This window comes from Lepeophtheirus salmonis, chromosome 7 (assembly GCF_016086655.4).
Source record: "Lepeophtheirus salmonis chromosome 7, UVic_Lsal_1.4, whole genome shotgun sequence".
Lineage (NCBI taxonomy): Eukaryota > Metazoa > Arthropoda > Copepoda > Siphonostomatoida > Caligidae > Lepeophtheirus > Lepeophtheirus salmonis.
This window is the reverse complement of record NC_052137.2, coordinates 38,699,132-38,843,310: the sequence shown is the minus strand read 5'-3', so window position 1 is coordinate 38,843,310 and position 144,179 is coordinate 38,699,132. Positions and strand designations below refer to the sequence as shown.

General features: G+C 31.4%; 1 protein-coding gene across 1 annotated transcript; it reads left to right on the top strand.

The window, feature by feature from the left end:
- Positions 1-67,185: 67,185 nt before the first annotated feature.
- LOC121121418 (uncharacterized) lies at positions 67,186-111,926 on the top strand. Its single transcript, XM_040716343.2, has 2 exons — positions 67,186-68,024; positions 110,100-111,926. The coding sequence occupies exons 1-2, from the start codon at positions 67,379-67,381 to the stop codon at positions 110,642-110,644; spliced, it is 1,191 nt and encodes a 396-aa protein (XP_040572277.1). The 5' UTR covers positions 67,186-67,378; the 3' UTR covers positions 110,645-111,926.
- Positions 111,927-144,179: the final 32,253 nt, after the last annotated feature.

Sequence of the window (144,179 nt, the reverse complement as noted above, 5' to 3'; positions counted from 1 at the left end):
ATTAGAAGTTGATACATTTTTAAAAATATATAATAATTTTATAGTAAATCACTTTTTTATAAAGTTGGATATATCGTTAAAATATTTTGTTCATTCTTTTTTTTAGACTTGGAACTGTCGTCTTTTTGCTCTTGCTGCTGTTGTTATCAAAATGGCGTCGATAGTCTTATTACTTTTTAATTAATAGATACTCCTTCACAAGCAATAACAGCCTTGACACGCCGGCTAACATATTGGCAGCTCTTAACGATAAAAGCTGTGTCCATGGCGTACAACACTGTCATGATGGCAATACGTTGTGAATCCAAATTTGTAAGAGAGGTGCGGGATATATTCTTCGCAAAGACTTTATCAAACTACAAAGTCCAGGGGGCTGAAATCAAGGCTGGAGGAGGGGCACGTGGAGGAAGGTCAGAAGTCGGCCATATTGTTATAAATTATGGCTCTTCTTGGATGTATGTGACTGTAATTGACTAATTGATGCTGAAGGCAGTCTGGATGAAGATGCTAACAATCTCTGCAGCTTTATCGGCACTAACACCTCATGTGTCCTCATTTTGGTGGGTGCTCTGACCTTTTTCACGTAGAAACATGGAATAAAAACAAAGCCTGTTTATTTATATATCACTATAGTAATGGTTTACCAAACTGTGCAATAATCTCTAAACTTTTTTTTAGATAGTTAAATTATAATATCTCTGATGTAATAGGTAGATCGTTTTTTCCTTCTTTCAACATCAAAAAGTGATAGATATCCTCCACTCACCTATATATATTATGTCCTTAGCTATGTTGTACACATAATATATAACAAAAAAACAATAACAAAACTTCCCATTTATTCATGTCATTATTTAGTATTAACATTCTTTTTTGGTTATGTCATTTTAGGACAAGGATGGAAAATGATACATTATATAGAGATTCTTCTTGTATCCATTACATGAATTATATAATCATCGACTTTTGAGCCTACTTCGTGTTATTATAGTTTTAAATACACAGAATAGACCATTCAAACTGGAATTTTGAGGTAAATAATACGTGTGTATTCAGTTCATTCCTCCTTTTTGGGTAGTATTGTCTTTTGTTTTCTTTTAAATTGGTTTGATGGATGGAATAATAACGAATAATGTGTATTTTAAATCTTTTTGATCTTTTTTATTTACTTATTTTTTGTTAAAAATGGGTGTGTAAAGTATTTAATCGAGTGTTATCAAATTCATTGTGAGTGTGAATATTTTCCAAATTTAGAATGTAAATTATGGTTGGACATTATTTTTTTTTTTTACTTTTTGGTTGTTTAAAGGGGTTGCAAGTGATAAATTGTATGTATTAGGGGTAGTGAAGTGTTACAAAAGAGTCCGCAGGATGTGGGCTGGAATTTTATAATTTATTTTATTTTTGAAATTAAATTGTTCGGGAAAAATATAACTTTTTGTGAACATTCATAGATTTTTGAAAAAAAAATCAAAAAAATAATAATTTTTTGTAAATAGGATTTGTGATTTCTTCCCGCAAAAATTTAATTTTTGAAATTATTTTATAAAAAGTTTTGTTATTGGATGTTTTTCAAAAAAAATCCAAAAACTAAGTACCCCCTCCCCCAAATATAATCCTGCGAACTCCCCTGCCTTATTTATTCGGTCCAATCTTGTCCCGTCGCAGGATCCAGTACTTAGAAATGCCAATCCTCTAACCCAATCCTTAGGACTGCCAGTCCTTAGATCCGGTCCCTAGAACCGTCGGTCCGTGGAACTTTTCATAATATATCGATGGATTATTAAACCAAATAAGATACATTAGAGATGTAACCAGACCAATGCACATATCATGAAAAAAAACTGTTAATGTGTTCATTATAATGCAAAATAATACGATTTTTTTCTTTTTTTTTTGCTTAGTTGAATAATTTATTCTATTATATAACCAAATAATTAAAAAGAGGAAAAATACCCTCAATGACGTTATGACAATACTAATTATGGGTTTTACAATATTTTGCGTTACGAAATTTAGTTTTTATGTATCATATCATAAAATTTGATATTTGGCTACATAAAGTAATTCAATCTTTGGAAGATTCTACTAAACACACTCAAGAGTTGCGGGCCGACAATAAATTTTAAGCTAAACGACCACATAAAAGATGGGCTCAAAAGTTTTGGACTTAAGAAAGAGAACAATTTTTTTCCCTGTTAAAAATTGGCTTTTTTTAATATTATTATGATTTGCTAAATGGAACGAGTTCCATAAAACTTTTATGGACATTGCTTGAGTGGTATTTTTTACCATCAAGAAGCAGTGTAAAATTAAAACACGAAATTGTGTTTATACATTCTTTTGGAAATAACAAAATTTGTGTGACAATTAGTAAAAGTAAAAACACTAAACACTAAAAACAGATTATCGTGAAATTTTTACAGCTGTCCTTTGAAAGTTCGTAATAACTGAAAAATACTTGATTTTTTTAAGCCCCATCTATGTGAGAAGTTCAGGACTTTTTATCTCATGGGTTACCTTCGTGAAACATCCCAAATTAATCCATGTTTCCAGTATTAAAAGGTCAAATAAGGTTCTTTACAAGTGCTACGTTGAGTAAAAAAAAATTGTCGATGCACACCATTTGCACTGAATTCGCAATGGGTATTTAACTTTTTATTGAATAAATTATATAAAGGAAGCTAAAATTATCAATAATTAAATTTAAGAGTTCCAGGAAAGGTTTAAAATCCGGATCAATCCTGTACGGTAATCCCTAATATAAGCCTTAATACAGTGTTTATAATATGTAAACTTTAATTTAATTTATCGATTATAATTTCATATTTTTGAAGTTGGATTTTTGTAATTCATTCAAACAATTTTAAAATACTTGAAGCAAATGTAAAAAAAAAAAGAAGAAGCTCATCTGAACATGATGTATTTAACTACATTGATGCTCGTACATAAAAACCATCATTGATATTTTAAAAAAATTAAAAACTTTTGGCTCTTCATTAAAAAATCAACTTCATATATATTGTTTGTGTTTTTCAAGGACTTCCTTGTTGTTAAAAGTACACTTTTCTAATTGTTATTACATATAATACGAGCACAAAGTTTTATTTATTTGTTCAATTAAATAAATCACTCAACTTTTTTCTTAATTTATGTTTATTTCCATAATTTTATGAAATTTTTGCGCCTGACATTGTTTACGATTTCAATAAGCAAATAATAGGAACGGTCTTACAGTTTTTAATATTTGTTAGAACTGCAAATACAGATATTTATATTTTTCAATATTTGAGAAATTTGATTTAAAAACAAGTCAGTTTTGTTTTCGTATTTTACCTTTTGTAATGAATAATATTGATTATTGGTAGTAGTGCCAGGCTTTATTAAGCGGTTACGAATAGACAAACGTTGCCTCATCAATATTAATTTACTTTATTAATATAGAAAATAACTCATACCAACAAATCATCAGAGTTAATCTCCATTTCTCATGAGCACACTCTCACGTAGTTACTTAATACTTTGATATTATCTCTTGAATAATGAGGACAGCTTGAGAAAAAAAAAAAACATCCATCAAATGGACAACAAAAACAAAATCCGTACGCTAAAAAATGCATAGGATTTACAAACTAAATAAATGACATCCCCTTTATATTTATTTTTGAATATGAGGCGCATAGCTTTAGCTTTAAACGCTTGTTCCTAACCTTATCTAAAGTCACATTCGATTAATCTTCATTTATATATTGAAAATTGAGGGTCAAATTGTTGAAACTCAAAAATTAGTCTAATTTTAAGGGTTAAAACTTCAAAACAAAGAAATTCAGATAGTTGAAATATATTTTTCATATTGTAAAAAAAATAAAAAATACTATTATTTAGCATGGAAGAAAGGAGTTTCCAAACTTCATTCTATAAAATAAATATTAGGCTCTCAACTCTCGATATGTACCTATTATTTATATGAGGCACTAAGCTTTAGCTACACGCTCGTTGTTAAAAATGAGCACTACTCAGACAAATGAGCAAACAGACAGACAAATTTGTATACATGTACTTTATCTGTCTTTTTTTTTTAATATAATGTGCTATGTCTACACACCCTCGTTGCTACATTGTTCTTTCCATGTAGTCTTGCAGTTTTTAGATGTTAACCCATTATGTCCATCTTTCAAATAAAAATTTTCAATTCCTCAGATTGAAAAAATGTTTACACATTTTAACACCTCCTTCGATAGAAATTATATTATTTTAAGTCAATAATAATATGTCTTATAATTTGTACTCATTATTACTTGACTGTTCATCAAGATTTTCGTTAGCAAAAAATAGAAAAATATAACTATTTATGAAGAAATTTAGTGTTTAAACTAGTCTGAATACTGGGGTGTTTAAACCAAGGCAACGTAGTTGATACATAAAATGCCCGACTCCGACTTTAGTATATTGAATGACAATGACTCTTACTCCAACACACATTATATAGATAATAAATAAAGATTTAATTTATAGGTATACCTGGGTTTTTATATGTGGTAAATAATAGTGTCAGTTATATAGAAAATCTTTGGAATACAAGATATTTGATAAGATGAACAATAAATGAAATGGGTCCAAATCTACGTATATATTGCTAATATATTCATAAGTTTATGAACATAATTTATGCAGTCGTAACCGAGGAACAACAATACTAACAAATTCTCACTGCGGCATTACTCTTTACTCTGATGAAATTGACTATTCACAAGACTAAGTAATGAACTAACATGGCTAGTGGCTTTGCTCTACGCAACATAATAGCACGCTGAAAATTTGTGAAATTTTTAACTTTCAAAGTACTTTGTACATATAATTTATAACCATTTAGAAAAGAACTTTACGAACACTCATTGTAAGCCTTAGATTATAATAATTTTCGTAACCGGCGTTGGTACAAATTTGTCCAATTCCACGACTCTGTACCCCTGGCTTAAACAAAACATTGTAACTAACACAGTAAAGTCAGACTTCAAAAATGACTTTGTAACAAACATCTGTACCTATTTTTCTTTATTAATATACATATGTATTAATTATTATTTCCAATGATTTAATGTCAAATTAAATTAACAACATTTCTTAGTCACTCATTAATTTGCACTTTTATTACAAAATTACAAGACATTTTATTCCCCTTTATTTGATCATCCACGATTAAAGAATCTTCACAAAAGTGTGTACGTATATATATATATATTATAAATACATAATATGTAAAATTACCTTTCTTAAGAGTTCTTTGAACCTGAAGGAGCAATTTTTATGTTCGTTATTTTTATTTATTTTTCTACTAATTTAAAGGAAGGTCTCAAAGTAATTGGAATCTCTATGGAATATCTTGCATTTAACAAACTAAAAATTCTTTCGTCTTTACTCTTTATAATAAAATTTAATAAGATATTTTATAAAAAAATTAGCGAGGCAAATTCTATGTGTTTTGTATATTTGACCAAATCTTGCTGTAATTTTTTTCTTTAACAAATTTTTTACCTGTTCTCCATTCTACTCCGAGAATATTAAATTATGTATATATGAATTTGTCAATACTCAAGGGAGTTAACTTCAGGTTAATTATTACAATTAATTCGTAATTAATAAGGATTATTCTATTTTTATTTTTTTTGGAGGGGGTGGATTCAATGAGTGATTAAATCCTTTTGTACAGGGTTGATGAAGACAAATCTTTTTTTATACATTATATATATATATAGAGCTACAACAAAAAAAAAAAGATTTATGTTGGAAATTTTACGTTCCTTTGACTTACTTCAAGCTGTTTTAGTATCTTAAGCATGAATATACATGTGTAGGTATGTAAAGTACATAATATTTATTTTTAAACATCAGTCCTCAATTTATTCGCAGACATTTTTCTGATTTAAATGATTATAAAAATAAAGTTACAAAGTGCTATTATGACCTACGTAAGATTCATACTAAATAATACATATATATTAATAAACAAAGTTTGTCTGGATGTTTGTCAATAATTCATTTTTGAGTGTGCATTTAATATCTTATTTGCGCCTATTTGATCTAAGAAAAACAATTTAACATCATGCATGTGCGTCAGATTGAAAAAGAAAAGGGAGCATCTTCAGCTTCTTTGTATATACAAAGTGTGTTTGTTTGTCTTATTTTTGAATGTTTATATCTTACAGCTGCAAGACTACTTGTTCTAGGAAATAGCAATGAGCAAGTGCGTAATATTTTTTTTTAAAAAGGAGTGCACATCTGATTATTAAAGCAAAGTTTTTCTGTCTGTTTGTCGACGCCTAATAACTCGGATAAATAGTGGGTAGTCCCATTATTTTTTATAAGTTAAACATGTATTAAGCAGTCAGGCAAGGACAACTGAAAAGTGACAGCTTAGTGCAGTAGGCCCCTTTTACCATGTTTCATTTAACCATTATAAATGTAAAATTTATATGCCGCTTAGTGCAACGGGATACTTAATACAGGTGGCTCTTTTACAAGGTTTGCAATGTATATCATGTATTAGGTATCCACCGATTAATCTGAATATAATCGATAATCGGCCGTTTTTGCCAAATTATAAATCATCGAAAAATGTTGCAATTTAAAAAAAAAAACCTAATATGAACGTTCATATATTTCATTTATCAGAAAATGAAGGATAACATTCCTAACAAAAGTAAAATGTGGATCTTTAAGAGAATAGGGCAATGCATCAGTTAGGCCTGTCTCTATGGGGACTATTGGAGTCGTAATAAATGAAAGACTGGCTTGATAGTTCGGACTTTGTTCGGATTTGTGCAAAAACAAACATGGAGGGTCTTTTGAAAAAAATATATATACATTTTTCATCAAAAGTACTTTCAGGCGTATCATATATTGACAAAGTCAAAGAAAAGGTTTAAAAAAGGCCTGAACTTTAAAAAAAAAAGGTCATTCTAAAAAAAGTAATTTGGTAAATATGTATGAATAGGTGGATTAACAATGCCCAATTAATCGGTAATCGGACAGGTTGCTTATTGGTGCATCCCTATAATGCAAATTATAGATCAATCAAACCAAATGAAACAGGTAATATCTTACAAATGGTTATAAAAACAACAACAATAACTATTACAAAGAGAACAAAGGTTTATTTCTTCTAGGAGGTCTTTTAAACATATCTAACATAAGTGACTCGTAGAAGCGATCCCATGGGAGCAGAGCTTCTTTTTATTTCAAAGACGTTTCATTTGTATTACAAACGATTTTCATTTTTGTATCATTTTTCTTCGTACAAATGTATAAATAATAATTGACAGGAAAATAATCTATTTTTTTCTCACACCATCAGTAATTAAGCTGCGCTTCAAAGAGTGTATTTATAAATACTTTTAAATTTGATTTTTTTGTCCACTTTTTTCTTTTTCTTTTTTTCTCCTTTATCTTTAAACCATTCATACAAACGTCTCTCAGATTAAGTATTTTCTTTCTTAGTCTGTCAATTATTGTTATAATATATACAACATACATATATGAACTACGATGGTTTTTTGTGTCTGGAAAAGAGTGACTATCAATTTTTTCAATCTTTCTTTATGTTGAATATAACATGGAAATGTACATTCTACAAATATATAAAAACACTCGTGAGGCTGTATTTGTCTAAATATATATATTACACATTCTCGGATTTTGTGTGTGTGTGTGTTTAACTGTGGAAAATAATGTAGACATAAGTAAAGTAAAAGACGGAAATGCCTTGGAAATATGGCAAGAAATGCATTTTGTTCCTACTGCGTGATATCTTTCTGAGGTTCAATTAGTCATGTTCATTGTGGGGTAATTTCATATGACTCAATATTTGATGACATTATTTTTTCCTCAAAATATTTTATTCATAATTCAACAGGATTATTATCAGAGACAAAGAACTCTTCACATATTAGATACTTGACCTATGACAATAGATTAAAGAAACAGTGAAAAAAGACTAAATCAACTTAAATAATTTGAGGAATAAGCTAGGTAAATAAGTTTTTGAGTCTATCTTTGTCTATGAATAAAGACATTTACCATACCAGCAAGAACAAATGACAAACATTTTAAGACTAATATTTTACTTGAAAGTATTATTAGTCATGTTTTTAGACAATTAGTATCTCCCTGCAAAATAGAAATATCCTCACAATCAAGCAAAAATACAATGAGTCTAATTTACTTTTACCAAGTGCCACAGTAGTCACAGTTTAGTTAGGGGGGCTGATTTGTTATATAAGGAAGCTGGCTGTAGGGCCAGCGTTAGGATTTTTCTAGGGAACTGGGATATTTTCTTCAAATTTTATGTCAAAATAGAGTAATAGAGTAACTATTGAAGACTAACCATTAAGAAAAAATTATTCAACCCAAGCCACAACAGGCCGTGTAAAGATTTTTCTAGGGGGGGGGGAAATATTTTTTTTTAATTTGACGACTGACATTTCATTCCTTTTTACTCTGATCATTGCAACGACCTTAACTGCCTAATTCACCATTAAAAAAAATTATTGGGCACAAGGCCTCTCCCTTCGTTATTTTTTAGTTTAAAAATTTAAAAATGAAATCAATAATTTTTACTTAGGTATGTAACAAGCTATAAAACATATGGAGGGGGGGAGAGAATCGAATTAATTGACGACTTTAAAGAACAATAATAGCCTCTCTTCTACAATTCGAACCCAATAATAATGACTCCAAATGAACGGTCACTTTTTTTTTTAAACATATGGCTCAAGAAAGCAATTTACACTTTTAATTATTTAATATATGTATCTAGCTCACAATCAACTCCTGAGTACTCTTCAAAGAAAACTCAGGGAGTTAAGACACAAACGCGATCGTCCTATATTTAAAGATGAACAACCAATGTTTTTACCATTCTTATTAAAGTTACTTATAATAAACTGATTACCTGTTTGTCCAACAACAACACATGCAATGACACCCACTATCTTTACTAATGAGGCTTTTTTTTTTTTTAAATATATAGTTTTTCAAATCCCAAAAAGATTGAGATACTAGACTAGATATGTTCATAAAACATGAAAGTATAATAGAAACGAATTCCCTGGTTATTAATTTAAATTAAGGAAGTATCTACATACATGCAACGTAATAGCAACTGATTCATCTCCAAATTCAATCAAAAAAACAGAAAGGAAGATAAGGTAGTAACAGAAGCTAAGGATTTCCTTTTGTTTGGATAAGATCCCTTTATTTAACTACATAATGTGTTTCTTTCTCTAAGACTGAATAATTAATTAAATTCAAAATCCATCTCTGGTTACTCCACGCTTACCATAATAATAATAATAATAATTAAATGAATGGAAACAAAGGAAATTTTGTTTATGTTCCTTTAAAAAATAAGACTCAAAGACAACAACACCCAGACACCACAAACATAACGACAAAATAAATTGATATTGACAATTAATTAAATTTATTTTTATTTACAATACATGTATATGATTAAAACCCATTCAGATTTTGTTATCTCCCCTTTAAACGAGTTATTCTGTTCGTTTTCTTCTTGTGTAGTTGGATTAATTCTTTAATACCATTTATAAAAAATAAGATCTAGTCCATCTGCAGTCCGTATTCATAGACAACAGAACAATTGTAGTCTGCTTCTTTCTTTGAAAACCCTTTTACTGTATTCGTTTTTGTTGTTTATCTTGTAGAGTTATGAGATGACATTAAACTTGTTAGGTCTTAAGCTGCATCAATAGTGTTAAATCCAGGGTATCAACTAGGGGGTGGAAGTCCTCTGATAAAAGTATAGCTGTCAAATTTGGTCGAAAATACATCTTTTTTGTCAAAATTTTGATCTTTTTTATTGCAATTTGGAATTATTCATCCTTTTTTTTTCAAATTTCTAAAAAAATATATTGTCATTACTTTGCATTTTTTGTCAAAAAACATAAGATGGAGCTTGGGAAGTGATGGGTTAACTAACTGAAGATAACATTTTTACTTATTCTTTGACATTTATATTATAACTACACTTCTCACTTGTCACAGGTATGGAGGGCATTTTAAAAATGAAAGATTGTTCAGTACAAGAATTTATTAGGTGATGACAATTCTATGATTTGTTTATATTTCAGTTGGGGAGCACACACATTGTTTGGGAGGACAACTAAAGTTGCACGGGTACATATTTATTCGGTCCAGTCCAGTCCTTGTAATTTTTCATAGAAATATAATTTTTTTTTTCTCAGTAGAATGGAATATTAAAAGAACATATTATACCTTTACTTAGTTATATAGTTAATTTTAATATATCAAAGAGGAATTAAAAGAAGGACAAACACCCACGTCACAAGGGATGGATTTTCCTTCTTTTTTTTACGGACTGAAAAATGGGATTGAACTGGATTGGATCAAATCAATCTCACTGCGGTTCTTGATTCTAAATAACGACGAAGAAAACTCTAGGCATAATCCCATAACGCCTCCTCTAATTATGACACCGTGGTAAGAGCCTCTTCTCTGTGAACACCTCTATTTGAGCATTTAGGATAAGAGGTATGACTTAAGAATGTTATTTTTGTAGAGAAAAAATGAGCCGGAGGAGAATGTGGGATCGAGATTATATTATTACTGAATTAAGACCTTTATTACTATCAGCTGCCACTTATATGTTGTTGATGTTCTTTGGAGGGGGAATGAATCACTCCTAGAAAGAAAAGAACCCTCCACATTTAAAATAATATTTGAGTTGGGATGCTATTATAATTAGATTTGAATAAATATATCTATATGTATTTATTATGAATTTTAAAGTAATTTACACCAAATGTAGGCGAGACTGCTTACTTCAGAGGAAGGTCTACTAAATAATGGCAAAAAAATGAAAGAGCACACGCAAGAAACGTTTTTCTTTTTCTATTTTATACAAATATCTCTTTTTTTTTACAAAAACTACCTTTAGAGCTCTTCCTCAAACTCCCTCTAACATATAAAATTAAGCAATTACATTAATGCCAGACATATCCTCCGAATTATTTAACATATTCAGAACAGCTGTAAAGGTAGAGGTTCAGGGTCCTTTAGAAAAGTTAAAAAAATACTAAAATACAAACATCCTACTTACTTGTAGATCATTATACAGATTCTTAATGAATATTATAGACATGTTATTTATACATTATATATTTTGGCAAAACAGAGCAAATTGAAAATTTATTACTCACGTAGTCCTTTACCAAACTTATCTAAGTAGTATGAGATGTTTCTGAAGGAGTCGATGCATAAAAGTATTGTATTCTACTCAAATATTTCTAATAGTAGTTAACGCATACTCCATTTTCACTTTAATGTACACCACCTATTTGTAAGAGATCAAGTTAAACAACAGAGATTTCCATGATCCTCGTCAAGAGCATTCTAACCGTAACTCATCATCCTCATCATATGGTCGTATAAGATGCAAATGGGATTGAAATATGAGAAGAATCTCTTATATCTAATATAGCTATTTGTACATACCTATATGCATGTAAATGTATATAATTCGATGCTTCAAAGTTGGCTACAAATTCCCCAAAAAATAAATAAAAATATTCCTAATATTATAAGAATTACGCTTTTGCATTAATAATAATGCTATCTGACGTGAATGCAGGTGGACAATGGCATAGAAATCATTCTTCCTTTGAGGAATAAACATACTTATATACCTAGTTATGTAAGTATGAGGGCCTCATTTATTATGTATACATTGTTTCTTTTGTTATGACACCCAAACCTTGCACATAAATCAAACATATTTTTTACTCTTCCTTGATACAAGTGTTACGAATTTCATTTCTACATATATACTTAATTTTATACACAGGGTGTCAAAATCAAATCGGCACATTTTTCAAAAATCATAATTAGGAATGAGGGCACATTTTTTTGCAGATTTACTTGAAAATTAGCTTGAATTGTACATATGAATGTTGAAAGATAGCTCTCTTGACGTATATGGTCCCAATATTAACTACAACCTGGATCTAGGCCCGGAAGGAGGATAAAGTATTGAATATGTTGTTCCTTTGCATATTGTTAATTGTCTCCTTGATGGAGGCAATCAGAGAGTCCTTAATGGCATTAGATGTTCAATTTGTTTTCATCCTTCCCGATGAAGTCATATCAGAGCTCCCTCAGACACTTCAGCAACATGTTTGAGACATGACCAGGTACTGACTCTTGTTTTCAGACCCAAAGCTGATCTTCATTGACTTGCTGGACCTTCCAATTTGAAATTTCCATGTTTTTGTGGACAAAAATCATTATGACAGCTCAAAACCATTCATCCTCTGTAAATTCAATCTTCTTTATATTTAGAGTAGTTGCTACCACGATTCCCAAAATGTTGCTAAAGTTTGTTGATACTACAACGTTTCTGTCTCCAAAATAAAGAAAAAAGGAACGCCTTCAAACATCTGCATCAACACTAATTTGCTGGAGCACGCAAGGGCTGATTTGATCTTAACACCTTGTATACTCAACTTTTCGATTTACTATAGAACAATTTCATTTGGAATAATCTTACTTTTGCATAGTTTACATTTCCATTAAAACGAGAATAATGTAACTTTCAATATTTTATGGATATGTATACTGAAATATCTGCAACAAATAACCTAAATTGTAGAACCATTCATAAATGAGCTTGACATTACATTGTGACTTTAAAGGCATATGCAAACAAGCCGAGTTTTATCAAATCAAGTATTTATTTGTTAAGCCCATGCTTTCAACTTGTTAGAAATGATCACTCTTAAGCTTGCAAGATCCAAAACCAAGTTAATAATAGCACATAATTGCTATTATTTGAATGAAGAAAGGGAAACTGTTCGTGCTTCAAAGTACTAGAAAATATTAGACATTCGAAGACGCAAATGCTTCCCGAAATCACTTATTACATCTTCTAATGAGGATGAGTAGGAACAAGTAAAAACGACGATCCAACGATGATGTCAAATGTTCCTTCATGTGGGAAATCTTATTCGATCCCCTAAGATACTATATCTTCCAATCAGAGCCATGATACCTAAAGTAGAACTAGCTCGCATCAATAAACACTATTTAGAAGAATGTTTTAATAAAAGGCGTAATTATAAATGTAAAGTGGGGAAAATTCCGGGGGGCACTTACGGCAGAGGACACACCTCCTACTATTGACTATTGAACCACATAATTCTACTGAAATGTGAAAACAAGTGTGTAATCAAAAAACTACCACTTCTACATATTTTTATTTTGTGCCATTTATATAGCGAACTTTTAAAGCAAAAGTTGGTACACTTTTCATTCAATATGTCTCCCTCCATTCTGAATAATGGCCTCAATACAGGGACGAACTGAAGCAATGCTGGGCTTGATGAAGTCTGAAGACAAGTTGATCCACTCCTTTGTGATCACGGCCTTCAGGGCATCGACATTTAGGTGATAAGTCTTATTCGTCTTTACCTCTAAGACACTCCAAACAGAGAAGTCCAGGGGTTTCACGTCGGGTGAGGACACAGGCCAGAAAGCAGCCATGTTCTCCATTCAGAAATGCTGCACCTTTTTGGACGTGTGTGCCGTCTTGTGGAACCATTATTTGCCCCTGTGAAACGTGCTCTTCAACCATGGAATAACATGGTACCTACTTGAGGAGCTTGTTGTAGACATACTTCTCTATTTTCTTTTTGACCATGGCCACGAACTCGCCACTCCTCTTCCTGTTATGACCTCGGCTTTCATGCCTTCTTGTGACCGTATAGAGTTGTTCATCACCTTCCTTGTGTTGTAGACGGTGATCAGAAACACGTTGACGTTGGCCTAGTTCTTCTTGGGATTGACCTGTGTGAAGTAGGAGATCGCACACCCTCTGCCGTTTTGCTTGTTGCTCGGACATTTTTGATCGAACAAAAATAAAACAAACATCAAATTGTAGCTTTTTGTCAAATGTTTTGAATGGCGTCAAGTACAAATTGTCAGACTTTTAGAACTGAGGCTAGACGGCCACGAAGAGTATTCTAATTTTTGAGTCCTCCTCTTGTATGAATTTAAATGTAAATACAATATTTTCCATGCTTTCTTAAATGTAGAAGGTTCTTCTCTTCATAGTAGTAATTCATTTTCTCACCCCTCTCCAGGTTAAATTAGCAATGATATTAATTCAGATATACCATATATATCCCTCTTGTCTTTCTTCTCACGCTCTTTACAAACTATTCAACTATACTAATGTGACAAGCCATGCCCAAGTTTTGGAATGTTTTGAACAGTCCCTTCATAATCTAGGCTAAGCTTAAGCATAGGCTTGTTTACTACTCTACTTTGTACCTACTTTAGACCTAATATTATGCAAATTTAACAAAAACTATACAAAATATTTCAGTGTTGATATTTGTTTGATACTGTTATCAGCATATTTATTTAATGGCATTCTGCAAATATATCTGTTGGTTTGGAACAAATGTTGTATGGTTATAAATGTTGCCAAAATGAATGGCGTTAAGGGATTTTTAATAACCTAATATATATTTGGGGGAGGGGGTAGTTTATAGTGAACACAGTAGGTACAAAAATAGAATATTATCACATTTTTTATCTCAATCAGTGTTTTTCAAAATGTACACTCGGGAGAATAGCCAAGTGTGCACCGAAATTTATGTTTATGTTATCTATTTGCAAATTTTAATCGTGAATTATGCTCAAAGATGTGCTCCACGTGTTTGATTATCTCAAGAAATATTGGTCTAAATAAAGAGCAACTTTTAAATTCAATTACAACAAATAGATATGTACATTCTGAATACAACTTATGCGTTTGAACAAAATACACACAACCTTATATCAAAGGTTAGGTGGAGATATATAATTTTCAAGTACATTTTATTGATATAAATATAATATTTTTTCCCGCCCTACGTGCCAAGGCGTCTTTGTAGGTCTTTAAATTGAGTTTTTTGTACAACTTTATATTATATTCTTTGCATTTCGTCAAAAATTTAATTTGAACATACACATTGACCATATATATGTATGTAAACGCCCTGTCTTCGTATATATCTCAATGGAAATAATCTTTAATTTTATAGTTGAATCCAAAACGAGGTACATACATACATAATATTGAGAGATACAATATACAATAAAAAAAGAAATATAATGCCTAAAAAGAGGAGTTGCATAAGTGTGATGTAGGAGCAATTACGAGGATTAGACATCTTGTAATCTTATGAGCAGATGGATGTGACCCATTGTATTACTTCACTAAGCCTTACATCAAAGCTACATAAATAAAATGTGAGTATTGAAGTAGTTGCTGACGACCTCCAGACAAATAAAAGAAGTGAAGAATTGACAGAGTCAATGTCAATGATCATAGCAGTCTGAAATAAAAATTTACATACAGATTCTTTACATATTAGGCTGTCACTCATATTCATGATACCCCCATAACCCCCCTATAACCACCACCAACAATTTGTTCATTTAGAGGTAAATTTATTTAGCAATTCTAAGCTTTAAAAGCACAGAAAATTAACAATTTCAAATTCTTCAAGCTTTTTCCATTATCATCCAAGTGTATATTTTTAGTCCACATTTTTTTAATTGCAATAAATAACTATAAAGAGTAACAGCACATGTCATTTTGCCATTATAATTGAAGGATAGTTTATAGAGTAATAATAGATGATAAATAGAGATGGGATTTTTGTAAGAGGGCAATGAGAAGGTGAGAGCAATATATATGACACTACTAAATTAAGACCTTGTTAATATCAGTTGCAGGGGCATCCGCAGGATTATATATGTACTTTTTTTTTTTTGGGGGAGGCTTTTTTTTGTAATAAAAAAATTTTATCCAAAAATTACATTTTTTGAAAAAAAAACCAGAGCTGTTTAGATAAAATTTCAAATATTAAATTATTGGGGAAAAAAAATCGAAAATCCATAGCTATTCACAAATGGATTTGAAGCACAGGATTGGGATTTTGAATCCGGAGAATTTAAGGATATTACAATTCATTTCCAAAAATTTATTTAGCAATTCACAAAATATTTTGACCTAACATATCGGAGTCTATTCCAGTAAAGGCATTTACTTAAACCAGCTACCCCCAGCTTCATCCACATCCTCTAATATAGCCCTGAACCCGTCACATACCTTGATGAGGAACTCCTTGTCCATGCTGGACATTGTCTCTAGAATAGAAGCCCGCAAGGAATCAACAATATTATGTGAAGGTTTATTGGACTCTCCCTCCAAGACGCCTCTCACATAGTAGTCCAAAGGTTACAGATCCGGCAAATTAGGAGGCAACATGCCATTTGGCTAGGGCATAAAGGAATTAAAAATGTTGGGTTTTCCGGAATAAATCCGGAATCTAATCACCCGATTGGGATAAAATGCACCATTTTAAATTTTTATACCGACACCAGATCTGATAACATCAATTTAAACTCTTTAACAACATTATCTATGGAGTTATTGGCGTCTTTGTACGTGCGCCGAGCACAACAATGTCCACACGGTGTTTGAATTCGGGGAACATCTAAAGGGTTTTGTATTTTTTTTAATATAGTTTTGTGGCTTAAATCTGATGAGCAACCTTTTATAAAGATTGATTTTAGGGTTGTCAAGATATTTAGGTCTAAACCTGTTCGGGATATTATATCCCCACCTTGTACAAGGTCGATGAGATATTTTTGATACTTGATAATATTGCACATAATGACCCGTCCAACCAGTGGAAAAGAATAACCGCGGTTATGATGATTCAGGACGGTTCAAAGGATTGTGATCTCATGAAGGGTGTCTACATGGTGAGAAACACAATGAAGACCATTAGGGTCATTTGTCATTTTTTTAGCCCACATGTACCAAATATGGCTTTCTAAGAACTTCGATAACTACATTAGCCCCAACATCGGGACTCCCAACAGCCCCAACTGCAATCCCTGTGACTTATCCACCTGTGGAGTGCAATTGAACAAGATACAACCGAACATCATAAAACAAGGTGGCCAAATGAAACCAGTGTATCATTGTGATTTTCAACAAGTTGCCCAGGGACTAGATTGAGCACACCTACAGCAGGTTCAGGCCCTGGCTGGAGAAAGATAATTGCCAATGGAGGTGCATACTTTGAGTAGAATTCGAAGCCAAAAAGTTTCAAATAGTGTTTGAATTTTTTGATTTAATAAATCATTATAGATGTTAAGCATTGTTTTGCAATTTTTTTTTTAAATGAGTCAAAATATTGCATCGACCCTGTATTTTGTAATCTATTTAAGCATAGGTATACGATATGTATGCAGATATACCTACCTACCTATGAATGGATGGATGCATAAACCGCCTCCAATGAGCAGTTTAGATTATCCACTTTGTGGAGTGTAATGTTTGTATGTAATTGTCTCTGATAATAAACAAAGAATATTTCATATTATTGCTCCGTATGTGAAGACTGTCTCATTTCTTCTTAAGAGCTTAGTCATAGGGAGAGAGAGAGAGAAAGAGAGAGAATAAAAAGCGAGTCAAGAGCCTCAAGCATGGTTCATTAAACCATTGGGATTTTACCTACATACATAGGTATATTGGTTATATATATACATATGTATACACTTTATATGTTTAAGTATGCACTACCTTAATAAAAATTTCATTTTTTTTAATCCACTTTGTGTAAGGAAAGCCTATTACACAATATAGATTATATTTTCATTGATTTTCTCCGTATGAACATACATTTTTAAGATCGTTTAAAGACATTTTTGAGGAACTTTCAGCAAGTATTATGACCAATATTAGATTCTATTATTGTCGTTTTTTTATTTTTATTTTTCCTAGGGACAATAAAAACGGAGCCTTTTTGGCCATTTTAACTGGTGAAAAAAATGTGCATTTTTTTATTTATTTATCAAAGATGAATATCTTCCGTTTTCTTCACTGGAATAAGGCCTACATTTTGATATGTTATAGTTGATAGAGCTGAATACTATTCAGCGCATCTTAGACTAGGAGGGGGGAAGGGGTCTTTTCCGGTTTAGCCCTAATTTTCGAATGTAAGAGCATATTCTAAGCACTCTAGAAAAAAATACTTTTTAATTTCCGGCCAAAGATCTCTCTCCCCCTAAAAACTAATTTTTCTTATAAATACCAATTTAATCAATTTTTACTATAATTAATTCCTCAACAAAGTTGAGAGGAAATTTTTTGCCTTTGTTTATTTGTGAGTCACTAAGATTCAAGCCAAAGTTATGGGTGGGTCGATTTTGAGCAAACTTGGTAAGAAGATTATATATATGGTAACAGACAGGGGCAATTAAATTTAGAGAGGTCAAATACATCATCCAAGGCTAATAGAAATACAAGGTTGTACCATAATGCGTATACAACTGATGTTTGACTTCGACCCCGCTTTTTAATATTGACGTATGAGTGGTTGCGTGTTTTGTCAAAATCTGTTTTTCTTCCCCTGCAGTTGGTACGATTCATCAAATTGACAACTCTAGCAATAGCGACGTTATAGGCTATGATTGGCTGCGTATTTTGTCAAATCCGTCTTTCTTACCTAGCAATTCGGTACAATTCATCAAATTGAAAACTTGAGCAAGCCCTATTACATTATAGTATAATCTGGTATTTCTAAAACTTTTAAAAAGACAGACTTGACTCAACCAACACAATAAAACATAGATGTTTAGAGGATTGGTGACATTTAATGGATTTCGTTTCCATTGGAGACCTTTGCAGAAATGCATTTCTTGTATTTCTATTAACTTTGCCATAATCGGCCATAACATTATAAAAAATTGAGATAGATAACTCAATTTGATTTGAAGCGGAGGCTTTGCTCCCTACTGAATACTCATTTTGGTTTCTTTTCGGGTTTTTTTCTACATATTTGTCAAGTATTTAAACTGACGATGATAAATTGTATATATTTTATGAATCAAGAAGTAATTTGTACTATAGGCTTTACTCCACCAATGGGACCATGGGGTACCCCTCACTTCCTTGTAATTTATATACTAACAAAAATAGTTCACAATAGTACATAATCTTTTTTTTTTTTTTCTGACTTTGATATATTTGGAAAAAAATCGCGTTCCTGGACAACACAATAGCATTACAAAACAGTTTATCATTTGTATCACCAACATTTTAGTCCTGATTTGAACTATAAATCATTGAATCAATTCACAGAAATTTGAAGAGAATTCAGCGTGGGGCTTAACGTTTTGTCATAATTATGTTCCTTAACTACCTTGCAATGAATTATTTTACTTAAAATATGGGCGTGGCACAATAAGTCTTGTTTTCATTCTCATTCGAGGAAGTCAATTTGTCTAAATTTATATAATAGTGACATGTGTTGTTAGGCGTCTATTTATGAGAAACTTTCCTACGATTAGCAATATCCACAAATGTTGAAACAATAGATTAATACTTAAAATAAGGGAACTTTATTTTAATTAGGAAACAATAAATTCCAGAGATATCTTAAGTGTTTCCCAGCTAGCCTTTCAATTAATTCGAACAAAATTGTAAAAGTAATTGCTCTTCCTAAACTAACTGAAGGGTTCTATCAATAGATGATGTGAATAGAAGATTGATAATAAATAACAAAAATAAGCTCATAAATGTATAAAATGATTGCTTAGACAAAGTAAGGGGAGCATTAATAAAAGCCTACAATTGTAAAGTTCCTGATTGTGATGTCATACAAGTTGAAACTATCATGAAAGGACATTTTTTTTAAATACTATCTTTATCTTGGGTATTAAAAGTTGGATATAAATCAATTGGAGCCAATAAATCATTCGAATCATGCCCCAAATTTGCTATTTTATCAAATTTTTAATATCGAGCAATTTACTTCCTATGATAAATGTGGTTTCTTATCAAAGAAAAGCTAAATATATCAGATTTTTTTATTGTATATTATATATGGTTCTGGCTGACTATCAAAATTAATCTAGATACAATCTGGGAAATGAACTTTTACATAAATACCTCAATAACAAAATATACATTACGAACATTATAAATACTCGTTATGATATTTTCATGTAAGTTTGTTAGCCTTCAGTAATATTGAATCCTTTTTACGAAATATATTTTTGATTTCTTACTCTACTTTATAAACAGTTTATCTTATAATCGGTTGTCTAACTATATGTACAGTTCATATTTCAGTAATTTTAATTATTTCACCCACTAGCAATAAAACTTAAGACTAAGCTCTGATACTTATTTGATTCGATTTGGAGGTCAGAATAGTATTTCCAATCATTTGAGTATTCGAAGTAGTTCGTTGGTTTACGATTTGTTTTTATTCCAAGTGAAAAATCAGGTTCATATTTTGCTAGAGAAAACATTTGAAATTCAGCAACATAAACATAATTTTAAACATTTGAATCCCTTTACAAATAGAAAATGTCGTAAACAAAAGGCTATTTTCTAATAAATATAGATGTCACAAAAACAGTTTATGAAGACTGAAACATTTCAAACATAACTGTATTATCAATAGTACAAAAGAAAATGAACTATTAGATCACTTGTAAAAATTGGACATCCTAGTTCACACGCTAAAATAAAAATTTGGATAAAGTTGACCTCTAATATGACCTTAAAACTATACTTTATTAATATACTATTGCTTCAAATATATAAGGAATTTAATGATCACGATATTCCCGTGTTTTTTAGTTTTTTATTATTACTTTGAAAGTAGATGAAAAAAATCATATTCCGGGTTTAAAAGTAATTTTAGGGATAAGACAGGGATTTAAATTAAGACTTGTCCGACCATCCGGGACAGCCAAATTGTTCTGTCAGACAGGTTAGTACAGTGTATATGCTGTCCGAATGGACAGGGATCCCAATTCATGCAACCTAAGTTCTCTTTGACATGTGACAAGTAATATTATCGTATATTCATTCGGGTTCAGCTTTATTTTAACAAATTAAACAATATTTATAGCTTATAAATTGCGTAAAGCACAACTTTTCAAGCTAAAGGAAATGTGTTTTTTTAGGACAGGTAAGCAATTTACTTTAATGTAAAGCTCTGTATGAGGGAGGGTTTCGAAGCCAATTATTATTTTTTCTTCACGAACATACTACCAAAATATATAGTCTTAAGAAAAGTTGGGCTAAAATTGAATTTTCTCATTTTTATAAATCCCCCCCCACCTACTTAGATCTCTTAAATTATTATAAAAAAGGTGCATAATATTTGTTGATGGATAAATTGAAAACTAAAAAATATATGAAGTACTATTTTTGTCTCTTAAAATCATACTTGAGGAGGTACAAGATGCCTAAATATGTCCTATTTCGACCCAATAATCATTAAGTAAAATAGCAGAGAGGTATAGAGACAAAAAGTATTAATCTGAAGACGGGATAATGTAATGTACCCCATAGGTCATATTTAAGTTTATACTTGAAAAAAATGATCACAGCTCAAGTTTTGGTATGATTTTTACAAAAAGTGAGGCTGTGTTATACTTTAATAATAATTTGCAATTTTTTTGTATTAGTAAATATTGGCTATGTCTTCAAAGACGATCAAATGAAAGCAAAAAGAAATATTGTGCTAGAAATACTCAAGCACCAGAAGCCCCCATCCGAGGTTGCCAATGACCTCAGCGGAATTAACTTTTCTAGTATTAAAAAGTGATTTAAACTACAAGGAACAGTCACTAGAAAGTCTTGCCTAGGTGGGAAACAAAGAACAATGGCAAATCAAGAGTAAGGCAGAAGAACCATCTCATAACGACGGCCACAAATAAAAAGAGGTTGTCTAAGGGTTACCAGGTTTCTTTCGAATATGTTCAAGAACATGTGGTCTCCCTGCTCCCCGGATCTTAATCCTTTGGGTTATTCCACCTAGGCAAAGGTTGAGGGATCTGCCTGCAACAAGCCCCACGAGTCTGTGAGGTCTTTGGAGCCCATCATGAATTCCACGTGAGATGGATTACTTTGCTAAAGACTACATCTATAATGTTTGTGCAGCTTGAAGGAAAAGGGTAGAGGATGTAATTGTGGCTGAGGGATGCTATATTGAATGAAAAATGTGGATTTCACTTATAATTCACTGGAAATCAACTTAATTTTGTTTCCACTGTCTCCACGAACCAGTTTTTTTAATAAAGTCTGAAAAACAAAATTTAAGTGTATACTTAAATATGACGTATGGAGTGCATCGTCATTAATTGTACACGTACAACAATTATTTATACTGATTGAATAATGCTCAGTATTTAATTATTGTAAGCCGCTATTAATAGAATAGTTGTGTAATTGTACCTTGTAATAACTGTATAATACATTCACATGGATAAACAAATGATCTAAACTCTTTATGCAATTCTATTGAAAAAGCTGGAGGCTATTTTTTTTTTTTTTTTTTGTAGTTATGTATTTGGCAGTAAAAAGTCATCATTCTCAGGGCTATCATAATGATGATGATAAAAGCAAAAAAAAAAAACTTTTCTGTCCATAATTTTTTTTTTTCCGTACGTCATTGGAGTCACATAAATTATATTTTTATGCTACAAATGTACATAATAATTCGTATACATATGATATAATATTGAAAGTTTGCAAAAATAAAATAGAAGGGATTTTCACCTATTACGTAACTTGTAAAAAAAATGTATGTAGAGACAGAGTGAATGTCAAATTGTCAATCAAAAGTTTTTATTTGGAATTGATGATTACGTCAATTATTTCAATTATATTTGGACTTAATTTCAACTTTAGATAATAAAATTCAATTCAAATTTGATCCTTTACATGCTATAGGATGAGGAGACAAAACTTGAAGTAACATTTAATTACAATATTTTTAATGATGCGGTCTTATTACGCAATCAAGGGATAGCTGAAACAAAAATACACAAGTTTTGTTTTCATCCCATGTCTTTAAGTTTCAAAATGTCGGAGTCACAGGCAAAAAGGCAACACGTGTTAGTCCTGAGAAGGCTGCAGAGACAATTCGCATCTCCATCCTGACTCCCTACAACAACAACAAGTACATTACAGTCACATACTGCCAAGAAGAACCAAAACTTCTGCAGTAATAATATGGGTGACCACCCTACCCTGACCTCGACCCCCCGGACTTTGCAGTTTAGCGGTTGGGAGAAGGTTGTCTGCCTCACCTCTAATTCAAATTTAGAGTCGCTCTGAGTTGTCATACGATACGCCATATACACAACCTTCCTCGTACAGAGCCGCCAATCTGTTCGCCGGCGTCTCAAGGCTGTTATTGCTTGTGAAGAAGGAAGGACATATTGAATAAAATATATAGTTAAATTTAGTATTTAAACATATCAGACAATTGGTTTTGAGTTGTCTTTTCATAATTCCATAAAAATCACATTTTTCGCCCTTTAATCATGCCACTGAAAATCTTTTATGTCCTCGCTCTGACAGTAAATGTTGCTTCGAGTAAAAACTATTTTTTTATTATCACTAATAAATATTAACTCACTATTGCATTGGATGCGAAGGTGAATTAAATAAGAACACATAAGGATATCAATCTCATTTATTTTGATTCAAGTACTTAGGCCATATAGGGACAGATACCCTAATCTTTGTGACGAATCAGGTTGTCTACCTACTGTACATATTTTCATTTAGTAGGAGATAGCAAAAATACTCGTAAAAGCAGGAAAAATTATCTTATTTAAAATTCTAGAGAGTCGTTATTGACACATATGGTGAGTTAACTCAAAAAAAAAAATCTTAAACAAAAATGAAGAAAAATATATATGTACAATATATATTTTGCATCATATATCAATACCTCCCAATATTTCATAAACATATTTCGGTCCATCATAGACTTTGTATTCAAATTTATTCCCTGGGTTGAGTTATTTAAGAATGTTAACTATATCTTTTAAAGTCTTCATTTGATTCATGAATATTTAATTTGCCCCCGATATGGCTTTTCAAATAAAATGTATCAATTTCTAATTGTTTCAAAGTAATGATTAATGAAGTTCCATTAAACGTAATTTGCGACGTCTTTAATAGGATTAATACAAATAATTGATTGATAGGTAGACGATAATAAGTGGAAGACTACAAATATCATCCATACTCAATTTTCAGATTAATCATTCTAGCTTGCTTTTGTGTTGAATGGCCTCATATTTTTAATTTTGATATATACTACATTTGGTATATTTTTTCATTAACAATCGTTGCAAAGGAAAACATAATTATTATAGTACTTAAATTTTTGCTTTTCACTAGAAAATGTAATATTTCAATTTTTTTGTAAACAGCTGTGGATTTGTGATTTTTTTTTTTCCAAAATATTTCATTTTTTGGAAATAGTTTTAGATTTTTGAAATTTTTCTCCAAAAAAATAATTAATATTTGAAGTTTTTTGTGAACAGCTGTGGATTTAAAAAAAATTTGTCATTTGAAATGTGATTGTTGTAAAAAATTTAAATCACTTACTAATTTTTGAAATTTTTTTCCAAAAAATTTTAATTTTTTAATATATACAGAATATATAATCCTTCAAACGCCCCTGATCATTATATTTATTGTATAATACTTCAGGAAATCCTCTGTTAATGAAATCAAATGATAAATCAGTTAATTATTTTTATAAAGTATATTATGTACATTCATATAAAATATTCATTTAATATAAGTCACGACCTTTTCATTTTTGTACATAATATTATGTAGATTCAATGCATACACTACTTACATTAGGGTGAGTCTGATGTACCGAATTTGTTGAAAAAGCTTAATCGTCTTTGTAGTTTCTAAGAGTGCTTCTCATTCCCTGGGACAATGTTTTTGAACGGGATCCCATTAGTAAACAATTAAAACAGTGAAAATTCAGTGTTCATCGATCGATATTAATAAATCAAGGTTTGTCTGCATGGACGTATGTAAAATAGTTACACGGAATTTCAAAACTTTTTTTCCTAGGTTGGCAGCACTGTCTTTCATTATGATGCCATGTTTGAGCACAATCTGTAGAACAGTTTTCTCACAACAGCTTGAATAAGTCAGTCTACCTCACTAGTGCTCCACAATTTTTTACATGAACGAAATTATTGAAAAAGATTTTGCCTTAAATTTTGTCTTGCAAGCACAATTTCATGTGCTGATGCGTTGAAAATATTAGAAAAAGCTTTGGTGAATCATTTTTATTAAAAACCCGTGCATATGAGTAGTCTCCAAAGTCAAAGTGATGTTCATTGTTTTCCTTGATATGTGCGACCTGGCGCATCATGAATTCGTTACAAACGATCAATAAGGAGTATTATTTGGACGTACTAAGGCGTTTACGTTAGAAAATCCGTCAAAACGACCAGTTTTATGGAAGAACAACTAGTGGAATTTACACAACGATAACGCGCCATCGCACAAAGCCATAATTGTGAGCGAATTCAAAGCCAAACACACAATAAATAACATCGATCAACCACCATATTCATATTTTGTTTTGTTCTCCCAACATAAACTGCTACTCCGTGGAACCCGGTTTAAATCTACTGAATCCATCAAACAAAATTCGTGGAAGGAGCAAAAGGAAAATGTGACCATAAAAAGGTTTTGCATACTGGAAAATCTTTGGCATATGTGTATTGCATTCAATGGAGATTACTTTGAAGGGGACAAAATAAATTTGAACGATTAAATGTGAAATTTGTGTTTTATTCACCAATTCCCAGTATTTTTTTGACAGAATGTATAGTGCTCCATGATATATATCATAAAAATATTTTTTGATCTGAGCAATAACAATGTAGTCGTATTAATAAAACATTGCAGGTTTGTGCATGTAACAACAAATATGTAGCACCGTTTCTATTTTGTTTTTGACATTGCTCTCTATTGTATATCATTACTCATATGCATTCTCTGCTATGTTAAGATCAGAATATATTTATTCACCCCTGGTAGGTAAAAATGAATCAACTTTAACAGGGTTTTCATATTTAACATACGGAGAGAACTTTATTATTTTTTTAGTAAGCGCTCTAGAGACTAAAGTATTCATCAGTCATTCCATCATAATATTTGTTTTTCTCAAATTTTCATTATTGTTCTTTCATTCTTGAGGACAGAGCACATATGAAATTATATAAGTATAGAGTAGTTATGTTTAGGTGTGCTCATGAAAAATGATTTTTTGGCAGTTATCTTATATATTATCAAAGCAGAATTTGTATGTTCGAAGGCATCTAATGGTTATGGGCGATGCCAAGTACTACCGTTAGTATATTATAAGAAGAAAAAATAAATATTTGGTAGCTTTTGGCCATAAATTCTCAACTATCATCATCAAAAATGAACTCGGTAGGTTAAATGAAACTTATATTATGAACTAATTTAATGTGGGATTTCCCGGGATCCCGGGAGAAAAACCTTAATGTGTTTTGACTAGACGTGGGTTAAATATAGTTGTCAAATATTCAATATCTGCATTGTATCCTTCTTAAAAATTTTGATATTTGCTCTGATATTTTATATGATATAATCAAAAAAAAAAAAGGATGGAATGGAAAAAAAAGTTCAATTTGTGAAAATTATTATACAGTGTACTCACACTTAGATCAATGAATGATGCATCTGTTTTGAGTATGACATGACTCATTTACTTCTTTAAAAAAATGGCACACAAAGTTTGCCTCCTTGGGCAAAAAATATATTCTATACCAAGGCTTGTCAAGTTTGTCTTCCATAAAAAACCATATTTTTTTAAACAGTTATTTTGTATACATTACTAAACCTGGATTAAATTGATGAATCCGTACTTGATAAATCAGATATTTTTTGTACGAATAAATTTGTCGTTCACGAGTCAGCTTTTTCAATATTACTTACACCAAATTAAACATTGTATGCATAGAATATGAGTCTGTTGGTAACAAATCAAATCAATAGGGCATGAGGGTTGTTTTACTTATATTAGTTTGTATACAAAGCAACAAAGAAAGACGACACCGTCTTGCATGGAAGAAAACAATATGAATGGGCTTCTGGCCTGCCTCCAAACCCCCCCCCCCTCCAGTAATGACTTCAATCCCCTTTACTTTGCAGTTTGAAGGGTCTTAGAGAAGAATGTCTGCCACACATTATCGCTCCGAACTGTCAGTGTGGCACACTATAGACACAGCCTTCATTTTCAAAATCTGTTTGTTGAAAGATATATTGAATAAAAAGTATAGCTAAATATATAATTTCAACGTTTTACATATTTTAATTCAACTGAAAATGATAAATAGGGATTGTTCAAAAGTAATGATTTCCACTTTGTTTTATAGGAGAAGGGCGATAGGCTCTTGTGAGGCAAACCACAGAGAGGATTGGGGGAGGCACTCAAAGATTGGGTCGTAGGAGAGAACAAGGAAATGGGAAACGTAAGGGATGAAATATGTAAAACTCAGTGTAGTTGGAACTATCTGGAATTGGAAAAGAAATATGAGAATGATGGTCTTCGTCTGTTTATGAACCTAATTTCTTGTCCAAAGATTACGAAACCATTGGCATAACGTAGTCACTGAAGGGACTCGAACCCTGAGCGCTGTATATACAGGACTTTGAATTCATATCTCCAATCGATTTCAAGCTAAATTGTGAGAACCATAACAAGTGACTTTTAGTGTCGTTCAACAAATATTAACATTTTTATAATATGATACAATGACATTTAAATAGGTACCTTCTTTTTTCATAATTGCCTTATGTGGCATTTATCAAATTACTATAAATATTACAACTATATACATACATTAATCCTATGTACGATTTAGAATGACTATCCGGCTAAAACTTCATTTATTTGTAAAGCTAATATTAATGTAAATTCATTTATCAGTGTTTAATCCCATCAATTCATTTATATATTGAATAAAAGTTTATGCCTAGATATGGCTCTAAAAAAAATTATTCGACACTCAATCTAATTCTCCAATTTGGTTAATTGTGGAACCTTTAGTTTGGAACAACTCTCTGGGAAGATTTCAGGGTCTCGGCGATTTCAGTTTAAGATTTGACATACATTTAAATCACATGGTACTGTGGTTGTCATGTGTTAATATAATGTTCATTAACAAATATAATTACTAAATTATATTTTTCTGCAAAATAACACTAATTAATATACCGATATCAGGGGCGTCCACAGTATTATATATATTTTTTTTTTTTTTGGGTGGGGTGGGTGGCTTGGTTTCTGGAATTTTTAGTAAATAAATTGAAAAATTAAATTTCTTGGGAAAAAGTTTCAAAATACAAATTTCTGGAAACAATTTTTTGAAAAAAAAATTAAAATATTAAATTTTTTGGAAAAAAATTTCAAACATTCTTAACTCTTCACTAAAAATAAAATTTGAAAAAATCAGGGCTAATTACAGAAATTCTTTTTTTGGGGATTTGAAAAAAATTTCCTAATCTAAGGGTCGGGGCTACAGCCCTACTGCCCACCCTCGGCAAACGTCCCTGGATGTGACATATATCGCATATAAAAAATTGCTATTTCTCATATTACCATTTTAAATGGAATTAAAATATGCAATCCCATAAATCAATATATAAAATATTCTTTTTCGGCCAAATGTCCTCCGGCAAAAATATTTTAAGCCAAGTATCCGCTCATATATTTAAACATACAATAAATTGGTTTTGAGTTGTCGTTTCTTGAGTCCATAAAGATCACGTTTTTGTAATTAAGTTATGCTGTTTATTCTGCCTGTCGGTCTAATAAACAAATTATGATTGTTCCGTCCAAATTTCAGAGTTTGTTGGTCACAAGATCACGTTTTTGTAATTAAGTTATGCTTCTATTCTGCCTGTCGGTCCAGTAAACAAATTATGATTGTTCCATCCAAATTTCAGAGTTTGATGGTCACACGTCTCACTCTAACATATATTTTCATTTCCTTCTCTATTACATTAAGTAGGCATTCACCTACATGTGATCTATTTAGGTATATTAGGTATGACTTAATGACAAACAACAGATTCTCCTATACTAATATATAATAATGAGCCATAATGTCGTTTTCTTTTTTTTTTAGTCCTTGATTAAAAATTAAATTATCCGTATAAATATTTATTTTGTTAATTAAAGAATTATATGAAAAACTTTAGTTATTTTTAACTCATCCTCTGATGAGAGACATATCTTTCTTCTCTAAAAATCTTAAAAAAACAAAAAACACAAATACAAAGAAAGAAAATGTTCAAGTCCCTTCATCAATAAATGTCATCATTGAATTCATAATAAAATATGGCTGATGTCTTTTCATATGAAGAAGAATCTTAGGAGAGGGAAGAGACGTACTCATTGTCAATTTTGAAGATGTTTTTTTTTATTCTCCAAAAATAAAAAAGATCAAAAAAATCATAATAACCATATATTCACGCATAAAAATAAGCATCTTTTTTCAAAAATTATAGGTAATATTAAAAAAGAAAAGATTGTTAGTAGAAGAAAAAAGAAGGAAAACTTATGGATATTATTTAAAATCTTAGCAAACCCAGACATGGGATGGCAGTTGTTATTTATGTATACAAGCGGATTATAATTAACATAAAATTATATGTATGAAGGATTTTAACAACTTTTTTTGGGTGGTTGTAAATGGTAGACTCTTCTTTCTTTTCTTTTTTTGTTGGATGAAAAGTATACATGTGTTTGGGCAAAGAGTTGTAATTATCGAACAATAAATGCTCCTCAGATAATATAACAATTGCAGGGGCTCCACAGGGTGTGGGATGGAGGGGTGTAGCCCCCCTCCCCAATTAAGGAATCTTTGCTATTTACAAGAAAAAAATTCCGTCATTCGGGCAAATTATACAACAGAGCAAAAAAAAAAATATTTAAGATTGAATTTTTGAAATTTTTTTGAAAAAAATGCATCATTTAAAATTAATTTATTGAAGCTTAATGTGAACAGTTGTAGATTTTTGAATTTTTTTCCAAAAGATTAAATTATTGAATTTGTTTGTGAATAACTGAGGATTTTTAATTTTTTTTCCAAAAATTAATAAATGAAAATTTTCCACCACCAATTTTTTTTTCCAAAAAATTTAACTGTGAGTAGCTACGGAGTTTTGAATTTTCTTGCAAAAAAACTTAATTTAGTATTACATGGTGTAACATACAGGTGTGTCCAATTTTTTTCCAAAAAATTTAAAATTTTTGTGAATAGCTTTGAATTTTGCAATTTTGGAGCTTTCCACGCGGGGAAAAACTCCCACTGAAATTGCCAAGGTTCTGAACTGTAGCCACACCACCGTTTACAGAGTGGTAGCCAAAGGGACTCCTGAGGTGACTACAAGATCTAAGTTAAGGCCTCGAATGTCGGACGAAATGGTTGCTGCCGTGAAAAAGTCTGTCGAGAACAAGAGAGGCAAGGTCACCGTCACCGGCCTCTCCAAAGAGTTCAACGTAGGCAGAAGGACCATGGACCGGCTAGTTAAGAAAGATCTTGACCTTAAGGTCTACAAGAGAACCCCTCTTCCAGCCCTCAAGCCGTAAAATTTAAAGGAGTGTTCAGTTTTAGACGCACACACCTGTATTGTATATACATATAATTATTAGCCTATTAATATACAAACATTATTATTGGTGTAATACCTTGTCATTGCGAATTTAAAGTCTCCCTGGACCGAGCCGGTAAGTCACAACATTGAAACTTGAAACGGGTGCCCCCGTTTTGTTGAAAACTCCCCCAGCTTATTTGACAATGCAAATCTTTCTTCAGAATCCACCTCGTATCTCGAAACTTGCAGTATCATGATTATATTAAGTAAAACGTGTTTTTTATGGATTAGAGAATCAACAACTCAAAACCAATTTGTGTTATATTTAAATACTATGTGTAGCAATATCTTTTATTCAATATGTCCTCCTATAAAAACAACAAAGGCGACAAACAGTATGGCATCTTTTTACAACGTTGGGCGTATATATGGCGTACCACGCTGTCATGATGGCAGTTGGGAGGAAATCCTAATTTGGAGGAGAGTTGTAACAGAAATTCTTCTTGAAGAAACCCCAAACTGCAAAGTCTAGGGTGTTGGGGCAAGGGCTGGAGGAAGGCCACATGGAGGCAGGCCAAAAGTGAGCCATATTGTAATAAAGTTATAGTTATTATTTGCTGTATAGAAGGGGTCCTCCTTTATGGACTTTTCGATGTTGTAGGCAGTGTGGATTGAGATACCGAGGGTCTATGCAGTTTTTTCAGTACTGATACCCATGCAGAGGAGATTGTAAAAGCTTTGCATTGTTTATCTTTGTTTCAGCTGTCTTTGGTTGCAGAATGAAAGCATGTAACTCAAAGTAATGGGGATAAAAACACAATAATTAAATACTTTTGCAAGTTTTGGTTTCCCCACTCTCTATTTTATGGTATTTACAACTCAAAGTACCAAAATAGTTATCAGTATTTGGGTAGTTTTTGATACTTTTTTTACTAAAAATATAAAACAAAAAAATTATTAAGAGCCAATCAAATCCATTTATAAGGATGCTCGGTGATATTCTTTTTTTTTTTGTAAGGAGCTAGTTATTAACTTTTTCAGTAAAGACAATTATCCTTCTTGCTAGTTTTATAAATAACAGTTTTGTTTGGAGTGGGTGGAAGGATCATCCAATATTTCAGGGGTTACGCGTCTTGGTGAGTATATGTCTTTATGACATAGTTGTAATTTAAGTACCAAATTAGTTTAGCACTTTTTAAACATATCAGTACTCCAGTAGCTCTTTATCTTAGTCTTGATATAGTCACTTTTTGAAATCCCTTTTTATCGTTTTTTTTTTATGTACTGGATGTCGGATCACGTTTATCTTTAGAAAATTAGTTACTTGCTATCTTCTTCCTAGCATATTATTATTCTTTTTTATGTATTATATTTTTTGAGTTAGATTTATGTTACGTATGTGTGCATATTATGTATAACGTGACATTACAAAAAAAAATATCTTCAATAAACATATGGATTGGAATTATATACTTTTTTTTAAAACGAATCATAGAAGATATTATTAAAGTAATAAATTATTCGTAAAATGTCTTTTGCCTTGTGTAAATATCAAATTAAGGCATCTAGAAGACTTTCTCTCTCTGTATAGGTATATATACATGCAATTACTTGTTCTAATTATTGAGAAATCAAGTGAAAACAAAAGGATATCAGTAGGGCTGAAAATCTGGAGTTTTTCTTAGTGTGTAAGTTGTTTATTGTTGGCAACATTAAGTGTTTTTTTTTTCTAAAGCTATCATCATTCTTGAGTAAATAATAAATGAATTTAAAGAGAAACTTTGAGTGTCTGTGCGACGAAGAGTAAGACGGTAATTGTTGGTGAGTTGGAAATATTGATGAAAATTGTTGGCATTTTGGGTCGAATATTGTAACCCTGACAATTTGATGCATGTTTACGAGCAAAGCAGCTTAGTCGTCATGACGTTTCATTAGATTACCTAAGAGCAGCTATAACGAGGAAGAAGAGAATAAACAAGGGCATTCGTAAGACATACCTTAATGTCAATCCTCCATTCTACTTTGAGTCCACCAATATAATTATATCTCCCCAAGAAATTCTGAGGGTTAATTTCCGTCTTTTAGGAGTATGCTGTGCAAATATTCTATTGGGTTTGATATATATCAATGATAGCTTGTATTTTCAGGGGTTTACATTAACTTTTCTTATTGGGCATGTTGTAGGAAATATTTGTACCTCTCAATTTGAAAAGTTGTACTTCGCGACACCGCAAGGGTTATAAACAGGAAATAATGGCTTCAAATATAAATATATAGCATAAACAAATGATTGTACGATAATAAAACTGTGTCACATCTTAAAACTTATATAGTGTGCATGGATTAGGACCACTTGTGCATTCGGACAGCATATACACTATATTAACCTGTCAAAGAGAACAATTCGCTTGTACCAGACGGTCGGACAAGGGTTAACGTAAAGCACGAATCTTGTATCTAGTAAGAAAGGAAGTTAACTCCTCAGGAATTAAATAATAATGATAACAGCTTAGGAAAAGAAAAAACACTCTTCGGATTGTCAACTCCAAAAAAACGGGCCGGCTAAATTTTGTTGCATGGAATTAGCATCATGGATTATAAGTGTAAGTACCTGTTGGACTCGGATCAGAATTGAGGATCAATAACAAATTAATTACTCCCTACATATATCCTTGTTTGATATAGGAGTTAGACAGCTGTGAATTTCCCTCCTCTCAGGGCAGCATGTAGATAATATAATAAAACTTAATTATAGCTTTGCTGCTCTCCTAAAAACATTATACAAATAGTCGATTAGTCAGAGATACCATGGTGATTTTCGGTTTCTATTTTTTTTTTTTTAATTTTTTATGTGGATTTAGAAGTGATGGAACTTTTCAAAAAAAAAACCCAATACTCCAATGCAGTTGTTGTAAAAATTACCTATATCGACTCCGATTCTATAATATTTTAAATAACAGTTCAAAAATACAATTTTACTATTAAGGCCGTCCACAGGATTATATTTTAGGGGAGCGGGGTTTGGGTTTTGGTTTTTTTTTTTTTAATACAAAATTGAAATGATTTGGGAAAAAAATGGAAAATTAATTTAATAAATATTAATTTTTTGAAAATTTACAACTATTCACAAAAAATTTAATTTATGGGGAAAAAAATTACAAAACACATGGCTATTTTCAATAAATCAGTTTTATTTTGAAGAAAAATTTCCAAAATCCAAAACTGTTTTTTGGAAAAAAATTCAAATATTTAATTTTTTGGAAAAAAAATCCAAAAATTCCCAACTGTTTAAAAAATGGAAAAAAAATATCGTAAAAAAATTTAAAAATTACATAGTTATTCACACAAACTTACATTTTTTGAAATTTAATTTAAATTCGAATATTGAATTGCTTGGAAAAATATTCCAATACTAAATTGTTTAAAAAAAATTCCAGTATCTAATTTTCTTATGAAAAGCAAAAATTCTTTAGTTTTGAAGGGAGCTATTTTTTTACATAACCTAGAATAGAAATATTTAATAGTTAAATAAGAATCGGAGTCACAAATGAAACATTACTTTCCTCGATGCCAATTCCAGGAAAACACCCAATTCTCCAATTCCAATTAATCTTCCCATCACTAATATCTAGTTACATTGATTTTGCAAATCTGTTTCCTCATTAAAGAATGACGTCAAAGATAATTTTACTAAAAATACAGAGTGATTTGAAGGGATGATGACGAAGCATTTATTACTTTATTAATGATTATAACTGATACTTTCCGCTCCAACCACTTTTTTTTATGTGGAGAGGATATAATTAAAAAGCTATAATACATTGTGCGTCTTCCTATCTGGGAACGTTACCAGGTGTAATTCTTAATTAATATAACCTCGTTTAACTGCCTGCGTATATCTATGTTTCAATCCAATTATTAAATGTATCAATCATGTTTTTTGTAGCAAAGATTAATTACAATTGATAAAATCTATCGATGTGTGAACAATGAAAGTTATACAGAGACAAGAAGAAAAAAAATATAAGATTAGTTCATCCCAAAAACTCTTCTTTTTTTTTTTGTTTATTTTCACTGTGAAATTAAACGCATTTCTTCCCTACTTTGTGAGATTTTAATTGGGTGTAATTCATGCAAATTCTTTCCTTGCGTGTTTTCCTCCACTTATTTCTTAAGTGTGTTTAGGTAATTTCTCAATGGGGTGATACTATTTTTTGAAAAAAGGCGTTTAAAGCCCTTTTATGAATGATTTTCTTAATAACCATTCGTTAGTGAACTGTGACAATCTGTACCCCAAATTTTATCCACTGTTTTTAATACCGTTTAAATTACATATTGCCGCCAAAATATTTTAGGATGCTCCAGAAATGCCAGTGAAAATATGTACAACTTTATTTGTGGTAATAATGTCGGTTCTAAGAATTATTCATATATTTTGTCATCAAGATTAGGTGAATTTATAAATTAATAACGCTTCTATCTGGTTCTTTAGTCGTTTTGTTATAGATATTTCATACGCAACCTTATCATAATTGTACATATTTTATTTTTAATATATCTTGTTTATTCGTGTCTTGAACTTATAACAGTATTTTAGCCCTTTAATTAATATTTTAATATACAAAATGGATTCAATTTGTATTTAAATAATACAAATTTAAATTATCTAACTTTACGTCTATGTCGACTGTGTATTATGTCATCATACATTTATTTTAGGGGGAATTTGAATCCAGTTTACGAACTGTTTAAAAAACAGGATGATCCCTAACGGAGGGTTCCTCTTTTTTATAAATAGAACAATCTGCGTGATCCAAGGTATGCGTGTCTCATTTTCAAGCTAAGTACCATCATCATTTTTCATTTTATTCCTACACATAGCACTTTGATTTCAATGTTTGCTACAAACAGCTCCAAGTTTTTCAAATATAACAGCTTTTGAATACATATATATAATGACAATCATTCTACAAATCTACATAGACACAAAGGTATGCAATATATACTATGTTCCAATTTGACCTGACACGAATTCCCTCTTTTTGCCTCTCTTCCTTTTTAATTTACAATACCTCAATTGGAAACTGAAATTGTCTTGGCACGAACACAATGACTCGCATATTTTTCAAATTTATTAAAATTACATGGAAGATATAATTATATGGCTCTACTTAGTGTGTAGATGTTTGGCCACTAAAATAATAAATGAACTAATCATAAAATTAACATTTGAAACATAAAAAAATACCAATGGGTATAATAATCATTCCCATACATGGTTGAACGTGTTTTTTCTCGTTGAAAAGTCCAATAATAATGAGTTTCTTAGTTTCCCCTTTAAAAATGCACTATGAAACACCGATTTTCTCATGATTGTCCTAATTGAGTTTTGCTGACAAATACAATTAAGATACGATTAAGATCAAAACTGTATTTGTAAGGAAAAGGAAGAGAAAATATTTTTTTCTTTTACAATATATATATATATTATTTTTATCCATACAAAAATAGCAGGAAAAAACACAAAAACAGTCTAGGAAAAACGTGTTGGAACAGGTAGTTCTTTAATTATTGCTCAATGGAAAAGTGAATGATAAAGTATTTAATAGTATTGAGACTCTGTCCAAGACTGATTTTTTTTTTTTTTCGATTCGGTTTTAAGTGATTTTTTCTTGGGGGATTTGGTCCGATATTTCGGTCCAGGCCGCGATCTTTGAGTGTACGTAGAGCGAAATTGACTCGTCTTCAAATCGTGAGCATAATGTTTATACCAATTTTATCCCTTGTCGTGATTTAAAGACTGCCCCCAAAAGTCAGTGGCAAAAAAAATCATACAAAAACAAGTATTCAGAAAAAATAATGCAATTAATTTTTAAAAAATTACCAAAAATATTTTTTTCAATTGTTCCTCTTGGAATATTTCTCAAAAATTCCTCCCTTGTCAGCAATACAAGGCTCACTACGGGAACTAAAAATGACTCAAAAGTATTTCAATGTTGTCTTTAGGGCATCGACATTGGGGTGGCAGGCTGCCCAGTCCTACTACACGGACCTCTACATAAAGTAATCCAAGGGATTCACGTATGGTCAATTAGGGGACCAAGGATCTTTGGACTAAAATCCATTAGATCCTAATTGTTTTACTTGTATGACATGGAGCCCCATCTTGAGTCTTGCATCAATTACCAATCCCTAGGTTCTGCTAAGTGTAAGAAAGACCTTATGGGTCAGCATGCTCTTGTACTGTGTGGTGTCAACTGTCGCCTTTGTCCAAAATGGTGGAAACATATTTACGTCAAAACCTACAATACCCAACATCATGGCAGAAACAGGGATTTTTATCGTCCCAACATAACAAATATATGCCTCCATATCTTCCCTTCCCTTGGAGATATATCCTGTGCTTCTTGAGTTTGACACTGCATCAATATTAAATCTTTTTTAATCAGAGAATAACAAAACACGACTTTGGCCTCTTTTCAGTTTGTTGAGAATTTTCTTACATCCATCAAGTCATTTCTAAGGTTGTTGGGATGTCAGTCCTTGAACTTTGGTAAAGGCTCTTGATTTGAGGACTATTTCATGCCTCACAATGTGACTCCTGTCCTTTATATCAATATATAACTTCCTGGTAATCTGACAGATGTTACAACGGGAGCAGCTTCAATTTTGCTATTAACTGCACTGATGTTTTCTTCTTTGCGTACTGAACTTGACCTCTTATTCCGAGGAAGATCTTACAGGTTCTTGGTGACATTGTAATTGTTCTTCTTGTTGATATCATCAACAATTCATCTATTGAATTGGTCCAATCCAGACAGATTTTTTGTAAATTTGATCCAGACCGATTTTTTTTTTTTTTTTTTGGACCGGTCCATACCGAACTTTTTTTAAGGGATTTTTAAGATGCAAAAAAAAACCTCAGATCTTTTTTTACGATCCGTAAAAGCTCGAGCTGTCCAGTACCTAAATTCTTTGAATCCGAATACAAGAGCCACCCTTTATTCACCAATACTTTAATCTTTTCAAGATTTCTGGAAAATCCCTCGGCTCTTTTTTAAGATCTGTAAAAACTTGAATATCCAAAGACGGTTCGGATCTCAGATATTTTCAGATAATACAAGTTTACTTATAAACTTAACTTAACGTACACAGGTACTTTGGATCAGGGTCCAAGATCCATCCTATTTCTAGTCCGAACTAGCATGAGCCAGCGTGCCCTTCAGCTCCTCTTTGACTTGAAGCACTAATTTGTCACTGAATACTTAATCGATTAACAGCATCTAACTCTAAAATTAACGAAATAAAAGTGCTAAAGCACAGCTCGTAGAAACTTACTATAAATTCAAGAGTTCCAACTTAACCCGTCCACCAAGTAGCCCTGCTGTACAGCCAAGTTAATGGAAATACAAGGTTAGGCCATCATGCCTGCTAGAATTTTTAATCTAAGGTATTGCACCGACTGATTGGCAAGATAGGCAGATTTTGACAAAACACGCAACCACTCATAGTCTATAACGTTACTATTGGTAGAATTTTCAATTTAATGTATTGTACCGACTGCTGGGAAAGATAGGCAGATTTTGACAAAACAGGCAACACCTCATCTACAATGACGTCAGTATTAAAAGTGGGGGGTCAAACATCAGTCGTACATGCATTATGGTTTAACCTAGTACTTTTATTAACCTTCTCTACAATATATTTTGGGTGCCCAGTAATTTGACCTTAAACTATTTTGCCTTAAAAAGTTTTTTACCTAGTAATATTAGAATTATTATCTATAATCCATGTAACTCAGGACGTTTTGCCTCAGTGATACTTGGCCCTAATATATAAACAAATGAAGTTCATACGTCGTTATTGTTTATTTTCGTTTAAAATTGATGTTCCCTTTGAGTTTTTTTAAATTAAAATATGCCGTATTTATTGCGTACAAGTGCATTAAATGTTTGGTTCTGTTGGAATAATAATATAATTATGCTCTTGCTTCATATTATACTTGTTGGACAATCCATGAGTCTCTTATAGTATGAATAATCCATCATGTCCAATGATAATTTCTAACTGAGAAGCAATTTAGCAATTCTTCTATTGGAATGGTTGCTGTGTTTATTTATTTTTGATTTTTCTTATTATACTAATTTTATTACTTATTTTGTCTGTGGTTCGAATTCATAACATAGTGAGATTTTATTGGTGTATGCATTGACAGTTAGGGGCAGGATTCCAAAATTACCGAGTGCCAATATTTTGACTCCTCCATTAAGAAATAAGAACACTAGTGAATCTAATGGTATACCATTAAGGGTTGAGCTTTTATTGAAGGATAATTAAGGAAGTTATGCTGCATAGTCGGCAGGCTTACTCCCTTATTAAATAATTACAAACATGTCATAATTCCCTTCAGCATGGAACCTCGAAATTAAGAAAATTATGGTTCAAAAGATCCATGATTGGTTTGTACTTACATTCATATTATGTAGTTTGAAGCACTCTGTTCTTATACAAGACTGAACATGAGTTATTCCCAAGGCCTTGTTTTAAAAAAAAACGAAGAAACAAAATTAATTTATCAAATTATATATTATATGAATGTATGTATTTAGACAACATTTTCTGTAGAACTGATTTTTTTCCCAAAAAGTAATTTCAAGGTTTGTCTCATATTTTTTCTTTTTTTTTACATATCTATGAGAAATTTGAAATTGAACAGAAATTCACACAATCATAGTAATTATGAACATGTGATTATCCTGTACTCTATTATAGAGGTTAAATCCAAACAAACAAACAATCAATGATCCAATGGTATAGGACTTTATAGCCTCATTTATCAAGTGAACAAAAACATCCAGGCGAATGAAAAATGCTGAGGAATAGATGTAATTATTCTGGGTTTTTTATCATCTTTTTTGTTAAATCAATGATATTTAATGCATATTTATTCACATAGCCGAGCAGTAAACGGTTATATTTGTAAAACAGTCAAGTCTGGTCAGTTAAGCGTTCAGGAAGGCAAACTCAAAAAGCGATCACTTAGTCCAAGTGAGCTCTTAATCTAGGTTTCTTATTTTGTAACATTTCCACATTTAAAAACTGGATACGACAACTTACTACGATGACACGCTTAAAACAGGTGACTATTAGACAAGGTTTGACTGTATTTATATGCATATCCACATACTAACATAACTTTATATATCTAAATAATATCCTTTCATGCCTGTAATAATTTATTCAACTTTGGAGATGAAGGATATTTATTCAACTATACATAAATAAGATTATGAAGTAAACTGATTGACGAGGAAACTCCGTACATACAACTACATTGAGAGGTCCATTTGCATATAAGTACATACCTATATACAAATATGTGCATTCAAACAAATAGAGGTAATAAGTAGGGTGAAAGAATCGTACTTAGATACTACATATTTTAAATAATGTGCAATTTCTATTATATAGACGTTTGCTCTATATTTATGACTTACTTACAATATTCGTGATGAGACCATTAGCTGTCAGTTAGAATAACATTTAAAAATAAAAATCATGGAGCAATTTTCATCATTTACATTTATACTATTTTATGACACGAGTTGGAAACGAGACATGCATTTCAGAAAGACATACTCAATATATTAGGAGTTGTATAAAATATGACATCCCGGTAGGCTAACATAAAATTAACGCGGTAACCCTGATAATTTTTAGTATGTTTTGAAGGAGAGCAGTTTAGCTGTCTTGATATTATATTAAATTAGCTGGGAGCAGCCATCAAATGAAAGGAAATACGCGCATACCCACTCTGTATCTAGCCATATACTACTAGAAACCTGTAAGCGAAGGCTCCAGCCCTCCCGCTACAAATGGGACAAAAGAACTGAGAAATTGCTACAATGACGTAAATCAAGTGTATTAGGTCATTTTTCATATTTTGATGGAGAAAATTCGATTTAAATAGTCCAACATAGACCCATATAAAAAATCAGGGCCTTGAAATTCATAAATCAAAGTTTTTATTAAATTACTTAATGCTGTATCAAGGCTATGATAGGCCTCTGCTTTAGGTATAAGTATATATTCGACTCAGTTCTTCTACCCGATTTGTAGTGGGAGAGCTTGAGCCTTCGCTTACATGCTTTTATAGTATTATATGATGTAGTAATAATGTCATTGGGAGGCATTACTCGATGTCAATCCTCAAATGTACTCCGAGTCCAACATGGACATACCCATATAAGTCCCCAAGAGTTCATCATTGATGAGTACAAAGACTAGTGATTACTCTATACTTGTATATCTTCTCTTTAAAATAGTAAATGAATTTAAATATATATATATATATTGTAATGAAGAGTTTTCCTCCTTCTTGAATGGTGGCCATCCTACTATTTTTGTTTGTTGGATTCACAAACAATCCAATCATTCATCTAAATCAAGCTACTACTACTCTACACAAAATATGCTCGAAAGTATTTACTAAATTGTCAGAGTTGATTTAAATACTTCCGTTAAAACATTTTTTAAGAAGAAAAAATATGGCTAATTATATTATCAATCAAAATGTAAAAATAAGAAGCATTTTTGACTGATGATCAATCAGTGCATTTGATATAAATAATAATAGTAATATGATTGCATAACCTTTTAAGGTTATGCAATCATATTACACAGTATTTTAGCATTTTTAGATAATTTTATATAATAAGTGATGTATTCCTGTGATACATTGGTTTTGTGAATGTAAAAAACCTTATTTATTTTAGGAGTAGTATACCGCGTGGAAACTTGAGACTTACACAAGAAAAGAAAATAGACTTACATTCTTTAATTATACGTTGAACAAAAATACTTATTAATCTTTTTCTGATATATAGACAATATCAAATTGATTTATTCCATTTGGCCGCCATTGTTTTCAAAGATGGTCTCTTGTAAAAAGATTTGCAAGTATTGCAAATGAAGTTCGGGTCCATGGCAACCCACTCCTCGTTGACAGAGGCCTTCATGGCTTCAACGTTCAGGTGACTTATGCTACAGGCCCTCCTCTCAATGTGTAGCCAGAAATAAAAGTACAGGGTTGACATCCGAACTATATAGTGAGCACATTATCTTCTCTCGAAAGCTATGTTGTTAGCTAAGAAGGTCTAATTTATTTTTGAAGTGTGAGCGGGGGCCCCATCTTGCTGAAAGACAACATTGCCACCGGGGAAATTTGCTTGATCCCAACGGATCAGGTTGGCCTTGAAAACGTCGGTGTACATGGCTGCCGTGAGTATGTAACTCTCCGAGAACCAGGCGTCCATGTGGGCATCTGTATTAATGATGGACTTTTTCCCGGAGCCTCCCTTCCTCTCTATGGTCTCGTTGAGATCTGTCATCTTCTTAACATTGTAGATGGTCTTGCGAGCCATTAGTGTCAGCCTGCTCGTCTCTGTAGGAGTGTGCTCCTTACCTTGAATCTCTCTGTGATATCATTTATCCTCTGATTGAAAAAAAGTCGAAAAGCAGCAGGCGTTTGAGATACATGACTAAATATAGAATTACAGACAGTTTTAATTTCCTCACACAGAACCTCTCAAATCAATATAATTCAGTGTATATCAATACAAAAAGTGTGTTAGTTACAAGTTTTCACCCGGTACATAGTAAGATTTTTGCGGGAAAATTATAACGATTTCAGATGCATAAAACGCATTCAATATTCGTTAAACACACACTACATAATATGTAGGATATATGCATAAAAGTGTGGTGTAAGTATGAACATAGATAAAAGTCATTGTATGTACATATATACCAAAGGTTGATTATTGTTGTATCCAGCTACTATTTACATATTAATTTCCTTCTATTCCACTTTATTAAGAGAACAATTTAAACTATGAAATAAGATTCTTTATACTTTGATATATGTATATAAGTTGCAGTATAAAGAAATACATAAGATATCCGAGTATGATCGCACTCCACGATTTCCACTACTTTATCCACATTTTGACAATTGGCCTTCCTGTGCGTAGTGCATCTTTGAAATCAAAATTACATAAAAAGAATCGACGAAATCAAAATCCTACTTTCAGCCCCTCGCAGGCGCTTTCGCCTTGTTCGAAGAAAAACTGTAAAAATGGCGTATTTTCTCATTTTTAGTGTCCATCTTTGACGACCGCTCAAAAAGTCTGAGTCCATCAATTAGAAACTGTTTAATAAGTTTTTTTAGTACGAAATCTTATCTTTCTATCAATATCCTGTGTAAAGCGATAGCATTTCTAAAATGCAAGATACACATGACTAAAGTCATCTAGTTGAAAAATATTTATATACATTATATATGTGTACAATTAAATAGTCAATGTCACAAACATCTAATTCAGGGATTCTCCACGGTTTTGGGTGTTAGCCATTTCAATTGGACAGTAAATAGTATAATAATTTATAATATAATAAAAGTCATTGAAAATTGCAATATTTTTATTTTTATTTTTATAACTCTAATGACTATCATTTGCTCCTGAATTCTGAGTGATTTTTTTAAAGTTATCATCCAGACTGGTTGTGGCAATCCTTTTTATCGGATCTAAGTGCGAATGAGTGAGTTTAGTAGGATATTTATTTTTTCCCAAAATTCATCTCAAAGAAAACTGACTTGCAAAACCATTTTGATAGATGGCCGTATTTTCAAACAACCAAATATCAAAATTGCGATGGCGAAGAGCAGACATCCCTCTTAAATGATGCATAATATTTGTTATTATTTCCATTGTTTCATCATATCCATCTTTGATTTTACTTCAGAGTACACTATTTTGGATCAAACAATCATTTTCGTAGGCTGACTGCTGGGAATTTCTCATCTAATGTTTAGTCGTTGGAAGATAAATACAGTCGTATTCATATACCAAAATATATTTAAGTTTTACAGGGTCTTCGAAAATGTGGATCCGACACGAATGCTTCTAGATCTGGTATGAGTAGCCAAATTTTAGTTAATTTTGTATCCTTGGAAATAACATATTCACAAAAATGGTATATTTATTCAGAGCAGGGGTTGGCAACCTATGGCACACGTGCCCTTGCTGGAACGCAGTGGTATATTCACTTGCACGCGCAAATTAGAACATATTCCTGTAGTTTTTATGTGTTTTTGTACCATGATTGTTGATAGTGGCACACTCATTGATTATAAATATTGAAGTTGGCACTCCATGTCTCAAAGGTTGCTTACCCCTGATTTAGAGACGAATCATTTTTTCAATTTTTTAAAATATGAAAATGAAGTGGCATCTGCGACGAAAATTATATCTAATCAAACCTTGATTTTTCTAGAGAAATATGTCACCTTCTAAAGCAGTCTCGTAGAAGTTTTTTATGCAGTCCTTTGGACGTTGGAGTGCCTCCACCATCGACAAAGCCTATTTACACAGATTAGATATAATATTAGCACCAAGGAGCAACCACTTAATTTCGAAAAGGTGTACAGATTAGTTTTTTTTTTTGGTAATTTTCAAAAATATTTTGTAAATGGGAGAATTTGTTCGTTTGTATGATATTATTTTTGGCGAGCCTTGTATAATGGTTTTGATAAATACACGGAAATAAAACACCTTTCCAAAAAAATTTATTTGATGGATTGATTATATTAAACAAATATACAAACCTCATTAGAGAATGCCAAATATCATTCGGAATTGTACAACATGTATCCAAATAAGTAATACACTTCAGGCCTAATTTTAATTTCATAAAGAGTGAAACAGTAGATTTCCACCTAATAGATAATCTCTTGAACAACGAGCCCATTTTGAAGGGCTTCCTTCATTTTCCCTTCTTTTACAACACTCATTTCGATTACATCTTTTGTGTGTCTCAATGTTAATTAAGTTTCATATTATTAAGATATTACAAAAGAGGTCTGCACTTTCTACTATTCACCCTATAATTTTGTTGCAATTGAGGTAATCATTTCCTCTGCTCTATATATATACACACACATGTGTAGAATTCTACATTGCAATTTACTAGGAAAATAATAAGGAACAATTGGTTTGTCTTTATGCATATTCCTTTGGAATATGCCATCCCTTCTATAACTTTCCAAATAGAACATTCTTCGTGTATAGAAAGAAAAAGTAATCTATATAATGATAACATATCAATTAATACCTTAAAGTACCATATACATTGTTTGCATCTTTGAAACATGCACACATGACCTGGGAAAGGATATTTAGGTCTATAGCTTAATATAATAGGTAGACGAGACTGAAGGCATTTGCAACATGGAATCGGTTACAAAATAACCTTTTTCTCAAACATGAAAACACCCATAAAATTTTAACACAATTGTAAAAATATAATACAGATTTTTGTGAGAAAAAATTAATAATTTTTGTCAAATTGTCTTTCAGATATTGTATTAAACTTTTTTATGATAGTTAAAAATAGCTTTTTTGATTAATACTATTATTTTTGGCAATAATATTATCCGTTTTTCACTCTTTTCCATCTATCAGAAATGATTTGAATTATTGATTAATTTCTTATTCGTTGATATCATTTAATCAAAATTCAAAACTCCTTTAGTTAGGAAAAATTTGAGATACTGAAGTGCTCAGTACAAAGTGGGCAGTTTTAACAACTACTGCTATTTTCTGCGCATTATTTTTTTCTGAATAATTTTATATCATTACTATTCACGTCAAGCATTTCTTAAAATTTTTTTGAAAAGTGATTATTTTCGATCTATCATATATCTACGAGGTGTGTTCAAAAAGTAAGGTGATTTTGTTTTTTTTAAAGAAAAAATATTAATTTATTCATCAATATTTACGTTGTCCCCTTCAACGTAATCCCTAACAGATACAATAAACTTGTGCCCACGCTTTCCCCATGTTTAGTTTGTTTGTGAGAGTCATAACGGTTTGAAGTATTTTTGCAAGTTTGACAATTTTTTTCCTATTGAAAAACATGGATCAAAGAAATTCCATCAAATTTTGTGTAAAAATGAAGTGCTCCAAAACACTTTAAATGGTGACAATGGCGTACAGTGAAACTTTTCTGAGTAAAAAACAGACATATTTACCACTGGTACAAATTGTTCCAAGATGGCGGGAAGATGCCAATGACGAGCCTCCTTCTGGACGCCTCCTGCGTCAACAACAGATGAAAACGTTGAGGGAGTGAAGAAAATTACTATCTGAGAAGTTTGTAATGAAATTGACATATTGGTTAGCTCGTGCCATAAATAAGACGAGTGTCAGAATAGTTCGTTCCAAAAATGCTTAATTTTGACTTATAGAATCGTGGCATGAGAATCGCTTTTTTGTCCTAAAACAACACCAAGAATCATGCCTGAGCCACCATATTAACCGGATTTGGCCAATGTGACCTTTTCTTGCTACCAAAATGGAAAAGACCCATGAAAGTACATAGATTGCTACATTTTATATAAAGACTGCATCCCTGGAATAGATCAAGGTTATACTGAAAAATGCTTATGAGAAGTGCTTTGAGGATTGGAAAAAGCGTTGGCAGAAAGTGTATTGTATCTAAAAGGGATTATTTTGAAGTGGACGACATACATATTGATGAATACATAAATATTTTTCCCCTAAAAATACAAAAAAAAAAACCCTTACTTCTTAAGTACACCTAGTATAAATTGATCGGTGGTCTATAATATTTATCTTATCATATTGAAATATAATAATTGAACATCCTGAAAAGTCAAGTTATTTATTAATCCAAAAATATTATTTAATATATTTTTTTAAGTTTCTAACTACACATTTTTTAACTGTTACAACCGACTCTGGCTAGGGGGGACAGTTGCAACATTTGACTAGTCGCATTGGAATATAATTTGTTTAATAACTATTGAATAATATTGGTACATCCTTAAAATAGATTCAAATAATAATGTAGGTATTTTTTAGGGATGTGAACAACCCGATTTTTACCAACGCCAAACAAACCCAAGCTAATAATATAACAGCGTAGTAGATCAAAATGTGGACTGTTAATTAATGTTTATTTTCTCATTACTATGAAAAGGTTTAGTGATTACTTTTTGATATTATGTTTTCGCCGTCCTTTTACATAAGCAAACTATACTAATTAATTAGTCATATCTTCATCATGAGCGAGCAACAAGCAAAAAGGCACCACATCTCAGATCTCTTAGATACTAGAATTGATCCGATGAAGATTATGAACATTGTTAAATTTTCTAGGAGCCAGGTTTTTAAGCTGGCCAAAATGAAAAAATATAGAAAAGACCTCACCAGGATTTCAGGAAATGAAGGGCATAATTTAAAGAGGGATTCGAAGTTTTTGTTTGGAGAAGAATATAAAAGAGGATCCCACTAAGTCGATGAAGGGCTATCAAGCACAACTTGAGATTAGTTTCTTTTACAAGGACCACCCACCACCTTCTTACAGAGGGCGAGAAAGCCAAGAGGTTTGAGAGGTGCAAGAAAATCCTTACATGGATCAAGGCGAATGGGTCAATTGTGAAAATTTTATTAGGAATGAAGATTTTCACAGTTGATCAATTTCATAAATGCCAGAACGACCGCTGTATTGCGGAAACAAAATAAAAAGCCAAAAGAGTTTACCACATCAAATATACGGCCCAAACAATTCAATTATATCCCTCTCTTTGGGCACTTGGAAACCAAGATGCTTATACGGAATTAGCTAGGATCAATAAATACTATTAAGAAGAATTATTTAAAGCAAATTCTAATTTACCTAAAGGACTTATCAGTAGGTAGAGTTGATAAGTTTGTTATGAAAAAACAAGTTTTAAAAATTATCCTCCTAAAATCAATCATATAACAGACATTTGATATTAACAAGAGTCTTAATTCAGGTGTACACTATTTTTTTCATTACAAACGACTCAACTCTGACAATAAGACTGGCTATACTACTGAAAGTAGGAACTTTTGTAGGGTGACGTACAACACGGCACACTTCCAAAAACGGGAAGGTCTTATCATCTAACTATTAATAAAAATGAATTTCAAAAACAAGTCGATATTTTGAAATCCACAAGTCCAAGCTCTTCAACTTATTGACAAGCCAATAAGTTTTTGAAGATTCTTAACAAGCCCTTCATAAGCCGAGCCAAGTACAACCTTGTTTACAACTCTAAATATATGTTGTGTTGAAATTTAGTGAGTCTAAGTCAACCCAGCTCAGAGTGTTTAAGCACAAAACAAAAAGTGTTGCAACTGTCCCCAGTCTTCTTCTACATAACACATGGGCTAAAAATTCCAGGGCTTAACAAAGAAAACATGTTTTCCCGCTTCAAAATTGTTTGTTTGTTATTTATCCTTTTCTTATTCTTTTATTTCTATTCGCTTTATGAAACGGTGTCCCCAGGACACTTTTCAAGCCATTGCTTAACATAAACGATCTTTTTTTCAAATCAAGGAGTAGTTTAAAATTAAAAGACAAAATTATTTTTGATCCATTGTTGTGTAAATAACAAAAGTAGCGTCAAACTTACCACAATAAATCCCAAACTAATTAACAGATTATCATACAATTTCTACATCTGTCTTTTGAAGGGGGGGGGGTACTTATTGAAAATGAGCTTAATAATAATCTAAAAAAATAGGCCCATCTATGTGTGAAGCCTGGAAAGTGATGAAAATCCTGCATTCGATCGAAAAAAAAAAAAAAAATGAAAATGGTAACTCCGACAATTTGAAGAATGCTTTGGAGGAGAGAAAGAATTAAATTCATGACGTTTCATTAGATCCCCTAAAATCAGCTGTGACAAGGGAGAAACGAGCAAAGGATATATACCATGACTTTGACTAGAATTACTCAGATATATTTCCCCCCAATTCTACTCTAAGTCCAACAAGGACTTAGAGTTATAACTCCACAAGAAATCCTCAGAGTTAATCTCCGTCTTCTATGGGCACACACAAATGTTCAATCAGGTTTCAAATATAGTTGAATCATTCCGGAAAAAAATGTTCACTACTCAGAAATTAAATAATAATGTCAACTACTAAGGAAAAGAAAATTTATTCTTTATACTACCAATTCCAAAAAAAAAAAAAACACAGGCCAGTTAAAAAATTCCCCAGATTTATATCACTGAGCCCATTACTTTTCACCCCATGTACACCGGCGGCCACAAGGTAGGGGCTGGAGATCTGAACACCCCCACCCCCCACGCCCAAATTAAGGAATCTTGGATTTTTACTAGAAAATTTAATATTTGAAATTTTTTCCCAAAAATTTTAATTTTTCAAATGTTTTTCCAAAAAATGTATTTTTGGTTTTTTTTTATAAATATATATAGAAAAAAGAATATATATTTCTGTAGAAGCCTCTAATATGTCACATATGTATAGAAATATATATAAGTCTACAATAAGATTTTAAAATTAGAACACTGTTTCATAGAAGGGCTGACCCCTACAACAACCATCTAGAAGTTTTCCTTTAAGCCCCTATACAATTTCAATACAATATACTCTTACATAGAAATAGTAATACTACTCAAATTAAAATTAAGGACATATTATGTACAAAGGTATATGCCGAGTCTACAATGTTGAAATATTGTGTACATATACCTACGTATTCATTAATGCTTTAGAAAATAAAAAGATTTGTGAGATTAATTATGAAAACATCCTATTCTAAAAAAACAGATCTTTCCTCATAATAAAAAGCGCAATAGCAGAAAGAATAAATACAAAATTTTACCTTTGATGGCTAAGTGGGATTAGTTAAGTACATAGGTAAGATTATATAAAATATCTAAGTACAGATAGAGAAATTATCTATCCAGGTATGGGATTAAATAATTAAAAAGGATTAAAAACTTTTATTTTAATTCGATATATATATGTATGTATTGGACACGGGCCGATATAATATATTTTCCGATCCGATATTATTAAAACATAAACTTCAGATCCGATCCGATATTATTAAAAAATAAACTTTAGATCCGATCTTATATTAACAAATGATTACATCTAACAACAAATATTGCCTTGCATTTTTTATCATCTACGGAATCTGACTGGTCAATTGGAGTTATAATCATTTAAGAATATGACTCTCATTCATTGTGTTTTTGTCCTTGATGGTAAATATTTACTTGATTTGCTTGATCCCGTAAAAGATAAATATATTTGAATAATTAAAAATTGAATTATAAAGTACGTATTCATTCATTTGATCCCAGTTTAGTAATGTTAGCAATATTACCATTTATAGAAGACAAAGCTTGAGAAGCTGTGGCAATGAATAAATCTTGTGATGGATTTTTTAGACTGTAATGACCGGAGGTAACAAACTTTGTGTTGCACTCTTTTTAAAAAGGATATACTTATTCATAACAGATGCATTCATTCATTAATGTAAGTGTGAGAATTTTGTGCAGACGAGGGTTGTTTGAAAAGTCTGTGTAAAGACCAATAGATGGCACTACTGGCGCGTATCCTGGTTATTTTTAGTTAGTAGCGTCTCGTGGAAGAACACAAACCAACATTCAGCCAGATCGGTCTATCTCTTTCTGCTTGGCATTCGTTTGAATCGAGGGAGTGGACTGATTTTCAAACAATAGAGGAAATATAATTTCGTGTGTTGATTAATAGTTACCTTATGAAAGACAAAACGATTCAATAGACTAAAAAGAAGCTTGATAAACATTAGTGGGACTCTGCAACCTCGATTAGAACAGTTTATAAGTGGTTTTAGATTCTTTTAGAGTGGCCATTTGTGCATAAGCGATGCTGAACGATCTGAACGCCCTGTTGAGGTTACTACTGCAGAAATCATTGATAAAATCCATGATATGGTGATGAATGACAGAAGAATTATGGTGCTTGAGATTGCTAGTGCTGTGGGCATCTCGATTCGGATCCCTATTTCCATTAATTTTGCGACCACAGCTGCTGATGTATGAGCTGGTGCATTTTTGTGATGGAAATGTACTTTTATACGGACCAATCGTGGGTGTTTTTCTAGGAGCTCGGTTTTCAAAAGATCCAATAACGATTGCATGATGGTATAACCCAGGGTTCATAAAAATACAAGGTTATGCCACTATGTAATCGCACTTCCCCATTTCAATTTAATGTTTTCTGCCGATTGTTGGGAAAGACAGACAGATTTTGACGTCATAGATTATAACAACGGTATCTTAACAGCATATAATATCAAAATTATATGATTAACAGTAAGAGAAAAAACTCTTTTATGTCACAATTAAAACGCGGGGTGGAAGTCAAACATTAGTCGGAAAAGTGTTACGGTATAACTTTGTATTGGGGTAGGAACTGCAATAAGCCTCTTTCATCATCATATATTTTTCATTTATAACTCTCTATTCAGCATTCTTTGGATTCAATATCAATTGTATGATATAAATCAGCCCACCTCTAGTACATATATATACAAGATTTATGTATCCTTTCCTACTCAGTTGCATCGTATCATACTATGAAGAAGAAAGAAATTGTTAAAAAAAATTATTTAATTCATAATATATTATGTATTTGTGGCAAATAGGTGAGTAAAAACGAGTGCATTGTATGAATACCTACATACATATTCATGTATGTATATGAACATATTGTGTATAAAAGAACACCTCCCTGTTATTTCATCATATCCACCAGGCCTTGTAACACAACCTCCTCAATGTCAAAAGTAAGGACACGGGGTTAGAGGAAAAGAAGAATCATACAGTAATGGAGATGTTTTGAGCACTTCTTTCTTTTAAACTCCAAATCGTTAGTTACATATTTTACCAAATATGTTTATGAGTATTGGCTTTCAGTCTGGAAATTCTAGACCGGTCAGAGACTGTTATATTTTTGTTGGACTGAATTAGTTCGGTCCAACAAAAATGCTCGGTCTAGACCAGTTTTACAGATAAATTGTTTATAACATGACACCATATGTTTTTTCAAGTACAATAGCGTTTTACAAAGTTTAAACAGATATAGTTCGGATTAATTTTGATCAAGCAGTCTCTTATATGCATACAGTATTTGTTTTATAACATATCGTGTACTTATGAGATTTTTTGAAGAAAAAAAAATGACAGTTGATCCAGAAAAAAAAAATGTATTTCATTACATATGAGGTCGAAAAAAATCTGTCCTTTAATTGAGACCGAAAAAAAAATCGGTCAATAAAGTGAGACTGAATCAAAATCTGTCTACAAAGTGAGACTGAAAAAAATCAGTACACGTTCTGAGAGCGTGGTTTGGATCGAAAAATCCGTCTAGATAAAATCACTTAAGAATGAACTGAAAAAAAAATTTGGTGCTGGACCGAGTCTCAACACTAATTTTTATGTTGTGCTCAAGTTACAACTTGTATAAATATTCTTGTACAAGTTACAACTTGTATAAATAAATTGTACAAGTTACAACTTGTATAAATAAATTGTACAAGCTACAATTTGTAAGTGTCAATACCAATTACACAAATGGCCATTCTAATTACAGTCATTTGTAAAAAGTTTATGACTACCTAGGATATTTGCATATTCATAGATGAAAGGCATGAATTCCAGAAATCTCTTTTTTATATGATTTCTTTGTACCATTACGTGAAATACTGCAGCCACCTACTTTGCACCATTCTTTTTTTTGTAGGAACTAGTGGGTAATATTGAAACAGGCAACTTCAACATGGCGTCATCTCTCGTTGACGTTTTCCAAGGGGCCATGTCCTCTTTTTTGTCCGTATAAATCCCAAATTTCGGAAAAAATTAGGAGGTAGTGTGAACAACTTTCTTGCCACAGCAGATCTTAGGGTCGTCCGCATGATTATATTTTGAGGAGGGCTTCGTTTTTGGATATTTTTTTTTGCAAAAAAGAAAAAATTAGAAAAATATTTTTTTTTGCAAATAAATTCAATAAATGCAAAGCTTTTCACATATTTTTTTTATTTTGAAAGAAAATTCACACTTATTCACAAAAATATAAATTTATTGGAAAAAAGTTTAAAAATCTAAAGGTGTTCAAAAAAAATTCTGTAAAACAATTTCAAAAATTAAATTTCTGTAAAAAAAAATTATAAAAATCTAAATTTTTGGAAAAAAAATTAGAAAATTTAATTTTCTGGAAATAAATTTAAAAGATCCATACTTTTTCAATAAAAATAAAGTTTTTTAGAAAAAAATTAATTTAAAACTTTTTGGAAAAAAATTTCAAAATCCCACAGCAGTATATAAAATAAAACTTTCTGGAAAAAAGTTTCCAAAATGCATAGCTATGTATAAAAAGTTAAATTTTTGAAAAAAAAATCAAAAATGCACAAAAAAACACCTCTGAGATGCTCAACATTACAGATTCTTAAGTCTTTGCAAAACATTCCAAACGTTAACGCCGTAGCGTAGGGGAAAATGTATCGGACTTTTGGCTAAGGTGTAGTATAAAAAATATTTTTGACATGAAGATGAACCCCAAATAAATTATAACTGAAAATAGAATGTACCTTCAGAAATCCTCTTTTACTTTTGGGATTATCAAATCTGTGGTCATTGTGGAAAAGATCTGAAATCAAATTAATTGAGAGCGTTGGGAGACAAAGAGGTCTGAATGTGGCTGAAAAGCAAAATTGTCAAGGCTGTACGAACCCCATTTTGTCCCAGTTGAAAAGTGGTGTACTTACAGAGTCTGTACAGGTACACTCAAAGTGTATTTTTATTATGAAACCAGAGGAGCGGTGTTTTTCCAGTTAGGTATATGAGGAGATCACATCTCACATTTTATATGACTGCAAAGCTCTCGGGGTAGCTGTTAACCTCGTTGCAAAGGAGGTGGAATCATCTTTTGAAGGAAAAATTCTGAGGGACGACTTTTTCGCTCTGACGTCCCCAAAAAGATCCTACATCATGCCGTTATAACAAAAGTACAATATTACCTTTATTCACACTTAAAGCAATTAATGAAGCCACAAATGTTGCGTTGAAAAACATTGATAAAGACTATATAAGATTGTTACTCCTTGTTTTAAAAAAATAACTATTTATTTAAAATTATTTAATATGATTTTGTTTTTATCACCACGTATTTATTAAGGATATTGACTGTTCTTTAGGTTATTGATATTTTTATTTTGTTAAAGTTGTACCAAAATAAATGGTAATTTAAAAAATCCACAGCTATTCACAAAAATATAAATTTTTGAAAAAAAAAGTCAAAAAATATCTTTCTAACATGAAATTTTCTAATAAAATGCAAAAGTTCTCTAATTGGGGGGAAGGACTAAAGCCCCTCCAGCCCAACGTTGCAGACACCCCTGGATCTGTACAGCAATTGTGCGTTCATAATTGCCTTCTTCGTTTATAGTCATTATTTCAGACCTTTGAACATAAAAAAAAGTAGCTTTTTTATCCAGTTTTGAAGAATTTCAATTATATCTAATATACGAGCACAACCGTCTCCTTGTAAACGTCATTAGACAACAGGTTAATAAAAGACTCTTTAGACCCAATGGAACATGACAGGCAACATACTTGTATAATACGCGTTCATACACGTCAAGAAAACGATTATTAATTTTTGAATTAGGTGAAATATCAGAAGTGGTCTTTGACTAATTTTTGATCTATTAAAATTATTTGATTATTATGTATATATACACGTGATATATAACATAAATATTTAGTGTGAAACAGACTCCTTATCATTTAGGTATGTTAATGAAACTATTTTATTAATATATCGATGATCCAAGGAATATTTAATAAAGCAATTATCTTCATCACAAATACTGCACAACTTTCATTCAAAATTATTCATCCCAGTTTTTGATTGTACTTAGTCAAATTTCCTTATACAAGTTACAACTTGTAAAAAATGGTATCAAGTACGCATAAATAGAGTTGTGCCCGTCTTTATTTATTTGTTCTAATCCAGTCCGAAGGACCAATCCTTTGCACTGTCAGTACTAAACTGATAAAAGAAAAAAGATATAAAGTTGAGTGTCGTCATCAAATACTGAACATAATAAGTTTTAGGACGGGACTGTAGTCTTGAGTCCTAACTAAGGACACAACATTACACACATGGGTATTTTTTAACTTTTTATAGTTATAATTATAAAGAAATAACTCACGGATGTTTTTTAGGTTATAATAGGATTAAATTTGAATAGAATATTTTTTTGATATTTTGGCTAAAATTGCTAAATAATGAAGCTCCTTAAAACAGTCACTTGCTGTAAAAAAAGACCAATCTATTTTGAAAAATTGATTGTCGTCATTGAAGTGAATTTATATCTTTAGAAGAGATCAGATTTGTAATTTGGAGGACTCTGCTGTCTATAGGCAAATAATCTTCAACAATAGAGAAATTTACAATAGCTATATGTACAATGATGGCTATCAAAGTAATAATTTATTTTCATTTCTTGTGACTTAATCAAAAAAAAAAAAAAAAAAAAAAATAGGGCAAACTCCGAGAGAAACTCCATCACATTTTTTATGTATTAAATCATTGCTCTACAGCTGAAATATTTGCAAAATATTAAAACTAAATGCTCAGTGACTTAAAAAAATTGTTTCTGATTAGCAAAATGTGAATCCCTTGCTTCTTGGGATCGTTATGTTGAAATTACAAAGGATTTTGAGCATCTTAAAGTTACCAAATATTGTGTATTGAGATTATGTCCCACTTAATCCCTTTAGTATTTTAAGGCATTTTATATATATACTATATTTCTGGATCTCTTTTAATGGTTGGTGCTTACTTCACCTCGTCAGACATAACACAAAAAAAAAAGTCACTGAATCAATACAGGCTTAATATTGACTCATTCAATAGGATATTGAGCCTTTTAGCCCCTTATCAGTATTGTCAGGTGGGTTTAAGGAAAATCAGCTGGATGTACTACTAAAACTGGCTGAAAATCAGCTTGTTTAAACAAAAAAAAGCAGCAAAATTAGCTAAATATATATTTATTTTAAATCTATTATCATATGAATTAGTGAATTTCCTGTTTCAGGATCCATTTTATTCCTTAACTTGGTTATAATTAAATTCATTGGACTGAAAACCTTTCAAATTCAACCCTGGAATAAGGCAAACTCAATATTGTTAAGACAACAGACTTAATCTTAGCAAAAGGATTTAAAGTAGACACATCCTTCTGTATGTATACCTCTGCCAAAAAAATTATAAGACCATTGAATTTCTATTTTTGTTCTGTCCTCTCAGAGTATATCCATAGATTTTAATAAGGGTACAATTACTTTTGCACGACACAAATGTGTTTCCATCACAAAACATTGACATTGTTTTTAATACTTTCACATAGTCGGGAAGGTGATCTCTAAGTTCTTTAATAAACATCATCAAAAAGTAAGAACATCGATCCCTGAGGTTCTTACCTACATACTCCAACAAGTGATAGGTCATATTAGAGAAGAAATTTTCGGCTTCAAAGCCAACTGTGCTGTATGGCATACACAGCGAATATGCACTAATGTAGGAGCGTCTTTTTTAAGCTTTCTGTAGACCTAAAATCAGACAAAAATCGGTTAAACTACTGCAAAAATCAGATAAGATTTCCAGCCATCAGCTACATGATATTTTTTTCAGCTAGGCAAGTTAAAAATCGTCTAGATGTAGCTAAAAATCAGCTAGCTCGCCAACACTGCGACCCATTTTTCTTTAAAACAAAGTAGGGAAACGCGCCTGTTACCTTGAGGAGTCTAATAGTCCTGAAGTTATCTTTTTTCTCCACGCATAACGTCGCTTTTTATGATATCTCAAATGACGTCATTATATGATTTATTGACGTTTTCTCTTAAGTCGTATGCCCTTTGCAAAATTTACCTTCTTAATTCAATTAAAAGGGTCAATTCCTGGAGGTTGTACAACAAGGTAAGTAGACATACAATATTATACCATAACGGTTGTACGACTGATGTTTGACTTCCACCAAGCTTTTTAATAGTCACGTCATGGAATATGTTTGGTTGCATCTTTTGTCAAAATCTGTCTGTCTTCCCTCCCAGTTGATATGATACATCAAATTGGAAATTCTAAAAATAGTGAGGCCATAGAGCGGGATAGATTGGTTGCGGGGCTTTGTCAAAATCTGTCTGTCTTTCTCAGCAATCGGTACGAACATCAAATTGAAAATTTTAGCAAGCCCGATTACATGATGGTCGTACCTTGTATCTCTATTAGCATTGGTTATGTAGTAATATTTAAATAAACCCTAACCCCCATAAAGAACAAAAAATTGTCACTACGAGTACTGACTTGTACAAATATTGATATCGGTGTCTTTCTTTCGTTTAATGCCCCTAATGTCTCACATTGTTTACGAAACGTAAATTCCACATACATATGTTTAAACCTAATATATAAAAAAAACAAAAAGGCTCATAATTAATCTCCGTTATCAAGGAACGTCCATCTTATTTTTAACAACTGCTTATCCTATTGATGTGTTGGCGGGCGTAATATTTCTACAAGATTTATAGTTATATTGTTCTATCTATGTACCTATATACCAAGAGGGGTTATCTTCATGCTTCTGTCTTCCTCTCTATCTCTTGATATAAATATATTTATTCACTTTCTCCAATTTTTCAAAAAATGATATCAATCAACTGAGCCACAAGCTCTTCCCGTATATGGCTCTGTATATATATATATAAGTATGCTAGATTCGCTATGGAAAAAATCTGAGATCCTCTACAGATATGTAGGTTCATTCTTATCTCCAATCCTAGCATCTTCCTCTCTCGTAACAGGGAAGAATATATTATTCAACTAATGAAGAGGTTATTTTGAAAAGAGAAGAACATTTGGAAATATTTGTCCTCAAAATATAGATATTCATATATGAATGGAATAAATAATGTGTAACTAGACCCTAGTTAATTAGTACAACTATGTTAACAATTTTAAGCAAGTGATAATTCTATTTTTCATGAAATTCACAGTCATGTTTTTTTATTTATAAAAGATTCCTAAAGAGGAAATGTCTTCTATTAGCAATGTACTAAAGACTATGTTTTCTTTTAACACAAAATATATATGTTGCCTACAAGGCTCATTTTGATCTATTGGAATGATTTATTTAGTAGCTGTAATATCGAACATTGCTAGGAGTCATTAGGCGTCGTCTAAAAGACATTTTATACTTTAATAATAAATAAGATAACGGCCCCAGGAATCCCCAGTGTTATTCTACCTTTTTCAAAAACACACTCACACGTAGCTACTCAATACACATATTAATTCACATAAAGACATAAATATCTCCTCAAGAATGAAAAAAGAAGATGAAGAATTAGAGAGAAACACATAGTATGTTTGATAAGTACTTTAGTCTTTAGAGAGCTCCCTAATAATAATAATAAAAATATTGATACAATTATATTCTTACTTTTTAGATCACACATATGTATATATTATAGTTCAGGGTGCACTATATACATTGTACCCTATATACACGTGCATTAATATGTGCACAATTAAAATATGTTTATGATATACACTTGAGAGCACTATTATCAGTGACTCTTTCTCATACATTCATTCAGACATTCAAATCAACTTTGCTTTATTAATAATATATGGTAGATATTTGGGCATTTGACCTTTATCGATGGGGCATAATCAATAGATAAAATATTAAAAATTAATCCTTTTATATAAATTCGTCTACCATTTTACGTTTTTATATTATAGGTTCGAATTTTACATTTAGTCTTTATTATTCAAACATTTTTTTAAATGTTTTTTTTTAATTGGTCAGATGGGAGTTCACTGATTAAGCATAAATAAACACTTTAGTATAATAATTACTCTATCTAACAAATGAATTGTCTTTGAAGTCTATATACATAATGAATATTTCCTTTTTTAGGAGGGACCGTGAATCAATCAGAACATTGAGTTCATGAGAATAATTTATCCTGAGCCCGGTGTCTATGATTGAGCTACGCTGCTTCATTTGAAACATTCCTTTATCTCTTTAGATGCAGTTTCTTACATTCCTTCAAGTATCATCTAAGATTATGTACCTAATAGTTTTTTATAATGTGCCACTAGTCAATGAGTATATTGACTAGAATTTATAAAGTTCGAATTTATTCTTAAGAGTCAAAAATGTACACAAAGAAAATTTTTGGGCTTAAATTACCGCTCACGAATATATCAAGCAACCATTGAATCCTCGTTACAATTCACAACGACCTACTCTAAATTCTTCATATTCTATAATTCTTCATTAAATATGATTGATATAATTTGTACAAAATTGCAATTTGTACACGACACTAATATACATCAATTAGAAGGCGATAAAATGAAAATGAATTAAGAAATGACTTTCTGTAATAAATCCAAATTTGTATCAATATACACAAAGTTACATAATATCACAAATTCTACGCAAGTACAGAATAAATTAAGTCAATAATAGTCATTGTTTATATATGGATGAGGGCCGAATACATATCAAAGCGTATATTATGTTTTAAGGTCCTTTATCATTCTTTTGATGTAACTTTGATAGCACCTTTCAAATATACTTACATGCAATTGTATAAATAATTTAACTTTGAAATTATTGTGAATAGAACAATTTATGTTTAAATGCTATCAATGCTTAAATAAATAGCCAGGAGGAAATATCAGGACTTCTTCCGTATTGTGTCTTTCAATACCTATATGTTTAATATATGGCGTCATTTATGATATGATATATGTGTTGTCGTTGAAAAGTGTTATTTTTAAGCAATTAGCTCATTCCGTATACCTTAAAGTAATAATATTTCTTCACGTAGATAAATATATACATGGTTGTTTAACATCTTAATATTTATTTACTTACATATATCTTTGCGTGACATAAACAAAAAAAAATATTTAAAAAATTCTTAACCCAAGGGTTTTTTGTACACAAATTTTTCTCTGAAAATATTTTTTTTTACATGTAAAAAAAAATAACTTGTCTTGCTTTTAAAACTAAAACCTATGTACAAGCAAATAGACAAAAGGTAATAGTGTTTTTACGATAAAAATACTTTTGTGTCGGTTCCAGTACCAAAATTGGTATCGGTATTTCAACAATTTTTCGACTAATAAAAATAAAAACAAAAATGTCGTTCAGATCAATTCACATGCAGTTACCAGGGCCGTGATTTTTTAACAATTTTTTATAGAATGTCATTATTTTTTAAATAAATGCCAAATTTGACAAAAAAAAAATCCTAAAAAAGCGACAATAGACTTTTTTTAAATTATAGAGTTTTTTTTTTTGTAAGAGACTATGGTTTTATATAATGATAACGATGAAGGAAACATTTTTCGTTTGGAGTGTGTGTGTTCTACCTCAGAAGAAATACAAGTTCTAACTTGTACAATCAAATTGTACAAGTAGCAATTTAAAAATTAGATTAATACTTTGTAAATAAAGATTTTACCATACTTAGGATGAGGATTATACAATAATTGAATATTCCATGGATGATCGATATATAATTAATGGTGTAATTTTTGGCTATTTTAATAAAAACAAACTTACCCTACAGAACCCAGGAATATGATCTGATCAGAATAAAACATAGTTCTAGGTACGTATTTGAGAATTTTGAACAACTTTTATTCTTTGTCTAATTCTTGTATATGTCTCCGTTTGTGAACTAAATACCCTGGTTATTCGTTTTTATTAGCGGACAAAGATACATTTATAATATTATATAATTGTAATTTTGGCCACGTTATGAAGTTCAAATGCCCACTCATAAGTACATAATAACCATGTAATTTCAATAGATCGAAATAAAATGATGATCTACATTAATAGTTGGTAGTTAGAATGACAAATTTTGTATTTAAATTAAGACAAAGAAATTGGAAGTTACAACTTGTACAGAGGTTGCAACTTGTAAACAAGCTATAATTTGTCTAATATGTATTAAATACTTTTCGTACTTTCATCATTTTATACCTGTACCCTCTGCTTAAATGTGGCAAATTAAAATGTGAATATTTTTTACTTTTACATATTTTTTTTCTTGTGCAAAGATTAAAGTATAAACTGTCAGGAAATGAATTATCTTATTCTCATGATTGATACGTGTTGCCAAACACATTTATTTTCCTATATAATAATAAATTAATTAAATAAAAATTTAAACAAAAAAGACATTTTGACAAGAATAAAAATGAATTATGCATTTGCTGAAAATATTTGTATGTAAGGTAGAGCGGGCTCAATAACAACAGGGGACGATCGCAACGTCAAAAAAAGTACCACCCCAAAATTGGCATTACAGTTGTATATATAATAAAATGCAAATAATTGTAAAAAGAATCAATACCAAGTGTCAACTTTTCTTCGAGATATAGAAATAAAACTGATTTTGAGGGGATATTTGATTTTTTTTTTGGAGAAGAAATAATGTGTAACAATGCAATCAGTTGTTGATTGTTTCTACTTTAACTTAAATAATTGCAATTATTGATTGTTTTCTAATCAGTTAATATGATATTATCAAATTCAAAACTCACTCGGTCTGGATAAATTTGAGTTATTGTAACGCTTAGTAAAAATGACTTCATTGCAAAAGGATCTGGAATTTATCTCATATTCTTAATTTTTCTTAATAATTTTATATATCTACGGTTCAGATCAACCATGTTTGTAAGTTAGGGAAATACCCTAAAGGGGATTGTGAATTGTTACAATCTTTAATACAGATTAGTGATCTTAATCAATGATAATACTTTGAAACTTAATTATTACGGATGAACCGAGGCATCGGAATTGGCAAGTATTGGTCTGTCTTGAAGTATCGGGCTTCAGAATCAGGTCAATGATGCTGATTCAACCAATACCTGTGCTTACTTATTTATACATATCATTAAGCAAAAAAATAATTAAAATTTTATTATTTCAAATGGTTAACCAATAAAAAGAAGTGAGGATAGACGAAACTTCAGTGTAAGATAAAGGGCTCCTGCTTGTAGGGGCCCCTGATAAAAGTATTATTTCTTTCATTTTTATGTGAACATATAATGTGTACAGTGATCATCGACCTGCATTACAAAATTCAGATCCATCTATGAAAAATGAAAGTCTATTCAGTAGTACGGGCAACACAAGGATCGTTTGAAAAGTTCTTGCAAAGACCGAGAGATGGGACTACCGGCCCGTATAGATGTTATGTTTAGTTATTTGCATCTCTTAGAAGAACACACACCAACATTCAGCCACATCGGTCTATTTCTTTCTGTTTGGCATTCGTTTGAATCAAAGAAGTTGCGTGATTTTCAAAAATGTACGAAAATAAATTTTGTGTGTTGATTAAACATTACTTTATAAAAGGCAACATGCCTCAAGAGACAAAAAAGAAGCTTGAAAGGCATTATGGAGACTCTGCACCTTTGATTAGAACAGTTAATACGTGGTTTCAAAATTTTCGGAGTGGCATTATGAGCACAAGTGACACTAAACGTTTTGGACGCCCTGTTGAGGTTAATACTCAAGAAATCATTTATGAAATCCATGATATGGGGATGGATAACAGAAGGGGGAAGTTGTGTAAGATTGTTAGTGCTGTGGGCATCTCGAGTAAGAGCCCTACTTCCATTAATTTTGCGACCACAACAGTTGAGGTGTGGACATTCGTGGACAGTTTTATTGCAGCTCGGGTTTCAAAAGATCCAATAAGGATGAAGAATATGGCCCAGTAATAGTTTTACCCTTTTCCGGATAGTTGATGAATCCAAAAGACAGTCGTCATAATCTTTCCAGTTGATTCCTCGATTCAAACGAATGCCAATCCCTCATACTTTAGACGCTACTTTTCAAATGCCCCTCGTATATATGAGAAAACCAGGAATAAATTGACCCCTGAGCATGAGGAGTAACAAACTTTTTAAGTAATCTTATTTTCAAATTATTTACAACTAGCTTTAATCATAATTATGATTGAAATATATTTATGTATTTTCTTGTCAAGCCCTAATTAATAAAAAGTTAAACATCAAAAAAAGTAAATCATTCTATAGTTTGTTTATGTAATTCCTTAATAAATAATATTAATAAGGAATCTTTCATAAAGATGGTATCGGAGACGGCTGAAACTTTGTATTTGAGCATTGCTATTAATTATTCAACATTTTACAACGTTTATTCATATATTTATCAAAAATGTTATTTAGTATAAATTTCTGAAATACTAACCTACACTCATTTTTTAACTGTGGCTACGGGAACGATAGTAAGATTTCACGTGTCGTATTCAGTTACGATTTTTAGAAAAACAATAGAGATACAATCTCTAAATATATTCATTCGATTATATAAAAATGTAAGTATGTTGTGTTAAATTTTTGGATGTCTGAGTGAATGAAGTTGACAGTAAAAAGTGTTGCAACTGCCCCCAGTCTCCTTTACTCAATTAATAAATTCTAAAGCTGAACATAAGTGATTAAACAAGGCACACAATCTTTAACTAACTGTTATCAGGGGCGCCCTTAGGATTATATTTTGAGAACGGGCTTGATTTTTTGATTTTTTTTGGCAAAAAATCCTAAAATTGAATTTCAAATATGGAATTTTTTCGAAAACAAAAAACAAAAATCCACAGCTATTCAACAAAATATTAAATTTAAAATAAAAAATATTCAAAAATCCACAGTTGTCCAATAAAAAATTAATTTTTTGAAAAAAATCAAAAATCCAGAATTCTTCGCAAAAAAATATTTTTGGAAATAATTTCAAAAATCCATAACTATTCTTCAAAACATTCAAAAATCTAAAGTTGTTTACTACTAATTAACTTTTGAATATTATATTTTTTTAGAAAAGTTTCAAAACCCCTTAGTTATGGACAGAAAATTGAATTTTTAAAAAAACAAATAGCAAAATTAAATTACATTTTCTAGGTAAAAACCAAACGTTCTTGATATAAAAGATGGGCTACAAACCCTCCAGTCCACCCACTGTGGAGGCCCCAGTTATACCTATACCGGTAGTTGCATAAATACGTGGACTATTTGTGGCAAATAATTAAATGTGTAATAAAATTAGATATGACGTATTTTCTTTTGAGAATTATATAATAGAGAATTTATTCTGGTAAAAATTTAATATAATTACTGAATATAACCGCCATCAGGTGCTATGACACCCTCCAAGCGCCCGCAGAAGGCCTTGCACACATTGATGATATAATGGTCTTCCATGGCTGCCCATTGCTCATTGACACTGGCCTTCAATGACTCCAAATTTTGGTGGCGGATAGCAGAGGCCTTCTTCTCAATTTGCCGCCACACACTGTAGTCAAGGGGATTCAAATCAGGTGATTGAGGTGGCCAAATGTTTTTGTTCCAAAATGGCAAGTTGGCAGCGAGCCAATCCTGAGTCATTCCAGAGGTATGGGCAGGTCTTTCAGATTTTTTCCCTTCTTGACAAGCTTCTGGACCTGGAACACAGTAGTCCTGGATATTCCAGTGTCCTTGATTCTCTCCTTGACAGACCTACCGGCGCGGAGGAGAGTGGCAACCATATGACGTTTGGCCTCGTCATTCATCGTAAACGACTTTGCTTGATGCGAATAAGAAAAAAAAAAACAAAGCCAAAAGATTTACCGAGTTACTTGTGCTGGATTTTTTTATTTCCGGTCGCGGAACCTCGATATATAAGCGTTTCAAAATTAGTCCGCGTATTTATGCAACCTTCGGTATAATTAATAACATCATGATTGAAATTTACGTTAGTTGATCGTATTAATACTATAAAATGTATGGAAAAAATTATTATAGATAGTAAGATTACAAGCATAATCCGTATCAAAGAAATACTTATCAATTAAAACTAACTTGGAGGTTGCCTTTAAAATTACCCTTCCATGGCAATTATAAGTATCTCTAGTCAGAAGAAGCTTCTTAATAATTTTCACATTAGTAAGAGATCTGAGATGAGATAAGTAAGCCTGTTTGATGTGGCTATGGGAAGGGAACATATTAAGAAGCAATGCAGACTTAAAAATTGTAAATGGGTGTCCAGACAGAGGGTGGGGGGGGCTGGCAATCACTATATCTGTAGACCTAAGATATAATATATTTTTTTAGGAGTACAACTTCAATTTTATCCCGAATAACAAATTCAAAACAATTTGGGACTAGGGTTTCTATGTTTTGATTACGTTTTATAAAAGGTATTTCTTTGATAACGTTTTTTTGTGTAACTTTTTTTTTTTTAACAGACAGATTTTTTTTTCTTGTTTAAATATTAAAAAAATGTCCGAATATTGTTTGACTTGCTCCTACGCCTCTCACAATACCTCAGTTTATTTGTAAAAATTCTCTGAATACGTTTTGTTCTACATAGTTTTGTAATATTTGTAACAAATCAAATGAAAGTAAATACAATTGACTTACTTTATTTTCAAACTATAAACATGAAACATATGTACATCTGCCTCTTTCAAACGATTCATTCTCCTTTGATTTTTTCTATACAGCAAAAGAAATAAAAAGTTTATTTTATGAGAGAGCTCTTCTACCCATTGTCGTTACTTTAGTTTATTTGATCTTAAAATGGAACATTAATAAACAAAATATGCAAAAAAAGAATAATTTTAAAGTAGTTACAATTCAATGTACATCTGTTTCTTAATTCGTGACTCAGTCTTTCCAAATGGGTTTCCACTGACGGAACAAAAAAAAAAAAGGATCCTATCTGGCTTTCCAGCATGATAATGATGACTCACTCAGAATTAATATTGTCCCGTGTCTACACACTATCTAAACACTTAAAGACGTCATTAAATAATTAACCATAATGAAGAATAGTGTTTCACAGGCTCCGCGTACGGTTTTTGATTTTGAAGTGGCCAATAACAATAATTTTGAAAAAGGAAAGGGTTTTTTTGCTGCTAGATACAAGGTGACCAACCGTTCTTATTTGTTAAAACATGTTCTCTTTTAACATCGTGTATAGAGCGTCTAGGGGATTTACGATGGCATCTCATTCTTAGGTGGTCACCTAAAAAAAAAATATAAGAATGGGCCCTCTCAATTTTTGCCGAAAATAATAAAAACCCCTAATACATCATTTTGTTCATTCTTACTCAAAGGACGATATTTGATAGAAAGTAATGTTTTTAATGGACTTTTTTTTTGACCTTATTAGATCACTTTTCCTAGACTCTATTGATATTTTGTTAAATTCCTTTTTTTATAGAATTTAATATTTATATCAATTTCTGTTTTTTAACCCCCTACAAAAATAATCAAAAAAAAAAATTCTTTGTGACATCCTATTTTTCCGCACTCTGATACTCCATGGAGGACAACCATTGAATTAATAAAGGGAGATCTCTAAGGGAATCTTCAGATCCGTTAAGAGCAAATGTAGAAATATTAATTAATTATCTGGCCTTTCTAGCCGGAGAGAAAGGTATGTCATTCAGTGGAGTGTCTTGTCACAACTGAAGACATGTACAAGGTATCTAGCGAAAAAAAAAAAACCAAGGCCTTTATACAATCTTTTAGAGGTAATGACAGTATTTCAAAGTTTAGATTAGGTTTTATTGAGTCTAAGTGTATTTTTTCATATTGATAATATAACAGCCCTTTTTTTTATTTAAAGAGAATGGTCGGAACCAAAAGCAGGGGCTTATTGAATCTAATAGTAAAGATCTGGAAGAATTTGAAAAGGGAGAGATATTTGGCTTCTTTTTTGCCTCCCCCCCTCTTCCCCAAAATTTGACTCTATATATATATACATATATGAGAATTGAAAATGAGTACTCTAGGAAATACTTTGCACATGAAAGAATCACTCAATGAGTCGGAAAATGATCGGGTCCAATTTTTTCCTCTTCATCAATGTGTATGTAAATAAAAATAAAAGTTAAAGAGGAAGGAGTCAAACACATCAAATGCAAGGAGATTTGATCTGAGTGAGGAGTTGATTTCCCACACGATATATCCTCCATTTTTCCAATTTTTGTATCTATTTTCCCGCGATAATTTCCTTGATGTCTTTTTTTATATTTTGTACACACACACACATCCCCATTGATATGTATTTTGAGCTGACTGGCTTCTGTCGTGACCTTCTATCAGGTACATACATTCAGAAATAGGTGCCAGCGTGTAGGCAACGGGGATGATGAAGAAAGAAAGGACGTTGCTAAGGAGGGAGAGTGCTGCAGGTACGAGTCATAAAAATACATTTAGAAATTCCTTTTATTTTATGTGAAATATTTGATTTTCTTTAGAAGGTAAAAAGATCTAAGAACGATGATAAAATCAAAGTTAAGAAGAGAAAAAAATAGGTTTGCATTTATTGATGATGGAAAAATTTATTTAAATTTGTTAAAACGAGTAAAGGGAATTCCTATGTTTCTTTACTTTTTATCTCAATGGGATATGGGTTCAATTTTTGGGGTGGGTAATTAGGGAGGTCATGATTTCATGGTTTTTATTTTTTTACCGGTTTTAAAGGTACAAGATAAAAAAAGAAGAAGCTATCAAGTCCTGCAAGAAAAAGAAGACAAAGGGAGTGCGATGAAACAAAAGGCGTACGCGTGGGCTTGAGACCAGTGGAAGCAACATCCATGAAAAAGGAGGGTGGGATAATCAGTTTGATTTAAAGTCTCAGTGAGAGAGGAGGGATAGTTCTATTTTTTTTGAATTTTAGACATTGACTATTGTTTTTTAATAAAAAAGACTTAATGAGGTTTTTTAATTTGTTCATTTTACTCTAAGTATAGGAGAGAGATTTGAACCATCCTTTGTGATGACCATGTACTATCAGGAGAGCGGTACTTTACACTCCCGTTCCCATTCCATGCCGGAATCTGCGTATTACACAAGGGTTGGTGCTCGATCCCGTCGCAATATTGTTTCAATGATGAGCTATGATGCACCTCTCCATTGGCGATTACGTGAGCCTCTCACCGTAGACTGTAGTGTTGAGTATGACTTGGGAGCTCAAGCTCGTGTTCCAAGGGACTCTGCCCCTCTTCTTATCATACATCCCGCTTATGTCAGTCGAACTCCTTCAGTGAAAGAGCCTCGAACTCCACAAAACCGAAGTGCGCCTCCAGTGACGAGACATGCGAGTTTTGTGCGACGCTATCCTTATGAAGAGGATTTTAGAGCTTCTATGCCAGATATACGCGGTGCTGGCCATCCTGGTGCAAGGGCTTGTCTTAAAACACGACTGGAGGCCGTCTTTGCGGACTCTGGGTTTCCGAGTAGCTCAGCTGCGACGCTTCCCATGGCATCCACGAACTCTTCTTACTCCCAAGATGGAGGTGGGGAATTGAATCGAACCATTCGTGCAGATTCAGGGATTGGATCTCCCACTTCTTGCTCCTCCGTGACTCCTGAGTCGTCTTTGGAGTCCTCTGGAAGTAAAAAATGGAGGAACGGCGTTTCTGGTAGGGCATTATTTTATTGTTTTTTTTATATTCATTATGATTATGTCAGTAACTTTGTACGCAAAAGGCTCGTGCTTCTCTGAAACATTGTTTTAATACAACAGTATATTTTAAATATGCAATATCAAATTACGAATTCATTACTATTATTATTATTGATATGATTATCATCACTTTTCACTCTTTCTTTCTTTCTTTCTTTTTCCCATTGAAGAAGGAAGGAAAGAAAGAAAGAGGCCTGAAGAATAGTTTCTTCGTTCTTACCCCTTCTTTAATTGTCTATGAGTATGAATGTAGAGTTATGTCTGTATTCAAACAACAGTCCCCTGGGGTGACTTCATAACTTTCTAGTTCCTTTTGGTTGGTGTATATTGTATATAATATACTAAACACATAATCAAGTATTGTTTTCTTTGCCTCTTCAAGATTTACGATTAGGTATGTGTTCATTGTACAATGTGCTATTTGAAATATGAGAGAGAAATAGAGTCAGCAATTTTACTCTTGTTTACAACAATAACTAATATAACTATATATATATATAGTATTATTTAAAGAAACTGTTTGATGTACATTGAATGGACATAATACGACTACATACAATTGTTCATTGGAGAGAGAGAAATAAAGGGTTCATGACAGGTTCTTGTATAATTAATTGAGTGAGTACGGAGGAAGAAGTGTATTGATAATACAAATAAATGATAATTATATGATATATCTTCCCTGAATATAAGAGATAATAATATATGTATAACTTTCCTTTCAAAAACAACCCCCTCCCGTCGACAGTCAGAAGTTCTTCTCAAATTTCTTTCTCATTGTTTTTTGTGGCTCTTGTCGTTGTTACTAGATACCATCCCCGTCTCTCCAATTCTATTTTCGTTTCTTCCACCAGTTTAAGTAGGTAAAATACAGGACCAATATCACTGCTGCTATGATGAGTCTATGTATTATTTATTATCTTCATCTTCGTTTTAATCCTTTCGTTTACACTCAGATTAACGCAAATACATATAGGTCTTTGTTTACTTCTGTTTTTTACTTTTTATTTTGGCTATTTTTACTTACTACTAAATACTCAACAATAAGGATTTATTCTACTAACACCCCCTCCTACCCATTTGCAGCAGCTGATTGGGTTCCATATCGTTTAGCAGCAGCGTGTCTGTATGTGTACTCGTGTTCGATCCTATTTCATTTATGGTGCTGTAATTATTCTATTTCTCGTGGAAAATAACTATTTTTAGGTGGTTGCCAATATTATATACAAGACTCCATTATTGAATTTTGTTAATTACGTTGAGAGGCAAACTCAATCTGCAACCTTGTTTTTGTAAATCATGTGGGTGTTGCTTCTTTTTTTTATTTGCCTTTAGGTTGTACCTAGCTATCAAGTGGAACTTTGATATTTCTATTCTTACTGATCGCTCACTAATTATGAGGGGTTTTCAAATCATGACAGTCATTGATGGACTATTTTTTTGCGCGATCATTCTGATAGATGTGGATCTATACTGATATTCCACAAAATTGAGTCCGATTACATATTTCGTATTCTTGGAGGAATCATTGTTTGGGTTTGCTGGAAATTGTACTTACAGTAGGAAAAATTCATCTCACAATAAAATAATTGAATTCATAGATTTTATTTGAATGATCATTTCGGGGCTAAATCATGTTTTATGAATCAAATGATGGAACTCAACTATATATAAGATTTTTTAGGTATCTCAACGAATCCCTGAAGTTCGAATACAAATTCAATATTTAATTCCAATATGCCTATGACACATTTCATACATATTAAGATAAATAAAAAAAATGAATCGTGTATTTTTTCTTTTCTAGATCGTTACTTCAAGTTGTTTTTTGTTAACTCGCCACACATCACCTTAAATGGTATAATTACAGGGGCGTCCGTAGGATTATATATATATATTTTTTTTTACGGGAGGGGGTGTTTGGTTTTTGGAATTTTCCAATAAAATCAAATAATTAATTTTTTTGGGAATAAAATTAACAAAATAAATTTTTTTTTAGAAAAATACTTAAAATATTAAATTTTTTGGAAAAAAATTTGAAAAATCCACAGCTACTCACAAAAAAATTAAATTTTTTAGATAATAGCTTCATAAATCTATACAGTTCACAAAAAATCAATTTTTTTTGTGAAAAAAATTTCAAAAATTAAATTTTTGGAATTTTTTTTTAAAAATCAAACTTATTCACAAAAAAATTAATTATTTTGAAAAAACAATTTGAATATTTTTCTTGAAAGAAAAAAGCAAAAATTCCTTAATTGAGGGAGCTACAACTCCTCTAGCGCCCCACCCCTGTGGACACCCCTGAATTAGATATGATATTAATGTATGAATCCGAGAGGGTAGCTGGATGGGTGTTAGTTTGCATGGCAAGTTCTTTCTTTGTCAAGGGAGGAGGGGAGTGTATTGATTTCTTATTCGGTGTAATGAGATTAATTGATTTTCTTGTGTCATGTTTTTGTTCCTCTTGTTTACTTAACTCGCTTCACTAGGCGTCTCTGTAAAAAAGATCAATGAGATTCAGTACTAATGAATTATTCAATAGGTCTCTTCTCTCTCGTTTTTTTTTCTTTTTTACATAATATACTTGTTCTTAAAAGTATCATATCAAAGATTTAAATATACAATATATATATTCAATATTAGACGAATTATTAAGATACTATGTATATATTTCACATGACGTCACAATTTTGATGTCTTCCATTTTGGGCCCTTAAATAACCCTGTTTTAAAACAATGAAACCCTTACTAATTATTAAAAATAGTGAACTATTTGGGTGTTCAAATGGGATCAACTAATAAAAGTGCTTAAACCTTACCGTCCATCAACAATCTATCGCTCTAGTAACAAGTTTTATTAAATATTTGACCCTAAAATGTTTTCAAAATTTATTAGTACATCGTTATACAATCTTATTTCTATATTGTAGATAAAAAAGTAACCATTGCAATGGAAATAATAATATATATTTTTCTCTAATTATCCTTCTTTTCTCGCTCCTGATCGATCATAAAAAATTTAAATTGTACAAATCTAGCAATTATTCTGGATTTTAATTTAGTACAATTATCATTGATTTCAAGTAGTATTCAATGCAGGATTGAAGTATTTTTGTATTCTTAAAGCTATTTGATGTAGTAAAAATATCGATTTTGAGGCCCCAAAATGGCGTCTCCTTCAATTTTGATGCAATTTATGACGTCAATGAAAATGATCTGTACAAGTTGTAACTTGTAAAAAATCATTCTAATTACCAACTATAAATTGATACTAACATTTTTATTTATTGAAATTATATGGTTAGTATGTATTTTAAATAATATAACTGTGGGCTTTATAATGTGCCACAGAATGCTTATATTTTAGTCATTTGTATTGAAATAGTCAAAAATTACACCATTAATTTATGGATCATACATGGAACATTCAATTATTGCATTATCCTCATTCAAAGCACTTTACCTCCGCCATTTAAAATTATTCATATCTCATTATTTTTTGATTTCAACTTGTACACATATATATCCAAGGGCGTTCACAGGATTATATATATATTTTATTTGGGGGCTTGTGTTCGGAAGTTTTTTGATTAAAAAAATCAAAAAATCCACAGTTGTTCAGAAAAAAAAGTAAAAAATCGGGAAAAAAGATTGAAATAATAAATTGACCAAAAAAATTGAAATATTAAATTTTTTGAAAAAAAAATAATAGAAATATTAAATTTTTTTAACATAACATTCAAATATTAAATTTTTGCAAAAAAAAAATGAAATATTCAATTATTTGGAAAAAATTTAAAAAATCCATTATTATTCTTAAAAAAATTATTTTTTTGGGAAAAAATTTAAAAACCCATAGCAATTGACATAAAATTCACAAATCCAGAATTGTTCACAAAAAAAAAAAAGAATTACCTCTACTTTTGCGTACAAAAATTTCATCCTGAGCACAAAAAAATTCTAGTAAAAAGCAAAAATCCTAAATTTGAAGGGGTGACAGCCCCTCCAGCCCATCCTGCGGAAGCCCCTTATATCAAAACCTCCATTGATGTAATTACTCGCGTGGATGATGCCTTAGCAGTTTAAAAGATCTTTTATCCGATTAGGATATTCACCCCCCTGACTACCAACCAACAAAAAGGATAAGGATACACATGTTCCTCATTATTATGGACAAAAGACACCTGCTCCCTCCTTCCAATGGGTTCTGTCTCTCATTATGAATGGTTAATTATAAGGAGCACAATATCGATTTGTACACCTGTACCATGTACAACATCAATAGATTGCTCAAACCATAAGAGCAACACCAATCAAAACAACAGAGACGAGTAAAAGAAAGTTTTTTGTTTGGGGATGATATCATCATCATCCTCGCGTATATATTGTTGTTTACCTCTCATAATAGGTATTTTCAAATCTTATGAGGTTCTTACATATATTTATATTATACAACTTTTATACATAGTACATGTCTATAAATAATGAAACGATGTAAATCCGTTTTATTAGTATTAGTATTGCTCTTTTGAGAAAGGTACTACTCATCTCAAAGTCATTTAAATATTCAAATTTTCCTGTTTCTTTCATAAAGTATATATAAATATATACTTTATATAACTGCCAAAACGCAGTGTGTTATATATGGATATTATTCACTCACCTTCTTTCAACTCAACTCAACCCACCCATTTTTCTTTCCATTTTTCAATACAAGTTTATTGAGGTAATCAGAGCGCAACTCTTCCTCAGAATATCATTATTATTAGGTACTTTATAGTATCGTGACAATTAATACAATAATGCGTATGCGGATTTGATGTTATTTCACATTTATAGTATAATGCCTACATTTCATAATTTGTATGGAGTGACTCAGGGTTTGAAGACCTTCATACCCGACTTTATGTATGTATGCAAGTTTTGTGTTTATGTCCTAGGTTGTACTAGGGTTGGATCGATCAAAAAAATAATGCAGTCCTATCTGTCCGGTCCTTATACATTTTTTTCAGCCCTAGGACCGCGGTTTTTTATGGTAACTGTAATAGCTGAGAGGACGCAGTTAGTATGTATTTCATTTGAGTTGTTCAACCTTATCTCTTTCAAAGAGACAAGATACCTGGAGATTAACGTAGGAAGTGTGTGGCTAGAACTTATCATTCATTCCTAGCTAGGAAGGAAGAAAATAAAAAGATGGCTAGTACCCACTAATTGGTCCTTAGGACCGTTAAATTGTAAAAAAAGATCGGAACGATCTAAAAAAGACTGAAGGGGAGGGGAAGAGACTGATTAGGAAATCAGTCGTGGGATCGATCCAACACTAGCTTATAGCATATTATTTCCATGGCAAATAATAACAAAATCCGGTGCTTTTGATCTATCTACCTTAAATTAACATAAAATGGTCATTTTTGAAGATTTATTTGAAAATCAAGAACTGAGGAGAAGATACAATCATTGATAATATATTTCACTTAATGTAGCCTCCGTTGAGATTAATAAGGCTCTTGATTCGACCCGAACTACGTGCAGACCCTGTTAACTAGAGCCCGATCTACATTCTTGCATTCAAGGACGATGGAGTCGATCAGACACTTTTCGGTGGTGTGAGGACCTTTTTAACTCAAGGTAGATCCAGACAAAATACTCCATCGGATTCAAGTCAAGGGAGCTAGGAAACACCCTGTCGAATCAGTGCCCCTGGATCCAATCTTCTGTTATTGCCTCCATGGCAGCGTCGGTGTTTGGACTACTACATATGTGAAACGTTAATATGAATATTTCCCCACACAAAAAAAAACATTGCATGATGTCGACATCATGCAATTTATGCAGGAAAAATCCGGAAATCTGAAGCACCATATTTTATTGTTACACCCTGTATATATACATACTTTGTAAATGAATATTTTCAAAGATATTTTTATCCCTCCCACCCCTTAGTAAGTATTTTCGACCCTTCACCCTCTCATTACTGCACCCCATGTTATGTTTTCTTATCTCTTCTCTTTCAATTTGAGAGATAGGAGCTACAATAGTTTCGTTCCTCTTGTAGAATTAAATACATATGTATAGATACTGCAGAGAGATACTTAGAATAAGGAGTATAAGGTAAGCATTGGGCTAGGAGGAGCTTTAAGATGGATTGATGATAAGTTCATAAAAATATGATGGTTTAAAGAGATGATGATTATGATAACACATCTCTTAGAGGAAGAAGAAAAAGAATCGCCCCTTGTTCCATGAAGGGGCAAATTAGAATCAGCAATGTGTTTTTAATATGTCTTTACTCTATAATTTATATCTGTTTTGGTCACATATCGTTTATTAGAATCTATGGTCGTGAATGTATATATGGGTGCACCTCCTCGTCATGTGGGAAACATTGAGGAGGAGAAGACGGGACCTAGTTGTTATTCTTCTTCTTCTTTCAAATAAATAATAATATCTTGGGGGTTATATTTCACATAAATAAGTTTATTTTTTCCTTTTCAACTACAGAAGTCATTAATTATTATTATTATGATAATCAATAACAAATACACAAGTTGGGTGCTCAAATATATGATTTGTATTCCTTGACTACTCCTGCAAACCCTCCCTCCACTCCTCACCCATTCAACGAATATTAATTTCGTTTCATCTCACTCAATAATGTCTTTTTTTGTGAGAAAAACCTTTTTTTTTTTCATGATCTTTATTTCTCTTATTTTTTCCCTGGCATCAATGGCTTAATAGTTTAAGTAGGATGCATCAATGTATGTATCTTATAGATTTCCCTTCCCCTGTGGCATTACTTTATGCATAGTAGTTGATATTTGGCATATTATTTAGAAGGTGAACAAAACAAACAATAATTTTTTTATTATAGAAATATTGGATATTAAAATTGATGAAGAGGTTTTTATATCTGATGTTGCATTTCACTCTTGTGAGGACTTTGCTCAGTTGCAATTTAAGTTTAAGTGCTTCTTTCTTACTTGCAATAATGTGGATTTAATTTTAGTCACTTGAATTTGCATTGAAATAAAAAATGATACGCATTATGAATTTGCTTACTTCAGAGCAATGCACTGTGGTAATGAAAACCAGTATTTGAAATAGAGCATCAGTACACACCTAGCCGGTGTGCTTGTGTGTGGATTTTCAGTAGGAATTATCGTTTGTAAAAAGAAAATATATATATATAAATAGTGTAATTGTCTTTATTGAAAAATGCTAAAAGTGTAAAAAGCAATAATAAAAACAATTTTATGGCCTATACTCATTAGCCAATAACTTCTTCCGGGCTACTTTCAATCTGCTTTTCAACAACATTTTCTTTTATAATATGAACATGATTATGTATCAACTCCACATTGTATGAAATGTCATGTGTGGAATGACAAATTTGCAATGCTTAGTAATTAATATTAATTGTAAGTTCAAATATAGAGAAGGGGTTGCAAGTCTTCAAATGTAGGCTGTACATAGTTCCGTCGTAATTATATATACAGGGTGAGGACTCCAAAATTAAATCCTCTTTGAGGATGCCCTCTAGCCTCAGTTCTAAAAGTCTGACAATTTGTACATGGTACTATTCGAAAGAACTGACTCAAAAGCTACAATTTTATGTTCTTTTGGTTTTTGTGCGATCAAAAATGTGCGAGCAACAAGCCAAACGACAGAGGGTGTGCAATTTCCTCTGTGCACAAGTCGACGAGAGGACGCTGTTCTGAACAGGAGAAATGATTGCTTCCTGACTGAATTAAGAGCTCAGGTCAAGGGAACCTTCAGGACCAAATATCCAGCTCAGGTTATGCTCCTCGGTGTTGTGACGTCTGACGGCAGCAAGATACCTACCTACTTCTTCATAGCCAACGAGAAAGTCAACATGGAGGTCGACTACGAGGTCCTCCGGTACCATGTCTTACCATGGTTGAAGAGCACGTTCCCTAGGGAAAACTATGTGTTTATACAAGACAACCCCTCGCACAAACGTACAAGAAGGTGCCTCATTTCTGCAGGAATAACATGGTTGCTGTCTGGCCGGTAGACTTCTGTCTTTTGTCCTCATCCGACGTGAACCCCCTGAACTTCGATGTTGCGTCTGTCTTGGAGGGCAAGATGAACAAGACTTCTCATATGACTGTCGCTTTCCTGAAGGCCGTAATCAGAGAGGAGTGGAACAACTTTTCCTTGGACTTTATCAAGCCAGCTGTGTTTCTGTTTGTCCTCGTATTGAAGCCAAAATTCAGAATGGAGAGGGACATATTTTATAAAAAGTTTAGAAAATTGCTGAATTATCAATTTTTGCTTCTTGCCATAAAAATGGCTTTTCAAATTTCTAATGTTTGAGTCCTCACCCTGTAGATACTTACGTATTGAGGTCAAAATAAATTAGAATGTTGGTATATTACGTAGATAATATGCGAATATGTTTGGAAATATGCATATGTATGTATCATGGTCGTTTCATGCTTCATTCTTATTAATGAAACACAGATGGGCCATAATGAAGGGGACGAAAAACATACGTTGATCGAAGGAAAAGGACTTGACTAAGAAAGTATTTATTAGTGTGAGATTCAGTCCGAGAGCATTTTTTCCATGTTTGATCTTTTAGGGAGTGAGGATTCAATACTTTAATAACGATTTTATCTTCGTTATTTTGAATTGTGGGACTGCCTACAACATCCAAAAGTTTATTGCAGGCCCATTCAACCAGAAGAATCAAAACTTATACATCAGCTATATAGCTGACTTCTGGCCTGCCTTTATGTGGCCATCCTCCATCTCTGACTTCAACCCTCGGGACTTTGCAGTTTCTGGTGGCTTGAAGAAGGATGTTTTCCGCACCTCTCAATTCGGATTATCTCGGATCTGCCGTCATGTATACGGCCTTCATCGTCAAGAGCTGTGTGTCGAAGCTATTTTTGCTTCTGAAGGGGGACATATTGGATAAAAAATATAGTTAAATATAGTATGTACTTAAACATTAAATTGATTTTGATTGCCTATTCTTGATTCCATAAAAATAAAGTTTTACGTTATTAATTCATGCTACTACAAGTTTTGGGTTCTCACTCAGTAAGTGAATTTTATAGAGCGATTTGGACCATTATTTCGGTCGAGACCAAATGTCTCAGACCATGACATAAATTTTATCGTTTTTAAATCTTGGATTGATTTATTCGGTCTCACTCTATGGACCAATTTTCTTTGCATCCCGGATTGAAGACCTGCGCCCATATAAAACACTTTAAACTTCATATGATGTTATGTTCATAATCTGTAAACACGCACATGACATAATTAATAATTCATTTATGAAATCGATCAAGATCGAATTTAAAATTTAACTGATTAAGACAGATTTTGTTTGTGTGACTGATCTAGAGCTAATTAATTTCAGGCCAAACATTTCCTGATCGAAACCCATTTATAAGTAGATTTTATCCGTTTTTAGTAATACATAAATACAGGACGCGACAACATAACTTCCTTTTTCCAAAAGGCAATACAACCAGTTTTATTTATCAAAAAAGTTTTATTTTTGTTTTAAAATGATGGTACATATTTAAAGTTTAGCTTTCAATAGTTTGGAAAATCATATCAGAAGATAGGTGACATCCACCAATGTCCATACCCAAAACTTGGGTATTTTAATATTTGGGTATTTTCTTTCTCTTTAAATAACTTTTCATTTAGAGATTTTAGAGGGATTGTAATTAATTAATAAAAGTTGCAACATTTAATCAGCAATATATCTTATTTCATGTTCATGGATGATTAGTTGATTAGGCAATTAGTTATTGGCGACTCTGCAAAAGTCTTAAAAATTTGGGATCCAATTACTGGATTTAAAAATACTGCACCTATTTGGAATGCATAAACCCGGATCTAACTGTATCAATTTTTAGCTCTCTATCATTATTGTCATTGGATTTATTATCATTTACATAATTTCACGTACTACTTTACCAGCCTGATTGCTAGGTGTTATAAAAATGTAATAGCAAAAAGCCTGAGTGATACGAACGGCAAAGATTCAATAATACATACATTCATAGTTAGACATAGATTATCCATTTCCCAGGCTCGTAGTTTCTTAAATAATTATCCAGAGGAGAGAAATGTGCAAAAATGTAAGAGTAGTCACTTATTGTGAGGTTATTATGCATTGTGAAAACGTTGTTCTTGTTGGTTTTTTTTAAATTTTATTTCTGAACAATTCCACCATAGAATTGATGATGGGCAGAGAATTGTTATGACTCCTCTCTTCCTTTTGTGAAAGTGAAATTAATAACAATTTAGATTTATGTATGTAGGTATTTTTAAAGAAAAAGTTGTGAATTATCCACACAAGAGGTGAGTGTGTGAGTAAAAAAGGACTTCCTTTCTTACTCTTCCTCCCTCTAAGGGATTTTTTTTTGTGTCGTTCTAAAGAAAGAAATAATAAAAATATCAATTATTATTATTATTCATTCCTATGATGTTTTTGGAATAATAATAATTATGAGTCAAAAAACCGCTATGTTTCTCCGTCTTTCGTATATATTATAACAAGAATAATGTATTAAGGGAAACCATCGTTAAAATATTATTGTTTTTCTAATGAGAAGGAAATGGGTAGACGTTAAAGAACGAAGGAGTAAGAACATAAATAATTATGTACTTTTTTTTTTGTGGATGTTCCCGGCACTGTCCGGAATAATTAGACGCACTCTGCGTTCATAATATATAAGATAACTCCCAAACGCTCCTACGTAGTTACTCAATACTTAGTTCTTGTCCTTAAGCCTGTCACGATAACATATTTTTCTGTGCAATTAATTGCCCGATAAGTGATAATATTGCTGTTTTGACACACTTTTCAATTTATATATAAGTACATATTAATTCAAGTACACCCTTTCCAAGATCAATAAACTATTATTTTTAAAGAACATCCGAACTGAGCATATGAAAGACATTTAAAATATCTTAAATTAATTAACAAAACATCCAAAAACAACACTTAATTCAATTATTTTAAACAAAAATGCTAATGAATAAAACCCAAAAACAATAAATACAGTTTATTCAGATTACAAATTCAAAAAAAGTACAGAGTGATTTACATCACTATGTATTGTCGACTCATTGCAAGTTCCTCTTGGTTATTACAGAATGAGGATCTGTGGCAGTTGTTGTTGACCATGATGTATAGCATATGATGTAGGTATATACAATTTGAAAGATGAGTTCCTTTTTTTTAATTATAACCAGCCAGCACACTTCAATATCTACGTACAATAAAGGAAAATGGTTTCTTATTGATATTGTATGTACATCTATTTTGCTTCTCTCACACCAATTCAACAATAATAATTATTATACCTAATCCAGGTGAAGAAGAATATTTTTTTTAATTTGAAAAATAGATGGATGGATACCACATAAAATGCTCTATAGGTAGCTATCGAAGAGCTAGCTTCTTCTAAATACTCTGTTGTCTTCCATTAATAAAGAATAATTCTTTATGTGTGATGACCTTTACTTTGCTCATGCCTCTACCTAAATATATGTGCATATAATCTGCATATCGTTTTCCCTCGTCATCATCAGTTTACCCTTGAAGCATGATTATGCTTATGACAATCTGCCATGACTTTACATTGTTTTATGTACATATGTATATATCTCGGGATCCCATTTTCCCGGGAACATACGTATTAAATTGTTTGATAATAAAACTTTAATTAAATTATATGTACTATATAATCTACCAAAATCCTTAGTTTTGTTTGTTGCAGGCTATGCAATTTAAAACTGCAGTCCCCTCCAGTTTTGTCTCGCTCCGGTCCAGTTCAGTCCTGTTCATATAAAGTCGGTCCTTGATGACGTCACTCATTTTTTTAAAAATCGATGTTGACATTTTTGTAAGGAAAACATGAGTCCGAGGAAAAAGTGGGAGTGAGACATGTGTTACTACTGAATTAAGGCCCTTGTTACTATCAGCTGCCTATTATATGATTTTGGGGTTAGAAAATGAATTACTTGCTATAAAGAGGAGAACTGATTACATTTAAAATAACATCAGCCCCGATAAAATATTATTATTACATTCTTCTTAAAATATAATATAAAGAAATACTTCAATTTCATAGTATTTATTATTTACTAACGGGATCCCTTAATATATACATTAGTTTCTGGGGCAATGAGAAACTTTAATACATATTATGTATAATTTTCTTTTTAACAATTAGAGGGGGTATAACTTTAAGTACCTGCCTACTCACAGGAAGTGCCTAAAATGAAGTACCCCTTTAATGAATGGTCGGACTAACTACGTTATTCTTCTGTCAACTTTTACTTCCAAGTTGTTGCCGAGACATTTAAATGTGGAATTATTTGCATTTTTGTAACATTTTTCTTTATAATTACACAATTTCAGAATCTCAATAGAACTTTCTTCCTCCTCTATGGACTTTTTCTTCTTTTAAAGAACCGCTGCTCAAGAACAGGTCTTTATAGCACTGTTTCTTAACTTTTTTAAAGGAAATATATTTTAAAAAATTGTCAACCTTTTGATTTATTGGAGCTGTATTTATGTAATCTGTTATACCAAATACCAATATTAATTATTTTATCCTTCTCTTATGAATCCATCCTATACTTCTTAATAAGTAGATTTATAATGACAAAAATACTCAATATTAAATTAATAATCGAATATATTCGTAACACTTACTGAAGATTTAGCAATATTAAACAATAGCCTCAACTTTTATTCAACACTAACATTCCAAAATATGTAAATTTACCTCAGATACAATATTTTTTAGCAAAATAATTTACTTTAAGAGTCTCCCTTTGGTCCATTTTTAGTATTATAATATACCAATTTATGGGTGGACTAGGGTGATCTGAAAAGTTTCCGGCCTCAACGTCAAGATGACAGTACTCGTCAATAAAAGCTAGTCGCATCGATATAGCATCTGTTGAGAGTTATTCAGAAACTTTACAGACCACCCTATTTGATCCCTTTTCAAATATGAGATTATTTAATCTAATCGAAGGGGTGATATTAAAAATGTATATATACAAAAATGGCCATTTTCATTAATGCTGTTGTTATCATCTAAAAAAAAAAAAATAAAGGTGGAGGAACGAGAATTACCAACTGTTTCTCCTCTTGAATGTACATACATATTTGTATATTTCATAGAGAGGAGGAAGTTGTCAAACTTTTCTAGTATACATGCATGCATGCATTATATACATCTTGGAATCTCCCCCATCATCTGTTCATAACTTCCAGCTAATGGAAGGAGGGGGACTGAAATTTGAAGGAACAAGGTGGTGTTCTACCTTTTAAACTGCATACATAACACAAATGATATACTTTCTGAAAACTCTGAAACACATATGTAATATCATCATTCCCCCTTTCTAGGTACTCTGCACGCTTAATTTAACAACTCCATTACTAGGGCAAAGGAAGAAAAAAAAGGAAAGAGATGAAAACAAAACTATGTGTTTATATTGTACCTCCATATTGTAAATAGGTACATATGATGATAATATTTCTTCCCTCAAAAGACGTACGTACAGAGGAAAATGATTTTAAATCTCGGGATTAAATGTTGTGTAGAATTCCGAGTGATAAACAGAATAAAGGAAGACTATGATTGTGAATTGAGAAGTAGAGAGAGAGAGAGAAAGTACGTATATTAAATGTATTGCAGATTACTATTTGAGACTACAGCATAACCAATGAATGTATGTAATCATTTTAGATTAGAAATACAAAGGCAACATAGCCATTATTCACTCTTCTACAACGATGTAAGAAAAAAATGAGGTTGGCATGATTTCCAGATTAGCTTTACTATTTATTTCATGGAAAGAATATTGTTTGCTTCATGATTCGATGATATACAGGGTGTACAAGCTATATGTGTACACAATTTTCTCTCCAACTAGTTATCAAATTAAATTAATAAACTAGATTATGAAAGTTTGATAGATTCTGAATCATATTATTGAATAAAATCATCTCCAGCCTATATTAAACTCTCTACACGAGGCCAAAAGCGCAAGCAGGACATTACCACTTAGTCCCTTGCCAAATTATGGAATTGATAAGTTTGCCTTTGGTGTTGCAGGGGATTCAGATGGTTTTTCGTTTGATAGCGCTCCACACAAAAAAAAAAATCCATCGGATTCAGATCAGGCGAGCGGAAAGCTAAAAATTCCAGCGAGATTATGCACTTGAAATTGTCTTGGGGCCATTTGATACATTTTTTGAGGTGTGGCAGTGAGCCGAGTACTGCTTCCACATGTAAAACCTCCCATTGATAACCATGTCGATCCAGGACTTTTAGTCTCTATCACTCCAAGTAGGCCTTGGGGGAACACATAATGAGGCATGATGTTGCCTTCGGAGCTAACTGACCCAAACATATGATGTTGCCGCAAAATGACCTTTGGAGGCCTCAAATTCCCTCCTAAACTCGTGAACGAACGAATAACTAACTCCGTGAGTTCGAGCAATTTTTATGCTGGCAGGGATTCCAAGGAAGGCTCTATGGCTTTTCCAAATATTTGGGACAACAAATGCGTCAATTGATACAATTTTTGTCGAAATGGTGTAGGTTTGAAATAGCTAATCTAAAAAATAAATTAATTGCCGAAGTGGCCCGTGTTTGCCCAAGAGACCGCGCCAAAGTGGATACATAGATAGTTTTAGCACCCTGCATGTGTAATATGTAATAGTTTACTCCAAGATGATTAGAAACTCTGGCGTAGCGAAAGTAAACCTCTCTTGTAGTGGTGATGCTATTATGCTATTCTCTTTACGTATTAAGTATTTACATTAATAAACTATGGCAACACTATCTATAAAGAATGATGTTGTAATATTATGAGAATACTGTATAATTTCATTTTCTAATGGCACCAATGATCGTGATGATGATATTTTTGTACGAAAATGGAACAACATTTATATTATGTCGTATTTAACGAGATCATGTTCTACATGAATAAATCCAAAAGTGGTCAAATGTGTTTCCCTTCTATGGTTTTTTATTAATTCATTGATGATAAAAAGGGATGCTGAATTGAGATAGATACTTTTATGGAGCCAATCATAACTAAGTACTTATGAGGTATAAATACATACAGATTTGCAATCCACACCATTTCTGGTGAGTCAACATCAGAACAATCTTAATCAAAAATTAAAAGAAGGAGAAAATGTCTACTATTATTTTAAAGCATCGTGTGTACATATTTTGGGCAACTGTAGGCATTGTATTCAAATTTTTAAGTTGAGTTGAGATATCCAAGGATACTACTATCTATCGTTTAGAGCCTTTATCTAATTAATAATCCTTAATTTGATCCTGTTATCACCTCATTCTTTCATTGTTTGGAGGCATTTTGTAAACATTAAGTGCAATTTATGGCACACCCAAAGAATTATTAATAATAATTTGTTAATATATTGCCATGTTGCGAAATGATTGAGGCAGGTTCGTTTTAACTACATCAGCCTACATAATTCCACCAGCATCGATTTTCTCATGAATGTTATGTTGTAAAAACATTTCATAGTTATTCAGAGACTAAAATGCTAATGCCTACAACCCATATTTGCATATGTTTCTCCGTGTGTCACTGAATATGGAGACTCAAAATTTTCGCTCGGATTTTTGGATACGCTACAAACTGGGTAAAAGAGTGTATGAGATCCACACCGATCTCAATACCGTTTACTCTGATGCCTGCCCTAGTTGTGAAACCATCTTTTGGTGGGCTGGTGAGATATGGGATGACACTTTTAAGCTTTAGAAAGGTGTCTCATCAGGACGTCTCTGGGAGACAAGGACACCCACATACATCGCCCAAGTCAAGGACCTGGTAAAGAAAAAACCCTGATTCAGAATTCAAGAGGTCGTAGCGGCGCTTTCTCTATAACCCCAGAACTGCTTTTAGAATCCTGACTATTGATCTCCGCTTCAAAAACCTCCTCAGCATGTGGGTACCCTATTCTCTCTCTCAAGCCAACAAGGACGATCGACTAAAGTGCTGTAAGGCCCTGAGTAAGCTTTTCTAGAACCACAAGAAACAGTTTTTGGAGTCACGCCTGTTTGTACAGGACAATCTCTGGTTTTTTTAAGCGCCTGCTCCGGGATTACGATTTTGATAGCCAGTAAGACCTCACACGCGGTGTTAAGTTAGTGAACGAAAAGGACCTCTCCATGCAGTTGTGAGAGTTGGAGAACCATTCCCACGATGTTATCCGAGCCGGAGGAGACTATGTGACATGATTGAGTACTTTTTTAAATAACTTGTTAATGTAATTTCTCGTCTTACTGGGACAGTCTTAAGAGCAACCTAATAAGTAATTGATAATTATTTGTCAAAGAATAAAAATGTATGAACTTAATCCGGACTCCATTTTGAGAAAAATCCTTTTTAGCATAATTTTGTGTTGACAGGCCACATAGATCTACATGCGAAAATACTCCATTTCCTTTGTACACATTCCTACAGTATAATAGTCGTGGTGATGTACCTAAGAGCATAGTTTGACAAATATGTTAATGATTTTCTTAACATTTGAGTCGAGTTATTTCCTCTTTTTTTACCTACCTCTAGTGACTATATGCCGTAGTAGGTATTTTTTTGTTTTATTTTTATTCATATTTCTTTCTCCTTCATTGAATCATTCATTAGTCATTACTTTCTTTCCTTCGTTCCTTCCTCCCTTCTTGCTTTTCAAGACATTTTATGATCTTTTAAATCATCAACAATGGGGTCGTTGTTTTTTGCATCTCTTTCAATATCCAAATGCCATTGCGTACATATACATAATATTCAAGTCCATTAGATAATAAAAGCGGGCATCAGAAGAACGAAAAAATTAGCCTTTCTCTAGACTGGATGTGATGCTATCATGAATTTGATGAAAAGTCACTCAATATATACGTAATATGCAGGCTTTAATAAAGGGGAAAATATGTAGAATGCTTTGAAGAGGCTTGTTATTGTTATTGCATCTTATATAATTGATTTAATTAAAATACAGGTAGCCTCTAATGCAGATATGTATGTGTGCAAGATATTTAATGGGTGTGCCATGCCTTGATGGTCAAATGCTTTTGACTTGAAAATAAAAAGTGAGGAAGAACGGCTATATTCATTGTACCTACTTGCGTTCCTCATTGTACTAGTACTTTGCAAATGATATTATTTTATAGTTTGGATGATTAGTTATTGGCGATTACGTATAGGTCTTAAAAAGGATGGTGTTTCCGTAATAAATTCCGTTACAATTACTCGATTTGGACAAACTCCTCCCATTTAAAATTCTTGCGTACCACCAGATCTGAAGGCAGACATGTTATTGTTCTAGCATCCTTATTTGTAGGAATTATTTGGGCTCTAAGAGTTTTGTTATTTTCAAATTATGAATATGAATTGAAAAATCGTTTAGTGAAGTTAGAAATGGAAGCAAATAAGGTAGTTTCATAAATCAGACCCATAAAAACTTAAAAGCTAAATTGAAGCTAATTTGATTTTATCAAATATTATGTCAAACCATTTTTTTTGGAGATGTTTATTTTCAACGGCAAGCGGGCGTTTCACTCAACTCTCAAGCATGATAGCGACCGACAATTTTCCAAATAAAACTTTAGAATCTCGCCTCTATCATGAAACTACGGCCCCCCTACTACTTTTACAGCTTAATTGCCAGGCATTATAGAAGAGTGTAAGTGGAAAACATATCGAAATACCTATACCCATTTTGGTACCCAAACCGGTACGAAATGATTAGTATCGGAAGAACTTGAGTAGCAACATAATACAAAATACTCCTTTATTAATCTTTAATAATCACTTTCTGGATTCTGTAATCATCATCTAAAAACTATTTATTACACAGAGACAGTGAGATGAACAAATCTCTGTTGGGATATTTTAATACCTTTTCTGAGCCAAAAGCATGAAGCATATTTGTTGAAAGACAAAATGAAAGTAATTTAAATATACATTCTTGGTTGAAGGAACTTCTTAATTTTGTGAACCATGGTTTCTTAACATGGAATTATCGTTCATCACCTTGAAGATAACATTTAAAAAAAAAAAGTACATTATCGTTAATTCATTGACAAAGTAAATATCTTCTTCTTTTGATAAGTACACTTTCTTCATATTCTTTTATGATGTTGAAACGAAGCATTGCGACGAAAAATATAAATATGCGGTACAAATGACATCAATTCAGTGTTTGCTGATGCTAACTAAGAAGGGGGAAAAATAGTAAAAGATGTTTATCATTTTCTTGAAGTGGAACAGATCTGGAATATAGCGAGAAGTTCTTCTCCTTCAAACCATAACTATTTAATATGATTCTGCCTGCATATGTTCTGAGGTCATGGCCATGATTTGTTAGATCTTACATAACTTAACAACTGCGAAATGATCAACACTGTTTCTCTCTTTTCTACCACTCTTTCAAAGAATATGTAGTTACAGCCTTCTTTCAAAATTAGGATAGTCAAAATCTCCTTCATCATTTACCTCCTGTCTTATTATTATGTTGTTTTAGTATATTTATAGAATTTCCTCCCTGGCGGCTTGATGTTTCCATGCACATGATTTGTAATCACCATGAAGAGTTGTGAGTAGACGGGGAATGACTTCCTTTCACACGAAAATAATTTGACCGTGTAAAATACAAAATGTCTGTTTAATGCACATTATTTAACACATTGAACACTTTTATATTGACTCTGGTCGTTTTATTAAAATTACATACATGTATAGTGTAATTAGGTATCTGTGTGTCTTATAAATGGTGTTGTAAATTGTGTGTATTTTGTAGATAGCACGATTTTTGGAATTTTTGTTAACCTGAAGAATGAATTTTCTTTTCCTTAGCCGTTGTCATTATTATAAAATCCCTGAGTAGTGAATTTCCTTTCCTCATAAATTATATTCTAAACCTGATTGAACATTCGTGTGTGCACATAATTGTAAGTGTTTGTTGGGCTATGAGTAGAATTGAGGGTTGACGTCGGAGTGTTTCTTGCCAATGTCCTTGTTTATTTCCTCTGACTCAATCCGGTTTTGCAGCTGATCCAGTAAAGCGCCATGAGTATTATTCTACCTCCCCTCCAAAACATTTTTCAAATTGTCTGGATTACCATGTTGATTTTCGGAGTTTTTTTTTTTCTTAAATGCTCCAAATACACAGGGTTTTCATTACTATCAAAACATATTACGTCACAACTGATATAATGAAACGTCATGACAGCTAAGCTACTGCTCTCCTTCAAAATATATTCTAACTGTAAGGGTTTCCATGTTGATTTTTAGTTTCTTTATTTTTTTAAAGTGACCAAAATACACACAATTTTCATCACTACTTAACAATGAACCTTGGTCGAGTCACATTGAATCAACTGCCTGCTCCCCCACATATTCGTTGATACTCATTAACGCATTCTTTATATATATTTAAAAAAATATATATATATATCAGCAGACAAATATTTATGTCTTTGTCTCTATTTATAACATTTTGATATTAATAAGCAGGTGTTTTGAGTCCACATACATACACCTTTTAAAAAACTTTTATTTTATTTTAACATCATTAGTAGTTTAAATAGTTATTTTTAAGTACATATACATTGAAAAAGGTATATATATATATTCTTAATTTATAATTTGATAATGTCGGTCTTTCTGATGCCCTTTTCCATTCTCATGTGTGTACGGTCATACGCCTAGTATAGCCATCCCTCAGAAAAGTTATGGATATTATATATTGAAAGTCTCTTAAAAAAGTATTCCCATTACTTTATAAATTTACACTTTTTTTGTCAACCGTTGGTTGTTTTTTTTAATAAACTATTCATGTCTCTTATTAGTAATAGGAGTATACACGTTGATGGGTTGAGTTCAGTGTTCATTTCTTCTTCTTTTTTTGTCACTTTTCCTCCCTGTTTGTTGACTAATACATTTCGTGGAGTCATGGATAGTCTTTTGTTGGACCGAGGACCGCACTTATTGAACCTCACAGAAAATAAAATCGATACCTCGGGAAGTCATTAAATGGTTTTATTATTATTATTTTGTTAAATAATAAAATAAATTTTATAACTAACCAACACAATAATATGTTGGTATTATTTTGCATTATAATGAAAGCTTAAATACTTTTTGTCAAATTATGTGCAATAGTACATATCTTATTAGACCATCGCCATTTTTAGGTTTAAATTGCAAGGACCGACATATAAGGCCTGGTCCTAAGGACCAAAGCATTACTGGTTGAATTGTAATTATCTCTTGTAATAGTTATGAACAATTTCCTGTAATTATTGACGAATATTCCCACAGGTGGGAAGAAATGCTTATCTACCTACTGATTTAAGGGTTTCATTCCTTTACTTTTGAAGGAAAGGTTGGGAGATACCACAAAGAAGAGATTGTGATTTATGTCAGCATTATTCATCCAAGATTACTCCTGAGGTTGTCTGGTTGGAGGATATGAGTTTTAAATAACTTAATTTGGACTTGCTCCTATTAATTTGTATTTCTTACAGAACTAAAGAGCTGCTTCTTTGATTTATGACTTCAAGACCCATTGTAGACCCATAAATAATTATTCATCTTCCCCTCTCTTTTTTGTTCCTCCTCTTGCATTGACACTCTTTGTTCAAATAAGTTATACCTTTCCATTCAAGCAGAATACGAGGTGTGTTCAAAAACTAAGATAACTTTGTATTTATAGGGGAAAATATTTTTTTATTCATCAAACTTTATGTTGTCCCGTTCAAAGTAATCCCCCTCAGATACAATACACTTGTGCTAACGCAATTTCAAATCCTCGAAGCACTTTTTGGTATAGCTTTGATCTTTTCCAGCGATGAAGACTTTATCTCTTCAATCGTTGCAAATCCCCGTCCTTTCATAGGTTTCTCCAGCTTTGGGAACAGGAAAAAGTCACATGGGGCCATATCCGGCGAATATGGCGGCTGAGGGATGATTGTGGTGTTGTTTTTGGCCAAAAAAATGCGACGATTATTTGGGTCAATTTAAGCAGTTTCGGAAAAAACTTCCCTGACACTCGTCTCTTGCCCAAAACGTTCTAAAAATAATTATGGCAGGAGCCAAACCATATGTCAATATTCTCTGCAACTCTCAAAAACAATTTTCTTCATTATTTCAACGTTGTCATATGTTGTTGACGTGCTTGGATATCTAGAGCAGGCTCCTCATTTGCATCTTCTCAGCCATCTCGGAAGAGTTTGTTCCACTTGTTAACATTTTTTTTTACTCAAACCGTTTCACTGATTGCCTTTGTCAACATTTCAATTGTTTTGGAGCACTTACTTTCATCTTTGACACAAAATTTGATGCAAGTTCTTTGATCCAAGTTTTTTAATAGCAAAAAATTGCCAAAAACGTAAAATACTTTTAACAGTTATGCCTTTCACAAACAAACTAAACATATTATGTAGCTGAAATAGTAAATATATGTTTGTGGCAAGTGTACTAACATAAAGAAATCAAGCATACCAAATGTACGTTGCTCCCGAAATTTGAAAAATCACCTTACTTTTAGATGTTATGTTAGGCATCCAATTTTTTCAGACTTGTTTACCCTCCACGAACCAAAGGAAAATATATAATCTAATTTCCTAATGTGTTGACGTTGGATATTATCGTTGACTCCATGATAGGTATTTGCATGTTTGGGCTCCCCTCACATGAATATAATATGTAAATGAATGACTTCTTTTTACATTTTGTAAATGCTCTTGTCGTTTCCCCCCTCTATTCTTTTCCAGGAATAGAGTTTAATGACCATCATGCTAATCAAGAAGTCATTCAGATCCATCCATCAGTCATGAGAGTTATTTTTTTTTGTGAATGCAATGACTCAGTAAATGTTGTTGTTTGTTCTACAATATTGAACGCTTTTCATACCTCTTATTATATGTATATACGACGATTTTGATCTATCATCATCGTTTTCTTTCATTTCTTCCTCTTCTTTATAAAAAAAAAAAAAAAATCACCTTAGCTCCTCTCGTGTGTCATGAACTTTCGTGTTGTGTAATAGGATTAGATATTCTTCTCCCTAATTTATTATCTAATTAGTTTTTTTTGTGTTTAAATGTTTTGTTCATGGAATGATTATTTCTTTCTTTTTGTAAAGAAGCATGGTTTGTCAAATGAACAGTTAGCTGACTCACTCTATGTAGGTCAAATGTGGATCGAATTAGTCTTTCTATTTAGTTTGTGTACAAGTTTTAACTCGTATAAACACATTGTACAAGTTGCAATATGTTTCTCCTAAAATACCACATATTTAATTACAACCTCATTTATTTTAATTAGGGATTTATTTTTGATGTATTAAAATTAATGGATTATTATGCATGTATGTTGTATGGGCATTTGAAATTTATAAGTTCTCCCATAATAAAAAAATTATCTTCATCAAAAGTCTACAATTGTTGAGTTACAAATGGTACACGATATATATAGGGGGGGGGGATTTTAAATCTGTTTAGACCTTAATATGTTTACAACACTGAAATCTATCTTTATAAAAGGTTGTTCATCAGATTCAGTCTCCACAAAACTACTATATATAAGAAAAAATACAAAATCTTTTAGATGACCTCCGAATACAAACGCCGTGTGGTCATTATTATGTGCCTCCGTACATAATTATACAAGAGTACATAAATTGATGTTAAAAGATCTGGTGTTATGTTATAATTTTAAATTGGTGCAGTTTGTACAAATTGAGTAATTTGAACTGGATTTATTTTGGAAAAAGCAACATTTGAAGACCTTTATATTTTGGGAAAAGGAAATTGGGCTTCCTATCTCACTGGATCTAAGCCCCTTGGACTACCATGTGTTGGGTTTCTTGGAGAGAGAGTCCAATAAACTTGCACATAACAGGGTAGACTTTTTGTGGTCTTCCATTTACGAGAAATGCCTAACATGGACAAGAAGTTCCTCATCAAGATCTGTGCCAGGTTAAGGGTAGGTTTGAGGGTGTGGTTGAAGCTGGTTCTTGAGTGATTGACTTCACTATGGACTTTGCCATGTTAGAGCATAAGATTTGTGATTTACTGAATTAATTTAGGGGAAGTACATTTTAATATAGATTATCCTTAAACTTTTTGAATATAAAATAGTATATTTTTCTTGTCAAAGGTTGTTCTTCATGATGTGTTGCCTTTTAAGAATTAAACTTTTATTTCCTTCACATTGCCATATATATTACGTATTTACTTCCTTTACAAGAAAAAAAAAGAGAATATCCACTGTCATAAATTTCAAAGCCTGTCACAGACATTTTGTGTGTTTTAACCGTCCAGTAGAATTGAAGGAATGAAAAAAAAGACAAAATGGTTGTCTTTTTTATTTTCAAACTGCAATAATGAAATTAAAGGGGGAAAAGACAGACGAAGCAAGCATCTTCTTTTTCTTCTTTCTGTTTTAAAACAATAGCAATAAGACAGGTTGTATTAAAATCATTATTTTGTTGTTGAATATGCATACAACATATTGTTTTCATACACGCCGGAAAGGTTATTTCTATGGATATTGTATAGGTAGTAGATGTGAGCTTATATAATCACTCACCCGCTCGTTAGTTCAATACATTTATGGATACGTAGGCATCCAACTCTTTTTTGCATCAGGTCTTAAAAGACTCATGAAAGTAAAGTCTAAGCATTTTATATTATTTAATCAAAACATTTCGATTCATCTGAATTTAACAACCTTTTCTCCGAAGGAACATCCCTGTCTTTAAATGTAGTATAAAACCCCTATAGCATCCTAATGTAATTCATTGTATATACTCCAGAGACCATAACCGTTAGACATAATGCATTTAATTAATTGCTATTATTATTGTTATTTATTTTTTGAAATTTTGCATGTTCTGCCTAGTATATTATTAATATTTTATTATTAAAATGCATTTGGTACCATAATCAAACCAAATTATTTGTTCGTTTAACTAAGGAGTGAGAAGAAATGATTATTTTTTTTGTTTTTGACATAAGCAGCAGAAAAATCCTGACTTAATTTCCAAAGCTCTTTTCTTTTTTGTCAGGAAGTACGTTTATGATAGTTAAGCGGCAAGCAGGGGGGGTAAGTAATGTTGACGTCATAGCCACGCAACCACGCAACCTTACCATTTAAATTTTTATATATAAATTTTTGAAGTTTGTCTGACAAAAGTTGACTGTCCAGAGCCCATGTGGCCCAATCACAGAGGGGGACTGCAATTTATTGCACGGGAGATTATGTAATGATTTTTTAATAAATGCTGATTTTGAGCGATAAAACTTTTTTATTTAAATTCACATTTGTGGATTATTTGGGTATGACTTATTTTTTTATTACTATTAGCCACTATGTTTCCGTCGCCACTTGTACTTACATAAATGTAGGTTTAAAATGCTGAATAGAAACAAAGAATGAAGGTAGAAGAAAAGAGACAGACAAAAGGTGAAGAGAAGAATGGAGAGAGATATAGAAGCAAAGAGTTAAATAGAGAACTAAGGGGGGAAAGCCTCATACTGACCTCGAAGGCCAAAAAGAATATCATATGAACATGCTTTGTTATTTTATACATCACCTTGCTAAATTTAAGACGGATCGTTTCGATTGTTTTGGATTCCAATTGTGATAATACCAAAAATAGACTTATAAATATATATACAAGATGAAGACTTTAAGATATCATAAGCCCAAGGTTGTTTTTTTCTCCTCCAATTAGAATGTCTTGAGTTAATTGCATTAAATCTCTTTTTTGATGGTACATATTGTAAAAAAAAAAAAAAAAAAAAAAAAAAAAAAAAAAAAAAAAGAAGAATCAGTTATGATAGTGTCAGACACCCTTCCTTAAGTAGGAAGAGGAGGAAGAAAATTGAAGTGAGTTGAACCTCAGCTTTTAAAAAGGGATGGTTCATAACAATAAAGATGATTATAATACATAAGTCATAATAATATTCCATACTTCCGCTTAATTGAAAGAAAAAGTATATAATTACGAATATTATTATCAATAGATCTGAGAACTCTTTGCTCTTAAAGTGGCCTCTGTCATAGAGTAGCTCTATTGTATGTAATGATGTAGTACAATGATTATCTTCAATATAAAAAAACCACAAGAAAATGAGTTTTATCATCATCACCACGACAATAGGGGAACAGATACATAGTACATAGATATATTACATGCCAGGAAGTAATCCAATGATTCCGTTTCCTTCTTCAACAGTACGTTAAAGCAGATGGATCCTTTTCCATTCATTCACTCACTTAAACAAGGTATATCATTTCTCTTTTTCTTTTAGCAATTTCCTTGCAATAAAAAGGAAAAACATGCCATGAGTTTCTCATAACACTGGATACACCTTTCTCCTTATTTCATACCTTAATTTTTCATACTTGGATATAATAGGCTCGTGGCAATCACCACTGGAGGATGATTGGAGTATAGAAAATGGGATGTCAGTCGGAAAGAAATGGTAAAAAAATTCATATTAATGCCCCCCTGAGTATGTTATATGTATATAGAGATACCCAATACTTAGAGTTGACATTTTTGTAAGGAAAAAAAAGAGGGTAAGAAGAAGGCAGGAGCCAGGCGTATTGCACTATTGAATTAAGACCCTTGTTAATATCAGCTTCTTGTTCTGTGGGTAGAAAATAAATTACTACTATAAAGAGAAGAACCTTCTACAATTAAAATAGCATTAGTGCAAAGAAAATGTCATTATATGTCCTATATAGTTATTTTATTATGTATTTGTAAATGAATTTACACCAAAGATAGGCGAGAATGCTTACTTCATATCGAGAAATTAACAGAACAACGACCTATTAAATTATGAGCAAAACAAAAGAAAGAGCGCACGCAGCTAACGTTTCGTCCTTTTTCTAATTTCCAAAGTCAGTTTTTTTCCTAATAAAAATATCAACTCTACCAATACTACATAAGTGAATTTAGAATAATAAAAAAATATGACATTGGACGAGTGCAAAACTTTTTGTAGTTGAAATTTGAACAGTGTTTTGTATTTTCCATAGATTTTTTTAAATCATTATTCTTGAAGAGAGAACTTATTTAGTGTAAAGTGCGTGAGCTCATGGATATTGGAGAGTAAGACTGAGGATTGTGTGTCCTTGTTGGAGTCTGAATAGAGTTGAAGATCGATATCTGGATAAATTATTCCTATATCATTGCTAGATACAGAATGGGATTTGTGTTTATTTCCTTCGTCGTATAGTTGCTTGTAGCTACTCTAATGAACTGTCAATACAGCTAAGGTGCTCTCTTACAGCTTTCCTGCTAAACAATTTTCAAATTGTCAAGAATACCACGTTATTTTTGGGGTTTTCATTCTATAATATAAAATATGAAGGAGAGGAATTGAGTTATATGTAATATGAATAAATATTTTAGTTTCAAATTTTTCCCCTCGCAAAGAACCTTTCAGTACGTTCTGATACACAGCAATAAAAAAGAATACTGGCAATTAATAAAACATGATCAGTTGTAGTAAAACATGATTCAAAATAGAACATGACGCGTAAAACCTTTATAAATAATAAAACTCATTAAAAAGCAAAAAACTAAAAACCGAGTCAAGAGTCTAAAATTCACATTCAAAACAATTTCTTCCCAAAAGTTTCAAATATTTTGCTGATATTTTATGGTAGTATCGTACGCAATCCGTTTTTTCGGTTTCTTTTTTAAGCATACCCGTAGCTCATATTTTTTACAACTATGAGTATATTTTTTTTACTTATGAATAATATTAACTAACATTTTAAATATTTGTCCTACGTACTATGAATGTATTGATTATTTCCCTGGTTCCCCTTCTTCCTTTCTTTCTTTTTCACTTTCTCAGTAATACAATATACATATATATATAAATGAGACGAATTCTTTTCCATTAGTTCCATCCTTTGTATGTACATAATTAATTTACGTGTACAAATATGTTCGGAGGAAATAAAATACCAAAGGAAAGACGGAGAAGAAGAGAGGGGGTTGTGTTTTTTCCCTCATGTTCTCAGTTTGTATCCTATCCTATGTATAGTGTACACACATACGTTCCATCGATTTCTTCTTTGTTGTGTTAGTTATGTAATTTATGTAGTTATTAGTGTTGAGACTTGGTGCAGCACCGAAATTTTTTTTCGGTTCGGTCTTAAGTGATTTTTTCTGGACCGATTTTCGGTCCAGACCGCAGTCTCAGACCGTGGAACGATTTTTTTCAGTCTCACTTTGTAGACTGACTTTGATTCGGTCTCACTTATAGGACCGATTTTGTTGGATTCATATATTATGAGATACCAATTTTTTTTTTTTTTTCTAGATCAATTGTCATTCATTTTTTTAAATCTCAAAAGTACTCGATAAGTTTTAGAACAAATACTGTATACATATAAGAGACGAAGGGATCAAAATTAATCCAAGCTATCTCTGTTTAAACTTCGTATAACGTCATTGTACATGGAAAAACATATGGTGTCATGTTATAAACAATTTATCTGTAAAATCGGTCTAAATCGATTTTTTTCGTACCAAACTAGACCGAATTTTTCGTTTGGACAAATCTAGACATAAATTTTCCTTTGGACCGATTTAGACCGAACTTTTATATGAGACCGGTCCAAACCGAGCTTTTTTGTTGGACCCAATTAATTTGGTCCAACAAAAAATATAACGGTCTAGGATTTCCAGACCGAAACCCAACACTAGTATATATATACAACAAAATACAAACATAGCTTCTTCACCGGAAATTATATCCTATTCACTATCCTAATATATATTTTTTTTTGGGGAGGGGGCTTTGTTTTTGTAATTTTTTTGAAAATAGCTATTTTCAAAAAATAACTTGTTTTGTAAAAAAATTTCAAATATTAATTTTTTTTGTAAAAAACGTCGAAAATCTATAGCTATTCAAAACAAAAAAAAATTTGGGAAACAAAATGCAAATATAAATATAATATATTTTGTAGAAAAAAATCAAATATTAGATTTTTTACTTACCCGAATGACAAAAAAAAGTTCTAGTAAAAATCTCAAATTCCTTAATTTGTGCGGGGGCTACAGCCCTCCAGCCCACCCCCTGTGGACGCCTCTGACAAACTGTACAACAACCATACATAAAAGTATTATTTGGGGTAAATCTTGTCTCCATAGCCTACATACATACTTCTTATAATGTCAAAAAAATGTTTTGTCTAAAGTGTTGATAAGTAGTGTTTAGATTCGAGTCAAAATTATCCATTTTGATCGAGTTTGAGTTTTTAGGACCTTTCAAATAATAATAATGAATATGTGAAGGGGGGACTAGTGTTATATCAGTCCTTATTTAAGATTGAAGACTACAGGTCGGTTCTGTTCAGTCCTACGTATCAGTCATAAAAACTTAGGCTCTTGATTACGTCACTCAACTTTATTGATTATTTTTTATATCAGTGCTCTAGTTCATAAACTCCTAAGGACCAACAGTCTTATGAACCTCCCCCAAGGACTGATAGGGCCGGTCCTAAAACCGGTATGGACTGGACCAAATAAATATGAATGGACACTTAATGGGATTTTTTCCTTTTTATTGTAATATCAACTCTTCTATATTTATGAGAAAGTCCAGAGTGTTGATGAGGGCTGCAGTGTCGGTACGTAAAATCTCCGAGTCTGGCTTCAGCACACACTTTTACAATAATTTATTTTATAGGGTAAATAAATACTATTGTGTCATTTAAGTATAGAGACTATGAATATAAATTTAATTTATTGCTATTTATTAATTCTATATAGTAAATAATTGTGCAAGATAAAAAATAATAGTAACAGGATGAAGAACAAATGAAATGGATCAAAAGTTATAGGATCTATTACTGGTTTAATCACCAGTTTCTGAACATAATTTATGGACTCATAAACGAGGGACCACAATACACACAACCTCTCTCTGCAACGTTAAACTTGTCACGATGACATTGACTATTCACAAGACTACGCTGCTCTACGTAACATAATGATTTAAACTTTAGAGATGTTCGGAAATTGTGATTGTAAAGACTATAGAGATATTGTTTCAACTTTAATAAATGAATAGTACTTAATACATAATACCTCTAATATATAAGCATTTAGAAGAAAAAAAAAAAAAACTCTGATTCCGACTCTAGAGTACTGATTTTGTATGTAGTTTTTTAGGTATACAACTACCAATTGGACTACTCAACATTATTCTTCACTTCACTAACGTCGAGTTTTTACTCGAATCCAACCCTAATGTTAAGTGCCCAACTCTCACCTAAATTTAATAAATAATTATTTGTTAATTTTTGATGAAGAAGGGAAAATAATAGATGAAAGTGTCAAAAGTAGACTGGGTACAATTTTAAGAGACGTAGAGCAAGTACCTAGTTACTACTACTTCAATCATTTGATATTGAGTTTCTGTCGTTTTTCAAGGTCTTTCATAATAATAGTAATATATAGAAGAGACGAACATACTTATCTGCCTCCTTATCAAGATGATATTACAATGCTATGAATTCAACGTCTATGACATTTTTTATATCCACAGCATATATAATATGTATACTTAGAAATAAAAATCAAGAAATTAAGCACCACCTTTAAATAGAAATATGTGTACATATAATTAGGGCCGTTGGGACAAGGGGGGCACCCTCATGGAGTATCTTTGTAAGGAAAAAATGGGATGTTACTCGGAGTGAAGAAAAGTATACCTTTTTTCAGAAAATAACTTTTATGAAATAGATAGAAATGATCATTTTCTAACAAAGATGAATTAAACCTCATTCCACCCAAACATGAATTATTAAATTATTAAGGATTATTATTGAAAAGGCTCAATCTTAGAATAATATATTAATCTCAACTCATTTTGAATAAATATTAAAAGCAAAAATTCTAACACCCGTCCTTCATATAACATCAATAAAAAATGTGTGTTTTTTTAGAAATTATGTTGAGGGATTATTCGTCTGTTTATTCATATTTATCTCTTAAATGTCAATAATGATATGTTGTTGATTTATATATACAAATAATAAATATATAAGAGTGAGTGTGCCTCCACTCCTTCAAGGCTTGCAAGGAGTAAGAGGGGCGCATTTTGTACTATGAACAATATTTTTTTAATGAGTCAAAACATTTATTTATTTATTTTCTTAAAAAAGAAGACATCAGTACAAACAAATCATTTTTCTTCTCCCTTCAAAATGAACGATTATTTATGTATATTTTTGTTATTTAAACATAAAAAGGTCATTTTTCTCTGAACCCTGAATGTTAGTCGCTCATATTATGTGCCATATGAGGGTTTTTAAAAAAATATATTTTGAACAAGAAATCATTTGTATGTTTTCTTGTTTGTTTTGAGAAGCTTTTAACTCGTTTCAAAAGTTGGAAGGGAATTTGAAATGTTCTATTTGCTCATAGACTACACTTTCATCTTCAATGGAAAACTACGTTTTCATAAGAAAAGTTCAATTAAGTCATAAAAAGCATTTCCACCCTTATTAATTATGCATGTACATATTTAAAGTCCACTCAATAAAGCTATATGGTGTATGTAAATAAATCAATTTGGATGTGTTGGTACGTACATACGGTTAATTTAATCTTGATGGGATCATATTCCTACAAAGTGAATTAACTAATTACATATTTTAATTATCCTCTTTATTTCGGATCATTTGTTTTCTTTTTTTTTTTAGTTTTATGTCCACATATTGGTGGTAAACGACAGAGTAATGTAAAGATTATACCTGTATATACATTACACACACATGTGTAATGTATATAAGTACCTATGTGTTTATTTCCACCTCCCCTTAGCTTAAACCTCTATGTATGTATGTGTCAGAGATTAGCAAGTGGATGTATGTTACTTATCTTGATAGTCGTTCTGTTCTAATGGGTTGTTTTTTTAACTATTCTGACTGTTCATGTCACTTATTGGTGTGTACAATGTGTGATAACGTGGAGTATTTTGGAGTGTTAAAAAATCAATTTTAAGAATGCTTTAGAGGAGAACCGTTTAGCTATCGTGGGGTTTCATTAGATCAGCTACAAGCAGCTGTGACAAGGAGGGGGGCAGAGAAGGAAATATACAAGGTCATTGGCAATAATTACTTAATTCTACTCTGAGCCCAACAAGGACTTACAATTATAACTCCGTAACAAATCCTCAGCGTTACTCTCTGTCATTTACTAGGAATGCGTCTATGAAATGATACTTTCGGCTATTGATCCCTAGCTCCAAAAATCTAAATGCTTATTTCGACATGTGTCAATAATATTTCATTCATTGTTTCTATAGTTTCATTCAACAACGCACTTTTTTAGCTCGTTAGAATGTCTAATGTTGTGCCTACAAACTACGATATGCGGACATCATTCATTTTCTGTTACCAATTGTAGAAAAACGCTTCTCAAGCCCATCAAATGCTTGTGGAAGCTTACGGTGGGCATGCTCTAAGCAGAGCATAGTGCTTCGGGTGGTTTGAAAAAATCCAAAGTGGTGATTTTGACTTGAGAATTCAAGAGAGCGGCTGGCCACCAAAAAAAGTTTGAAGACGCTGAATTGCAAGCATTGATCGATGAAGATTGAGCCAAACGCAAGAACATCTCAACAACAACACCAATTGACCGATTTGAACCATGATATACGCCAAAAACGCCCAAAATATGAAGCCATGTAAAACAAGGTAATTTTCCTTGATAACGACGGACCACCGCATCGCTCTATAGATACCCGCCAGCTTGTTGTACAACTCTCGCTCATGTGGCTTAGTCATTACACCTGGTGCCTTCCGATTATCACTTGTTTGCATGAATGGGCCACACACTCAATGATTTATGCTTCGATTCTCATGCTGAAGCCAAAAAATGGATCGATGGCTGGTTTGCAGCCAAAGACGAATAATTTTTTTTGGAAAGGATTCCATAAATTGCCTGAAAAATGGAGAAAATGGGTACCGAAAATGTGTGGCTAGCGAAGGTGCATACTTTGAAAATTAAATTTGAAATCATTTTTTCACAATAAACGCTCAAATTTTAAAAAAAAGTCTCATTTTATAGGTGCATACCTGGTATGAGCTCACGTTTCATTAGGGTTCGTTAATGATAGCTTGTTTGTAGTAGAAAAGGAAGATGATAACAGCTCAGGAAAATAAAATTTATTCATCAGGTTACCAACTCCAAAAAAAAACTAAAACGGGCGTGCTAAAAACGCACCCGATTTTTGTCACTGGTGTGTACACTCGACATACTAGGGTTACTCTTTACCGGAAAACTGTTGTTTCCGGGATACCGTTAGTAAATAATAAATACTGTGATATTTAATTATTCCTTTTCTTACTTCCAGGAAAAAAGAATAAAGTTTGAGCCAGTCTTACTCATAATCATTTCCTTTCATTGTATATTTATCACTAATAGTGAGTGGGTTGTTTTTTTAGAGCCCACGAGTTTCCTTTTTCTTTGAACTGAACTCCTGCCAAAAAAGAAAAAAAGAAGTTAAATAGCTGATATTTGACTTCCACCATGCTTTTTAATAGTTATGTCATAAAATTATTATTGGTTGTGCTTTTTTCAAAATCTGTCTATCTTGTCCAGCTGTCAGTATGATACTTTTTATTGAAAATTCTATCATTACTGACGTCATAGAATATGATTGGCTACGTGTTTTGTCGAAATCTGTATGTCTTTCCCAGCAATCGGTACGATAAATTGAATTGAAAATTCTAGCGAGCCCAATTATATGATGGTCTAACATTGTATTTCTATTAATCTTAGTATCATTAGTGATGCAAATCTTTTTTATTTATTAGCTGACCCGTTTCTTTGGAATAGGTAATCTGAAGAATGATTTTTCTTTTCCTTAGCTGATGTTATTTTATTTAACTCTAGAGTAGTGAACTTCCATTCCCACTACATTCAAGTATATTCAAAACCTGATTGAACATTCGTGAGTAATTTATACCAATGTTCATTTCCTTCTCCCCTCATTCCTTGTGACAGCTGATTGCAGCTGATCGAATGAGAGCTTGGTTGCTCTTCTCCAAGACATTCTCCAAATATTGAGGGTGTCCATATTGATTTTCGGTGTCTTTTTTTTTTTAAAACATCCCCAAAATACACATGATTTTCATCAGTATGCATCATTGTGAAATACAAAAAAAAAAGTATAAAATCTACTTGTTTATGACATAATTAAATCAAGGATTTCCCCTAGTTGTAAAACCCTGATAATTCCTTGGATTTCAGAAACCCTAGTTCATGCTTTGAAATAAATCAATGGAGTGTTTTTCTTGGTATACATAGATGGGTATAAAAATTAACCCATGATAGTATCACGTATCTATGTAGTTATATAGATTATATATACATATTATTTTAATAACAACTTTGGCGGAATCAGGGTGTTCCACAACTCCTCTCCAATATATATATATATATATTGCCTTGTCATAAATCGTTATTATTACTATTTATGTATGTCGGATCTATAGCTACAAAATGATTTTCGACTATCTCTTGAACTGTCTCATTAATAACGTTACCAGTATGAGGATGATAATGATGTAAATAAAGTCTCAGTTTCCTTCTGTCGTGTAGGCACTAGTGTTGGGATATGAGCATAAATCAAACTATTTTTGGGGTGGAAAATTCGACTCTTATTATACTTGAATTATAATCAAAATTCGAATAATGTTGAGTATTGGAAGTGCAAGTATTGTTCCAAAGAATAGTTACAGGGGCGTCCGCAGGCCGTGGGCTGAAGGGGCTGTTCGAAAATTGTTTTTGTTTTTTTTCAAAAAATTAAATTTTTTAGTGAATTTTTGTCCAAAAAAATTAATTTTTGTGAATTTTTAAAGAAAAATTCCCAAAAATATATTTATTTGATTTTTTTTGTATCAAAAAATTTAATAATTGCAATTAAATTTTTGAACTATTTTATTCCAAAAATTCCAAAAACCAAGCTCCTCAGACCCAGAATATAATCCTGCGGACGCCTCTGGGTAAAAAGCTACATACGGACGACTTGCTATTGTATTTAAAGTACATTAAACTGCATTACACATTATGTGGAAATCCTCAAAAGCTTGAGCTCGACGGAACTTGAAAATTTAGACTCATATCCAACACTAATAATTAATATTACGCATTCGTACTGCCAGCATATCTTTTTTTACTTACTCTGTTCTGAATATCAATCCTAGTTATAATGGATTGATTTACACACATAACTTTTTTTGAAATGAAATAAATATAAGGCTATTGTTAATATGATATTATTACAGTCCTTCAAATGTATGTGTATTGTATAACTTCTACAAAAATGTTGGTTTATGATGTATTGAATTACATGAACGTTGGGCCCTTTGTAAGTAAGTATTTAGAGGATTGTTACAAAAAAGGAAAAGAAGAAAAAGAGGAAATGAATTTTTTGTTTAGTACTCTTACAAAAAATGATTATAAAAAACACGGTTTTTGTATGCATAGGCGGAGTTATATATTGTGGGAGGGGGCGTGGACAGACAAGAGCTTGAAATTTGTAGTAGGGCAACGATTTTTTATTTACTTACAATCCATGTATATAAAATATACATGTTCATATAATTAATCTGTACAAGTTGCTAGTGACCACTCCTCCAGCTGGCTATCTGGCTAAGCTTAGCTATGAATCCTAAATAGGTATATTAATATCTTTAGATACACTAAACATACGAGTTGTTTGAGATACGAGCTGAATTCTAAGCAAAATTTGCATTGCCATTTGAGTTTGTTTATTGTTTTTTGTGTGGGGGTGATGTGATTTAGTATCAGCGGCAGCAGATTAGCAGCTCATGACGATGAAGGCCGTAGCGTACTACGCTGTCAATAAGGGAGCTTGGAGCGAATGTAAATTAGGATGAAAGATGCAGCAACCATACCAAGACACCCCAAACTTCAAAGTATAGGGGATTGAGGTCAGGTTGGGCCAAGTGTAGGTAATGTCAAAAGTCAGGGATATTGTTACAACGGAAGTTTTGATTCTTCTTGGCTTTATGTGACTATAATAAACTTTTGATGTTTGTAGGGAGTCCAGATGAAGATGCCAATGGTCTTTGGAGGCTTCTTGTCACTAATACAAGTTGATTTTTTTGTTGTTGCTCGGACATTTTCATACCTAAGAGACATGGGATCAAAAAAAAACTTGTTTATATTTGTTTCAAGCTTCAAGTAGGATGTTTTATTTATTTATGAGTGGATAAATTGCTTTGACGTACGAGCTCCGTTCATTAAGTGTTCTTAAGTCATTAGTACTTTTTCTATCCCCCACCCCCCCCCCATAAAAAACCAAGAAACAGTTACTTACTTAGTTCATTGAGTAGTGTAAGTGGAGTGGAAAATTTCTTCCTCACCCCCTTTTTCTTCAATTTTTTTTATCTATGACTGTTCATGGGGTGTTTTAATTCATCAATAGAGCTGCTGATGATGGTAGTGGATTACTATTATCATTATTATTAATGAATTGTGTGTTGCTGAGGGGGTTTGAAAGGAAGGAATATGATGATGATGATAATAATAATAATGAGGGCTTCTCATTTCTGTTTCTATCTCTTCTTCACGCATATGTTCATAGAGTAAGAGAGAGAGAGGGGGTCTTCAATTGTTTAAATGTGTTTAAATTCATAGCAGTAGTACTATTTATGTATGTATGTAGTATATACTTATATATATGTAATCATAAACTATTGCTCCTATTCTAATGGTTTTTCTTATTCGTCTACAAGGACCTGTCACGAAGATGTGTATGTGTGTGTGTGTGCGTGTATGTTGGATGTACATACGAGTCTTTTAATGATAGAGAGAAAAACAACCCCTTTACTTCTAAACCCATGAATACCGACAATTCCCTTGTAAACATTTAACATTCTTTATTTTCATAAGAATAAACATGATTATTTTGACTTTTTATAACAGTATTGGAAATATAAATCATGTTTTACCGAATCACGACACAGTATGAATAATTAGCACAAGCAAAAATGAACATAACTAGCAATTTTGATTTTAAAAGTTTTACCCTCGTTTATCTCTTCCAACAAAGCGTGTTTCCGAGGGTGGTATAAAAGCCAACTCAGGATTATTTAAATGGGTATAACCAGGGGTTGACAGCCACATGTGGCTACTAAAAAACGAGTTGGGATATTGCAGAGCGATCTGCATCTAGTTTGTTTAGCCACGTAATGACGTACCTTAAATACTGCATTTACAGAAGTAATTTTGGGGTTCAAATCATAGGTATTACCTTGTGTAAACGTCTCATACGTCAAATAAACATTGAAAACTAATATTACAGGTGATTTTTATGTAAAGACAAACCTTTTTGCGAGGGAAAAGTCCCTTCATACTAAAAATGATGCAATATTTGTATTATTCTGGTTTTAGTGAAAGCTAATGGGTTATTTTACGACCCTCCACCCCTCAAAAGAATATTCATAAACTTGTAAAAACATTGTTTCATTCAAGTATTTCTCCTTGTGATGAATAGCAAGTATTTTTTTTTATGTATGACAAAAAATCCTGCATCTTGGCATTAATAGCTTAATCAGCCTAGCTGTAGAAAGGGAGGACTCTTGGACATTGCATTTGCTGAACAGATGGAAATGACTTCTAACATGCTCAATATAAAGTAATTTAAAATTGCTCTATCATTTTTATGGACCAATTTGAATTAAGCAAAACATACATAAACACACATGACATTCGTAGTATGGCTCGACAGATGTTCCCACATTTTAAGAAAGAGAGTGTTATGTGCAAATATATATTATATTTTTATCTATGTGTTTATATTAAGAATTCTCATGCGTACATGTATGTATATTGTGTATGCCACTAGCCCTAAAGGTGTGTTTAGAATTAAGAGAGGGATGAATGACCAATATTCAATATGGGTACATTGTATTAGTGTTGAGGCTCGATTCGAGACCGAATTTCCTCTCCTGTTTGGTCTAAAGTGATTATCTACACCGGTTTGGACCGTAGTTAAATGTTTTTTATTCTAAAAAAGGTAATCTTATGATATATTTTATTTTTTTGCTCCAGATACAGACCAAATTGTACTGCAAGAACGGTCTAACCAAACATTGTCCAAATTGGTTCAATCTTATAAAAAAATATAGCTGTAATCGGTTTTTTATATAGTTCTTTGTATATGTTGGATTTGGAAATTTGCATTTCTTACAGTGTAAGGTGTTTTTTTTTATAACAGTAATATGTTGGGGGGGGGGAAAATAATTTCCCATTTTTTTGCATTATTTCAATACTTTATAAGAAGTGTTACAATCATCCGATTTAAACCAAGTACGCCCCGTTCTGTTCCATAACGTGTTACGAAGGAGAATCCAACTTCATAATATAAAAACCCTTGTCCCTATTGGCAAAAAGATTGGATAACCAATTTTAACAGGCCTCTGTTGAGGTCAAATTTATAACCCCAATTTTATTGACCATAGACAGGAACGGGTGTTAATCACTTGGCGCCAGGTCTAGACTTTAGGGAGGATGCATTCGAACTTCCCATCCTAGAGCTTCTGGTGCATTATTATAGATGTGTGTTGCATTGATTTGTCTTGTTGTCTCCTATTCCCCAATTCTGGCCGGTTCTCTTTTCAATCGCTTGCTTCAAATGGTCAAGTTCTTCACAGTAGAAGGCAGAATTGAGCGGGGGAAAGCTCAGTATACTTTGCAAATTTTCTTGGTCACTTTTGACGCGTTTTGATCTTTCAGGTAGGTAAAATGTTAAATATGGCGAATTTCTTCCTTTGAGACCTACATATTCGACGCACAATAATTCACGCCTGAATCGGCCAAGCGCAATACTGCGTTTGCAGTATACACTCACACATTTGCAAAGCCTTATCGTATGATCTGATGTGACCAATACTAAACAAGATATATACTAAGGGACTGCTAGTACGAAATTACTTTTTCCCCAACCTAATAAATTAAAGTATATTGTATATATTTTCCTTTTAGGGGAGATGTGAAGTTATTTCGTGATATTTTTTTATGTTTCTAGTCTTATGTATTATATATTTGAAAAGATAGGCTATTATTATTAATGGTTGTACATGTTTAATAAGAAAGATGTGAAGCCTTCCTCTTTGTCTACACTAGATTATGTTAAGGGGCATTCCATGGAAAATTAACACTTGTTTTCTTTTTTTCATCCGAATTGAATAAAATTTAGTGCGTCAAATCAAATTGGAAACTCAAAAAATAAATTTTAGATCTGTAACTCAATCCAACTCTACGTTCTGAACTCTTTTTCATAGTAAATTTAATCATAAATCGGCTTCAAGAACCTTGCATTTTGTATGTACATGGTTTGTAAAACAACTATTTAATGGATGCATATAATCATTGGATAGCTATTGAGTTATTTGAAGTACTCAATTTTAGACTAATCAGATGGGGGAAAAAAGAGTGAGCTTAAAAATAAAGTTAGGAAAAAGTTATTTAATGCCCACGAGTGGTTATAATTTAATTACTTTTGGAAATTATAATCCTAGTCCAATTCTAGGAATACAAAATTTAGGATTTTTTTTTTAAATATGTCAAAATCAAAGGTTTTAGAGTTGTAGGTTAGAAAATGACTTTTTTTTTTAAATTTGCAAGTAACTGACAGACTTGCTTGTTTTTATTTAAAAAACAAACAAGATTGGTCTTAATGTATGTTTATGTCGTGTAGCTGTTTTAACTTGTATGAACAAAATCGTACAAGTTGTAACTCAAAAATGAGATGAATGATTTTAAATTAAGAATAAAAATACTGTTGATGAAGATATTTATATTTGAATATTCCTTGAATGATTGATATTATTAATGATGTAACTTTTGATTTTTTTAAACTAAAATTACTCATTAATAAGTATTCTATAGTAACATTATAAAGTAAGCTTCAAAGCCCTTAGTTATATAGCTTATAAATACATAATAAATATGTAATTTTAATATATCAAAATATATATTTGTATATTAAAATAACTGAAGATGTGATGAAATAAGAGATTACAGGATCATCCGCAGGGGGTGGGCTGGAGGGGCTTTAACCTCCCCCCAAATTAAGGATTTTTTTTCTTTTTACAAGAAAATTAATTCTAATTAAATTTTGCAATTTTTATTGAAAAAATTTAGTATTTGACATTCCGTTTTTAAAGTTTTTGTGAAATATTGCGTACTTCTTAATTTTTTCTCGCGAAAAAATTAACTTTCCCTGAATAGCTATAGATTTTTTAAACTTACCTCCAAAAAATTGAATATTTGAATTTTTTTTTCAAAAATTTTATTATTACCATTTAGTTTTTGAAATTTTTGTCCAAAAATTTAATTTTTTGTGAAAAACTGTGGACTTTTAAATCTTTTTCTTTTCAAAAAATGTTCTCTCACTGCCTATGGATTTTTTTAATTTTTCTATAAAAAATTTAATATTTCAAGTTTTATCAATTAAATTCTTTTTTTCAAAAAATTAATTATTTGTGAAAATCTGGGATTTTTTAAAAAAAATTTCCAAAAAAATTAATATTTGTAATTAAATTTTTCATTTTTGTTTTCCAAAAAGTTTTATTTTTTGAATTTTTTGTTGAAAAAAATTTCTAGTTCCCCTGTTTTACCCCTCAAAAAAAGTATTATCCTGCAGACGCCCTTGGATATTTATACGTAGAAATTGTCACATGTACTAATACTTGTAAAAAACATTTATGAATTGTGATTTTCTCCTTTTATTAATGTCTGTTCAAGATGTTTTTTTATGTTGACACACCAACATATGTATCTTACTATAAATATACATATGTTACAAACATCCATCTCTGTACAAAATATGTACATATACATAATATATATTTGATCCCCCTCTTCTCCTTAAATAGCATGCTCATCGTGTGTGGCACACTCAAACTCATCGAGTAACAAGGCAGCAGCCGCAACCACCAACCTCTTAGTGTGTGTATGTTGTATATAGATATACAGAGTGAAACAACAACACAATTCATGAGATGTTGTTGCTAGACTCTTTTTCATCTTACTTCTGACAAATCGTGATGGCATAACCATAAAAACGTGATTTCTATTTCTTAACATTGTAGCTATTTATAAATATTATATGAAGAAATGACTTGGAAATTCAATATACATATTTATGTATGTATAAACATATTGGAATAGAAGTACACAATATACTATCAAAAAAAAAAAAAAAAAAAAGAAATCATCAACAAATACTTAGATTATTTTCTAAACCATTCCCACTTTGTGCCATTATCGGTATTGTGTTCTACGTATGTGCTATTCAATGCTAATGTAACGTCCATAACCCTGGTTATTTTATCACTTCTCTCAAAATCCAAAATCCCAAAACATTTCATATTGCAGGGATATCTTTATTCCAACTAAAATATGTATACTCCTTTTTTGGAATGCAAATCAATGCCTTATCAATGGGTAAGCCTTGTTTCCAAATATATCTCAGAATGTGATATCCATAACGCTGGAATTGCCTATATACATTTCTCACCCCTTCAAATTATGCTTATAATGTACAATACATTATAATATATAGTTTACAAACCTCTTATCGTCAACTTAAACACGAGAGAGCATCGTGATTGATGTTTTTTAAGTGCTGCAATTAGAGCTCATGATAATAAGTATGTAAAAATAAATATATACTTATTTTTTGAATAAATGGCTTTAGTAATGCGTATCTCCCGTTGTATAATTACAATCAGTTACCGGTAGATGACATTAGAAAGATAAGATTTTGTACTAATAAAACTATTTAGACAGTTATTTGATTGTTTGACCCCGTTTTGTTTGAGCGCAGCGTCAAAAACGTACACCAACTAAGAGAAAATACGCCATATTTGACATATTTTCTTCGATAAAGGGGAAAAAGTGAGGCTGTGAAAAATGGGAATAGTGTTTATGCTCTAGATAGTGTTAACGCCAATCACGGTTTCGTCGATTTTGCTGCAGTAATTTTGATGTCAAAGATGCACTACACTCCAATTGAAGGTCATTTGTCAAATGTGCATAAAATAAAGGGAATCGCCGAGTCCGACCGTCATCTAAGCACTCTTTTGATTACCAAGGAAATAAACGTGAATGAAATTAAAATAAAAAAATTCATTAAAAATAATGGATTTCTATTTACTACACCAGAAACCTCTTATCCTCAACAGTAACACGAGAGAGAGAACATTTAAAGTGATGTGTTTCAAGTATTACAATAAGAGGTTATTGTGCATATAAAAATATGTCTTGTACATTTCTAATTGATGCAACATTATTATAATAGCCTATATTTATGCAAAGATTAATTTGGGGGTTTTCAAGAGATACACACATTCCTAATCCTTTTTAGGTATTGGTTGGTTTTATCATGGTTGGATGGGTGGGTGTTTCTTGCTTGCTTGCTAGCTAGCTAGCTTTAATAAATTCTAAAGACTTTCAAATGGATTTACATTCTATTATAATTGTCGATCTCAAAGACTATTTAATAAATAAATAAAAATGTAGCATATTAATAGTTGGGGGGGAAAAAAAAAAGATTAAAATTCCAAGTCCAAAGTTCTTTTTAATATCATATAAGGCAAATGTTATGTGCTTTTGTACAGACAAAAAAGCCGAAGTCTCTTTAGAAAGTGGAATTGATTTTGTATAAGATATGCTTCCAACAAAAAAAGAAAGACAAATCTAAATATTTCGTTGAAAGAATAGGACACACACTTTTGTTAGCACATAAATGTTCCCACGTAGGCAAATGAAGGGAATCTGCCTTTGTTCTATTTATAATTCCATTCTTGAACATGTAGCATTCCATATAACATATGTATATATATATATATATTTAACAAAATGTCATTTTTTTTACAGGCCTTGTGACTGGATTCTTCTGTTGCTCAGCTGTTCAACCCCCTCCAAAAAATGAGTCATGGTCTCAACATAATCATCATCAACAACAGACCCATCATCCAGACACTAATATCATGTATCAACAGCACCAGCGTCGACAACGTCTTTCACTCCCAAGTTCATCCTATACGTCAAGCTCATCTGGATCCTCTGGAGTACAACAGCATCAGCAATATCCTCGCCGTTTCCATGCTCCTCCCTCAGCCAATAATACTATGAGTAGCAACGGCACTATTAAGGATGCCTATCATGTTCCAAAAAATCATATCCATCATCGGAATCTTCCACGATTCCATAGCCAAATACCTAATGTACAAGTGCACATCCCATTTGGTTTAAAACCCACTCCTCCATACCAATGCTCCTCTTCCTCAAATACAAGAGAGCTAGGAGTAGGCACCACTTGTCACAGGTGTCGTTTGTCCAATTCATCTGTGGATTGTCGTGATGGATTCTGTTCCTCCGTTTGGAACAAGGAGAATTTTATACGTCCCATTCAAATATAATGTGACGCGATGTACATAAATGACTGTTGAGAGAAACGATGAGTATCCTGGTTTTGATTCTTATTTATTTATTTACATTGCATTTTTGCATCATGCCCTTGAAGATACTTTATGCTTTTGTCTGCCATAATTTATGCAAATATTCGTCAGTGCATGCCTCTTTGCAATTTGAGTTGTAGCATGTATGAGCTGTTGGGTCCGCTCTTCCTTCAAGGGGGCATGGAAACGTTAGTACAACCCTTTGAATGGAAAATGCCCCCAACAATTATTTTGTTGATTGTTGTTGTTGTCATAGACAATTTAACTTTCACCGCATTTTTATATATACAAAGCAATGCCCTCTCTTTTGTAAGTGTACTACATGAAGCTATAAATACCATTTCGGTCTTCACTCCCCCCTCCCTCCAACTTCATCGTGGTAATCTTTTGTGCTATTATTCAAAAGAGGTTATTTCCCTTTAAAAAGAAAAAAATAAGAAACGTACTTACGAAGAAGCAGTAGTTATTGAAATCCTCCCATACCATTATTTAGAACCAAAAACTCTGCATTCTCTCAACACACACACCCAACCATTGCCTCATCCTTCTACGACGACTGAAAGACATTACATGACCCAATAACTGACTTACTTTAGAACTCTGATTATCTCTTTCTTTTAGGTTCATTTCTCATATGAATCATACATATTATTATATATCATAATTTTGGAATTGTCAAAATTATTTATCTCATTTTACGTGCTGTGTTGCTCCTTCTTTTCTTTAAAAAAAAAATAATATCTTATATAGAAAACAAAAAAAATTTAACGAATAGAACAATTGTCTTAAGTACTATATTTTTTAAGGTGGTTCATTTTTTTCAAGAAAATAATACTTCAATTATTTAAAGTGATAGACTTAAATTCAAACCACCGCTACTTCTGTTTTGTCTTTTTTTTTACTATGTGTACAAAATGATGCTATTTATGAGTTTTCGTCTCTCTTTATGAATCCTGCACTCGATCCTTTGGGGTTTTTAAATATTCTTGTATGTACATAATTGCAAAAAAAAAAAAAAAAATTAATAATAATTCTGTGATATTTTCCTCCCTTTTAATTAAATAAAATTATAACTATTTCAATATGATTATGTGTAATTTGTGAGTACATGATATTATAAAAAAAAAAGTTCAGGTAGGCTCTTAGAATGGGGCCTCTCTGTACAATCTTCTCTTTATTTCTTTTATGTACTAATGTGATATATGTTTGAAATAAATACGGCATTAGTCTATTATTATATAAATATACAATAGATTGTTTTATTAATTGAACTTTAATTTGGATTCAATCATATGTTTGTAGAGTAAAATAAGGTCAATGAATGGTTATTACTAATTTACGGCGTTTTTAATAAATTATAATTAAAAATATATAACAGTTTGAACATGTAATAAATACAATTGAAGGAATGCACTGCATAAAATAACACTGGAGTGCAGGTATAACTATTATTTAAACTCGGGATAGGGGATCATTCTGAATATATAATCAGTGCAAATCCTAGCAAATATATATAGGGGCGTTTGTTGGAGGGGATGTAGCCACCAAATTAAGGAATTTTTCCTTTTTTATAGAAAATCTAATTTTTCCATTTTTTTTTCATAAAAATTTAATTTTTCTATTTTTTTTTCAGAAAAATTTAATTTTCTGAGAATAGATAATGATTTTGAAGTTTTTCTCCAAAAAATTAAATTTTTAGAGAGTAGCTATAGATTTTTAATTTTTGTTTCCCAAAAAATCTTACTTTTTATGAATGGCTGTAGATTTTTGACATTTTTTTTTCAAAAATTGAATATTTCAATTTTTTATATCTTTTTTCAAAAAATCTTTATTTATTTTTTTTTTTTTTCGGAAAAAAAACTAGCCTCCTTGCCCACTTTAATCCTACTAACGAATCTGATATGACTCCCTCTGCGAACCTCATCCCCTCCCAAAAGAAAAGAAAGATTAACATTCACAAAATAAATCAAAATAATTAATAGGATGATTAAAAAAAAAATATATATATTACCTGCAAAATGGCGTGGTAGTCTGTAGCATGTTTAAAAAATGGCGCATGCTCTATTATTTTCTTCCCCGCTTTCTATATGAGAAACATACGTGCATGCTAATTTTATTAAGTAATATTGTCATTCAAGGAGTTGTATTATTTTGCCAATAGATGGAGACACTTTCTGTCTCTTTGTCTACAAAACAAATATAAGTAAACAACGCTCATGTCCGACTATTAAAGTATGGAATTGAGTATTCCATCAAAAATATATTATTTCTTAACATATCGAAATTAATAAAGTTTGTCTGTATGTTTGAATGAAAAACAGTCATTAAAAAAAATATACATATATATCAATGTAGTTATATTAATGAAATCTAGAGGGCGTTTTGCATGATGTATTGAGCATAATATATGTACAGTATATATATATAATATATTAGGGTTTTCCAATAAAAGGTGTTATTCTGATATTCAAAGAAAAATAGAATTTTTGAGATAAATGATCGAATGGTTATTTCATAGCAAATTCATCATTAATAATGTAAAAGAAATGGCAACTTTATAGGATTAATTAAAAAAAAAAAAAAAAAAAATGACAAAAGCTTGGGGGAAAAATGTATCCAGACACTTAGAATAATATCTATGAATGGATGCCAAAATGCATAAAAAATGTATTAAGCTTAAAGGTCGTCATATTGGGAAGTAAATAAAGTTTTTCGCCAAAAAAAAATCACTTTTTTGGGTTATTTCATAGTTATTTTTTTAAACCATAGCCAATTTTTGGACATACTGTAGACTAAGGATTTTGAGCAATTTTTGGGGACAAAATGAGCAAAAAAAAATTTACTAAAATTTTGACAAATGAGCACCAAAAAAATCAAAATTGAGCTGTTTGTATTTAAAGAAAAATATAGTTTTGTAACATCAAACGATGACGTCATGTTGATCAAATTTTCTGACTCCACTTATAATTTGATTAATATTCATAAATGTATTATAGCTCATGCAACTATGGGCTGAAAAGTTCCGGGCTTAACAAAGAAAACATGTTGTTGTTTTTTTCGTTTAAAATTTGCTTTATTCATCAATATAATCTCCATTAAGAGTAGTATAATCATTCTAACACTGCTCTATAAGTCCAATGCCCCTTTTATAAAACGCTTTACCTTTTGCCTTAAAATAGTCCTCAGTTTCAGGGATAACCTCTTCATTGGAGCGAAATTTCTTATCGGTATGCATTTTTGAAGGTCAGCAAATGGGCAGTAATAGCTGGGAGACAAATTTGGAGAGTAAGGTGGATGCAGAAGCAATTCCAAATTCAATTATCGTAGTTTTGACATTGTTTTGATTGACTTTTGACATCGGCAACAAGTCAAACAGAACCTTTTTTGTCTTCTGTGAATGACCCATTTTCCCGGGATTTCTTCCTTCAAACGCTCTAATTACGCTATATGATATTGTCTGTTGATAGGATTTCCCTTCTCAATGTAGTCCATGAATATTATACATTGTACATCTCAAAATAATAAGGTTATAACCATTTCAGCTGATTGTTGTGCTTTTGGAAGCTTTGGACGAGTTTCACCAGTGTTCCTGTCCACTCAGAATAGGATTGGTTTTGATTTTGCAGTGAAGTGATGGATCCATGTTTAATCCATTGTGACATATTGATATAAGAACTCCGTTTTCCTATGTTTAAACATGACCAAGTACTGCTCAGAATCAGCAGCACGCTTTTGTTTTTGTTCAAGAGTGAGAGTGAGCTGAAAATGAGGTAAATTAAAACAAAAAAGCAATCTATGTGTGAAACCTCGGACTTTTCAGCTCATATGCCACAATGTAGTTATATATATGGAATATTGTTCTTCTTTTGAACTGTTTCAAATTAATTCGTGATATATATGAGGCAATGCTTGAAGCACTCTGTGTTATAATTTCACCAGTCTCTCGGTTTCACATATTTCTTGAGTATACCACAAAAATATGCATATGCCTGTATGTTTGTACGTATTTTAATATTGAATGATGGATAGATATATAATAACTTAAAAATAGGCTCCATTTAATGGCGAGGGGGGCACTCCATTCCCTCTTCATCACACTGAATAATTCATCAATATTTTTATGAGTCTTTTATCATCTTAAACATTATTACTATACATATACTTATATTCATAAATAATAATCCATTTGGGCATACGTACATTCACTAATTTCATAGTATCAAATTCTTGAATAACGGATCTATTATTCCCCGCTTCTTCTTATAAATAATCATATGTTGTTAGATAAATATTTTTATTTGGAGTATAATCCGCTTACAGGTTGATTAATTATTATTTGTATCAAATAGCAGATGAATGAGGTCAATCCTGCTTATATATCTTTTATATTTGCAATCATAATTCAAGATGGAACAAGGTTACATTTTGCGAGTCCCTTACAACTGCCGAGATTTTGTCTGTTTTTTTTTTATTTTTCATAACTATATTATGAAATTTGTTAAAAGGGACAAAATCAATTTTAAATTACTTGGAAATTAGTAAGGGGATATTTTTCAATTCTTATTAAGATTTTCTCTTGAAAATAACAGTTATTTTATGTTTAGGTAATTGATAAAGCATAACCATTAACGTGTTTTTATTTTTTCGGATACTTGCAAACAAGGGCCCGATCTAAATTTTTGCATTTTAAGACAATAGAGTCAATCAGGGACTTATTGGTAGAGTGAGGGCCTCTTTGATTCAAAGTAGCTCCCGACAAAATAATCCATCACATTCAGGTCGGGGGAGCAAGGAGGCAAAATATCCATGAGAACCCAACTGTAGATCTATTCCTTCAGACAATTGGTTTCTGTCAGGGCCTTCCTCAACTTCGAAATCCTTCTCCTGTCATCTTAGAGATCTCAGCATTGCTAATGTCCAGTTCGTTGTTCATCAAGAGCATATCAACAGCACACCTGTGTTCTGTCTTTTAAAATGTAGTAGGGTTAAAATCTTCTATTGTTGACTCCATGGTGTTGATTTTGCCTCCTAAGTGAAATGTTTATTTCAGTATATTAGTTTATAAAGTATATTTCAGCACAAAAAGTGTTGTACAATTTTACGTCATACAGAGTGGAGAATCATAAATGAGCTGTTAAATTTTTTAATATTTCTGGTAGGGCGTCATCGAAAGGAATAATAATGCGACTAATGTGGACTCTCTCAAAGCTGCCATCGACAAGGAGTGTATACTGACAGACTACCCTGAAGAGAATATCAATAAGCGTGTGCCAGCTTTAGGCCTAGAATCGATACCGGCATAGAGGCCGGTTGAGGTCATAAAGCTTATGTACTACACCTCTAAGTATTAAAAAAATAGTTAAAAAATCCTAACAATATAAAGTTTTTGCCTCCCCACTCTGTACAGAACAGGGCAGCAAAAGAAAAATTGCTCATTTTTCTAAACTGGTAAAAAGAAATAAAGCAAAATGAGATTTAATCGTTAGATTAAACAACAGCTTTTGTAAATTCTTTGATGACATTTTTCGAGAGAAAATCCACTTGCAAAATTGTCCTTCATTAAGTTCTCTTTTTGAATGTTGGATAATCCCCATGGAATCTTGCAGCAAAGGAGAAATACTTTTGCGCCAAGTTGCAAAATCCTGATCTTCCATTTATGCAAAAGGTTGAACTTATATTAAGTCGTGCTCATGATGGGATGCCTCTATTTAACAAGACCCGTGAAGCTCTCGCAAGCCTCAAATTTGCTTCAACTACTGATATGATACTGATCGAAAACAAAGAATAATGGAAGAAAATCTTTCTAAAATCTGGATTTGTCTATAAAATATAGTAAAATTTATATTTAAATTATGATTCCATTAAATTTTTTATAAAAAAACTGTATTTCTCTTTAGATACAAATTGTTCAATTTTGATATTTTGGGTGCTCATTCTTCGAAATTTTAGAGCTCCTTTTTGCTTATTTTGTCTAAAAAAATACTCAAATTACTTCATGTCCTTTGGCTTAATCCTATAATATTTACTTTAGATGGCAAAAAACAGCTTTTTGAACTTAAATAGCATTAACTATTCTCTGTTTTGTTTGTTTTACAAAATAATTAAAATAATTTATTCTTTAAAAATATATAAACAATTGTTTACATACTTTACAAGAAACAGATATTGACACAGCTTTTCCCTTTCTTTTCCTCAAGTGTTTTATTTTATAAGATAAAGAAACTTATACATTAGGTACATATATGTTATGGCGTTGCCTCGCTAACACAAAAGTGTGCAGTGTATATTATTATTAGCAGTTGATGTTTTCCCTTCTTTTCTTCTAATCCGTGTTCTGAATGTTGATGAGCTGAATTTGAATTTCCTCTGGCTATGCTCTGAACCATTCCCAATATCTATTAAGTAACACATTTTGTACAAATTAATTCAAGATAAAAAATGAATTTATCTTTGAGCGTAAAGTCGAAAACTGATCTCAATTTTGTTTTCAGTCATCTGAAATTCTGAAATATCTGGAATTATAATAATTCGGGACTGTTATCATTCATAGTCATTTTTTACCTTTAAAACAATCCCTCAAAAAAGTAATTAATAAAACTTATGTGAAAGTGTTTTTTTATGATTAAAAGTTTTTTTAATTGATTCTGTATCTTGTTTTGAAATGATGAAAAACGTTTCTGCTCTTTAAACCCTTATAATTTATTCATAATACATAGTGATGAGGAATATTATAGAAAAATATTTAGTGTATAATTTAAAAAAAAATCTATTTAAAAATATGCATCTATAAGGATTTTTGTTTCATTTTATATTTTTTAAATGATCCCATTTTTTATGGGAGTGTACTGGCAAATAATCAAACATTATCCTTATATTTTTTCTGATTACAATCCCAATGTCATGATGCCATAACTGATTAAAGGAAGATCGAGGAAATCGAAGGAAGATGCTTCTAACTTTACCATCGTGATAGAATAAATGTAACCACGTGATGTATGTATACAATATACACAGTACAATTGTGCATTCAACTTTTTATAATCCATAGCATGTTCTTCTTATCAATTAAATCTGGCCTTTTCTCTATACATATTTTAATTTTCAACTCTTAGTCTTTATCATCATAAATTGTCTTTAGGAGTCCACTGATGAACTGATGCCTCACGAGAAAAAAATTAAAGATAATCTTCAATTACAAATTATTAAATAGGGGATCGTGATCTTCTTCTTATCCAAACCAGGGTTACTCTCTCCAAGGGAGGCGATACTGATCATCTGAGGGATTTTTTGACTTAGGTACTACATATGTTGTATAATATAATATATAGGTTATCAATGCTACAATTTATTAAACCGATTCATTTACAAGATATGTTTTTCTCTTGTTATTACAATGATGGTTAGATTATTATGAAAGTAAGTAAATATGATGCTTATTCTTATTTTGAACTTATATCATCATTGTCTACTTAAGGTAAGAAATGTAAAAAAAAAAATATCTGAAATAAACGTGAAGGAAATGTATTTAACAGTACTTTTATTACGTATAATACCAAAAATTATCTTTTCAAAGATTTAAATGGATACATTTTTTCAAAAGCATTAACCTCGTGGTTTCTTTTTTGTTTTACCTACATATATGTATGTAGATCAAATATGAAAGTATTTACTACTACTACCTTCAAAGCATCGTAATTAATACTATTTTGGGATAATAGTTGTTGTCTAGTAAATGAGTGGACATTGGATATACTTTGAGTTATAATTTTGCTATGAATTCAATATATAGGTGTTGTTTCTTGCTGTCTCAAAATAGCAGTACTGCTGTGTCGGTTCTTATTTCGGACCAATGACTGTGGTCCAGTCCACTATTTCTTGTATGTCCTAAATGAAGTTAAAATTGATCCTTCGTGAAGTCATTGAAGGTCTTTTCCATTTTTAAATTATTCCGTTATGTAATAAAATAAGCTATATAACTAAGTAAAATAATAATATGTCAAGGGCGTCTGCAGGGGGCGTAGCTCCCCCACCCCCAAAAGTTAAAGAATATTTGCTTTTTAATACTATTTATGCAGCACAGCCCAAAATCGAATATTTTAAATGTAATTTTTGAATTTTTTTCCCCCCCCCCTCAATATAATCCTGCAGAAGGATTATAGAGAAAATATATATATTTTCTGCAAGTTATATCGAATGCTCTTAATACATATCTTAAAAATTCAATGGCCGACATTCACGGATGGTATCGTGGAGGCATAGGAACGGTCTGAGATTGAACTTGACCGAATAAATAATGACCTACACCACACTTAATAACAACATTATATGTGTACAGGGTGTCCCCTAAATAAATGTTGTAATAAACACGTAATCTTAACGATAGCCAATTAAAAAGGTTTTATTGATATTTGGCTTATTAATTTTAAAATTCTAAACGAAAATGATTTACGATAAATATATAATAGGTAAATTTATATTTTAAAACGTCCTTTTATACAACATTCTTTGTTGTTTTTTGTCCATTTGAGGTAAATATAATTAAACCTGTACTCTCTTTTGACACCCTTGAAAATGCAACATATAATTGACCATGTAAAAATACTTATTTTGATAAATACAAAACAATTTTTCAAATGTTTGAGCTTGTGATTTATTTAATGTCATTCTCATTGCTAACTTGCCATGTTCCATCTTTAACCATAATGAAGATTGAAGATATATAGTAAAATTAACTTGCTAATCCTCTTCTTCCTTCAATTTAACTAACTCTCTTGTTTATTTCGTATTCAATATACGTTCTCCCTTTTCCGTCACCACAATAATTCATTTTATGGATCTTAAATTTTATGGTCCATTTTCGAATTTACAGCCCATATCTTAAAAAAACATACCACCAATTGATAGATTTGTCTTTTTCTTGAAGGCCGCTTTCATGCGGTTGACAGACATGGAGCGTTTCCTGCCTGCTCCTGGAGAGTGTCAAAGGTCACCCCCAAATTTCAAGCACATGGAGACTATCTAAATCGTCTTCCTCGAGGGACCAGTCTGCTCCTCGATGGCCTTCTGTATCAATCCTGGCTGTAGGTGCACAATTATCTCCATCCTCTTCCCGTACTGTTTGCTCGTGTTAGCGACTAGGACAATGAAGACAATGGAATGATATGTCTGATTTTTTTGAAGGAGAGGAGAAGAGATAGTATAGATTGAATGAAAGATTACAAGTCTATGAAAAGTCAAAAGATCTTCCAATATTTGAAGTAGGAAATAAAGGTAGAGTTCAGACTCATGTTACAAAAAGATGGGATATAATTGGATGGATTATGGAGAAGAAACCATACAGAAAATATATAATTAGAATGTCGAATGGAAGAGTTTTAGATCGTAATCGACGATATTTAAGATTGGTCAGAGGATAATGTTATTGACTATTATTGACTAGTTTTATTGCAGTATATCTATTAACTTATATTGAATCATTATCTTATCCCTGGAAGAGAGCTGTGTGGTATTGGTATTTGATGTATATTAATGTAATGTAATAGTGACGCCACTCATACTAATGACGTCATGACATTTAAAATCATTTTTTTGGCCAAATGTCCCAAATGATCATTGGTCGAAATGTATGTTTGTATATTGTACATCGACAAAATTTAATTCAGCAAATATTATTTGGGCCTATAGTTCGCTAATGATATATAATAAGTCTTGATTTCATTCGTGTATATAAGACTTAAAATAATTTCATATCCATTCAGCTTTACGTCTTAAAGACAGGATATAACTATTTATAACCTACAGTATGAAAAAAATAATATTATTTCTTAATAATTGGCTATTGAGGATTATGGTATTGTAATAGGAAATTCCCTCTAGGTCATTTTATTTCAAAAAATCCAATGCATTTTCATTGAGAGAGTGACAGACAAAAGAAATGCAAGTTACTACGCTGGTCAAAAAAGAAATTTTAGAAAAAGGATCCTCATAGAAGAGGAAGAAAAAGCAAAGTGGTATTGTATCCTATGGCTAGAAATTTTTTTATGGTCCTCCATTTCCAGTTCGTCTAGATATTTATTTAAATGCTAGGAAATATCCTGTATTTAACACACAACTTACATACAGGAAACATAACTCAGAGGTACTTTCTATCCTCAAACAACAATCAATATACTATTTTATTGTTTCTTCCTTTCGACATAATATCCATGTATAAGATGCCGTTAGGATACGTGGATCGAGACACCTTGAGCCTACAGCGGGCTTGTGCATTCGATACAATTTAGACATCTCCATTCCTTCATTTGTTTATAGTTAATATTGATTTACAACAGTTGGATAGAGTGCTTGGTCGAAGTTGCTTCAAACATGATGTAGACAATACTTAAATATATTATTCTTTTTTTGCCAATTTATAAACGCTAAACAATTCAATATTTTGTGTATCTAATAGGGTTTTGGACATAGGGTCCTGGAATCACGTTTTCCAAGATTTATGGGGATTTTACCCTAATTGGAAATCCTCAATTTAATTATTTCAAAATATATGTTATGTTTAATTATACATCACTAAAAAAATAGCTAATGCACAGGGGTGTCCGTATATTTATTTTTTGGGGCGGGTGGGGGGCAGGGGTAAAGCTCTCCAGCCCAACCCCTGTGCACGCTCCTGATGTATCACTTACTATTTAATTATTTTCAACTATTAGTGAGAATGATAAAAATGAAGAAAATGATAATTGAGAATATAACAAGTGGTGCATCAAACTTTCCTTTTTATAATGGGCGACAGTGAGGCTGTAGAAGTAGTAGAGGACCCGGACGGGTGTTCACTCTCGAGGGAAGATTCTAAAGTTTTCTTGGACATACACTTAGTTTCTATCATGTGTTGAAGTATTGGGAAACGTGGGTATACTATCAAAAAGATATATTTCCAAAAAATAGTTTTCACATAATATTTAAAAAAAATTAAACTAATTGCAATTTATGAAAATCGGTGAGTCAGAATCTTTCCGTTCAGCGTTCCAATCATAAGGTAGTACCAGACTTGTACAGTATACATAATTTTCACTAGTGCACTCGTTAAATGAAGAAGTCAAATACTTCAAATGTGATTGCTAAATTAAATTGAAAGTTGAAAAAAGAGAAAGCATTCATTCTTGTTTGGGGGTGCCAAAGCTTTTTTTGTCTGAAATGTCTATGGGAATAAAAAAAATCATCAAAGTAAAGTTAAAAACACCAATAGCCAATTGAATATAACAATATTTTATTTTCACATAAATAGAATAGCTATGTCCGTGGTGATTCATATCAATCTCCTCTTAATCCCATATGTAAACATACATATATAGATGATTAAGTCATAATTAATTATCAAAGTATATTTTATATGACCAATTCTTAATAGTACGGAGTCATTGTAATAAAATTGTATATTTGTAGCACGTCAACCCTAAAGGAAACGAATAATTCTTCTCAAAATTAAACATGGAATACATTTTCCAACAAATTATAAATAATTTCAATGAACAAATGATTCTAATTATTGCCTTGGAGGCAACGCAAATTGTACTTAAAGTAACCAAAATTCACCACCATATTTATGGAATTAGGAAATTAATCAAAAATCTTTCTAAGCAAATATTGGTGCCAAACTAAGTCAAATAGATAAAAAGGAGGTTTGAAACTATAGTTAACACACTCGGGTATTTCAATTAATCCCAGAAATTTGAATTAAATACCTATAATTGACCATAATATATCTTTGAAATATTGCCTTTTATTATATAAATATAAATGATATAAAACCTTTCAATATATTATAATATGATTTTTCATAAAAATAAACAGTTTTTTTAACTAAACCCTGACATGTAGGCTACATTGAAAAAATACATTTCAGCCAAAACTTATAGAAATACTATGAACCTTGATTACAGCCAGTAACGTTAAGCATAATATCTAACTCAAATATCAACACTCAATGTGAAATACTTTAAATCCATACCGAAAATGTTGTGTTCGTCTTTGTGTTGTTTGTTTTTTGGCTGTAAAGTACTCTTGAAATAATTAAGAGCGTGTGAATGTTTTGCATAAAGTACAAGATAACTTAAATTACTACTGCGTAAAAGGGACATAAATAATAATTATGTACTTTTTAGAGTCGTTAATTCACATTTGCATGAATATTAATATCAGGGTCGTCTACAGGAGTGGAGGTTTCAGGTCCCTCCACAATTTCAAAAATTGCCCTGAATTTACTTAGCTGTGTTTCTAGGATACGTATCCTGTGAACAACTGCTCCCATTCCGAAATTACCATTAACTATTGGAACGGAAAGCTAAAATATCACTTTTAGTGTTCATTGTTAAAAAAAAAAGATTAAAAAAATCCGTGTTCCATGGAACACCGTTTAATTTTGCGTTCCGTTAACAAGCCTACTCTACGGATAATGATACTACAGATCTAATATCTGCAAGGATGTTAAACTGGTTCGGGTTTGTCTAAATCATGTCATTGGAAGCGGGTTTATTCCGAAACCCCAATAATTTTAAGACCTTTGCAAATTGCCAATCACTAATTCTTTAATAATCTAATCATCTACTACAATATAATATGATATGTTTCATAACTTTTGCATTTTTATTATTTAAGATCAATTATCTCTCTAAAACAACGAATGAAGATTTATTTATAGAGAAACAACTAAATGAAAAAATCATCTGTTTTTAAAATACTGAAGTCTTGTTCATTCAGTGTATGGGCAAGGGGAGACGTCAGTTATCTGATATGTTTTTCAAAACTTTGTTAAACAAAACTTTAAATGTGTTTTATTATTAAGAAACAAAAAAGTTCTCATTTATAAAAAATGTTTTATTCTCTTTTTGTGAAAAAGAATGGAATCGATGTAGTTGAATGGACAAAGCGCTGTGGAGAAATTAATCTCTTGATCTCAATGTGCGCAGGTTCACACACCGGTTGTTTTCAGAGAAGGAAATGTATATGGACTTCAAAGAAAATTCCTATGTCCGATGGAGTAAATGTAATGTTATAATGTTAACTTATACTTAATCAATGCAACTCCATCTCACCAATTTAAGTAACATTTGATAAAAGGTAGTTATTAGTGTTGAGACTCGGTCCAGCACCGATTTTTTCGGTTTGGTCTTAAGGGATTTTTTCTAGACCGATTTGGACCGATTTTTTTCGACCCAATATCTTATGAAATACATTTTGTTTTTCTAGATCAACTGTCATTCATGTTTTTCAAAAAAAAATCTCAAAAGTATACTATAAGTTCTAGAGCAAATACTGAATTCATACAAGAGACGGCGGTATCAAAATTAATCCGAAATATCTCTGTTTAAATTTCGTATAACGTCATTGTACCAGAAAAAACATATGATGTCTTCTTATAAACAATTTATCTGTAAAATCGGTCTAGACTGATTTTTTTGGGACTGAACTAGACCGAGTTTTTCCTTTGGACCGATCTAGAGCGAGTTTTTATATGAGACAAGTCCAGACCAAGCTTTTTTGTTGGACGAAACTAATTCGGTCCAACAAAAAATATAACGGTCTCAGGCCGGTTTAGGATTTTCAGACCGAAACCCAACACTGGTAGTTATGTTGATTCACCCTGTATTATGGGTATGTCTAGAAAGTCTATTATTTATTTTAAAAAAAATTGAGTTTCACAGTATTTATTATTTGTTTACGGGATCCCCTTATTTCTCGAGATCCCTCTCAAAGACAATTTCCCGGGAAACGAGAGACCCCAGTAACACTATACACAAATTATAAGTAGGTTTATATTCATAACAAAAAACAAGAGGTAGGCCCTCATGACCTTCAAAATACAATTGTTGATGTATCACGGAGTTAATATGACACTAATAATTACATGGCTGTCAAAACCTTGATCTATATTCTTAAGTGAAATGGAAATATAAACACATTTGAAAGGGATTCAACAATAGTAATTAGCCTTGGCCTATGTCAGAACATTTTTCGGGGAAATTCATTATATTTTGTTGGAGCAAGTTATTCAGATATATAATTTAAATCTATTTTTTTTATTTATTACAAAACAAATTAGATTCATACTGTACATAAATCCATGATGTTAGTTATTTTATATTATATGGAACTTCCAGGCTTGGAGATTGGGCGCAAAATAAGCGTGTTTATGCATTTTGTTCATTTCTCCTTGTCTGAGTGGGACAAAATCAAACAATTAAGGGGAAAAAATCCTCAAAACAGCTCAATTTATCCGCTCAATTATTTGTTCCTTCTATATTCTTCTCACAAAAAAAGTTTTTACCTCAGGGACAAACAAAGTAGCGAAGCAAGACCACTTGAACATTTTTTTTTTTCAAAAATGAAATGGCTACAAATATTTTTTTTATCCACTAGAGTTCTTGATGATATCACAAATCACTCTATAACTAACTACACAACATCCATAAATACGCAAGGTAAAAATCTGCTGAAAAAAGTTGCATACATCAAGAAGGAAAAATACTCATTCGTATTTTTTTTTCGTAGCCAACTAAATTTGTATAAAAATTTATCCGTGGGTCCAGTTTTATTTGAAAAAAAACAAGAAAGAATGATCGGTTTGAGATTAACAAATGAGAACTTGAATATGAAACTTTTAGAAATGAACGAATGAATGCAAAACAGAGACGTATTTTGAGGGTGCTTGGTTTTTGGAATTTAAAAAAAAAATCCAAAAATTAAACTTTGAATATTAAAAATTCAATTATAATTTTTTTTCGAAAAAAATTTCAAAAATCTACCGCTGTTCAAAAAAAAATATTCAAAAATTTCATTTCAAATAATAATTTTTTTTGGAAAAATTATTCAAAATCCATAGTTATTCTCCAATAATTATTTTTTTTTTGGAAAAAATTTCAAAAATTCATACAAAAATAAATTTTTGTCAAAAAAAATTTAAAAAATTAAATTTCAAATATTAAATTTTTGCGAGAAATCTTTAAAAAAACTGTAACTATTCACAAAAAAAAAAAAATGAAAAATTAAATTAAATTTAAAATATTACATTTTCTAATAAAAAGCAAAATTCCTTTATTGGTGGAGGGGCTACAACCCCTCCAGTCCAATCCCTGAGGACGCTTTTGAATAACTGTGAACGGGTCCAAGCCTGGGATGCTCAAATATGAGATTACCAATCACATTTTTTTATCTATTTACTACAGAAATATTTTATAGTACCTCTTACACATAATGTCAAATTATTAAATATTCATATATTATAATTATTAAAAAAACCAAAATGGTTAATCATGATAATCCTAAAAAAAAAAAAAAAATCGTACACTATTTACTCATTCTTCAAAAAACAAAACGGAACTTGTGCTGCGTGTCTTAAAAATAAAATTTTTGGGAACCACATTATTTTATTAAATTCCTTTAGGAACTATTTAACCATTTGATACTGACATTTAAATCATTTTGAATCATTTATCAAAAAAGAGTCTATATTATATGTACAAATCAATGAAAACAGACATAAATAAATGTATTACATATATTTTGCGTGCTTTATTTCTGCGAAATATATGTTTCCATTTAATGTTATAATTTGCAAATGTCATCATTCCATATACATTTATTGTTGGAAATGGAGAGAGTTATTTCAATTTAAGCAAAAAATATTTTTTGAGGGAATTTGGAATGTTTGTTAATTAAGATTAAATTACGTTGACGATTTAAAAAAACTTTCAGAAGGTCATAGCCACGTTACTCGACTCGAGAAGGTTCAAAAACAGAATTACTTTATTGAGAGTTCTTTAATATCACCAGACTAAAACATGTACGTTCCAGATTTAATAGTCCATGCACTAGATCCCACAAAACTCACCCTAGAATCAAAGCTTAAGGGAATACAATGAAATGTCTTAAAATGATATATGAAAATGTGAATCAACCATAAAACATATATACCAATATGAAATGAATGAGGACAATGTCCAAATAAAATACATAGTTATAAAATAATAAAATAAAACGCTTAGATGTAGACTTTAATCAAAAGATCCTTTATTACTGGTTCTAAAATGTAAAAGGATGTCTTCAATCCCAGGAGCGTCAGCTGGATTATACATATATAAACTTTTTTTTTTGAAGGGGCTTGATTTTGCTCTGCTACATAATTTGGCCGAATAACTTTTTTTCAGAAAATAAATATTAACAAAAATTTCCCCTATTTTCGTTTTAAATGTTTTTATCCTAACCAACAATTTTTTAGTAATAAGCAAACATTCCTTGATTTATGGGGTGGGGCTATATCCCCCTCCCCTGCAGACACCCCTGATCTAATATGCTATTTTTAAACGATGGATTTAAATTGAGTCTGTGCGATGTCCCAAATCCAATTTCACCGTTCTTTGACAAATCTTTGATTGGGCTGAGGTAGGTTGGCGCCAGAGTAGGCTTTATCGGCTTGTTATTAATATATACGTATAAAGCTTGCCTCAGAAGCTTGATTGTAGATTATTCCACTCTTCTCCGAGTCTTTCGGCAATTCTAGAGAGTGCATGTTTAATGCCTATAAGGTGCCTGTCGTTACGACTGGAAGATGTACTATCCATTTTTGATAGGTCATAGACTAAATCCCACATGGTATGTAGTTGTATTTTACAATGTTCATGAGTCTCACAAATTCCTTTTATCTTTTGTTATCTGATCCCTTCATTGTCAGTCAACTCTTTCTTTCTCATTCTCTCCCTACCTCCTGCAATATATATATACATAATATATCTCTGGCTATTATTCAGTTCCGCCTCCACCACAGGGAACAACCTCCAAATATATACATATATATATATTGTACATCTTTGTGACGCCAAAACAAATAACTATACATTTCCAGAGAGTTGATAAAATCATTAGTAACCAGTTCATTATACTATGTTTTTTTTTTCATGCTGCTATTATTTTACGTAACAAACATGAATGCTGTTATTTCTTTTCACATTTTTGGGGTGAGAGTTTGTGTCTATGACTATCATGAGCCGAGGATTGAGATTAATTTATCAACTACTCAATGCGTTATTGTTGTACTGACATACGACCATACATATGAACGGGCCTTTCATACCAAAAAGGAATCCATTTGTAAGATATTCCAAATGGATTATGTGTCAGTAGACAAAAGTGACCGAAAGGGCAGACGAATAACTTCACGATCTAACAATGTCAAATAAACCAACTCTAAAATAATAAAAATATTGTTAATATACATATGTAATATATACAATACTCAATGGACTTTTAGAGTCGAAAAAAATGGGATGTCATTTGGAAAATTTGGATTATTTATGTATTTACTCGAAAAAGTTTAAAAAAAATGTTATTTCATATTTGAGTCGAACAAACTGCCTTTTGGAAAAAATAAGTTAATCTCTTTTTAAACATTATTTAAGAAAAAAAAAGTCATTAAATGAAATATTACATAGTTTTATTAAAAATGCTGGACCTTTTTTGAAAAAAGGTCATTAAAAAAGATACGTCGTTGCTAAAAAAAACTACTATTCGATAAATATTATTAAAAAAATTATATCAAGTAGAAAAAGACATTGGGAAAAGTATAAAGGTCACATATAATTTTATCATATGATGTTTAATAGAGAAAAACGATAAGTCACTTGAAAAAAAATGGAATATCTGTCTTAAAATATGAAAAATAAAAAAGGTATATACAATATCCACCAATAGATCTTTATTTATATTGTTGATATTTGTACTTATAAATTGGAAATAATATAAAATGTTAGGAAGAAATTACATTGCTAAAAACATAAATAAACGTTGTAGTTTAAAATTGGACAACATAACTAAGGCCTAATAACAATAAGAGTATCAAAAACAATTAACCTAATAAAACAAAACAAGGATAAAGTAATGTAACGCTGGTGTAAAACTCTTCAATTTAGGACGTTAATCGCTTAAAAAAAGTTCATACTGCAGAAGGTTCCTTTTCAACGTAGAATTGTATCAAAGGTAATCAGATATACGATACCTAATCGCATCAAGAGCACAGTACGAGGAGCTACCTACCAAGTTTGAGATTTTATTGAGATATCTTGCAAGGGAATATATAATTATTGTCCTCAAATCTTTCATAGAAAATTGTTTCTCCATTAGCTAACTTAGATGCGATGAAAGCTTTGCAATTAACAGAACAAAATGCATTGCTCGACTTTGTTGGAATGATTTTCTATATGATTTATCAAATAAAATAGCGGATTTAATTTTCCTAATTTTGTGCTTTGTCATTTATATGCTGAATGAAAAGACCTCTTGAAGTATTAACACACAAGTGTATTCAAAGAATGAGTGCTGAGCACTATTAAAGCGCTTTCCAAAGTCTTTGCAAGGACTATTGAAAAAAAAAAAAAAATCAACATATAACAATGGATTTTTTTGGATGCAACATCATATACAATATTCACCTCACATCCATTTGCTTTATTATTTTTAGTATACTTTATTAACATTAAGTCAAAAACATTAGGATGGAATAAAAAAGATTTTTGTAAAAGTAAAATTTGGTTGACTTGTGTAATTAGTATAAGAACTAAATAATTAATTAAGTATCGTTTGAAAGGGGCCAGAGATAACAAATGAAATCCTGATTCAATTTTGAGGAAAATAACTATAGTTGTGTTGTGCTGACGGTTCACATATATAAAAAATCAAAGTAATATTTTATTGTTCGTCCAAAAGTTTTTATCCTGGGAAACTTCTCCATCAATCTTCAAATATGGGAGAATTGGTATATACACACATATTATTTCAGCAGAAAGATGCAGGAAATATTTGTATTTCATTAAAGACATACCCAGTGCTACAGTAAGACTTACATAATCCGGCATTTTACAACTCTAAAATCATCAAAAACTTGGCATCACACTTATTTTGGTCAATATTTAGAGTTAAAGAGTAATAAAAGTTGTGCAATTCTCTATAATATTTTGAAACCTTTTGAAATTCATTTGATATTAATAACATTTGATTTTGAGGACCAAGGATTTTGTTTTGAGACTTAGGAAGAGATTGAAGCAAGCATGTCCGGAAATGGGACTGTAGACAACATCTGCAATATCAATGAAGACACCGTGCTTCGTTTTAAACTGTCTGAACTGTGGTTTCCTTTGGATAAGCCATTAGATCGCTTTACACCATTTCCTCATCTGAATAACCACTATTATACCTTACGAAAGGAAATAACTTATAGATAAACACGTCAGTATGAAAGTGCAGGGGAAATTGTATTAACTATTTTAAACCTTTCATATAATAATTTTGGTCCTAGATAACTAGAAAATTTATAAATAATTTGTAGTACCTACATATAAACATACATACGAAAGACATTACTAGTATTTGATTATGTATTAAATTTATACAGAAAGAAAAATACAGCAAAAAGAAAAAAACATAATTGTTGTTACGGAGTTTAAAATAACTCAAATTATCTAGGAGTGGCGCGAAAACTATAGAGGCCAAGAAATATTAACCCCCCTCCCCCAATCAACACACATACACACTTTTGCAGAATTTTTATACTTTTGGGAATAAAAAAAGTTCATCTTGTCTAAAAGAAATTATTGTTGATTCAAATTTAATACCTAACAAAAAAAAAAGGTACTATAAAATAAATAAAAAAAGATAGGTTTTTGTCCTTTCTAAAAAAAGAATACATGTCAAATTTGGCATTTATAAAAAAACATTTTGTCAAATTGGAATTTATATGTAAAAAAATACATTCTCTCAAAAATGGTCAAAAAAGCCATACACCCAAAATTTTAACCTCAGCCCTATTCTCCCCTTCAAAAAATTCCGCAGATTCCCTGATGGCGTTAACCATTATTTAATTTAGCCAACCCACTTTTAAATACTTTCCAGTCCCAGTGCTATAGCTCGTATCCATCCTAGATATGGATGTATTTCTGTATTTTGTGTGGTTGAGGCCTGAAAATAATAATAAATATTACTTTAATGTTAAAAAAGAAAAAAAAAAGTCCACTTGTTCTTTTTTGAATTTTTCTATAGTTTTTTCATACCCACTTTTCAATGATTGGGGTCAGAATATAGCGAATTGTAATATACCAAACTTTTAAAAGTTAGTTTGGTATCTATTGATATCTGCTAGCATGTGTTTACATTCTAATTTAAAAAAAATATATACTCACTATATACAAACATAGAGCGCTGAACATGTTAATAAATAATTAGATTAATAAGTATCAACTTTTGATGAATTGACAATGGTATTTAGCCGTGAAAATGATGCGTAAAAAAATAGTTAACTGCTGACATTGTGTTGCTCTCATCTTGCATATAAGTACCAGCTATATGCCAACAAACATTGTTTGCTGGTATTTGAACATAGCGAATATATCGATTCTTGGAGAGTTTATCACATGGCTCATATTGCAATTATTGGTCCCATATGTTGCCTTGGTTACGTACTACCTAATTATTGTCAGTGTTGCCGGGCTAGCTAATATCAAGCTGGATCTAACCCATTTTTGACTCGTCTAGCTTGAAAAAATATAATGTAGCTGGAAATTTTAGTTTATTTTTCCAATAGTCTAGACGATTTTAGGTCTACAGAAAGTCTAAAGAAGACGCTCCTACATTAGTGAAGCTGAAAATTTCCTCGTTAATATGATCCATCACTTGTCGGAGGATCGAGGTAAGAACCTCAGGGATCGATGTTCTTCATTTTGGATGATGCGTATTAAAAAACTTAGAAATAGACTTCCCGACAATGTGAAAGTATTAAAAACAATGTCAATGTTTCGTGTTGGAAACACATTGTGTGTTTTGCAAAAGTCCCTTATTAAAATATTTGGATATATCTTGATATGATATAACAAAAATAGAAATTCAATGGTCTAATAAATTTCTTGGCAGAGATTTACATATACAAGGATTCGTCTATTCTAAATCCTTTTGGTGAGCTTAAGTCTGGTGTCTTAACAATATTGAGTTTGCCTTATTCCAATGCTGAAGTTGAAAGGTTGTTCAGCCCTATAAATTAAACTATTACCTAGTTAATGAATAAAATAGATCCTCAAAAAGTGAATTCACTAATTCATATGATAATATATTTAAAATAAATACATATTTAGCTAATTTTTCTGATGTTTTTGTTGAAACTAACTGATTTTCAGCCGATTTTCCTTTAAATCACCTGGCAACACTGATTATATAGTCCCATTAAATCTCCAATAATAGGATCCAGAGAGGCATTTATATTCATGATATCGTAAATAAATAGGTATGAACCTATCAATTATATGTACATAACAAATATATTTTATGGAAATGACTATCCAAATCTATTATATGTACATAAACTTTTATTCTATTTATTTAGGAATGCACAATACAATAACAGGTTTTCTTCTAGCCCTTTAATTACTTAGATAATGATAATTATCATTATATAAAAATTGATTTTATGCCAACGGATATATAGTATACATAGCTTGATAAGTGTTGTAAAGCAACACTAGATAACATTAACACATATTTTATTGATTTATGTTTTATTTGTAATTGTATTGATAATGTAAAAAATCAATGTCTTTCCTTTGATTAATGAGTGACAAGATATAATTGATAATTAAAGATATTTTTGATCTAATGCCTTTTCTTATGTATTAAACACCAAAAAATGTAAATGAATTAAAACTGAAAAATTTGGCTCAAAAGTGAGAAATTTTATATACTTTCTATAATAAAATGTATGCTTCACTTGGTAATTATTTTTTATGAAAATAAACATGACTTGAAAGTATGAGCATATGGAAAAATATAATTGTTTTTACAGTCCTTTTATTGTTAATTACAAACAACTTCACAGAGCCTAATTTTTACCTACAGAAGACGGACTGAAAAAGATGTTTTGAATGGGGTTAGAGTTCAAGATTTATTATATTTTATATATGAATACAAGGGCGTCTTCAGGGGGTGGCCTGGAAGGGATGTAGCCCCCCCCCCCCCCAAAAAAAAGGAATTTTTGCATTTTACTAAAAAATTTAAAATTTGTTATTTTTTATTAGTTAAATATTTGAAATTAAATTTAGTTTTTCAAATTTTAATTACAAAAAAATTGAATACACTATTTTTTTTCCAAAAAAATAATTATCCAAATTTTATTTCAAAAAATTTAATTAAATGAATAGCTATGGAATTTATCAAAATTCTCCAGAAGTGTAATTTTCTGTGAATAGCTATAGATTTAAAAAAAAAATCAAAAAATTTAATATAAGAAATTTAATTTTGTTCCAAAAAAATTCAAAAAATTTAATATAAGAAATTTAATTTTGTTCCAAAAAAATTCAAAAAATTTAATATAAGAAATTTAATTTTGTTCCATAAAAATTAATTTTAAATGAATAGCTATGAGTTTTTTAAATTTTTTCCAAAAAATTTAATATTTGAATTTTTTTGCAAAAAATTTAATTATCTGCGAATAACTATAGATTTTTGAAATTTTTTTCAAAAAAAATTAACTTATTGTGAATAGAATTTTTGAAGATTTATGGACCCCCCCCAAAAAAAAACAAGCCCCTGAAAATAAAAATAAAAAATCCTACGGAAGCTCCTGATTATATAATTTTATCATATTAGTTTTGCTTTGTATAATATTACATTTCTAAATATACTGGTGAGAATATAAAACCTGGAACAAGTTTATACTTCAATATCTTGGCAAACCTGAAATCTATGCTTATGAATGTGTACTCATCAGATTTAACTGACAAAACTGTATAAAACAAAATACAAAATCTTTGAGATGTCCTCCGAATACGAACACCGTGTAGCCATTATTGTGTGTTTTCGTGACGGGTGCACGCACAATGAGATTATTTATTCTACGAAACTGCTCAAATCAACTCTTTACGATGTCTCCAAGATTTTCAAAGACTCTGATACGTCGGGAGCACCTGCAAGGAAGACTCAATATATTTTTGGCTAATAACTGACAATAATTTAACGGAATATACCACTACATTAAATAGTCATGTGGCTTCCCAATTCGTCGGATCTGAACCCCTTGGACTACCATGTGTGGGGAGAAATAGCCCAAAAAGCGTTCACATAACCCTGTTGACTCCTTGAGAGCAGTGCCCAACATCACAAGGAGTTCATTATCAAGGCCTATGCCAGGTTGGAGGCTGTGGTTGAAGCAGTGGCTGGTGTGGTTTGTTTGAGTTATTATTTGTCTATGCAGAGAAAAAAGTTTGTGGATTGCTTAATTAATTAAAATATACTTATATTTTCCGGATTTAAAATCACAATCCTGTATATGTATGTATATACTAAAGTTTCTCATTTCCTAGGAAAAGGTCGTTGAGCAGGATCCCGTTAATAAATACTATGAAATTAAGTATGTATAATTCTTTATACTTAAAGAAGAAATAAGCAATTTTAAACTAGTTCTACCGATAAATTCTCATTTCTCATTTTCTTCTTTTTAAAAGTATCATTAATTATGGGAAGTTATCTTTAGAGCTCGTGAGTAGTGCTGTGTCGGTCCTTATTGATTCGGTCCAGTACAGCCTTAGGACCGGTCCTACCGGTCCTTAAGACTGTCAGTCCTTGTGACCGATGCTTAAGACTCCTTGGAACCAGTCCTTGGAATTTTTCATAAAAATATCGATGGTTTATTAAGGCAAATAAGTTATATGAAATATTTAAGATTAATGCATATATTTTGCAAAAAATATTATATTTTTAACGATAATACAATATTATATTGTTAATTAGTTATATAATTTGTTTTAATATGTAACGAAATAATTAACAAGAGGAAAAACATCCTCATTGACGTAACGAGGGATCGATTTTACATTCTTTAAGGACCGAAAAGTGGAACTGAACTGGACTGTCATCCTCGGTTCTAAATAAAGACCGACATAACACTACTCGTGAGTCCCCTTTCTTTGGTCATCATTAATTAATTATGCATATAACTCATCATTTGCAAAGTATATAAAACGTAAAAAGTTTAAAAGGAGGGATTCTTCAATATGTATTACACGTTTATTGTAATGAATCTAATATGTTTAAATAAAGCTTATATTATGAAATAATCAGTGTTAGTTCTCGTTATTGTCGGAGTTAGTCAGCGTCGACGAATATACACACTTTGCTTTAGTAATACTATATAAAATAACTCCACAAGAAATGATCAGTGTTAGTCTCCGTTTTATATGTGAACACTCTCACATAGTTACTCAATACATAAACCACTCTCCTCATGAATAAAAGAAAATTAATAACAGCTTGGTAGATTTTTTTCTAAGATGACATGATGAGATATGGAGTACTTTTGGGTATTATTTCACCTCATCTAAAGTCACATGGAATTTTTTGTATAGCATTAAATGAATTTTTCATTTTTTTATCTTTTTTCATATGTGTTGACATAAACATTTGCGAGATTTTATTTTTATATAACTTGTGATGAAAATCGTGTATATTATGGCCCTGTAAAAAGACTGAAAATCAACATGGTAACCCTTACAATTTAAGGAATGGTTTGGAGGAGATCAACACCAATCAGCTGTGACAAGGGAAAATACACGAGGAAATTTGCTAGAATTACTTTGATGTTGATCCCCAATTCTACTCGGAGTCCAAGAAGGATGTTCAATCAGGTTTATAATATATATTTAATATATTTAGGAATGGATGCTTTCTATTAAGGAATTAAATAATAATGACAACTGTTAAGGATATGCTCATAAGAATTGATCAAAATGAGTCATTGCTTATAAAGTTAGGCCATCTCAAATTCAAGTTTGATATTTTGTCAGGACATGCTTCAATCTTTATTATCTTCATTCCAGTAAAATTATTGGGTCATTATTTAAGGAATGTTATATTTGTTTACTTGAATCTCGTTATAAAAGGCCTCATGAGTTATAAGTGACCCATGATGTCACTTGGATAAAAATAATGAAGGTAGTGACATTGAGTAAACAAATAGTAAACCCATTAGACTTGTAAATCGAAAGATTCGTTTGATAGAGATACATAAGTGTGTTCGTATGTTGTGATTAATAAGATAGAATATCGACAAAGGAACACGAATTTGCATGAGTCATTAGACCATAAGCGTATTTGAACCAATTATTAATTTATTAGGATGATGATATATGAAGACAGTTAACCTTTTTGGAAGATAAAAGGTCGAATGAGCAATTTTGTGAAAAAAAAGTTTATTTCTCTATTTGTATTCAACAGTGTATTTTTTAATAAAAAAATAGAAAAATATTTCTTTGCAGAGTAAAAGTTGAGCGATGCATCAAATAATATTATAGGTAAAAATTAACAAATTTTACCTATAAAACTTATTGAACATCTATGTACATAAAAGTATCTTAATGCATCCTTCAAATATGCTGCCAAAAAACTTTGTTAACAACAAACGGTTCATATGTTTAACCCTGGAGTATTTTGTATGTTTTAACGCTACAGGGAAATGTAAAATTAAATAAGATCTTTGAATATTCTATACAAAGGTATAAAGCAGGTATGTTTATTATTTGACAGAATGGAATCCCATTTCAAATCTTTCTCGCAGACCAAATCTTTGAGCGAATTAGATGATTTTTTTTTCAAATAAAATAAGTTCATTATAAAACTTCCTTTCACGCAACCTCCCAAAGAAAATAAGCTTTCTACATATTTCAATTTGTTGAACTTCTTCAAATTCATTCTACCAACAAAGTGAATTAAGATGCTGACACAAACTTAATTGAGAATAGTATTTAAATATAGATTTAGGTTCCTAATTTTATATTCGGGTAGTTTCGGTTCTTTTATTAATATTTATTTTAGTAATTTGCATCATTTTTCGGTTATCGGTCTTAGAACCAAGAAAAATTATAAATATATTATTCTTTTCAGTTTTATTCTTAGGTTCAAACATGAATAGAACTAGACTTGAGGTTGTCTTTTATGACTCGCAGGGCACCATGGAAACTTCACACTGACACATAACTCGATACAGTTTTTTTTTTTAAATTCGGGTCAAAAATACGGTTTTGGTATTTTTACTGTTGTTTTAAAACATCAAGAACTGAACAAGTTTTTGTTTCTGCTGTTTGCTTCTACTTCAATTGCGTACTCTATGAAAGTTTTTGTAATCAAAAGCTATAGAATCTATAATGTCAGTTTTGAAGATTAATAGTTTTTATTAGCTTAAGCTTTTCAGACTCAAACAAACATTTTTTTTTTTTTGAAAAGCTAATATCTTGCATCCATTACCAATTTATCAGAGAGTTAATTTTTTTTCTTTCAGTCCCAATGTTAATATTTTGTTATAAATTATCCTAAAATACAGACACTTATAAATAAAAATAACCAAACCACGTCATCAAAATAACAATGATGGTGAGAACATTTCTACAAAAGTGTCTCACCAGGGGCTGCACTCAAAATTAGTTTAAGCGGTTCTTCGGTAGGGTATACATTTTTATTGTTTCTTAGATTTTCCTTATGACTTATAAGATAATAGCTTGAGACCTCTCTTATTACCTTCACTAACGAAGTTGAACGGAGGTTATGTTTATTGCCGCAAACTTACGGATTGTTTTTACTAAAAAGTAATACGAAGATTATATATAGTCTCATTATGAGGCCATTTAATTTTGAGAGGTCAAGGTCACTGTACAGGGTAGTGGAAAACGTTAACAATAGATAATCAATAATAACTTTAGAACATATTTAGGTACAGAGATCAAATTGGTGTCTTTATGTAAATTTAATCAAGATGCTTCATATAGTAAGAAATTCAATTTAGGAAATATAACCGTAGGCGGAGGTTTGCACTCTACTGAGTGTAAATTATAGATAAGCACTATTATTTTATTAAGTATAGGGGCTAGACGGACTTGATCTATCACATATAATATTCTATTTTTTTTCATTTTGATTCATAAGTTATGCTCATACAACATTTTAAAATTCTTCTCGAAATGTGTGTCTGTGTGTCATTTTTGAAAATTTTTAAAATCATAACTTTTGTTTCTTTTGCTACCAGAGGTAAAATTTTAAAGTAATTATAAATAATGACCAAGTAATTTTTTATAAATAAAAATTAGGATGATAATTTCCTTTTGATATTTGTTTTGCTTGTAAAAAAATATTAAATATCATATTTATTTATCTCCCTATATAAATATACTTAAATACATTTTTATTACCAAAGAAGGAATTGTATATATTTTATGTTTGTGCAAAATAAAACACACACAAGTAAAATCAAACCAAGTCCTCTTCATTACATGCCTCAATCATTAGCGTCACCATCACTAGGAGATGTTAGAAATAAGTTTACTTGTACATATAAAACGGTTATAACTCCTTCCACTTTTGGTCATTTGGGATTCATCCAAATATTTATTGATTTTCAAAAAAGTTCACGATTTTATTTCTTTTCATATATTAAATGTACATTTTTGGTCTAATTGTTGTTTACCATTTATTTCTGTCGGAATTTTTTTATGATGGCTGAAAAAAGATCTCTTTTTGCATAATATGAACTCAACTCTCAATGTCATCTCAAAGACAAATTTGGCATTGCTTTCGTAGTATAAAACATGATCCCTAATATCATTGCAATCTTTTAGATCTAGAATAAATAAATTGAACGACAGGGATGTTATGAATCAGACTCTGTACACCTTTTTTGAAAGTGGAAGGACCTTTAACTTGAAATTAAGAAAATAAATGGTTTTTTTTACTACTGGGCCAACTGTTAGTATTTACTCGTATTTATTATGCAAATTTTGAGAGGCTAAGAGTCATTTTCTTGCAATTTTTCTATGAGCAATGTTGTAAAAACACATAATTAACTGACGATTGCTAAGAAAAACATTGCCATAGTCCCCACCAGGATCAACCAGGACGAGATGAGGATTGAGACGATTTACAATATATCAATGTAGGGATGACATTGTAAACTGTCTGCCTCGAGGCACCAGTCTGCTCCTCGACGACCTTTTGGGGCATTTCCCGAGCAGAGAAGCACTACTATTTCAATCCTCTTCTCGTACTGGGTGCTCATGGTGGCGACTAGGGCTATGTTTTTCTTCGTTATCAATAGATATTTATGTGTTTTACAACATTTATTATAGGAAAATTGTCAAGGAACGACCAAGGCGCGAACCTACGCATATTAAGCTCAGGAGATTAGTTTCTCTCAAGCGCGATACCCATTGAGCTATGTCGTTCCATTTTAATTTTTACATCTTGTTCAGAGTGTCTTTGGGAGAGGGGGGGGGGACATTTTGCTAAATTAATAAAATGTCTGTTTTTTTTATATGGAGTATGCCCAGTTGTAGGATGTTAAAAAAGGACGGTTGATCTCCTCCTAAAACCGACTCTAACTGGGCCACCTGCCTTTTCTAGTAGAAATCCAAATATGGGTTTCGTCGTATAACTCCCGATTTATACTTTTAATGTAATCTTTCACATCTAAAAAAATTAAATTGAATGACAGTCATTGTATTAATCAGGCTTTCTGCACCTTTTTTGAAAGTGTCCATCCCTGTAATTAAAAAAAGAAGAGTTCGTTTGCTAACATATGGAGAGAACCAATAATCCTCATTTGTTTGGACATTTTTTACTTTTACCTATTGTTGTCCTATAGAATGTCCGGGGGTCTGTTTGGTAAATAAATAAAGTGTCCAGTTTTTAAGGGGTATGTCTATTTTTATTGATCTTCCTTTTGGACAAGGAGTTCACTTGCACAACCCGTGGGCCTGGGTGTATCAGAAAATATTAGAAGGGGTTCTTGATATTCAGGATATTGGTGGCGACGGATTTTGATCCCCCTTGTTGACAAACAGTTAAATAGCGCAACTTGTGGGGCTGGGTGTATTATAATATATTCAAGGGGTCCTTGATACTCAGAATAGTGGTGGCGATAGGTTTTAATCCACCTACAAAACCTGTTGACTGAGGTATATTTTGCAAAATAAAATGGAGTCTTTTCTGACATTTTCTTATCATACTATAGTTTGATTGTGTGAATACAATTTAAATTTCAATAAAATGTACTAGATCAGGGATGTCTAGCCTCTTAATATAATGGGCCGCATTGCTACTTAAAATATTTGAATGGACCGCCGAACCTATGCAGTTAAATGTCTTTAAAATGTTAATATAAAACACAACTAATAAGTACAATTTATTTGAATTTTTAGACCAAATATAAATAAAGGCATTTTTTCAATGTCAAACTTCTTAAAAAAGCTAGACTGGTAATCCTATTAAAGTCTCAGAAAATACGAGATAGTCTCAAATATTGTTCCACGTTAGTACATATTTTGAGCTTTGATGATATTGCAACAATTTTGCTAAATAATTCTACTTGAAGTGAGAATGAGTAGTGGATCACACCTAAAAATTCGGCGGGCCACAAATGTCCTCCGCGATCCACATGTTAGACATCCCTGCATTAGATTATCAAGTTGTTTTTGAATGAAATTTTATCTTAATCAAATCCTTAATGATCAAATGCTTTTCAATGAATTGTTTAATAATCAAATTGCACGCAATGAATTTTTGATTTATGAAATTATTCACGATCATTTTATCTTACAATGTAAATGAAGTTAAAATTACCATTGACCATTCTATTGGAAATTTTATAGATTGTCTTTTATAAAGTCCCTTGATATCTTAATTTAAATTTTTAAATATTTTTTCAAGCAAAAATAATTCTTTTTATATGACATTTTTAATGTTTTTATTGTCGTGAAGCTGTATCTCTTTATTGTACAAAAAACTGCAACTTTTGTAATTGTAATAAAAAATGAGGAATTAATTGGACTTCCAAAGAGAGGGTCTATTTTTCATCCTGTTTTTGTACTTATAAGGCATTTTAACTGATTCAGAAATAGATACAAAAATGGAATCAAAAACATTTATTTACAGACAATATTTCGTATATTTTCTTTTATTTAAATTGTTTAAGGCGATAAATATTACTAAATCAGTTAATATGAAGGTGATGCTCCTACTTTTCTATAATGCAGAACCTTTTTTGTACCTTAATATCAAATAATGGAGTACATATATGCAATTTCGTTGGAATAATATTAATACTCGTATTTACCTTGAGCAAAAAACCAATAGATTTTTTTTATAAGTGACAAAAAATTATATTAGAAAATTTTTTTGGTGTATCAATTTATCTAATAATATTTTATTGTAGAGATATTTATTTTAAATTAAGATATAATGGCCAGAAAGTGCAAATACCATTTCACTTATTAAAAAAAAGTATAAGAGTTTCAAAAAATGTCGGCTGGTATCTTTAAAGATAAGTTCTTAAATAATATAATATAATCATTGCTGTTTGTGAACCTCAAGCCTCATGTTTAGATTTTTTATTCGAGTATAAGTCAAGTTGCTAATTTTTTTACTTCAAATACTAGTTGAGTCTAGAATCGCAGTTTCATGAGACTCAAATTCGACTCAAATATGATTAGTGAGTACAAACTAACAGCTCTGATATATATCAGTTGAATCCATACGATTGAACTTTCAAGTATTATTATTAAGAATACTACAAAGGAGAAATTGTCTTTGATACTGTCAAGGACAATAAGTACTTCAATTATACATACACTTATCAACTTGCAATAAAAAGTTGTTCACTGATGATTTTCCTTCAAATAATTATAAATACCTGAAATATAATATTAATATGTCAAGTAGAAGTTCTAACTTGTAAATACAAATTGTTCAAGTTCCAGCCATATAATGGGATGAAAAGTTAAAAAGGAATCGTACTTGTGATAAAGATAATACAATAATTCTATATCTCAAGGATGTTTGATGTATTAACCCAATAATTCATTTTATAGGGTATATCTCGTTTCAGTTTTGACTTTCCTTTTTCTCCGAGAGACAACTTATTTCGTCTAAAAAGAGAAAATGAGATAATATAATATACGGATAATTTCAGCAAACATTAACTGAGATTCGAGTGATCCGAAAGATAACCAGTTTGTATAGATGGAATTGAAAATACTCAGTTATATTAGGCTGGGAAAGCAGAAGAGAACGATGAACGAACCGAATTCATTGACTATTTTAAAGATGTAACCTTCCTATAGGATCAATCCATTCACTAATCCAAGATCAATGGGTCAACGAATTCGTCATGATCTTCTCTCACAGTGAATTGAAAAAAGTTGATAATTCCTCCTCTGTACGAAAATTCAAATATTAACGGCTGATATGCTGTCTTTCAAGAATCAAGGCTACCATATCTCAAGTGTGTATTATATATTTAGATATATATAAATGTCATTTTTTAGAAGTTGTTTTCCTGAGAAAACGACATGGATTTGAAAAATAGATCAATCCGTCAAAAGGTGCATTATGTAACATTTGCTTTTTATATTGAAAATTACTAACTAAAAGTGTTGTATAAAGTTCAAACTGTTATATTAGTCCTAAATACATAATAATTATGTAATAGCTAGTAATTTAAATAACTGATGTTGCAATGATTTCGTACGTAATCACACCTATAAATTATAACTTGTACAATCTGTCTTTACATGTTACAACTGGTGCACAATATCATAAATAAAAATATATTATGGGGGAAAACTAAAATTCGTACTTAGAGGCAATCCTAGTCTTTTAATTTACGGCTCTAATTTTTGGGGCACTTATTCTAAAATAAACTGCTCTTGGACACAACACTATTCACTCCTGTACATTCTTCTAAAATATATAATAATAAGAATTCGAAAACAACACCTTTTTGGGTTGGACGTAACTTTATTCAATGTCACAATTCGAGTTTTTGTATAAAATTAATTTCATTAATAGTCAAATCCTTTTTAGATGAAATGTAAAAAAAGATTTAATCAAATACGTATGAAAAACTATGTAAAATACACACTTCCTTATTCGATGGATGATGGAAAAAGGACCATTAAAACAAACAGAACATGTTTGCTACATGAGGAATTCCATTTATCAATGAATGGGAAAACGACTTCCTCAAAAATATATTATTGCAAGGGAAACAAGTGTCTCATGTCCTCAAATGGTGCCATTGTTTACGTTAAGTTCGTGCATAGTGTGGGAGATTATTTTATCATGGTCTGATCGAATCAAAAATATTTAAAATCGTGATTTATATGTAGATTTTTTTTGGTTTATTTTTTTTTAATAATGTTTAGACGTGATTATTTAAAGTTAAAACAGTATTAAAATATATTTACTTCTTGTTTCCTTAAAAAATATTTTATTTTATTTGTAAAAGTATAGATATATGAATGGAATAATAATTTAATATAGTCAAATCTGGTCTAATGTTCTCTTTTTCTAAGCGTGGTACCGCACTAAGTGCCCATACATAGATTTCAAATTTAGAATGGCTACAAAATTGGAAACTTGGCTTGTAATTAGAACAATAGTCAAGTCCCCATCATTTTTGGACGACGTGAAATTCTGCAATTATGAATATCTTCTATAAAGGTATAATTTGGTCAAAATATGATGCAGTGGGTCCCAAATATAATTGTTTAATTTGCTGGAGAAAAATTTATTAATGTTAATTAGTTAATTAATTTAATGTTCGTAGGTTTGCACCCCGGTCGTTCCTAGAGAAAATAATGTATATGGACCTCAAAGAAGATACCTATGTCAACTGGAGTAAATTTAATACTATAATGTTTACCCTTACTTAATCAGTGTAACTCGATCTCACCAATTAAAGGAACATTAAAAGAAAAAATATATATATAACTGTTTGTCCCTTATATATATATGGAATGACCCTAATAGTCTTTAGTTGGTCAAAAAAAAAAGGACACATATAAAATGGATTGTGCATTCCATCTATAGAGTATTCCTTGGTTTAAGTGATATGGTTATTGTCCTAGATTTGCCAATAAAATTTCTTAACGGTCCACTTCATTGTGCACTTTTTTTTTTTTTTTTTTTTTGACTATAGCATTTAAAATTGTTAAATACTTTTATTGAATCTTTGTATTTAATCAACATTTAAAAATGATGATGAGATAACACTAAATGTTAACATTCCCAATCTTCTCACTGAGATTCCTACAAAAACAATGAATACTTTTAAGCATTTCATATGATTTGATGCCCATATGATTAAATTGAATGGGACAACCCCGGCATTGGTCAATTAATTATTTGCAAAAAAATTATAACATATTTTTACATAATAAATCATTTTACAACGGGTTGACGAGTATTTTAGACTTGTATATACACTATGTGTTAAATTGAGGTCACAAAGTACGAGTATATATTCGTAGTAATCATAGGAAGAAAAAATATAGATTTAACAAGGATTTTTACCTGGCCATTTGACTTAGTTAGGTAGACAGAGAATTAATATTCAGTTTTTGAGAAGTTTAATATTGTTGTTGTATTTGGTCTA

What these genes read in the sequence shown, in the direction of transcription:
- LOC121121418 (XM_040716343.2), top strand. Translation starts at nt 67,379, where the DNA reads ATGACCATGTACTATCAGGAGAGCGGTACTTTACACTCCCGTTCCCAT. An exon ending in ATGGAGGAACGGCGTTTCTG is followed by an intron (nt 68,025 to 110,099) that starts GTAGGGCATTAT and finishes TTTTTTTTACAG; the next exon opens with GCCTTGTGACTGGATTCTTC.